The sequence below is a fragment of the Odontesthes bonariensis genome, chromosome 18 (genome assembly GCF_027942865.1).
Source record: "Odontesthes bonariensis isolate fOdoBon6 chromosome 18, fOdoBon6.hap1, whole genome shotgun sequence".
Lineage (NCBI taxonomy): Eukaryota > Metazoa > Chordata > Actinopteri > Atheriniformes > Atherinopsidae > Odontesthes > Odontesthes bonariensis.
The window spans coordinates 2,221,381-2,365,559 of record NC_134523.1 but is presented as its reverse complement, the minus strand read 5'-3'; the positions used below and the strand labels follow the sequence as shown (position 1 = coordinate 2,365,559).

The 144,179-nt window shown below is 45.2% G+C and overlaps 2 protein-coding genes across 3 annotated transcripts; both read left to right on the top strand.

Annotated features, from left to right (window-relative positions):
• The first annotated feature begins 26,847 nt into the window (after positions 1 to 26,847).
• hivep1 (HIVEP zinc finger 1) lies at positions 26,848 to 112,573 on the top strand. 2 transcript variants are annotated; one of them, XM_075450501.1, is made up of 9 exons: positions 26,848 to 26,956; positions 30,955 to 31,071; positions 95,286 to 95,339; positions 98,274 to 103,723; positions 104,564 to 104,697; positions 104,783 to 104,958; positions 105,845 to 105,946; positions 109,180 to 109,616; positions 110,637 to 112,573. In XM_075450501.1, exons 2-9 carry the CDS (start codon positions 31,032 to 31,034, stop codon positions 111,504 to 111,506), a joined length of 7,263 nt encoding a protein of 2,420 aa, XP_075306616.1. In that variant the 5' UTR covers positions 26,848 to 26,956; positions 30,955 to 31,031; the 3' UTR covers positions 111,507 to 112,573. The 2 variants fall into 2 exon arrangements, with proteins under 2 accessions (XP_075306616.1, XP_075306615.1); XM_075450500.1 differs by lacking the exons at positions 26,848 to 26,956; positions 30,955 to 31,071 and adding an exon at positions 82,452 to 82,804.
• Positions 112,574 to 116,495: 3,922 nt separating this feature from the next.
• Positions 116,496 to 118,151, top strand: edn1 (endothelin 1). Its single transcript, XM_075450335.1, has 5 exons — positions 116,496 to 116,643; positions 116,795 to 116,927; positions 117,074 to 117,208; positions 117,345 to 117,449; positions 118,022 to 118,151. Exons 1-5 carry the CDS (start codon positions 116,583 to 116,585, stop codon positions 118,149 to 118,151), a joined length of 564 nt encoding a protein of 187 aa, XP_075306450.1. The 5' UTR covers positions 116,496 to 116,582.
• Positions 118,152 to 144,179: the final 26,028 nt, after the last annotated feature.

The following is a 144,179-nucleotide window of genomic DNA, read 5'->3' as shown; positions in this document are numbered from 1 at the left end:
TGTTTACAGATGACTTTGGTTCTGTCGACTCCGCCGTCTGGAAGAACTTTAACATGAAAATGGCCGAGTAAAAGTTCCGTACCCTTCTCCATGTTTGGTGGATCCGCCGATTACTTTCTTTTCCTGTTCCACAGCAGACAGCAGCAGACTTTTACAAAATAAAAGCCTGTGAGCGACAGACTTTTACAAAATAAAAGCCTGTGAGCAACAGGACTTTTACAAAATAAAAGCCTGTGAGCGACAGACTTTTACAAAATAAAAGCCTGTGAGCAGCAGACTTTTACAAAATAAAATAAATAATAAAACCTGCGCTAATGCGCGATTAAATATTTACCGGCGTTAAATAAATAACGAGTTAACTCGCCCAGCCCTAATTAATACTTAATAAAAATACTTAATACTGTGCAGTATTCGCTGTATGTTATTTGAAAAAATGTATTGTTATTGTTACCATATTGTTATAAGCTATAAGAGTCTCTCTGATCTAAGATAAAATACTGATCCGGATGGGAGATAAACCCAGTCATGCACCCTGGATAATCTCTGTGTTAAACCTCTGCCGCCCCTCCAGCCTCTTATACACCCCACTGTGTTTTGATTGGTCCGTCCACGAACTCACAGCTAAGGTCCAAATGGTAATAAAGTCGAACGTCCCGGTACATCTGTACGGTTCGGTTGGTAAACTTGCTCAAAGCCCTCTGGTTTCGCCTTTCTTCTTCCCCCAGAAAAAGCTTCCAGCCACTCAGAGTTTGAATAAGACTTTGAGGCCAACCTTGTGTTGTTAAATGAACTGGTTTCATATTGTTCTCATTTTGTTGACCATTCGAAGCACTTTTACAGCATTAGCATTAGCCACATTCACCCATTCAAAAACACACTTCTTGGTCTATAAATTGTATTTCTCTCTTTTCATACACATGAAAACCTTCAGATAAAGTGGCCAACTGTTGGGCTTTAGGATATTTACCCATATATATGCCGTCTGATGCAGGTCTGTTTGGTGTGAGAATGGTTTTTGCCTCCATATTTACTAAAATCTACTAAAAAAGTAACATTAACTTAATCAGATTTACACTTTAAGCCAAACTACTTGACTTGAAGTTAACTGAACTTCTTTCCTTGGTTCTGGAGGATGCTTCACCTCATCTCAAAGGCTTCTTGAATTCCTTCTTCTTTCATGAGAGGAGCGACTTTCCTTAAAGGTGACTATTTTAACAATTTGACACCATTTTCTGAGGTCTTATTGAGTTGTATGAGACAGGCTTTGGTCTAAAGCCTGTTGGTTTAAGCACAGCGGCTCTCTGTCAGCCCTGTTTTAACACCTCTTTGTTAACAGTTTTCAGGGTGGAGACCGAGGGATCAGCTCCACCCTTTTGGTGAGGTCAGCAGCTACTGACTCAACCCAGTAAACACAGTCATGATGAAGCTGTTCCTCCAGTCAGAGCAACAACCCTCCAGCTCTATATACAGATACAGATAGTTCCTTTGTTGATCCCAGAGGGAAATAGGTTAGCATGTAGCTGTAAGCTAGCAGCAAACAATGCTCCTCATCAACAGTGATGGACCAAGCCGGAGATGTACGCAGCGTAACTCGTAGTAACGCATGTGTACCGTTAATTACTGCATTTAAACATTTTATACACATTTATGTCATTAAACAACTGTATTAGGAGACCAGAAACATGCCGATAATGTAGCGTTAGCACAGCAAGAGTGAGGAGAGGAGCGGTGTTGTGTTGGAAACACACCTTATTCACACAGCTGCAGGCTGATGAGTTACAGAACGGAACCGTTCAGCTAGAAAGCTTCGGCTAACAAAGTAATGTGGGAACAATAATGTTCATCTTTCAGAAAGGAACAGCAATAACTCCTTAGAAGCTGGTGTACGTCACCTTCATTAACTAAGCTGTTAGCGTTAGCTGCTGCTAAAGGAACAGCAATAACTCCTTAGAAGCTGGTGTACGTCACCTTCATTAACTAAGCTGTTAGCGTTAGCTGCTGCTAAAGGAACAGCAATAACTCCTTAAAAGCTGGTGTACGTCACCTTCATTAGCTAAACTGTTAGCGTTAGCTGCTGCTAAAGGAACAGCAATAACTCCTTAGAAGCTGGTGTACGTCACCTTCATTAGCTAAACTGTTAGCGTTAGCTGCTGCTAAAGGAACAGCAATAACTCCTTAAAAGCTGGTGTACGTCACCTTCATTAGCTAAGCTGTTAGCGTTAGCTGCAGCTAAAGGAACAGCAATAACTCCTTAGAAGCTGGTGTACGTCACCTTCATTAGCTAAGCTGTTAGCGTTAGCTGCAGCTAAAGGAACAGCAATAACTCCTTAGAAGCTGGTGTACGTCCTCTTCATTAGCTAAGCTGTTAGCGTTAGCTGCTGCTAAAGGAACAGCAATAACTCCTTAAAAGCTGGTGTACGTCACCTTCATTAGCTAAGCTGTTAGCGTTAGCTGCAGCTAAAGGAACAGCAATAACTCCTTAGAAGCTGGTGTACGTCACCTTCATTAGCTAAGCTGTTAGCGTTAGCTGCAGCTAAAGGAACAGCAATAACTCCTTAGAAGCTGGTGTACGTCACCTTCATTAGCTAAGCTGTTAGCGTTAGCTGCTGCTAAAAGAGCAGCAATAACTCCTCAGAAGCTGGTGTACGTCACCTTCATTAGCTAAGCTGTTAGCGTTAGCTGCAGCTAAAGGAACAGCAATAACTCCTTAGAAGCTGGTGTACGTCACCTTCATTAGCTAAGCTGTTAGCGTTAGCTGCAGCTAAAGGAACAGCAATAACTCCTTAGAAGCTGGTGTACGTCCTCTTCATTAGCTAAGCTGTTAGCGTTAGCTGCTGCTAAAGGAACAGCAATAACTCCTTAAAAGCTGGTGTACGTCACCTTCATTAGCTAAGCTGTTAGCGTTAGCTGCAGCTAAAGGAACAGCAATAACTCCTTAGAAGCTGGTGTACGTCACCTTCATTAGCTAAGCTGTTAGCGTTAGCTGCAGCTAAAGGAACAGCAATAACTCCTTAGAAGCTGGTGTACGTCACCTTCATTAGCTAAGCTGTTAGCGTTAGCTGCTGCTAAAAGAGCAGCAATAACTCCTCAGAAGCTGGTGTACGTCACCTTCATTAGCTAAGCTGTTAGCGTTAGCTGCTGCTAAAGGAACAGCAATAACTCCTTAGAAGCTGGTGTACGTCACCTTCATTAGCTAAGCTGTTAGCGTTAGCTGCTGCTAAAGGAACAGCAATAACTCCTTAGAAGCTGGTGTACGTCACCTTCATTAGCTAAACTGTTAGCGTTAGCTGCTGCTAAAGGAGAAAATGAATCAGTAAATAAACCATGAGGAGTTATTTCTCAGATGCTTCCATTTCCCCGCTCTGAAGTTCAGGCTCTGAGAGTTGCTCTGACACCTGCTGGTGACTTCAGAATCCCTGATATATGCTCCCAGGAACATGAAGAAGGAGTTTTACACCTCAGATGCCCTGATATATGCTCCCAGGAACAGGAAGAAGGAGTTTTACACCTCAGACGCCCTGATATATGCTCCCAGGAACATGAAGAAGGAGTTTTACACCTCAGACGCCCTGATATATGCTCCCAGGAACAGGAAGAAGGAGTTTTACACCTCAGATGCCCTGATATATGCTCCCAGGAACAGGAAGAAGGAGTTTTACACCTCAGACGCCCTGATATATGCTCCCAGGAACATGAAGAAGGAGTTTTACACCTCAGACGCCCTGATATATGCTCCCAGGAACAGGAAGAAGGAGTTTTACGCCTCAGACGCCCTGATATATGCTCCCAGGAACAGGAAGAAGGAGTTTTACACCTCAGACGCCCTGATATATGCTCCCAGGAACATGAAGAAGGAGTTTTACACCTCAGACGCCCTGATATATGCTCCCAGGAACAGGAAGAAGGAGTTTAACACCTCAGACGCCCTGATATATGCTCCCAGGAACAGGAAGGAGGAGTTTTACACCTCAGACGCCCTGATATATGCTCCCAGGAACAGGAAGAAGGAGTTTTACACCTCAGACGCCCTGATATATGCTCCCAGGAACAGGAAGAAGGAGTTTTACACCTCAGACGCCCTGATATATGCTCCCAGGAACAGGAAGAGGGAGTTTACACCTCAGACGCCCTGATATATGCTCCCAGGAACAGGAAGAAGGAGTTTTACACCTCAGATGCCCTGATATATGCTCCCAGGAACAGGAAGGAGGAGTTTTACACCTCAGATGCCCTGATATATGCTCCCAGGAACAGGAAGAAGGAGTTTACACCTCAGACGCCCTGATATATGCTCCCAGGAACAGGAAGAGGGAGTTTACACCTCAGACGCCCTGATATATGCTCCCAGGAACAGGAAGAAGGAGTTTTACACCTCAGACGCCCTGATATATGCTCCCAGGAACAGGAAGAGGGAGTTTACACCTCAGACGCCCTGATATATGCTCCCAGGAACAGGAAGAGGGAGTTTACACCTCAGACGCCCTGATATATGCTCCCAGGAACAGGAAGAAGGAGTTTTACACCTCAGACGCCCTGATATATGCTCCCAGGAACAGGAAGAAGGAGTTTAACACCTCAGACGCCCTGATATATGCTCCCAGGAACAGGAAGAAGGAGTTTACACCTCAGACGCCCTGATATATGCTCCCAGGAACAGGAAGGAGGAGTTTTACACCTCAGACGCCCCGATATATGCTCCCAGGAACAGGAAGAAGGAGTTTTACACCTCAGACGCCCTGATATATGCTCCCAGGAACAGGAAGGAGGAGTTTTACACCTCAGACGCCCTGATATATGCTCCCAGGAACAGGAAGAAGGAGTTTTACACCTCAGACGCCCTGATATATGCTCCCAGGAACAGGAAGAAGGAGTTTAACACCTCAGACGCCCTGATATATGCTCCCAGGAACAGGAAGAAGGAGTTTTACGCCTCAGACGCCCTGATATATGCTCCCAGGAACAGGAAGAAGGAGTTTTACACCTCAGACGCCCTGATATATGCTCCCAGGAACAGGAAGAAGGAGTTTTACGCCTCAGACACCCTGATATATGCTCCCAGGAACAGGAAGAAGGAGTTTTACACCTCAGACGCCCTGATATATGCTCCCAGGAACAGGAAGAAGGAGTTTTACACCTCAGACGCCCTGATATATGCTCCCAGGAACAGGAAGAAGGAGTTTACACCTCAGACGCCCTGATATATGCTCCCAGGAACAGGAAGAAGGAGTTTACACCTCAGACGCCCTGATATATGCTCCCAGGAACAGGAAGGAGGAGTTTTTTTTTTTTTTTATAATATGTTTATTGTGCAAACTTCAAAGCATATTACAGATAAAACACAAATCAGCTGTAAGTAGGAAGTCTGACATTTTTTTTGTTTCTTTTTCCCTGGAGGTAAAACCAGTTGTAAGAGAGCATCCAGACAAAATACCAAATGACCAACACCCCCAATTCACCCACCCACCCTGCCTAGTCTTGCACAATGTACAAAGTTCACTTTATATGGTAAATAAGAGGTCAAGAAAAAATAAATAAATAAATAAAAAAGAAAATAATAGAATAGCAACCATTGTAATAGTAACAGTAAATAAATAAATAGTAGTAGTAATAATAATAATAATAATGAAACACACAATAACAGAAAAAAAAAAAAAGAAAGAAATTATGGTCAAATTTAGGAGTCTATCAAAGTTAAAGAGTTGACATAGGAGAGAAAGGGGTCCCATATTCTGTGATATCTTTTCACAGATCCTCTGACTGTGTGTTTGATTTTCTCTAAATGAAGAAAAGACATTAAATCTTTTAACCAGGAGGTTGTGCCAGGGGGATTAGGACTCTTCCAATGTAACAAAATGCGTCGCTTGGCTATGAGGGCAGCAAACGCAACGAGGTCAGCCTGATATTTATTAAACTTGCCCTCATACGAGCACAAGTACAAGTGGAGCTGATCCTAAGCAGGGACTCCCTCCACCAGTCCTCGTCCAGCCCCAGCCCGAGCTCCCTCTCCCATGTGCCCCTTAGCCATGAAAGGGAAGATACTTGTGTAGAGAGTAAAAGGTTATAAATTGACCCAATGCTGTTTTGTGATTTTGATGATGAAGACATTATATTCTCTAAAAGAGTCTTCTCAGGCAGTTTAGGAAAAGACGTAAAATTAGTCCTTACAAAACTACGAAGTTGGAAATATCTAAATCGACCTTGAATTGACAGGCCAAATTTAGTGACAAGGTTTTCCAAACTACCAAATGTTTCATCTAGAAAAAGATCACAAAAAGAAACCAGGCCTTTCTTTTTCCATAGTTTAAAAGCTGGGTCTAGCAGAGAAGGTAGAAACAGGTGGTTGTTGCAAATAGGGGAAAGGACAGAGGAAGATTTTAATCCAAAATGTTGCCTGAACTGTTTCCAGATTTTTAGCGAGGAAAGTACAACAGGGTTATTAGTATACTGAGAGGGGCGCGTTGTGAGCGGAGCAAAAAGCAATGCGGGTAGAGAGGATGAAGTGCAAGAGCTAGCTTCTATAAGACACCAGTTAGTGTCAGGGGAATGATACCATGATTTAAGCTTTTGGAGGTTAGCGGCCCAGTAATACAACTGCATATTGGGAAGTGCAAGGCCCCCATCTTGTTTGGGCCTCTGGAGGATAGATATTTGAATCCTGGGGGGCTTGCCTGCCCAGATGTAAGAAAGTAGAATGGTGTTGAGGGATTTAAAAAAAGATTTGGAGAGGAAGAGAGGGAGAGTTTGAAAAAGAAATAGGAACCGGGGTAATACATTCATTTTAATTGTTTCGATACGACCCACTAGTGAAAGAGGTAACACACCCCATTTCTGTAGGTCTAATCTAATCTTCTCAGTCAATTCCACAAAATTATTCTTAAAAAGTGAGCTATAGGAATGTGAAATGTTTACACCTAAGTATTTAAAGCCACTAGGAGATAGATGGAAGGGCAGCACGTCAGGAGAAATCGATTTTGCTAACCGGTTAACAGGAAAACATACACTTTTTGTGATATTCAGCTTATAACCAGAAAATATTCCGAAGGTCTCTAACAAATTTACTATTCCACCAACACACTTTACTGGGTCTTGAACGTATAATAATAAATCATCAGCATATAGTGCTACTCTGTGTTCAACCCCTCCCCTGATTACACCTGAAAATAATGTGGAAGCTTTCAGGGCAATAGACAGAGGCTCTACAGCGAGAGCAAAAAGCAGCGGTGAAAGGGGGCATCCTTGGCGCGTGCCACGCGAAAGAGGGAAAGGAGGTGAAATTTCTGAATTTGTTTTAACTCTTGCCAACGGAGCAGAGTAGAGAAGGTGAATCCATGAGATAAACTTAGGGCCGAATCCAAATTTCTGGAGGATAGTAAACAGATACTGCCACTCCACCCGATCGAAGGCCTTCTCCGCATCGAGTGAAATAACCATCTCAGGGTTTGGAGAAGCAGAGGGAGTCAAGATCACATTTAGAAGTCTACGTACACTAGACGACAACTGACGGCCCAAAATAAAGCCTGTTTGATCCTCTGATATAATGTCAGGGAGGCATGTCTCAAGTCGGCATGCCAGTATCTTTGCCAGCAACTTCACATCATTGTTAAGCAAGCTAATTGGTCTGTAGCTACTACATGAATTTGGGTCTTTATCTTTTTTAAGTATAAGAGATATCAGCGCCTCATTTAGTGTTGGCGGCAAAACACCCCGTTCTAACGAATCATTGAAAACATCTAGTAATAAAGGGGCAAGCTGTACAGCAAACTTTTTAAAGAACTCAGCTGAGAAACCGTCTGGGCCAGGGCTTTTATTATTCTGCATCAGAGAAATGCAATAAGTGATTTCTTGTAGACTTAATGGTTTATCTAAATTTTCTGCTGATTCTCTATTTACAGTTGGTATATCTAAATTGTTAAGAAATGACTCCATGGCCGAAGTATCAGGGGGAGGTTCTGATTTGTAAAGGTTAGAATAAAACGAAGAGAATTCAATATTTATGTTTGCTGGATCTGTTATCAATTTCTGGGAAGCGTCATATATTTGTGAAATAAAGTGAGAGGCACGCTGATGCTTCAGCTGCGAGGCTAAAAGGCGACTGGCTCTGTCCCCATGCTCATAATAAGTTGCTCTCGTCCGTTGCAATAGGTGTTCCGCTTTACCTGTTGATAGGAGGTCAAATTCGGTCTGCAGCTGCAGACGTTTAGTAGCCAGAGCAGGATCTGGTGAAGAGGCATGCTGCCTATCAATGTCTAAGATAGAGTCCATAAGTTGTCGCTGCCTCAACCTTCTGGTCTTGGACAAGTGCGCACTGAAAGAGATGATACGCCCACGTAAAAAGGCTTTCAGTGTTTCCCACAGAAGCGATGGGGAAACGTGATCAGACCTATTAGTCTCTAAAAAGAAATCAATCTCCGAAGATACATAGTTACAGAACTCTGCATTGGCCAGTAAACCCGTGTTCAACTTCCAGCCTCCCTGGTGCCTATGTGAACCCGAGGGGAAACAAAGCTCGAGTATGTGAGGAGCATGGTCCGAAGTTACTATGGCAGTGTAATCTGTAGATCTGACGAGAGGTAAAAGGGCCTTATCAATAAAGAAAAAATCTATGCGGGAATAGACTTGATGGACAGTAGAGAAATAAGAAAAGTCTTTAGCATTAGGGTGAAAGAAACGCCAAGGGTCAACACACCCCACCCGATCCATCAGTGTTAATAAAGTCTTGGACATTGCTGTTGGTGCGGTTGATCTGGGCTGTGAACGATCAAGGCTTGGATCGACGACACAGTTGAAATCTCCTCCTAGTATAAGATGATGAGTATCTAAATTTGGCAGATGGGAAAATAACGTGGACATAAAATCTGGGCTATCCCAATTAGGTGCATACACGCTGACTAACACAACAGGAGTTTGATAAAGAATACCAGAAACTATAATGTAACGACCACCAGGATCAGAGTATATATGATCAGAGACAAACTTAATTCGTTTATGTACTAAAATGGCTGTGCCTCTGGATTTACTGTTAAAATTGGAGTGAAATATCTGCCCAACCCATGGTTTACGGAGCCTAGTGTGGTCAACTGTACGCAGGTGAGTCTCCTGCAAAAAAGCAATATCAGCGGAGAGATACTTTAAGTGTGAAAAGACTCTGGCACGCTTACACTGCCCCCCCAAACCCCGCACATTCCAAGTAATAATATTAATTTTATGTCCGGCAACTCCCCCCGGCACTACAGAAGCATTTGCCATTTATGATACACAAGGTAGATAAGACTGAGTGAAACCAGTAATTTGGGACCAAAGGTAGAGAAAGAGGAAAGGGAAAAAACAAACAAACAAGCCAGCAAAGAAAAACAAAAAAAAAACAAACAAGGCAAACAACAACGAACAAGGCGCACAGCCCCCACCCACCCCACCCCACTCCCCACATATAGCTTACATCTGTTGAGAGATACAGTAATATATGTCTGATGCCCGCTCGAATAAAACCGACGAGCTGCCAGAGCCAGTGTACATACAACCGGTTAATCATGTAGTGTTACCTGCTCTTTACATTGTATTTTTAATACCCTGGATATTACGGTCAACCCAGAGGGAGAGATAAAGCATCCTGAAAAACGCGTCGCAACCGCGAGCTTTAAAGAGGCTATACTCAGTAACATAACAGTGCACAGGTGCCTGCACAGTAGCTGTACTGCAGATAGGCTGTAAATTATAATGTGCCATTGCATAGACCCAAGCCTACAGCAACACTGCACATAGTACCAAAAATGGTTAGGACTACTGCTACTGTCATAACGAACAAGAATGAACGTAACTTTAACAGCAAGCCAACAAAAGTCCGATAACATATTGTAACTAATACCTTAGCCAAAGTAGCATCACCTGAATGTATTTTTACTCCATCGTTAAAGCCTCCTAGGCTGGAAAGTTTTGCCGGTAGAAAGTCTCCGCGGCCTCGGGAGAGTTGAAGATGTGTTCCCTGTTGTTGTGGGTGACTCGGAGGCGCGCTGGGTACAGCACACCGAACTTCACTCCCCGCCGGTAGAGAAGCCCCTTGACCGGGTTAAATGCTGCTCGCCTCCTCGCCACCGCTGCGCTGAAATCCTCGTAGATTTTAATTCCGTGGCCGCTGTAAGAAGAGTCCTTGTGTGACTTTGCCCACCTCAGAACAGCCTCTTTCTCCATGTAGCGGTGAAACCTGACGATAACAGGACGTGGAGGATCATCCGGTCGGGGTTTCGGCTGCAGGCTGCGGTGTGCGCGGTCCAGCTCAGGCGGTCCAGAGAGCAGGCCTCCCAGTAAATCAGCGAACAACTTGGCCATAAAGACCCTAGCATCTTTTCCCTCCACGTTCTCCGGGAGTCCCAGCACACGGACATTTTGGCGTTTTGAGCGGGACTCCAAGTCCTCCACCTTTGCCTTGAGCTCTGTATTCTCTTTCACCACCGATCCCAGGTCAGACTGGAGCCCGCTCACGTCCAGTTCTAGTTGCGTTATCCTGTCGCTGTGGTCGGATAAGCTAGTCTCCATCTCTTTCATAGTAGAAGTTTGTGCCGCCAAGCTCAGCTGGAAGGATTCGACCGACGACCGGATAGGTTCCAGTGAACTATTTAGTAAAGCTGTGAGTTCGACGGTCATATTCCTTCTCATTTTTTCAAGTTCTAGGACGAGCGTCTCCGTCGTTAATGGTGCCACAGGATCTTCCGCCATGCTGCTACAGGCTTTAGCACCCTGCTGCTTTTCAGTTTTACCGCCCGATTTACCCGCTTTACTCATTCTGCCTCAGAGTTTCGTTAAACGAAGTAGTCGTTTCAGGATTAGGAACTATGTGACGAGAAAAGGTATTTTGTGAATAAGCTAAACTGAAAAGATGCGGAGCTCGGACAATGTGCGTCTTACCACCACATGGCGTAACCCGGAAGTCTCCGGAAGGAGGAGTTTTACACATCAGACGCCCCGATATATGCTCCCAGGAACAGGAAGAAGGAGTTTTACACCTCAGACGCCCTGATATATGCTCCCAGGAACAGGAAGAAGGAGTTTTACACCTCAGACGCCCTGATATATGCTCCCAGGAACAGGAAGAAGGAGTTTTACACCTCAGACGCCCTGATATATGCTCCCAGGAACAGGAAGAAGGAGTTTTACACCTCAGACGCCCTGATATATGCTCCCAGGAACAGGAAGAAGGAGTTTACACCTCAGACGCCCTGATATATGCTCCCAGGAACAGGAAGAAGGAGTTTTACACCTCAGACGCCCTGATATATGCTCCCAGGAACAGGAAGAAGGAGTTTTACACCTCAGACGCCCCGATATATGCTCCCAGGAACAGGAAGAAGGAGTTTTACGCCTCAGACGCCCCGATATATGCTCCCAGGAACAGGAAGAAGGAGTTTTACACCTCAGATGCCCCGATATATGCTCCCAGGAACAGGAAGAAGGAGTTTTACGCCTCAGACGCCCCGATATATGCTCCCAGGAACAGGAAGAAGGAGTTTTACGCCTCAGACGCCCCGATATATGCTCCCAGGAACAGGAAGAAGGAGTTTTACGCCTCAGACGCCCCGATATATGCTCCCAGGAACAGGAAGAAGGAGTTTTACGCCTCAGACGCCCCGATATATGCTCCCAGGAACAGGAAGAAGGAGTTTACACCTCAGACGCCCTGATATATGCTCCCAGGAACAGGAAGAAGGAGTTTTACACTTCAGACGCCCTGATATATGCTCCCAGGAACAGGAAGAAGGAGTTTACACCTCAGACGCCCCGATATATGCTCCCAGGAACAGGAAGAAGGAGTTTTACACCTCAGACGCCCTGATATATGCTCCCAGGAACAGGAAGAAGGAGTTTTACGCCTCAGACGCCCTGATATATGCTCCCAGGAACAGGAAGAAGGAGTTTTACACCTCAGACGCCCTGATATATGCTCCCAGGAACAGGAAGAAGGAGTTTTACACCTCAGACGCCCTGATATATGCTCCCAGGAACAGGAAGAAGGAGTTTACACCTCAGACGCCCCGATATATGCTCCCAGGAACAGGAAGAAGGAGTTTACACCTCAGACGCCCTGATATATGCTCCCAGGAACAGGAAGAAGGAGTTTACACCTCAGACGCCCTGATATATGCTCCCAGGAACAGGAAGAAGGAGTTTTACACCTCAGAATCCCTGATATATACTCCCAGGAACAGGAAGAAGGAGTTTTACAGAATATGTCACCTTTAACATTTCTTTTTTTAACATTTGAATGGAATTATTTAATTTCTCCCTCCTTTCCTCTCAAAACACAGTGCATGTACCGTGACATCCACAGGCACTCAGGGAATTTTTCCTCATTAGAACAGCTCGGCCTTCCCATCAGGCGGGATTTTTCCCTTCGTGGTAACGTCACTGGAAATGTTGACACAACACCGGGCTTCTCCTGAAAGCACTCCTCTCCTGCAGGATCCAGGATTCCAGCCTGGCCTCATCCCAGATCCTCCTCACAGCTCGCAGTTTCAGGCTGGTTTTGCAGGTTCGTGTCTGCAGCTGAATGGAAACTCTGCTGGTCTGAAGTGATTCACTGGCAGCGACTCAACAGTGAGCCAAACAAACCCCAGAGAAGATGTTGGCCGGCTTAAAAAACACTTCTTTTTTTCCTCTGGATCATAAGTGGGTCACAAGGGAACGGTGAAAAAAGGGGAAATTTTCCAAAAGGCTCATTTAGCAGGGCACCGCGAGCTGGATGGAGCCACCGGGGTTGAACAGGGACAGATGCAGAGTTTCCCTCAGCTTTACATTTTCCAAGAAGAGTTGTTCTTTTTCCTCCTTTTTGTGGATTAGTGTTTGTCATTAAATCTTTAACTCTACCCAGTCAGCGACATCTTTCCACTTGTGCTCTGCTGATTAAACACTGAGTCCACACGCTGCACAATGCTTAGAATCAGCCTTAATGTGGCTTCAGCTTGTTTCCAGCTCAACCAGCACAGTTTACACAAACCTTAAAATAGGCCTGGGTGTCAGCTCTCTCCCCACATGCTGTGAGGCAGCTGATGTCTGTAGGTGAAACAAAGGCTGAGTTTCCACCATGTTTTCAGCAGACCTGCACAGCCGTGATGGATGGCTCTGAGTTCCCGGCAAATGTGTTCCCAAACACACAAACAGAATCTCTCTGTCCTTCACCGTCTTATCACGGCGACCTTTTCAAAGGTCACAAAAAAAGGGAAAATATTTAAAAAACTAGGGCTGGGCAACGATTAAAATGTTTAATCTAATTAATCACGTGATTTCCCTGATTAATCACGATTAATCTCATTTGTACGCAGAATCCAAAAATGAATCCAAAAGTAGCGTATAGCTTTTAGCATTTAGCTTTATTTTAAATGTGCTGCCATATGAATGAAAGTGCCATAACATTTGTTGTGCAAACACACTTTTAACATCAGCATCTTTCTGTAGTTTTTATGTAGAAGCCTCGCTCCACTGTCTGTTTCCTTGAATGACTTGCTGCTATCAGTTGTGTGTTTTGCCTTTAAGTGATATTTTAGACTGGAACTACTACGCTGAGAAGACAATTCAACTTGGCAGTGTTTACAGATGACTTTGGTTCTGTCGACTCCGCCGTCTGGAAGAACTTTAACATGAAAATGGCCGAGTAAAAGTTCCGTACCCTTCTCCATGTTTGGTGGATCCGCCGATTACTTTCTTTTCCTGTTCCACAGCAGACAGCAGCAGACTTTTACAAAATAAAAGCCTGTGAGCAACAGACTTTTACAATAATAAAATAAATAATAAAACGGGGTGGCCCATGTACAAGAGGCTATTGTCCTCGCTGCAGCTGGCCCCGGTTCGAGTCCCGCATCAGACAGCCCTGTGCTGCGTGTCGTTCCCCCTCTCTCTGCTTCCTGTCTCTCTGAACTTTCCATTAAAGGCACAAAAGCCCTCAAATTTTTATTTTATTTTTTATTTTCTAAAATAAAACCTGCGTTAATGCGCGATAAAATATTTATCGACATTAAATAATTAATGCGTTAACGCGATAATAACGAGTTAACTTGCCCAGCCATAAAAAAAAAAACACATTTCCACTGATGGTTGGAAGTGAATAAACTTGTCTGTTTAGTGTCACCTAGGTTTAGATGTTCGTGGTTGTAATTCAGTAGAAGAAGTAGTTCTAATAAGAACCAAACCTGGAGGAGGAAAACAACAACTGTGATGGACATCCGCGAGAGGAAAATGGAGATATTTCTTTATCAGGAATTACTGTAATCTCTGGGAATATCTGGGATATTACATCATGTCTGGGAAGACGCCGTCAGTCACTGAGTTTATTTGTGCATCAAGTCTTCGTTAAACCTTTAAACACCGAGTGTTTTTATCCAGGTTTCTCAAGGCTGAAATTTGAAATTTTCACAGATAAAAGAGAAACTGTGTGATCCAAAGTTTGTGACGGGAGTAAATTCATTCACCTAATTTGCATGTGATGACATCACTGTGTGGCGGCGCTTTGGATGAACTTCAACTTGTAGTGAACTTTGGATTCTGAACACATTTCCACGTTATTCTTTTCTTTTTTCCTTTTTTTAATCCTTTTTCTGAATTCATGAACACAACTATGAACAAAGCTATTCCAACTTATGATCTTTTTCATATTTTTTTTGTCATTTTATCCACATAAAAACAACGGGGCGCAGCGTCCGTTGCTTCTACTTTGTGGGAAATACAAAGATATACAGAGGCAGATACACTCCAGGAACTCAGCAGGTAAAATGTTGGTGAGCAGCAAATATTCTGTAGTAGGTGTGCAGCTTTCTGGTTATCAAATTCTTTGAGATCTGTTTATATTTGGCTTGAAAGTGCTTAGAATATAAAAAGATAAGAAATGGCATCTCGCACGAATATTTCGTAGAAGTTAGCTGAATCTCAATTGGCTAAATGTGAATATTCTTTCACACTTTGTGCTGGAATAGTTTTTTTATCTTTATATATAATAAGAAGTGAATATTCTGTAGTAGGTGTGTAACTTTCTGGTTATCAAATTCTTTGATATATGTTTATATTTGGCTTGAAAGTGCTTAGATTATAAAAAGATAAGAAATGGCATCTCGCACGAATATTTCGTAGAAGTTAGCTGAATCTCAATTGGCTAAATGTGAATATTCTTTCACACTTTGTGGTGGAATAGTTTTTTTTATCTTTATATATAATAAGAAGTGAATATTCTGTAGTAGGTGTGTAACTTTCTGGTTATCAAATTCTTTGATATCTGTTTATATTTGGCTTGAAAGTGCTTAGATTATAAAAAGATAAGAAATGGCGTCTTGCACGAATATTTCGTGGAAGCTAGCTGAATCACAATCGGCTAAATGTAAATATTTTTTCACACTTTGTCCTGGAATAGTTTTTTTTATCTTTATATATAATAAAAAGTGCGTAACAAATATGGCAAAAAGATAAACCAAAACACTAGATTTCGTGAAATATACTTGTTTTTTAACTGCGCCTGGTCATTATGGCGCATAAAATCGTTTGTTTCGTGCACGTTCTCGGAAAATAACGTTACGTAGGGGGTGTGCAAGCTAGCTGTTGATACTACGTAAACGTTGTATTTTCATTGGCTCTCGTGTGGGGAAGCCTGGCGGCTCAGGGCGTCTCAGGGCGTCGGGGAACGCCTCGCTGACCTTACTCGCACAAACTGCCTCAGACAGCATGTACGCCGCTCCGGCTCAGCTCCCATTTCTGCTGCTGCTTTATGTGGGAAGCCATAAATCAGAGGGTTGTTTGTGCCGGTAGAGAAATGTGTTGAACATTTAATTTGCTTATCAAACAGTGCCAGGATGAGCCATTACAGCGGGGATGTTTTCCCTCCTGTCGACTGTAAAAATGCCTCTCGGGAACAACGTTGTTAATAGTGTGCTTTAGGAGTGTTAAATCAACCAGTCGTGTGGCCGGAGAATGCCCCGATGCCTGAACAAAAGCGTGCGTTTGATGTGTTTTCGTGTGTCTACGTGGTGGGTGGGGGGCCCTTGGCGTTTCCACAGCAACAGCCTCAATTATGTAACATCATGGCAGCGTGTCCACCCCGCCTCCCATCATCAGCTGCTGTGGCGAGCATACGGAAACAGACATTTTATTCCCATCGACGCCGCTGTCTCTGCAGACACTAATGACACTGAGAGCATTTGACACCGTGGCCTCACATTTTACCTTTTACAGCCCAGCATGGCACCTCTAATTGAAAATCCTGAAATATCGATAGTTAGGGAGTGAAGTGTGTGTGTGTGTGTGTGGATTCTGTAATGGTGTTAAAATGGAAAGCTGCCCGGTGTGATACGTGCACAATCATCGCTTATCTCCACAGCACAGCTTGAGTGCCAAAAACCCTTTGGCTTGTGTTTATTTAGGGTGTTTTATAGCATATCTGCAGCAATAGGAAGTGCAGAGAAGGGAAAAAAAGGGGGGTTGAGAGGACAGTTACTCTATAAATACATCAGCAACATCAATCTTTATCCAAGTGCCTCTCTGTGTGCCAACAGAAATAGGACACTCAGGCATTTCCTCGTGAATCCGCGCTTTCTTTGGAAGGTCATTTCCAATAAATATCTATTTTTGATATAAAAGAAAAGCACAATAACCCCCATGGATGTCAGACAGAAGGTCTTATTGTTCAGGTTGAGGAGGAGAGTGCTGCCAGCAGCTGTGCTTTTCCTCTCCAGCCGCCTCAGCCCTGCAGATACGAAACACCGAGGAAGTCCCCGACTTTTAATGACCAAACTGTGATCATACTGTTGCTTTATTTCCTAAAAATACCTCAAGATACTCGAGGCAGCAGGGATTGGACGAAGAAGAGCATGTTTGAGCCTTTAATTTCTGCATCTCAGACCTGCAACACGTCCCATAAAAGTCTCCCACTCTGTAACGTTTCCTTCTCTGTGACGTTTCCTTCTCCCACTCTGTAACGTTTCCTTCTCTGTGATGTTTCCTTCTCCCACTCTGTAACGTTTCCTTCTCCCACTCTGTAACGTTTCCTTCTCCCACTCGTTTCCTCACATGGCACTGAAAGGATCGGATTATTGGCTAAATTACAATCAGACTGAGTTATAAAGTGCATGTAGACCTTAATCCAAAGGTGGGGACTTGGACTCGAGTCCCGATTTTGATGACTTGAGACTTGCTTGACCAAATCAAAAAAAGACTTGGACTCTACTTGGACTTGAGAGCAAAGACTTGAGACTCTAAACCTGCTTGTAGACGCTGAAGCTCGTGGTGAATCAGACTTTGCGTTCTGCGCATGCTCCAGATGTTTTCCCGGGGTCGTGACCCGGAAGTCAAAGGAGACGATATTCCTGTTGTTGTCGCCGTCAGAAAGAAAGAAACAACGCGATGGAGAATGCTCCGTTGGGCATCGCGTTTGTGCAACAAGCAGCTCATCACAGACCAAATGTAGAGGGACGTAGCTTCATCTGGCTCTGCGTTCTCCATCTTTCTCCAATGCCTGAGTTTGTTGTTGTTGTTGGTGGTGGTGCAGAGGTCAACAGGAAGTGGCTCTATTAGCAACAGCTGGAATGGGTACAGTGCCACCTATCATACCGGGGTATGACAAGCTTTGTGCCTCTGATCCCATTCATTCACCGCCATATATCCAAGGAGAATTACCCTTAATAACTCAGTCTGATTGTAATTTAGCCAATAATCTGATCCTTTCAGTACCATGTGACCCCACTGACCAATGACTCAGCTCCAGCCATAAACACTCTGATCTAGGCTGTGTTCGAAACCGCATACTACTCCCACTACTCCTACTAACTTTAACTTTTTTAAGTTCCCGGATGCATACTAGATTCTCCTAAATGTTGGGTATGCATCATGAGGTTACTACTCATACTCAAACTACCCAAGATGCAACGTAACGTGACGTCGCCGATCATCATTTCCTGTCAAAACGGCAGTTTCAAGCTAGCTACAACGAGGGTAGGTTCACTTCCTGTTTTCAAAACAAAAGCACCAATTGTATGGTAATGGCTTTCCCTATGATAAAAGGCAACGGGTATTTTATTTTGTGAAAATAACCGGAAGTGCGTTAGCTCACTGCGGCTAGCTTTAGTAGCGCCGAATTCGTGGGAACAAAATTGTAAACAGCCGGTATTTTGTCAGGTTTTCAACATGTTGGGGATCTAAACGACTACTTTCTCACCTGAAAATGTTTCAAATGTTGCTAAAGTTTACAGAGTTTAGAGCTTAAGAGAAATCAGCTTCAGGCCGGCTGATTTCGGCTCGGGCAGGAGCGAAATGCATTGTGGGTAAACGCTCTGCATACTGTCTGATCGATGAGTATGTAGTATGTAATATGTAGTACACTGGAAAAAATCAAAGTCTCACCGAGTATATTTGTAAGACACAACTGCCTAACAAGCACCATTTCAGCCAGATATAGGGACTTGTTTGAAGACAATACATCTGGAATATCTTGTTAAATGAAAAAGTCTTAAAAACGAATTGTTTTGAGTCGGATTTCATATGAAACAAGCTTTTTTTGACATTTGAAGAGGTTTTTAAGCTTATTTCAAGATCACTTTTATCTCAAAAGTCCCAAATATCACATCTTATTTCAAGAAATCTTGACAAGCCGATTTTCACTAGTTCCATTGGCAGATTTATTTGCTTATTTCTAGCAAAAACGTCTTTTATTTGATGTTTTTTTACTTATTTTTGGAGGGGCACTTTTTCCAGTGTATGTAGTATGTAGTATGTGGTTTCGAACACAGCCCTGGTCTCTCTTTGCACTGACTTTGGCTAACAGGAGGCCCAGTTCCTGTTCAGTCCTATCTTCTAAGCTTTGTTCGTCCTCCACTGAAAGCCAACAGCATCTCTGTTTCCCTGTGGGTGTGCAGACACCCGTCTCTCAGAAACAGCTGCTGTTTTAACTGCTGTTAATTGTAAAAAAAAATCGTATTTGAGAAGCGAATCGCTTCGCATCCATGAAGACGATGGCCGCCCACGTGCACTGGCAGCGCATGAATCCCTGCTCCAGCGTTCAGATCTCTGACTGCGAGGAGACGACTCCTTCCTGTTGTCGCAGAAGAAAAAAGTTTCTCTATTCAAATGTGCCATTTTAAGTTGGTGCAGTTGAAAGAGGTGAGTCATAAAGCTCCACCGAGCCAGTAGTTCCCACTCTGCTGTGTGCAGGAAGCCTGTGATATGGAGGTGGGCGGCTGTCACACGGTAACTTATTAATGGGGAGATCTGCCTCTCTGCAGCACAGTTTGTCAGCGAGATGCTGAGTTTCTCAGAGAAAGCAGCTCCGGCTGCACCGGAGTTGGAGAAATGTTGGAAACCTGTTCTCACAGTCGAGGTGAAACAAAACTTCTGCTGCTCGCTGCTACGTTTCTAAATGAAAGCCTTTGCATTGGTGCCAGAGCTATTTCTGACGGTGGGGTGAAAATAACACGACCTTTGTTGTTCTGGACTAACTTGCACCCCATAAATCCAGGAACGCTGACGCAGGATAAAAATAAGACGAGCGCGCCGCTGCAGCTCACACGAATTTAAACGAGTCGTTTTAGTTTGTTTCAGCTCCAGAACGACCGTGTTTTTACGCCTCTACCTCTGAGTGGGCTGTGAGATGGTTTCGTGGTTTCGTGGTCATGCCAATCAGTGGAAACTAAGCAAGAGGTGAAGTTCCCTCTTTGCTGGCGGGTTTCTAGTCATTAAGAGCGTAAACGGTTTGTTACGCTGCAGTGGAACATGTGAGTTAATGCAGTGAAACACAAAGGTCACTTTAAAGTTTAAAGCGACCTTTTTAGACTGGCGTTCAAACTCTGATTAGGGCCACTATGCATCCATTCTATCCGCTCTTTTTTAATTATCTTAATTTTATACAAATTTTATTCAATTCATTTTATTGCACTTGTGGAAGGCTTTTAATGCCCTGCAGCACTTTTAGCACTTTTATTATTTCTGAATCGTGTTTTATGTTTTGTTTTATGTATTGTTGTTTTTATCCTGTTGTAAAGCACTTTGAGTACCAGTTGGCTATTGTAAAGGGCTATTTAAATAAAGTTTGATGGATTGATTGAACCCGGTTAGGTCCGACTGTAGGTTTGCACAGTTTGTGGCTCTGATTTTGTTGCCTCCATCAGTCAGTAACAACAATCCTGCTTTTAGTTTTTGACTAGGGCTGGGCGAGTTAACGCGTTAAATATTTAACGCCAATAAATATTTTATCGCGCATTAACACAGGTTCTATTTTTTTATTCTATTTTATTTTTTTAAAAATAATTGGGGGAGGATTTTGTGCCTTTAATGGAAAGTTCAGAGAGACAGGAAGCAGGGGGCAGAGAGAGGGGGAACAACACGCAGTGCAGGGCCGTCCTGTGCGGGACTCAAACCGGGGCCAGCTGCAGCGAGGACTATAGCCTCCGTACATGGGGCGCCTGCTCAACCCACTACGCCACAGACCCCCCCTGTTTTATTATTTATTTTATTCTGTAAAAGGCTGTTGCTCACAGGCTTTTATTTTGTAAAAGTCTGTTGCTCACAGGCTTTTATTTTGTAAAAGTCTGTTGCTGTCTGCTGTGGAACAGAAAAAGAAAGTAATCGGCGGATCCACCAAACATGGAGAAGGGTACGGAACTTTTACTCGGAATTCATTTTTGGATTTTGCGTACAAATGCGATTAATTGCGATAAATCAGGGAAATCATGCAATTAATTCGATTAAAAACTTTAATCGTTGCCCAGCCCTAGTTTAGAGTGAAGCTATATCTAGGTTTTAGCTTCACGGAGCATAAAAACCAAACAGACAATAGAGCAGCAGAAAGAGCGGGAAAATGTAGCAGTCAATTTGACTGCTATGGTCATTCGAGGTAGTAATACTCAGATCTCTTTTGTTTTTTGAAATTTTAATGATAAAACAATGTTAGAATAAAATATACACATATTTAGGAAAAGTCAGGGTCCTATTGGTACATAGTTTTTTTTTTTTTAAACCAAGTTATTATGTTTCAAATTTTGAAAGCAGTCAAAATGACTGCCTTGGTAGTTCGAGCCTTGAAATGGTTAATTTCGTATTGTAGGATCTGTGAATACTGTTTTCTCAGATTTATTACGCGTGAAACTGACAGTTTGGGTCTGTATCTTGGAGACAGTGATTGGTGGAAAACCTCAGTCATGGCTGCTGGTTTCACTGGTGTAAAAACCAACGTCAGGGCTTCCAAGTTGTGGCTTCAGTTTGGCATCATGTCACTTTTGCCCTTGTTTGCTTGTGTCTTTCTCTCTGTGCTCACATATATTCCAAATTAATCCAGCTGAATTCCCAATAAAGCTGCTCTCATTCACAGATTTTCTCTCTATTGTCAGACGGCATCAAAAAACGTAAATGAAAATCGATCCACTTTGGGTCATTTCCAGACTGCTGCTCCGCTCTGGCTTCTTATCAAAAGAACTATATTCCAGATAAATTAGATACGAAATGTGGAAAATTTCAGTAAAACTAAGTAAAAGGAAACTTAAAGTGTCTGTAGATATTATCTCATGATGAAAACAGTTGTTGTGATGAACTTTTAGAGAGTTCTCATCAGAATTTGCAGCACTACAGAACTTTACAGTAAGTTTCAGCTAATTATTTAACTTTCCAGCTACGGTTGAGTCGCTCACTGCTTTTATTTGGAGTCTTATCTCAATGTGTATTTAGTCATTTTAGTCTCAGTCTCTTGGGTACTAGCGTTAGCTTCTTGTGCGACAGTTGGTACTAGCGTTAGCTTCTTGTGCGACAGTTGGTACTAGCGTTAGCTTCTTGTGCGACAGTTGGTACTAACGTTAGCTTCTTGTGCGGACAGTTGGTACTAACGTTAGCTTCTTGTGCGACAGTTGGTACTAACGTTAGCTTCTTGTGCGGACAGTTGGTACTAACGTTAGCTTCTTGTGCGACAGTTGGTACTAACGTTAGCTTCTTGTGCGACAGTTGGTACTAACGTTAGCTTCTTGTGCGACAGTTGGTACTAGCGTTAGCTTCTTGTGCGACAGTTGGTACTAGCGTTAGCTTCTTGTGCGACAGTTGGTACTAACGTTAGCTTCTTGTTGAGCTATCAGGAACAAGAGGCAAAGGAAAACATTGAGAACAAACTTTCTTTTCTAACTGATCGCGATGATCTGGAGAGCACCTTTCAGCATATAAAATAGGAGATTTTTACATTTTTACTGTTCTTGTGGGCTTTTTACACTCTGTTTTAGCGAACTAGCATAATTAGCTCAGAGCTGGCTAGCTTGCAAAAGTGAAGCAATCGAGTGATTTAATATACCTTTTAACTTCTAACTCCGACCATTTACAGGTGAAAGTGAAAAAGTAAGGCATCATGAACGAAGAGTTGAACAAAGAATCTGTTTTATGAGTCTTCTATTCCACCACAAATGTTTTAGTCCGTCTTTTCTGATCTGGACCGATGTACGAAGTGCATTTTTTTCTGCTTAAAACCCACAAACAATCATATTAAAACAGCAAACCAGCAACCAGACCAACTCATGTTAGAAGATCAGCAAGATAGAACATTTTCACCATTTTTATTTAAAAAAATAACTTCAACGATTGATCATAAATAGGGATGTAACGATGCATCGTGGCCTGATTAAAAATCGGTACAAATCGGTGACGATTCGCACCGAAATTAATCGTGAATGTGAGAGGAGTCCTTTTTTAAAAATTTTTTTAGAAATAGGTTATGTTATCTTAAAAAAAAAGTCACAGGTTGGTGATTCATTTGTTCAACGTCAGGTGGAAGAAATGGCGACGGTGGGCAACAACTTTGAAATAGAGGATGCTCCGAGCGGTTTAAAATCACCTGTGTTTTGGATTCCCCAATATACACAAATACAACCGGTGAGAAATGGACAGACAAAACCGAAAATATTGCAAGAGACTGCTCTCATATACCGGCAACACGAGCAACATATCAGCCGCCACCTCACTCAGTGGGGTCACATGGCCCTGAAAGGATCGGATTATTGGCTAAATTACAATAAGATTGAGTTATTAAAGGGTAATTCTCCTTGGATATGTGGCGGTGAATGAATGGGATCAGAGGCACAAAGCGTGTCATACCCCGGTATGATAGGTGGCGCTGTACCCATTCCAGCTGTTGCTAACAGAGCCACTTCCTGTTGACCTCTTCACCACCAACAACAACAACAAACTCAGGCGTTGGAGAAAGATGGAGAACGCAGAGCCAGATGAAGCTACGTCCCTCTACATTTGGTCTGTGATGAGCTGCTTGTTGCACAAACTCGATGCCCAACGGAGCATTCTCCATCGCGTTGTTTCTACTTTCTGACGGCGACAACAACAGGAATATCGTCTCCTTTGACTTCCGGGTCACGACCCCGGGAAAACATCTGGAGCATGCGCAGAACGCAAAGTCTGATTCACCACGAGCTTCAGCGTCTACAAGCAGGTTTAGAGTGACTTTCAGCCTAGTTATCTCGGGGTCTGAATCCGATCCGATCCAATTCTTAGTCAGATTAAGGTGTCTACATGCACTTAATAACTCAGTGTTATAGTAATTTAGCCAATAATCCGATCCTTTCAGTGCCATGTGACCCCACTGACTGATGGAGGCTGCTTTAGGATCAGATCAGGGTTAAAATAATCTGTTTAAAATACCGTAACTTAATTTATTGTAACGTGTTGCAACCTAAAATGTAAAATTTAACGAATATTAACAAATGAAATAAGTTAAAACAAGTCTAAATAAATGTCATAATCACTGTTTTTCTGTTTTCTCGTCACTTTAATTTTCCAACATTTTCTGATTCGGGTTAATAAATTTGCACAATGACTTTGAGCTTTCTCATAACCGAGCTGTGGGATAGTGAATGAGCCCCTTCAGGTAACACTGAACTGCATTTTAGTCTTAATCCGATTAATCTTAGTCAGATTAAGGTGTCTACATGCACTTAATAACTCAGTCTGATTGTAATTTAGCCAATAATCCGATCCTTTCAGGGCCATGTGACCCCACTGAGTGAGAAGCAAAGTGACGTTAAATACGAAAATCACCGAGGGGGTAAACCGCCCTGACGAGAGGCTTTGCATCTCCTCTCCCCCATAACAACACAAGAGCGCAATAACTTACCAGGGCAACTGGTTATTTTATTGGAAAAGATTTGAGGCCATTTTCCATCGTTGAAAATAAGGATTTTCAGCTGTTGATGAACACGTTGGAGCCAAGACGCCGAATCCCGTCACGACAGCACTTCAGCCAGGTGGTGGTCCCAAAACTACCAGGAGGTAAGAGCTGATGTGGGCGAGGTTCTCCGGGGGGCTGATTCTGTGTCTACCACAACCGACGGGTGGACATCTATAACAGCTACTATCAAAACCAGTTTACTCCTGAGACTGATTCTAAAGAAAGGAGATATTTTGTTGTTTAAGATGACCAAGTTTCACTTTTTACAAGAGGACACAAACTGTTTTACAGTATTTTACAGTTTCTGTAAAGAAAGAACCTCGAAGAATCTTTTCCTATGAATAAAATATAATTTTATAGTTTTCCTACGAATAAAAGATCATTTTATTCGGTCATAATTTGTCTGAAGCTCATTTTGATTAAGAAAAAAAGTTGTGAGAAAATCGTATCGTAAACAAAAAATCGTGAACCGTATCGAATCGTGAGTTGAGTGTATCGTTACATCCCTGATCATAAATCGTTGATAATAACTAATTGATCATAAATCGTTGATCATAGATAATTTATCATAAATAATTTATCATAAATAATTTATCATAAATAGTTGCCATGTCAGTTCTAGTCAGTCCAGGATGCTGTGATGTCTCAGTCCTCGTGATTAATACCCAAATCTGACCAAAACCTGCAGTTTAACACAAATTAAATGAAGATTATCTTATTTTTTTCCTCTTTTAAAGGTAAAGTTGCTGAGACTAAATGTTTTAAAGAGGATTTTACCGTTAAGTTCTGTGCAATTTAATATTTCATTTATTTTGTCATGACAACGAAAAGAACACAACACGTTTGTGTTGTTGATGTCTTCATTAGCGCTTAAATCTATTTCATTTCATGGAAACCCTCCCATCAGGTGTGCTTCTTTATCTACAAATAAACCACATTTTATCCCATTTTCAATCTTAAATTAAACTATTAAAAAATCCTTTTAAAGCTGCACCGTAATCAAACATTCGAGGCTGCAACAATCCCAAATAAAAGCTGAACTGGAGGTCAGTGAGGGCCTAGTAACAAATTAGATTTCCCTTTGGGATAAAGTTTTGTTTTCCATTTAATTAAATTGTAATTTAATTCCACAACAAACTCTTCCTCGGTCACAATTACCAATATTAATGATACCATTTGTATATTTATGGATCATTTTTAATTATATTTTCCTGGTAATTAGATTAGATTTGATTGTACTTTATTTATCCCACAACGGGGAAATTCACTTGTCACAGCAGCAACAACAGACATGAAACAAGAAATTAAAAAAGAGAAAACATTTTTTTAAAGAGAAAAGCAAGTACTAAAAAGTAAAGTGACCTAGTATAAATAATATTGCACATTGTGAAGTTGAAATGAATAAAATATAAATAATACGGGTAAAGAAAAATCCATCATTAAAAGTAAAATATAGAGTTTAAATGATCATTTTCACTTCATTTGAGTGTTTTTATGTACATTAATTATATTACTGTTTTAAGTGTTTCTTTTTCCTTTTGTACAAAGTTGCTTAAAATGACAACATTTACCTTTAAAAACCACCTGGTTCCACCTGGTTCTACACACCTTCTAACAGCCCTACTTTCAGTTAACCTCTTCACACACCTCTGTGTGTCGGAGGAGGTTATATTGAATGAGGAATCCCATAAATTAAAGCTCCTCTGGGAGCTGGAGTTCAGATGTTTTTGCAGTTTTTTGGGCACCGCCCCCCCCTCTCACTCCGCGAGCACCTCTGGGATCACTGACCCGCCGCTGGATCCCCCGCTGCGGGTTAGTGCAGGGGAAGCCCGGTCAGTGGTGGCGGAGGGGTACAACGTGACCTGACAACAAGGAACCTCCGGGAAAACCGTCAGTCCTGAACTATGTGCGGCGGAGTGGGGGTCCGGCAGGGGGGTTCCCGCCCAGCGACACGAAGAGGAGGAAGAGGAGGAGCGCCTTCCAACACAAACACGCGAAGAAGTATGGTATGGTATGTTTTTATTTGAACAGGGACAGTGTACTATAAACATTGACCTTGAGGAAAGATGCTTTGTACCAGCTTATAGCAGGAAATGCTCATTTCCACCTGTAGTCCCTGCTGGGCAGGTTGGTATAACAAATCTGATGCTCAAAGGTATATGAGCACATGACCATTTCACCATACATTTTCCACATATAAATAACTATTATTTAATTTAATACACAATACAAGTTGTTCCACTTTGTTTTTTTCCCAGAAATATTTAATTGAAGTTTTCCACAGTGAAAAATAAAAAGATACAACAAACTAAACAAGCTTTGTTTAATTCCCCATCCCTCTCTATTTGTCCGGGGACAAGAACAAGGTGAAGGTGACCCAACCAGCAGAAAAACTGAAAAGAAAGAAAAAAAAAAAATATATATATATATATATAAATAATAATAATAAAGAAATATATATATATAAAAATAAAAAATGATAAAAAATAAAAAATAAAAAGTTGTTCCACTTTTTGCATGAATATACTAAATGAAAAATAAAAAACATCTCTCACACACAACATTCACTCTCTTTGGTCCAAGTGACGGAGAGAAGCGGCCGTCGGGAACCCCCCTGCGGCCGGAGGGGACCCCCGCCGCGTCTGGGAGGCGGAGACGGGACCCCCGCTGACGTCAGAGGGCCTGTCTGTTTCCTGCAATAGAAAGTGAGCCAGAAGGTGAAGGCAGCCGCGGAGCCGAACCCTCCGCCACTGAAGGTGCGCTCCCGCCGTGGCACGAGCCGAAGCCGCACCTGTGAGTACCAGCCTCCCTGCACGCGGACACGCACCCGCACCCGCTTCCGTCGTCCGGGTCTCGGCCCGCCGTGAACTCCGGGGTGCAGCCCGGCACGCGGGCGGGGTTTGCGCCACTGTTGTTTTTTTTCTGAGGCTCGTGCAGCGCAGCAACCCTGGACCGTAGGTGCGCGTGCTCGTAAAGCGCGTGTGGGTGTCGGTCGTCCTGTTGGAGCTGCAGACAGAGAGGGGGTTTTCCCTGACTCCGCCCTCCTTCTCTGGGCGTTCACGTGTTGCAACAGGCACCGAAACACGCCATTCCCACGCGCGCGCGGGCGCGCTGGAAATCCGTGCACGCGTGGTGTAGGACTAACGGACGCGGTTGCATAATTCTCGCGGTGTTTCCTCAGGTGTGAGCGGAAACCATCCCTGCGGTCACTTTTTGCACCTTTTCCTCCGGTGTCAGCGTCGTGGGTGTTTCCTCAAACACGCGCGCACATGCACACGCACGCTCCTGAGAGGCGGGATGTGTCTGGATGCAGGCGGCAGGTGAGTCTGACTCCGCGCCGCAGAGATGCTCCGGGAGGTGATGTCATTGCAGCGGCCACATGTAGCACGCACGGAGCCGCGCGCGTCCAATCGGCTGTAGTAAGAGTTATGTAATAGTGAGGGGAGACAAAGACGTGCTGCAGCGAGTTTGTTCTGGGGGAGATGCTGCGGCTGAGGGGGGCTTCAGATATGTGTTCATGAGCGTGAGATTTCCTGCGTCCGCAGAGCTGAGGCGGCTGTTGGGCTCATCAGGTAGCTCTGAAACCCTGTTAGAGCTCATCGGGTAGCTCTGAAACCCTGTTAGAGCTCATCGGGTAGCTCTGAAACCCTCTGAGCTCATCAGGTAGCTCTGAGACCCTGTTAGAGCTCATCGGGTAGCTCTGAGACCCTGTTAGAGCTCATCAGGTAGCTCTGAGACCCTGTTAGAGCTCATCGGGTAGCTCTGAGACCCTGTTAGAGCTCATCGGGTAGCTCTGAAACCCTGTTAGAGCTCATCGGGTAGCTCTGAGACCCTGTTAGAGCTCATCGGGTAGCTCTGAAACCCTGTTAGAGCTCATCGGGTAGCTCTGAAACCCTGTTAGAGCTCATCGGGTAGCTCCGAAACCCTGTTAGAGCTCATCGGGTAGCTCCGAGACCCTGTTAGAGCTCATCGGGTAGCTCTGAAACCCTGTTAGAGCTCATCGGGTAGCTCCGAAACCCTGTTAGAGCTCATCGGGTAGCTCCGAGACCCTGTTAGAGCTCATCGGGTAGCTCCGAAACCCTGTTAGAGCTCATCGGGTAGCTCCGAGACCCTGTTAGAGCTCATCGGGTAGCTCTGAGACCCTGTTAGAGCTCATCGGGTAGCTCTGAGACCCTGTTAGAGCTCATCAGGTAGATCCGAAACCCTGTTAGAGCTCATCGGGTAGATCCGAAACCCTGTTAGAGCTCATCGGGTAGATCCGAAACCCTGTTAGAGCTCATCGGGTAGCTCTGAGACCCTGTTAGAGCTCATCAGGTAGCTCTGAGACCCTGTGAGCTCATCAGGTAGATCTGAAACCCTGTTAGAGCTCATCAGGTAGCTCTGAAACCCTGTTAGAGCTCATCAGGTAGCTCCGAAACCCTCTGAGCTCATCAGGGAGCTCTGAGACCCTGTTTGGGCTCATCAGGTAGCTCTGAGACCCTGTTAGTGCTCATCGGGGAGCTCTGAGACCCTGTTAGAGCTCATCAGGTAGCTTCGAAACCCTCTGAGCTCATCAGGTAGCTCTGAAACCCTGTTAGAGCTCATCAGGTAGCTCCGAAACCCTCTGAGCTCATCGGGTAGCTCTGAAACCCTGTTAGAGCTCATCGGGGAGCTCTGAAACCCTGTTAGAGCTCATCGGGTAGCTCTGAAACCCTCTGAGCTCATCAGGTAGCTCTGAGACCCTGTTAGAGCTCATCAGGTACCTCTGAAACCCTCTGAGCTCATCAGGTAGCTCTGAGACCCTGTTAGAGCTCATCGGGTAGCTCTGAGACCCTGTTAGAGCTCATCAGGTAGATCCGAAACCCTGTTAGAGCTCATCGGGTAGATCCGAAACCCTGTTAGAGCTCATCAGGTAGCTCCGAAACCCTGTGAGCTCATCAGGTAGATCTGAAACCCTGTTAGAGCTCATCAGGTAGCTCTGAAACCCTGTTAGAGCTCATCAGGTAGCTCCGAAACCCTCTGAGCTCATCAGGGAGCTCTGAGACCCTGTTTGGGCTCATCAGGTAGCTCTGAGACCCTGTTAGTGCTCATCGGGTAGCTCTGAAACCCTGTTAGAGCTCATCGGGTAGCTCTGAGACCCTGTTAGAGCTCATCAGGTAGCTCTGAAACCCTCTGAGCTCATCGGGTAGCTCTGAAACCCTGTTAGAGCTCATCGGGTAGCTCTGAGACCCTGTTAGAGCTCATCAGGTAGCTCTGAAACCCTGTTAGAGCTCATCGGGTAGATCTGAAACCCTGTTAGAGCTCATCGGGTAGCTCTGAAACCCTGTTAGAGCTCATCGGGGAGCTCTGAGACCCTGTTAGAGCTCATCAGGTAGCTCTGAAACCCTGTTAGAGCTCATCAGGGAGCTCTGAGACCCTGTTAGAGCTCATCAGGTAGCTCTGAGACCCTGTTAGAGCTCATCAGGTAGCTCTGAGACCCTGTTAGAGCTCATCAGGTAGCTCTGAAACCCTGTTAGAGCTCATCGGGTAGATCTGAAACCCTGTTAGAGCTCATCGGGTAGCTCTGAAACCCTGTTAGAGCTCATCGGGTAGCTCTGAGACCCTCTGAGCTCATCAGGGAGCTCTGAGACCCTGTTTGGGCTCACCAGGTAGCTCTGAGACCCTGTTAGTGCTCATCGGGTAGCTCTGAAACCCTGTTAGAGCTCATCGGGTAGCTCTGAGACCCTGTTAGAGCTCATCAGGTAGTTCTGAAACCCTCTGAGCTCATCGGGTAGCTCTGAAACCCTGTTAGAGCTCATCGGGTAGCTCTGAGACCCTGTTAGAGCTCATCAGGTAGCTCTGAAACCCTGTTAGAGCTCATCGGGTAGATCTGAAACCCTGTTAGAGCTCATCGGGTAGCTCTGAAACCCTGTTAGAGCTCATCGGGGAGCTCTGAGACCCTGTTAGAGCTCATCAGGTAGCTCTGAAACCCTGTTAGAGCTCATCAGGGAGCTCTGAGACCCTGTTAGAGCTCATCAGGTAGCTCTGAGACCCTGTTAGAGCTCATCAGGTAGCTCTGAGACCCTGTTAGAGCTCATCGGGTAGCTCTGAAACCCTGTTAGAGCTCATCGGGTAGATCTGAAACCCTGTTAGAGCTCATCAGGTACCTCTGAGACCCTGTTAGAGCTCATCAGGTACCTCTGAGACCCTGTTAGAGCTCATCGGGTAGATCTGAAACCCTGTTAGAGCTCATCGGGTAGCTCTGAGACCCTGTTAGAGCTCATCAGGTAGATCTGAAACCCTGTTAGAGCTCATCAGGTAGCTCTGAAACCCTGTTAGAGCTCATCAGGTAGCTCTGAGACCCTGTTAGAGCTCATCAGGTAGCTCTGAGACCCTGTTAGAGCTCATCGGGTAGCTCTGAGACCCTGTTAGAGCTCATCAAGTAGATCTGAAACCCTGTTAGAGCTCATCAGGTAGCTCTGAAACCCTGTTAGAGCTCATCAGGTAGCTCTGAGACCCTGTTAGAGCTCATCAGGTAGCTCTGAGACCCTGTTAGAGCTCATCAGGTAGCTCTGAAACCCTGTTAGAGCTCATCAGGTAGCTCTGAGACCCTGTTAGAGCTCATCAGGTAGCTCTGAAACCCTGTTAGAGCTCATCAGGGAGCTCTGAGACCCTGTTAGAGCTCATCAGGTAGCTCTGAGACCCTGTTAGAGCTCATCAGGTAGCTCTGAAACCCTGTTAGAGCTCATCGGGGAGCTCTGAGACCCTGTTAGAGCTCATCGGGTAGATCTGAGACCCTGTGTGAGCTCATCGATCCTCTTTGTCTCCTGCAGATGAACCCCGGCCGTGGCTCAGGAGTCGACGCGCTGCAAGGTTAAAATCCCCCAGGATGCACCTGTGAACTGGAAAGATGCCACGCACCAAACAGAACAACCCCAAAAACCTCAAAGGTGAGTCTGCTGCTGGGCTGGTGGGTTGATGTGGGCGCAGTTCTGGTTCCTGGCGTGCACGTCTGACCGGGCCGGGTCTGTACGAGGCGTCCTGGGCGGCCTCACCATCAGTTCTGCTGTGATGGAAACGCAGAGTTGTTGTTTTCCTGAGCTGAAGCTGGCGTTTGTTTCCTGTTGCCATGGCACTGTATCTGTAAACATGGCTTCAGTGTACACGTGCACGCGCCGTGTTGTGCTGCCTTAGTGCCATAAAGCCAAAAACAACAGCTCTGTTGTGATGTATGTGTGATGTTTGCTTGACACGGGATTTTCCATCTGTCACAACCACCGAGGGGTTGAAACAGAAACTGGAACTTTGTTGTTATTTATGTTGCATATTCCAACAGGATGAGTTGATTATCGTGTATAGAGAACATCATGTGACTTTTAAGTGTTTTAGTTTAAAGTAATTTCCCTCTCAAGCTGCTTTAGTGGTGAGTTAAATGTGAAACTAACTGGTTAAATCAAATCAAATCAAATTTATTTGTAGCACATTTCATGTACAGAACAATTCAAAGTGCTTTACATAAAATAAAAGCATTGCAACAGGGAGTGTAAGAAGCATTAAAAATACATAAAAGAATATAAAGAGAAACAAATTAAATCATTTAAATGAATTTAAAAACCAGCAACAGTCCAGATAAGTTCAAAGATATCGTGCAGATTTCATGCATAGACACATGAGAACAGAAATGTCTTTAACCTGGATTTAAAAATGTCTCCATTTGGTGAAAGTTTAATCTCCACTGGCAGTTTGTTCCACTTGTTTGCAGCATAACAGCTAAATGCTGCTTCTCCATGTTTAGTCTGGACTCTGGACTGGACCAGCTGACCTGAGTCCTTGGATCTAAGAGCTCTGCTGGCTTTATATTCTCTGAACAGATCACAGATTGTAAACCATCAGCAGGCTTTTAAAATCTATTCTGTGACTGACTGGAAGCCAGAGTAAAGATTTTAAAGCTGCTGTGATGTGTTCAGATCTCTTAGTCCGGGTTAAAACTCCAGCAGCAGCGTTCTGGATGAGCTGCAGATGTTTAATGCTCTTTGTGGGAAGTCCAGTTCAAAGAGCGTTACAGTGATGGAGTCTGCTGGAGATGAATGCATGGAGGAGTTTCTCCTGGTCTTTTTGGGAGAGGAAACCTTTAATTCTGTTGATGTTTCTGAGATGGTAAAAAGCTGCCTTGGTGACAGCTTTGATGTGGCTGCTGAAAGTCAGATCTGAGTCCATCAACACTCCGAGGTTACGAACTTGGTCAGTGATTGTAAGGGCCCGAGTCTCAAGATATTTACCAACGCTGACCCTCTTCTCTTTGCTCCCAAACAGAATGATCTCAGTTTGGTCTTCATTTAATTGTAGAAAATTCTCTCTCATCCAGGTGTTTACTTCCTCCAGACACTGACACAGTACGTCTGCTGGGCTGCAGTCGCCATGGTGACAGAGACACATAAAGTTGTGTATCGTCTGCATAACTGTGATAATTGATGTTAAAGTTCTGCAATATCTGACCCAAAGGGAGCATATACAAGTTAAACAGAAGAGGTCCAAGAATTGACCCCTGGGGGACTCCACAAGTCATGGCCACTCGCTCAGATTCATAGCTGCCAGTAGTAACAAAATAACTCCGGCCTTCTAAGTAGGACCTGAACCAGTTAAGGACTAGTTAAGATGACTAGTGAAGCCAATGCACCTGAACTTCTAACCTCAGGCCAAAACCCTGAAAGATTAAGACACTCTTACTCCATATTTATTAATGTTTAATTTGCTTATTTTTCATACCAAAACCAGAGCTGACGAGATTTAAACTGAACAGCGAAGATGCATTTTTTGTTTGTTTTGTTTTGTTTTTACCTCTTTTCCTGTCCAGCATTATGGTAGCAGAATTGTAATCTGAATACAGTTTATGCCAAACACATTTGCTATGCCAAGGGAAGCTTTATGAATGTAAAGCTTCCCTTGATGCCCATCAACACCTTATTTTTATTTATTTATTTTTGTTACAATACTTAACATGTGATAGTGCCGAACCGGAGGACAGGGAGAGCGAAGAAGGGAAAAAAAGGAACAGAAATGTGAAGAGACAAACATAAAAAACAATGAAAAATCAGGCAACCAGCTGCTACACCTTTAAAAACAAAACTGAAGACAATCCACGGCTTTTCACGGGAATCCAGCCTCAGAGGCACCAGGAGCACCTGTAGGCAGAGAACAAACACACAAACAAACAAAAAAAAGCACAAGCAGCAGCAATCTCATATAAAACAACTGTGGATACAGATAACCTTTAACCACAGGACAACACAAAAAGATACGTTTAAAGTTTGCTTTAAATCGGCTCGATAGTGTTATGAAAACACGGTTTCTGAGGCAGGATGTCGTGATAAATCAGTGTTCGTTCTCTCGTGTGTTCGTCACCTTCGTGGATTCACGGATCCTCGTGTTTGAACTGGAGTTTGAGGCTTCAGATCTCCGTCTGAGGCTCGTATCGAATCCAGCGTCTTGGTGGATGAGTGACGGAGGATCGGAGCGTCCCCGGTGGGAAAGCAGAGCCCTGATTGGCCGGGCGGATGTGGCGTTATGCTGACAGCCGACAGCTTTGCGTGTCAGCAGACGTTTGCAGTTCACAGACGGTGGAATCCGTGGCATTAACACGCCGAGTGTGAAAATGTGCAGCCCCCTCTGTTTGTCGAGCACATAAACGCTTCCTGTCTGCGGGTCTTTTCTTTCGAATCGCTCGGACAAACAACATAAATAATTCAGCTCAGAGGACTGGATGTCTTTGCCCAGCAGAGGAGGGAGGAGACGGCGGCCCAGTGATGCTCGATTTGCTTTCAGTGACTCAGAGTTCATTCACATAACGGGCACCGAAGGGACATCCAGTATAAGTGACAGTAGAATGCTTAAATATTAGGATTTAAAGCCTTTTTTCCTTGTTTTTGGTCTCTTTGGATCAACATCTCTGACAACTGTTAACCAATCGGTAGAGTCAATACTCGATTTGGTGCAAAGATTAAACAGGTCCAACTTCTCCAAGCGTGCTATCACATGCAAAACGTGCACAATGTGCTTAGAAAAGATCTAATACTTCGGTTTTATAACGGGGGAAAAGGTTTCTTATCGTTGTTTTTTAAAATTTTAAAATTTATTTTATTTTTTATTGTTTTTTATTTATTTATTTATTTAATTGTTAAATTTATTTATTTTTTATTTCTCGGCTTCTTAACAACATCGGGACAACAGAGACGAGGACGAGGAGACTTTCTGCCACTTTAACTCTCTCTGAGTTCTGATTGTACAGGAAACTGGAGCTGAAATCACAGCACAGATGTTTTCTTTAGCTTGAGGCGGGGGTCATCAGGTGATTCTCACAAAGCAGGATGCAAGTGTGCCTTGATGTCGACTTAAATATGCAAATTAAAACACTAGGCGAGGCATTAAAAGCACGAGGCGACTGTGGGAAGAAAAAACTCCTTTTTAACAGGAAGAAACCTCCATCAGAACCAGAACCAGAAACCATCTGCCTGGACCAGCTGGGGCTGAGAGGACAGGAAAGAGGGGACAACAAGCAGCGTAACACCAGGCCAGAGACACCTGCTGAGAGGGAGAAACACAAGTTAATGACAACAATGATGTCACATGTACATGGAGAGGTGCATCATGGGAGCTCCCCCAGCAGGCTGGGCCTATAGCAGCTTAACTATGGGATGTTTCAGGGTCAGCTGAGCCATCCCTAACTATAAGCTTTATCAGGAAGGAAAGTTTTAAGCCTGGTCTTACAGGTAGAGAGGGGCCTGATAACTGAAGGCTCTGCCTCCCAAACTGGCAGCTGGTTCCACAGAGAGGGGCCTGATAACTGAAGGCTCTGCCTCCCAAACTGGCAGCTGGTTCCACAGAGAGGGGCCTGATAACTGAAGGCTCTGCCTCCCAAACTGGCAGCTGGTTCCACAGAGAGGGGCCTGATAACTGAAGGCTCTGCCTCCCAAACTGGCAGCTGGTTCCTCAGAGAGGAGCCTGATAACTGAAGGCTCCGCCTCCCAAACTGGCAGCTGGTCCCACAGAGAGGGGCCTGATAACTGAAGGCTCCGCCTCCCAAACTGGCAGCTGGTTTCACAGAGAGGGGCCTGATAACTGAAGGCTCCGCCTCCCAAACTGGCAGCTGGTTCCACAGAGAGGGGCCTGATAACTGAAGGCTCTGCCTCCCAAACTGGCAGCTGGTTCCACAGAGAGGGGCCTGATAACTGAAGGCTCTGCCTCCCAAATTGGCAGCCGGTTCCACAGAGAGGGGCCTGATAACTGAAGGCTCTGCCTCCCAAACTGGCAGCCGGTTCCACAGAGAGGGGCCTGATAACTGAAGGCTCTGCCTCCCAAACTGGCAGCTGGTTCCACAGAGAGGGGCCTGATAACTGAAGGCTCTGCCTCCCAAACCGGCAGCTGGTTCCACAGAGAGGGGCCTGATAACTGAAGGCTCTGCCTCCCAAACTGGCAGCTGGTTCCACAGAGAGGGGCCTGATAACTGAAGGCTCTGCCTCCCAAACCGGCAGCTGGTTCCACAGAGAGGGGCCTGATAACTGAAGGCTCTGCCTCCCAAACCGGCAGCTGGTTCCACAGAGAGGGGCCTGATAACTGAAGGCTCTGCCTCCCAAACTGGCAGCTGGTTCCACAGAGAGGGGCCTGATAACTGAAGGCTCTGCCTCCCAAACTGGCAGCTGGTTCCACAGAGAGGGGCCTGATAACTGAAGGCTCTGCCTCCCAAACTGGCAGCTGGTTCCACAGAGAGGGGCCTTATAACTGAAGGCTCTGCCTCCCAAACTGGCAGCTGGTTCCACAGAGAGGGGCCTGATAACTGAAGGCTCTGCCTCCCAAACTGGCAGCTGGTTCCACAGAGAGGGGCCTGATAACTGAAGGCTCTGCCTCCCAAACTGGCAGCTGGTTCCACAGAGAGGGGCCTGATAACTGAAGGCTCTGCCTCCCAAACTGGCAGCTGGTTCCACAGAGAGGGGCCTGATAACTGAAGGCTCTGCCTCCCAAACTGGCAGCTGGTTCCACAGAGAGGGGCCTGATAACTGAAGGCTCTGCCTCCCAAACTGGCAGCCGGTTCCACTGAGAGGGGCCTGATAACTGAAGGCTCTGCCTCCCAAACTGGCAGCTGGTTCCACAGAGAGGGGCCTGATAACTGAAGGCTCTGCCTCCCAAACTGGCAGCTGGTTCCACAGAGAGGGGCCTGATAACTGAAGGCTCTGCCTCCCAAACTGGCAGCTGGTTCCACAGAGAGGGGCCTGATAACTGAAGGCTCCGCCTCCCAAACTGGCAGCTGGTTCCACAGAGAGGGGCCTGATAACCGAAGGCTTCCTCTAACCTTTCGTTGCCTCGAACTCGCTGTGACTCGCCGTCCTGAGTCTGTTGAAATCTGAGCGGCCGGCTCACTTCCTCTTTACTCCAGAACTTGTTGAGGCATCTGTTTGGCTTCTTTTTGGCCTCCTGACGGAGTTCATCACCTCTCCGCTTCCTCCAGCTCACAGGAAATGATAATGTCATGGCGTGCTGTCACATGCTCGCCGGCTGAGGGGAAGTCTTTCCCTGAAACCAGAGAAATCCCCTGCAGCCGTCAGGCTGATTTAAAACTCTCTGCATCTCTGTTCTGAACACCACTGGAATTTAAAAGATGCCGTCTCTGAAATCTGACAAACTTTGTCCCACCTGGGTCATTTACAGTTCAATTATTTTACACTTTTTACATAACAAACATAAACAGGGAGGCTCATCAACCCAAATAACTGATCAATAAGAGACGATAATGTTTATTTTAAGGAAAACACGACACAGATGAGAACGTTTGTCTGTAAAATGTCAGAAGATGAAGAAAAACCTTTTCTAGAAGAGCTTAAAACAAGATGTTTGACACGTTCTTTGAGTTCAGATAAATTCCATCTACAGCAGCGAATAAATGATTCATATCAAGCAGGATTTTGCCTTATTTTAACATAACAAATAAAGAGAAAATTCCTGATTAAGGCCCACATTTAGCCAGAACAGATTAATCTCAGATTAAACCTGCTGATCAACAAAATAGGTGTTTTCAGAACATGTTTGATTTTCTTCAGAGAGTTGTTTGGCAGCTCAGAGCCACCGTAGGTGAAGGTATTATAATCCAAAACAACTTATTTATAGGTCGTATCGCCAACTAAGGAGGCTGCGATTTGATTAAATATTTCTGTATAAATTTAATTTAAAACGCAGCCTCACACCTGCCTTCAGGCGACGGAACAGGTTTCTCACACCATCTGAGTATTCTAAAGATGATTTCCAGGGTTATTTTCTCTAGTTTTAGTCATGGAAACTGGGCCTCTGACATCCTGAAACATCTGGAAACCAAACGGGGGAACCTTCAGATGTTATGGATCAGTGTTTTAGGTTTTTTAGGCTGTGAAGAAGTGAAAACGATCGTCTTCACTGGCTCCATTGAGCCTCACATATATATATATATATATATATATATATATATATATATATATATATATATATATATATATATATATATTTTTTTTTAAACATATTTTTATGAAGATTTTTCATTGACATTTAAACATGAACATTATATCCCCATCTGGCAATAATTATAATAAAAATAAATAAATAAAATAGAATAGAATAAAAATAAATAAACAGATAAACATACAATAAAACAAACAAAATTATATTAATGTAGATAAATAATGATTAATAAACCAAAATTAAATTCCAATGGGGTCACAGCAGTGCACAAATCGCAGAACTTGTACAGGTAATCACAGTTCAAGGTTGTGAGTTTCCAGAAAGTCCATGTAAGTGAGCAAAATTATTTTTCTTTTTTACAACATATGTTATTCTCTTCTCTAATATATGTTAACAGGACATTGAGCCTCATATTTACTAAATGTGACTGAAACAGACACATCAGTGTCGGTGTTCCAGCTCTCTGTGCACATTTTAAACCACTTTGGTTTAAAAAGCATGGAGGGATATTTTACAGCAGCGCTCTCACTGCATTCTGGTTGGTAGACGACCACAGATTTCCGTCACCTGTATTCTAACCACGAAGCTCCCGTCTGCTGTGCTCAGCTTCATGAATGACTGCAGGATCATTCAGATATCCCTTTCCTCTCCTGAGTGAGAACAACTCTTCCTCAGCAGTCTTTGCTGCAGACTTGTTGCTTCTGAGGAAAAATCAGAGTGAACTGAGCTGTGAATGTCCAGCAGAAAGAATCTGCTGATGAGCTGTTGAGTTTTGAAGGAGCATTAAAAGTAAAAAAAAAATCATCTGGAGGATCATTTTTCTGGCAGAAAAGTGAGAAAAAATAATCTTAAAAACTCATTTTATGTGCCAGCGATGTGAAGTTTGACTGGATTTATGACCGTAATGGTTATTAAATGTGTGTAAACTCACACATGAACTTTTATCTGGATGATGCTCACAGCTTCAGATTCATGTAAGCAGAAACTTATTTTAATCCAGGAACTTGTCTTTGAGGTTTAACACCTGGAGTTGCAGGTAGGAGACCGTCTGTGTGAGCGAGTGCAGGAAGGAGCAGGAAATCTAAACGAACCGAGGAAGGAAGTGCAAGTTTGTTTTGTTTCTGCTGCTCTGGGAGCAGGCCTGCTGTATTTTTAACTCAGTCCTAACAAACCGTCCCAGCCTGTAAACAGAAAGAGAGGAATCGCCATTCTTTGTCCTTTCTGTTACCCTGTGAGACGTGAAGAAGGAAAGCCCTGCTCTGTGAATCATTACCCCCCCCCCATGGGACATCTCTAATGAAACGTAACATTTTGATAAAAAAGAAAAATTTTACTGGTTTTACAGACTGTAACCCTCCTGCAGCAGACTTTAACCGTCCTGCAGCAGGCTGTAACCGTCCTACAGCAGGCTGTAACCGGCCTGCAGCAGACTTTAACCGGCCTGCAGCAGGCTGTAACCGTCCTGCAGCAGACTTTAACCGGCCTGCAGCAGGCTGTAACCGGCCTGCAGCAGACTGTAACCGTCCTGCAGCAGGCTGTAACCGTCCTGCAGCAGGCTGTAACCGTCCTGCAGCAGACTGTAACCGTCCTGCAGCAGACTGTAACCGTCCTGCAGCAGGCTGTAACCGTCCTGCAGCAGGCTGTAACCGTCCTACAGCAGGCTGTAACCGTCCTGCAGCAGGCTGTAACCGTCCTACAGCAGGCTGTAACCGTCCTGCAGCAGACTGTAACCGTCCTACAGCAGACTTTAACCGTCCTGCAGCAGACTTTAACCGGCCTGCAGCAGACTTTAACCGGCCTGCAGCAGACTGTAACCGGCCTGCAGCAGACTGTAACCGTCCTGCAGCAGACTGTAACCGTCCTGCAGCAGGCTGTAACCGTCCTACAGCAGGCTGTAACCGTCCTGCAGCAGACTGTAACCGTCCTACAGCAGACTGTAACCGTCCTGCAGCAGGCTGTAACCGTCCTGCAGCAGACTGTAACCGTCCTGCAGCAGGCTGTAACCGTCCTGCAGCAGACTGTAACCGTCCTGCAGCAGACTGTAACCGTCCTGCAGCAGGCTGTAACCGTCCTGCAGCAGGCTGTAACCGTCCTACAGCAGGCTGTAACCGTCCTGCAGCAGGCTGTAACCGTCCTACAGCAGGCTGTAACCGTCCTGCAGCAGGCTGTAACCGTCCTGCAGCAGGCTGTGACCGTCCTACAGCAGGCTGTAACCGTCTTGCAGCAGGCTGTAACCGTCCTGCAGCAGGCTGTAACCGTCCTGCAGCAGGCTGTAACCGGCCTGCAGCAGTCTGTAACCGTCCTGCAGCAGGCTGTAACCGTCCTACAGCAGATTTTAACCGGCCTGCAGCAGGCTGTAACCGTCCTGCAGCAGGCTGTAACCGTCCTACAGCAGATTTTAACCGGCCTGCAGCAGGCTGTAACCGTCCTGCAGCAGACTGTAACCCTCCTGCAGCAGACTGTAACCGTCCTACAGCAGATTTTAACCGGCCTGCAGCAGTCTGTAAACGTCCTGCAGCAGGCTGTAACCGTCCTACAGCAGATTTTAACCGGCCTGCAGCAGTCTGTAACCGTCCTGCAGCAGGCTGTAACCGTCCTACAGCAGATTTTAACCGGCCTGCAGCAGGCTGTAACCGTCCTGCAGCAGGCTGTAACCCTCCTGCAGCAGGCTGTAACCGTCCTACAGCAGGCTGTAACCGTCCTGCAGCAGTCTGTAACCGTCCTGCAGCAGGCTGTAACCGTCCTACAGCAGATTTTAACCGGCCTGCAGCAGGCTGTAACCGTCCTGCAGCAGGCTGTAACCGTCCTACAGCAGGCTGTAACCGTCCTGCAGCAGGCTGTGACCGTCCTGCAGCAGGCTGTAACCGTCCTGCAGCAGGCTGTAACCGGCCTGCAGCAGACTGTAACCGTCCTGCAGCAGGCTGTAACCGTCCTACAGCAGGCTGTAACCGTCCTACAGCAGGCTGTAACCGTCCTGCAGCAGGCTGTAACCCTCCTGCAGCAGGCTGTAACCGTCCTACAGCAGACTGTAACCGTCCTGCAGCAGGCTGTGACCGTCCTACAGCAGGCTGTAACCGTCCTGCAGCAGGCTGTAACCGTCCTACAGCAGGCTGTAACCGTCCTGCAGCAGGCTGTGACCGTCCTACAGCAGGCTGTAACCGTCTTGCAGCAGGCTGTAACCGTCCTACAGCAGGCTGTAACCGTCCTGCAGCAGTCTGTAACCGTCCTGCAGCAGACTGTAACCGTCCTGCAGCAGGCTGTAACCGTCCTGCAGCAGGCTGTAACCGTCCTACAGCAGATTTTAACCGGCCTGCAGCAGGCTGTAACCGGCCTGCAGCAGGCTGTAACCGTCCTACAGCAGGCTGTAACCGTCCTACAGCAGGCTGTAACCGTCCTGCAGCAGGCTGTAACCCTCCTGCAGCAGGCTGTAACCGTCCTACAGCAGACTGTAACCGTCCTGCAGCAGACTGTAACCGTCCTGCAGCAGGCTGTAACCGTCCTGCAGCAGGCTGTAACCGGCCTGCAGCAGGCTGTAACCGGCCTGCAGCAGGCTGTAACCGGCCTGCAGCAGGCTGTAACCGGCCTGCAGACTTTAACCGTCCTACAGCAGGCTGTAACCGTCCTGCAGCAGGCTGTAACCGGCCTGCAGACTTTAACCGTCCTACAGCAGGCTGTAACCGGCCTGCAGACTTTAACCGTCCTGCAGCAGGCTGTAACCGGCCTGCAGACTTTAACCGTCCTGCAGCAGGCTGTAACCGTCCTGCAGCAGGCTGTAACCGTCCTGCAGCAGACTGTAACCGGCCTGCAGACTTTAACCGTCCTACAGCAGGCTGTAACCGGCCTGCAGACTTTAACCGTCCTACAGCAGGCTGTAACCGGCCTGCAGACTTTAACCGTCCTACAGCAGGCTGTAACCGGCCTGCAGACTTTAACCGTCCTGCAGCAGGCTGTAACCGGCCTGCAGACTTTAACCGTCCTACAGCAGGCTGTAACCGTCCTGCAGCAGACTGTAACCGTCCTGCAGCAGACTGTAACCCTCCTGCAGCAGGCTGTAACCGTCCTGCAGCAGACTGTAACCCTCCTGCAGCAGGCTGTAACCGTCCTGCAGCAGACTGTAACCCTCCTGCAGCAGACTGTAACCCTCCTGCAGCAGGCTGTAACCGTCCTGCAGCAGACTGTAACCCTCCTGCAGCAGGCTGTAACCGTCCTGCAGCAGACTGTAACCGGCCTGCAGCAGACTGTAACCGTCCTGCAGCAGACTGTAACCGTCCTGCAGCAGGCTGTAACCGGCCTGCAGACTGTAACCGTCCTGCAGCAGGCTGTAACCGGCCTGCAGACTGTAACCGTCCTGCAGTAGGCTGTAACCGTCCTGCAGCAGGCTGTAACCGTCCTGCAGCAGGCTGTAACCGGCCTGCAGACTTTAACCGTCCTACAGCAGGCTGTAACCGTCCTGCAGCAGGCTGTAACCGGCCTGCAGACTTTAACCGTCCTACAGCAGGCTGTAACCGGCCTGCAGACTTTAACCGTCCTGCAGCAGGCTGTAACCGGCCTGCAGACTTTAACCGTCCTGCAGCAGGCTGTAACCGTCCTGCAGCAGGCTGTAACCGGCCTGCAGACTTTAACCGTCCTACAGCAGGCTGTAACCGGCCTGCAGACTTTAACCGTCCTACAGCAGGCTGTAACCGGCCTGCAGACTGTAACCCTCCTGCAGCAGGCTGTAACCGTCCTGCAGCAGACTGTAACCGGCCTGCAGCAGACTGTAACCGTCCTGCAGCAGACTGTAACCGTCCTGCAGCAGGCTGTAACCGGCCTGCAGACTGTAACCGTCCTGCAGCAGGCTGTAACCGGCCTGCAGACTGTAACCGTCCTGCAGTAGGCTGTAACCGTCCTGCAGCAGGCTGTAACCGTCCTGCAGCAGGCTGTAACCGTCCTGCAGACTTTAACCGTCCTGCAGCAGGCTGTAACCGTCCTGCAGCAGGCTGTAACCGGCCTGCAGACTTTAACCGTCCTACAGCAGGCTGTAACCGGCCTGCAGACTTTAACCGTCCTGCAGCAGGCTGTAACCGGCCTGCAGACTTTAACCGTCCTACAGCAGGCTGTAACCGGCCTGCAGACTTTAACCGTCCTGCAGACTTTAACCGTCCTGCAGCAGGCTGTAACCGTCCTGCAGCAGGCTGTAACCGGCCTGCAGACTTTAACCGTCCTACAGCAGGCTGTAACCGGCCTGCAGACTTTAACCGTCCTACAGCAGGCTGTAACCGGCCTGCAGACTTTAACCGTCCTGCAGCAGGCTGTAACCGGCCTGCAGACTTTAACCGTCCTGCAGCAGACTGTAACCCTCCTGCAGCAGGCTGTAACCGTCCTGCAGCAGACTGTAACCCTCCTGCAGCAGACTGTAACCCTCCTGCAGCAGGCTGTAACCGTCCTGCAGCAGACTGTAACCCTCCTGCAGCAGGCTGTAACCGGCCTGCAGCAGACTGTAACCGTCCTGCAGCAGACTGTAACCGTCCTGCAGCAGGCTGTAACCGTCCTGCAGCAGGCTGTAACCGTCCTGCAGCAGGCTGTAACCGTCCTGCAGCAGGCTGTAACCGGCCTGCAGACTGTAACCGTCCTGCAGCAGGCTGTAACCGGCCTGCAGACTGTAACCGTCCTGCAGCAGGCTGTAACCGTCCTGCAGCAGGCTGTAACCGTCCTGCAGCAGGCTGTAACCGGCCTGCAGACTTTAACCGTCCTACAGCAGGCTGTAACCGTCCTGCAGCAGGCTGTAACCGGCCTGCAGACTTTAACCGTCCTACAGCAGGCTGTAACCGGCCTGCAGACTTTAACCGTCCTACAGCAGGCTGTAACCGGCCTGCAGACTTTAACCGTCCTACAGCAGGCTGTAACCGGCCTGCAGACTTTAACCGTCCTACAGCAGGCTGTAACCGGCCTGCAGACTTTAACCGTCCTGCAGCAGGCTGTAACCGGCCTGCAGACTTTAACCGTCCTACAGCAGGCTGTAACCGTCCTGCAGCAGACTGTAACCGTCCTGCAGCAGACTGTAACCCTCCTGCAGCAGGCTGTAACCGTCCTGCAGCAGACTGTAACCCTCCTGCAGCAGGCTGTAACCGTCCTGCAGCAGACTGTAACCCTCCTGCAGCAGACTGTAACCCTCCTGCAGCAGGCTGTAACCGTCCTGCAGCAGACTGTAACCCTCCTGCAGCAGGCTGTAACCGTCCTGCAGCAGACTGTAACCCTCCTGCAGCAGGCTGTAACCGTCCTGCAGCAGACTGTAACCGGCCTGCAGCAGACTGTAACCGTCCTGCAGCAGACTGTAACCGTCCTGCAGCAGGCTGTAACCGTCCTGCAGCAGGCTGTAACCGGCCTGCAGACTGTAACCGTCCTGCAGCAGGCTGTAACCGGCCTGCAGACTGTAACCGGCCTGCAGCAGACTGTAACCGTCCTGCAGCAGACTGTAACCGTCCTGCAGCAGGCTGTAACCGGCCTGCAGACTGTAACCGTCCTACAGCAGACTGTAACCGTCCTGCAGCAGGCTGTAACCGTACTGCAGCAGACTGTAACCGTCCTGCAGCAGGCTGTAACCGGCCTGCAGACTGTAACCGTCCTACAGCAGACTGTAACCGTCCTGCAGCAGACTGTAACCGTCCTGCAGCAGACTGTAACCGTCCTACAGCAGACTGTAACCGTCCTGCAGCAGACTGTAACCGTCCTGCAGCAGACTGTAACCGTCCTGCAGCAGACTTTAACCGTCCTGCAGCAGACTGTAAAGGCTGAGTTATACTTCTTTTAACTGCCCTTGCGCTTTCTTCTTGCGTTTATGTAAATGGCTCGAGACGTTTATGCTTCATTTTGCTTTGTCGGCGGTTGCGTGTGCTGCATGGCGATTCACTGCCAGGACAGTAGGTGGAGTAGCGGGTTTTTTCAATGACAAGCCTACTATGATGAAAGGAAATTCACCGCCAGGACCTCTTCGAGTGATTCATGCTTCTTCTTCTTGTAAACAGCCGGTATTTTGTCAGATTTTCAACACTTTGGGGGTCTAAACGACTACTTTCTTGCCTGAAAATGTTTCAAATGTTGCTAAAGTTATATATTTACAGAGTTTATAGCTTAAGAGAAATCAACTTTTCAGGCTGGCTGATTTCGGCTCGGACAGGAGTGAAGTGCACTGTGTGTAAACGCTCTGCATACTGTCAGATCGATGAGTATGCCGTTTTCAAGTTGTAGGCTTGCGTCTTTTCTTGCGTGAAGTTTAGAAAAATGAGCTGACACACGCAAGCTTGCAATGGGGGGCTTGCAACCGCGCAAGGGCTTGCGTTTCTCCTTGCGTCTTGCTTTGCGTCTTGCGTTACCGACTATAAACCAGGTTTAACCGTCCTGCAGCAGGCTGTAACCGTCCTGCAGCAGGCTGTAACCCTCCTGCAGCAGGCTGTAACCGTCCTGCAGCAGGCTGTAACCGTCCTGCAGCAGACTGTAACCGTCCTACAGCAGGCTGTAACCGTCCTGCAGCAGGCTGTAACCGTCCTGCAGCAGACTGTAACCGTCCTGCAGCAGGCTGTAACCGTCCTGCAGCAGACTGTAACCGTCCTGCAGCAGACTTTAACCGTCCTGCAGCAGGCTGTAACCGTCCTGCAGCAGACTTTAACCGTCCTACAGCAGACTTTAACCGTCCTACAGCAGGCTGTAACCGTCCTGCAGCAGACTGTAACCGTCCTACAGCAGACTTTAACCGTCCTGCAGCAGACTGTAACCGTCCTGCAGCAGGCTGTAACCGTCCTGCAGCAGACTTTAACCGTCCTGCAGCAGGCTGTAACCGTCCTGCAGCAGACTTTAACCGTCCTGCAGCAGACTGTAACCGTCCTGCAGCAGGCTGTAACCGTCCTGCAGCAGACTGTAACCGTCCTGCAGCAGACTTTAACCGTCCTGCAGCAGGCTGTAACCGTCCTGCAGCAGACTTTAACCGTCCTGCAGCAGGCTGTAACCGTCCTGCAGCAGGCTGTAACCGTCCTGCAGCAGACTGTAACCGTCCTGCAGCAGGCTGTAACCGTCCTGCAGCAGGCTGTAACCGTCCTGCAGCAGACTGTAACCGTCCTACAGCAGACTGTAACCGTCCTACAGCAGGCTGTAACCGTCCTGCAGCAGGCTGTAACCGTCCTGCAGCAGACTTTAACCGTCCTACAGCAGGCTGTAACCGTCCTGCAGCAGGCTGTAACCGTCCTGCAGCAGACTGTAACCGGCCTGCAGCAGACTGTAACCGGCCTGCAGCAGGCTGTAACCGTCCTGCAGCAGACTGTAACCAGATCATGTTTGTGTGCACCGTCAGGAAATGTGACGCAGTTTGTGGGCAGCGATGCAAGAAGAGAGGAACTCCTGAACCTCTGTTTACTTTGTCACACAGCTGGTCTGTGGTGCAGCGGTTTCCCCTGCAGAGACACATCAGCAGAAACACACCAAACAGTTTGTTTGGTTCTGTTTGGTTTTAAATGTTGTTTCCAAACTGCATTTTTGCTTTCTGTGTACAGTGAATATGTGAAGGATGAAGAATAAATGAGGAAAAAGTCAAATAATCTTAAAACTCACAAATTAGAGACCCATAAAGAGGTCTTTGTTAGACTTCTGTGTGTTTCAGCTGAGAAAGTTTAGACTTTAAAGTCAAACTCTTTCCTCTGACCAAGAAGGCTGTTGCTTAGTAACCATGACAGAAAGGTACAGGGAGATATTTTTTACTTCCTGCAGAGAACAAACCTTAAAAAGGAAAAACGACGCAGGACAATGACGGTTAAACTTTATTTATTCAGCAATTTTCTCAGAATATGTTACAAGAAGCTTCACATAGCAGAAGAAGTCAGTGTTTCAGTTCCTTTACTCCGAAAAATGTGACCAGAAAACAGTGGCTTGTTTATGTAAAACACATTTATTCATTTTGAACATGTAAAATAAATAAACAAAACAAGGGAAACCAATAATCATAACAAATAACACAAACATATGCTTATTTAATCCCTCTACTGGTTAGTAACTCCTCCTGTTTATGTCCTATTATATCATAAATCCTTCTTTACAATTTGCAACATATAGGCCAAGAGATAAGAGCCCGTCCTCCTTCTTATGCTCTGCTAAAAACAGTTTCAGTCCACATAACGAGATGAAAAATAATCACTTTTTAGTGTCGGACACAGGAAGCAGATTGTTTACTGTTTATTACATTATATTTCAGACTGTTGTCAGGATGTGTACACACTGTCTTAAACAGGCACCACAAACATTTCTGGGTATTTTGACCATTTCTCTGTTTTTTATTTACATTTAGAAGTTTAAAGTTTAAAAAAAGACAGTTTGCATATCGGAATGAACAGAAACGACTCGGTGAATCTGGTCTGAGCTGCAAAAATTAAGATGATGTGATTATTTTAATGTGCTATATAAATACACTTTGAATTGAATTTAATAATAAATTATTATCAAAATCCCCTGAAATTTAAAATATCTAAATACAGGTTTTAATGTAAATGGTGCGAGTCTGAAACATGTTAGATTAAGCAGAAATACAGCATCAGTGACCTGTCACAGCAGCCAGCTGTTGCATCATATACAACATTAATAATTACAGTTACAGACGTCACTGACAGCTCACCTGTGTCGGACGCCCCGGTGCTGCAAATAAAACCAGTTTCATAGATCGGGCTATACCCAAAACGCCTTTTTATTATTAGTTTTAAATCAATAAGTGAACAGTTTTTATCTGTGTCTGTCGCTCCTTTTTGTGTCATAAACTATCTGAATATCATTAATTAGCTTTCGGAGTGAGTTTTGACTCATGACACTGTCAGGATCTGACGGTATCCGACACACCTGCATGACAGCTGTTACACGCACACACCAGATTTATAGTGAAACAGTAACAACACAGTCACCTTATGGAAGGATCCTGAGGGCCATCATCTTTTATTTTTATCTTTTAAATCAGAAATAAGCCCACATCCACCTGATCCTCCTCTCTGACTGTAGATTTAACCCTTAAATCATCATTCGGGATCAATTTAATTTAATAATTTAATTTAATTACGCTTTTAAAGACTGTATCACATCTGTACACGTCTAAAAACATGTTAATTGCACGGACTCTGCATACCTGGAGTCTTATAAAAGGCCCAGCAGGTCTGCCCCCCCGCTGCAGTGAAAAGAGGATCTTTAACAAGGTGGAAAATGTTTACCTTGTAAAACTCCTACAGGGACACACAGACAGTTTCCCGTTCCTCTCTGTTTCTGCTCAGGAATCCAGTTTATATCTCTTTTTAAACTTAATTTGCAGGGTTTGTGGATGTATTCGGTTTCATGTGAGCAGGTGGAAACTCTTTCTAAGAGCAGGTCTGGATTAAATTAGTGTTGTTGTTCGCTGCCTGTGACATGGGTTTTCTGTTAATGATAAACTCTGAGCTCAGCTGTGACTGTGGTTAAATATTCAGAGCCAGAATAAACCACGAGTTCCACAGACTGGAGCAGCTGTTTGTGTTGTGGGTCGGTCCTCTTGGCTCGAGCTGCTTTTGTTTTCTGGGAAACGAAGCATCTCTGTCAGTTTGTTGATCTGTTTCATATCAAACAAACTTTATTCCACATTTTGTACAATTTCAGAGAATTGAGTTGGATAAACATAATAATAAATGAACACTTAAAGTCATATTGTCAACGCTGGTATTGAAAGGATAGGAGCTGTGTAACGTTTCATTCGTGTTTTATCAACTCACTTCTTTACTTTTTAAAAAAACTTAAGCTTTATTCTGTTGAAAATACTTGCCAACGTAATTTTTGTAATTTTTGTAATTTTTGAAGCGCCAAATGTCACCGCAGGTCACTTCAAACATAAAGTCCAATTCAAGCCAATTACAATCCAATTCATTGTATTACAATCCAATCAAATTCATTAGTCAAAATTAGTCCAATTCAGGCTCTGCCTCCCAAACTGGCAGCTGGTTCCACAGAGAGGGGCCTGATAACTGAAGGCTCTGCCTCCCAAACTGGCAGCTGGTCCCACAGAGAGGGGCCTGATAACTGAAGGCTCTGTCTCCCAAACTGGCAGCTGGTTCCACAGAGAGGGGCCTGATAACTGAAGGCTCTGCCTCCCAAACTGGCAGCTGGTCCCACAGAGAGGGGCCTGATAACTGAAGGCTCTGCCTCCCAAACTGGCAGCTGGTTCCACAGAGAGGGGCCTGATAACTGAAGGCTCTGCCTCCCAAACTGGCAGCTGGTCCCACAGAGAGGGGCCTGATAACTGAAGGCTCTGCCTCCCAAACTGGCAGCTGGTTCCACAGAGAGGGGCCGGATAAGTGAAGGCTCTGGTTCCACAGAGAGGGGCCTGATAACTGAAGGCTCTGCCTCCCAAACTGGCAGCTGGTTCCACAGAGAGGGGCCTGATAACTGAAGGCTCTGCCTCCCAAACTGGCAGCTGGTTCCTCAGAGAGGGGCCTGATAACTGAAGGCTCTGCCTCCCAAACTGGCAGCTGGTTCCACAGAGAGGGGCCTGATAACTGAAGGCTCTGCCCCCCAAACTGGCAGCTGGTTCCTCAGAGAGGGGCCTGATAACTGAAGGCTCTGGTTCCTCAGAGAGGGGCCTGATAACTGAAGGCTCTGGTTCCTCAGAGAGGGGCCTGATAACTGAAGGCTCTGGTTCCACAGAGAGGGGCCTGATAACTGAAGGCTCTGGTTCCACAGAGAGGGGCCTGATAACTGAAGGCTCTGCCTCCCAAACTGGCAGCTGGTTCCTCAGAGAGGGGCCTGATAACTGAAGGCTCTGGTTCCACAGAGAGGGGCCTGTTAACTGAAGGCTCTGGTTCCTCAGAGAGGGACCTGATAACTGAAGGCTCTGGTTCCACAGAGAGGGGCCTGATAACTGAAGGCTCTGGTTCCACAGAGAGGGGCCTGATAACTGAAGGCTCTGGTTCCTCAGAGAGGGGCCTGATAACTGAAGGCTCTGGTTACTCAGAGAGGGGCCTGATAACTGAAGGCTCTGGTTACTCAGAGAGGGGCCTGATAACTGAAGGCTCTGGTTCCACAGAGAGGGGCCTGATAACTGAAGGCTCTGGTTCCACAGAGAGGGGCCTGATAACTGAAGGCTCTGGTTCCACAGAGAGGGGCCTGATAACTGAAGGCTCTGGTTCCACAGAGAGGGGCCTGATAACTGAAGGCTCTGGTTCCACAGAGAGGGGCCTGATAACTGAAGGCTCTGGTTCCACAGAGAGGGGCCTGATAACTGAAGGTTCTGGTTCCTCAGAGAGGGGCCTGATAACTGAAGGCTCTGGTTCCTCAGAGAGGGGCCTGATAACTGAAGGCTCTGCCTCTGTAGGTGCACAGAAGGAGTTAACACCCGGCAGGATGCCGGCATGTCGTGTCACGCTCAGGCAGCCAAACCAGTGTTTCCGTACAGTTTCCCTCAAATTACAGAGTGTGACTGCAGAGAGACTCACACAAAGGGAACTTCTCTCCCAGAGGCAGAAACAAACCGGGCTTTTGCAACAGTAACTACAACAGACGGGCTGAAACTCGTCCGGGGATGTCGGCCTGACGCGGCGCTTACCTCAGAGAAGCTCTGCACAGCAGGGATGCATGGTGGGAATGAGTGCCAGCCTGAAACTGGGACTAAATTCCAAATGAGAACTCATGTTTGAGTTATTTCTCACTGGGCAGGCTTTAATCTCAGGCTTTAATCTCAGGCTTTAATCTCAGGCTTTAATCTCAGGCTTTAATCTCAGGCTTTAATCTCAGGCTTTAGACTCAGGCTTTAAACTCAGGCTTTAATCTCAGGCTTTAATCTCAGGCTTTAATCTCAGGCTTTAAACTCAGGCTTTAATCTCAGGCTTTAATCTCAGGTTTTAATCTCAGGCTTTAATCTCAGGCTTTAATCTCAGGCTTTAATCTCAGGCTTTAAACTCAGGCTTTAAACTCAGGCTTTAATCTCAGGCTTTAATCTCAGGCTTTAATCTCAGGCTTTAATCTCAGGCTTTAAACTCAGGCTATAATCTCAGGCTTTAAACTCAGGCTTTAATCTCAGGCTTTAATCTCAGGCTATAATCTCTGGCTTTAAACTCAGGCTATAATCTCAGGCTTCAAACTCAGGCTTTAAACTCTGGCTTTAAACTCAGGCTTTAATCTCAGGCTTTAATCTCAGGCTTTAATCTTAGGCTTTAATCTCTGGCTTTAAACTCAGGCTTTAATCTCAGGCTTTAATCTCAGGCTTTAATCTCAGGCTTTAAACTCAGGCTTTAATCTCAGGCTTTAATCTCAGGCTTTAGACTCAGGCTTTAATCTCAGGCTTTAATCTCAGGCTTTAGACTCAGGCTTTAATCTCTGGCTTTAAACTCAGGCTTTAATCTCAGGCTTTAATCTCAGGCTTTAGACTCAGGCTTTAATCTCAGGCTTTAATCTCAGGCTTTAATCTCTGGCTTTAATCTCAGGCTTTAAACTCTGGTTTTAATCTCAGGCTTTAATCTCAGGCTTTAATCTCAGGCTTTAATCTCAGGATCGGACGCTGTAAATCCATTACAGCGAGTAAAGTATTATTTAGTATATTTTTTATTCAAGAAAGCACAAAGTAAGATTAATTTAAATACAATATCCAAATCAAATCCAATTCATTTGTAGCACATTTCATGTACAAACAATTCAAAGTGCTTTACATAAAATAAAAGCATTGCAGTAGGGAGTGGAAGAAGCATTAAAATACATAAAAGAATATAAAGAGAAACAAATAAAATAATAAAAAAACACATATAAGCATAGATAGCAAAGTTAAATAAATGAACAATGCAATAAATGAAATAAATAAATAAAAAGTTATTTATGTAAAAGTCCATTTTTTTTATGACTTTTTCCCTTTGGCTGAACTCCAAATGTGCCAGTTTCTCACGGCTGGCTGCAGCTTAATCATATTTCTCAGAAGGGGCGGTTTCTTCCTGACGTGTCGGCCCTCGGGGCGACGACGCAGCCAGGGAAACCTCCCCAACACCTGAAAACATCTGGTTCCAGAAAAGCCAATTTGTCAGCTGGCTGATTTGTGAGGATGTCAGACGGCAGCTTGTTTGTGTAAATTATTACTCTTAAAGCATTTAAAAAAAGGTTGATGAACACACAAACTGCACAGTTAAGTTGCTGTAAACAACACACTTCTAAAGAGATTAAACTGTTTTAACATTAATTAACCAGAAAAATGGATAAATCATCTAAACAGGCAGCAACAACACAGTAAACACTTAATAAAGATAAAGATCTAAAAGTAAAGAGTTAATTCATTAGCATATTTAATAGCATTATTGTACAGTTAACTCTAAACTTATTTATGTCCTAAATGCTCCTTAAAGGGGAGTTTTTAACACTCTTATAAACACAGGAGCAGATAAATATACTCGCTTTATGCAAATGTGTTTTATATTTATTCTTGCAACAATCCAAAACAATTCGGCCCGATGAATTCGGTCCAGAACCTTTCATCTTTGAAGTGTCCTGAGATGACATTTGTTGTGATTTGGTGCTTTATGAATACAATTTAATTGAATTTAATTACACCTAAATTGTCTGTATCCAAAACACTATTTTGTCCTTTTTTCTCAGTGGAGCCATAATTATTCAACTTATTATTAACTTTCATTGACGATAAAACTCTGTTTTCACAGCTAACACTGACAGAACTCAACGTCACGCTAACATCATGCTAACATCAAGCTAACATCATGCTATCATCATGCTAACATCATACTATCATCATGTAACATCATGCTATCATTGTGCTAACATCATGCTAACATCCTGCTATTATCATGCTAACATCATACTATCATCATGTAACATCATGCTATCGTTGTGCTAACATCAAGCTATTATCATGCTAACATTATGCTATTATTATGCTATCATCAAACTAACGTCATACTATCATCATGTAACATCATGCTATCATCGTGCTAACATCATGCTATCATCATGCTATTATTATCCTGACATCATGCTATCATCATACTATCATCATGTAACATCATGCTATCATCGTGCTAACATCATGCTATCATCATGCTATTATTATGCTGACATCATGCTATCATCATACTATCATCATGTAACATGCTATCATTGTGCTAACATCATGCTATTATCATGCTATTATTATGCTAACATCATGCTATCATCATGCTTTCATCATACTATCATCATGTAACATACTATCATCGTGCTAACATCATGCTATCATCATGCTATTATTATGCTAACATCATGCTATCATCATGCTTTCATCATACTATCATCATGTAACATGCTATCATTGTGCTAACATCATGCTATTATCATGCTATTATTATGCTATCATCATGCTAACATCATGCAATCATTGTGCTAACATCATGCTATTATTATGCTAACATCATGCTATCATCATGCTAACATTTTTAACACGGATTTATTTGACAGAACAGTGAGCGCTTAGTTTATTGCTAACTAGCGACTCTTTGCTGTTGATTAGCTGAAGTTAGCTAATTGCTTCTAATTAACAGGGCTGATGACTGACTTTCTTCTTTAAACATCTCCGTATATCCGTCTCTCGGCTGCGTTGTGTACCAGGCGTCCCTCGCTGAACGCGGTGATGGTTATAGTGACATCAGTAAATACATTTTAGGGAATCTACAGCCCCCTAAAATAGGCCTGTGGAGCTTTGTCACAGGTAGTTAAACCCTGCCAATCCTACTTTTATCATCACTATCATCACATGCTTTTTTTCATGCAGAAAAGATATTCCCTGTTCTCATCGTAGCTTTTACTGCCTGCTGTTTCATTGTGTTGTTACAGCTCTGTGGTTGTGAGTCCAGATGTTTATTTTTAATTTAATTTATTTTTTTAATTTTTAAGACGCACAATCTTTCTTTTCATTGCTATGCTGATGATGTCCAGATCTACCTGCCTGTGAAATCTGGATCCCTTGACTCTGTACAGACACTACTTGATTGCCTAAACGATGTAAAATCCTGGATGTCTGCAAACTTTTTGATTCTCAATGAAAAAAAGACTGAAATCATTATGTTTGGATGCGGTCCAGCAGACTTTCCTGCTGCTTTCTGGGCCCCCTAACAGTAAATATTCAGCCTACAGTAAAAAATCTTTGGGTAATATTTGACGACAAGCTGAAATTTGATCGCCAGGTTAGCTCGGTTGTGAAAAACAGTTTTTATCATTTGAGGGTTTTATCTAAAGTTAAAGGATATCTGCCACATAGAGATTTGGAAACTGTAATCCATGCTTTTATTAATACCAGATTGGATTACTGTAACTGTAATTTTGGCCTCGATCAGTCACTGTTGCGCCGCCTGCAGCTCGTACAAAACGCAGCGGCCCGCCTCCTCACTGGTAAACGCGAGCGTGACCACATGTCCCCGGTCTTAGCTTCGCTGCATTGGCTCCCAGTTGCTTTTAGAATAGATTTTAAAATTTTATTGTTTGTTTTTAAAGCTGTTAATGGCTTAGCCCCTCAATATTTGGCCGAGCTCCTTCATATCCACTCTCCCGCCAGATCACTGAGATCCTCCAATCAGCTCCTACTGGTCCCCCCCCAAAACAAAACTCAAAACCAAAGGTGACCGAGCCTTTGTGGCAGCGGCTCGGCTCTGGAATAACCTTCCCTGGCACATTCGAGCTGCAGGATCTTTTGAGGCTTTTAAATCCTCCTTAAAAACACACTTTTTCTCCTCGGCTTTTAATCATATTTAAGTAGACTCCTTGGCTGATAACCTTGATTTGTTTTATATCTTTATTTTATTGATTTTAAAGTATTTTATTTGAACTTATCTTATTCTATTTTATTGCACTGTGTTTTAGTATCTATTGATTTTAACTGCTTGGAACGGTTGCATTATTCACTTTTACCTTTAATGCAGCTTTTATCCTGTACAGCAATTTGGTCGACCTCGGTTGTTTTTTAGATGTGCTCTATAAATAAAGTTTGAGTTGAGTTGAGTTATTTTAATCGTCAGACCCACACGGGCGTTTGTTCCTCCCACCTCGGCGTTAACCACTGGCTGTGTGCAGACTCTCGGTCTGACTGTCAATCAAACTCTGCTGCTGGTGACTAATACCGACGCCACCGCCCGCCTGTGCAGAAAAGGTCGAGTGTGTGTTTGTTTTCTTCTTCTGCTCCGTCGGAGGATGAAGGCTTCGCTTAGTGATAATATAATTACGGTTCATAACGAGTGCGGCCGCTCCCGTCAGTCACATTATCGGGATAAAACTTTTTAAAGCGAAGCGTCTCGGGCAGGCCGAGTTAAACCGGCGCAAACCCCCCCACCTCCAAAAGAAAGACTTACCCCGCCACCAACACAACAACATATTGTATTATTTTATTATATATAATCTTAAATACAAAAAGGTACAAAAATATTCCACATGTAGCTTACAAAATGCCATGTTGATGTATATTAGAAGTTATTTAAGTTGTTTAATTTAGCATATAGCTCATAACAATAAAAATAATCCACAGTCAGGACTTCTTGTTGTGTTGCAAACACAAACTACACCAGGTTGCCTTTGGGTGAAATTAGCTGCATGACATGATGCCTCAATTCTAATTCTAGTTCAGCAAAACTAAGAATCAAACACAGTAATAGCAACATGTTAGCAAGAGGCTAACAGATAGCCTTTAGCCTACAGCAACATGTTAGCAAGAGGCTAACAGATAGCCTATAGCCTACAGCAACATGTTAGCAAGAGGCTAACTGATAGCCTTTAGCCTACAGCAACATGTTAGCAAGAGGCTAACAGATAGCCTATAGCCTACAGCAACATGTTAGCAAGAGGCTAACAGATAGCCTATAGCCTACAGCAACATGTTAGCAAGAGGCTAACAGATAGCCTATAGCCTACAGCAACATGTTAGCAAGAGGCTAACAGATAGCCTTTAGCCTACAACAACATGTTAGCAAGAGGCTAACAGATAGCCTATAGCCTACAGCAACATGTTAGCAAGAGGCTAACAGATAGCCTATAGCGTACGTCACTGATAGAAATCTGCATCCCTTTATCTTCTGCCCGTTTCTCCTCTTCTTCTCTTTCTAAACTGGGCACCTGATGGCTTCTTTGGTCTTTCACCATGATGATGATCCATGATGACTCCACATTATTACCTTTGCTTTTCCCACTAACGCCGTCCGTTCACCCGTCAATCAACCAATCAACCGGAGTCACGTGACGTAAACACATTCAGTAGATGGCTGCACAGATTTTAATTTTATACATTTTTAACATTTCACCCAGTTAATTACATGAAGGTTTATGGGTTTATGTTAATTTTAGGAGTGAAATACAGTTTATATGGATTGGAAGCAGTTTGTGTTGTGGCCTGGGATCAGTCTACCCCCCCCCCCCCCCCCCTCCTGTAGTGATAATAGCCGCTTTGGGACTGTAGGAACCTTTGGCAGTTCTAATAACCTTTTAATCCGCGGGGCCGTTTTCTCCCGTGTTCGGACATACAGGAACTCGGGGCTTTCTCCCTTAGTTCCTATAACTATTTAGCTCCTTCTCCGAGGTCGGGTCTTTTCATAGTTCTATAGAACGATCTGATGGAGGTGTGTGGTGGTCGGTAGCTACGCCCCATGTCATGCTATCACGGCTGAAATGTTTCCTCATAGACACAGACACAACCGGCGGGTGTTTAATAAGTTAAACTTACACTGGTCTCCTTTGTCTGCAGCGCTCTGCTCTCCTTCCTTCCTTCCTTCATGAAATGAAAAAGTATCTCCTGACTCTCTGTGTGAGCTCTTCCAGCCTCGATATTAGACGCCTGATGTGATCGTCCATGATTAATATCACCATCATGTAGACCATGAACACGGTGGCCTCCCCGCTCTCCATATTAGCTTCTTGGTGGTGTTTTTTCTACTCTCCTTACTTTTACCGGGTTTTGTTTTGTGTTTGAATGTAGCGCTAAACGGCTAACGGCTAACACGTCACTGAAGCAGACGGCTGCGCGCGGCGCATCAGTCCCTATCAGGTCCCGACTCATGTGCGAATGCAGACTGAAACAGTTCCGCTGGGGAAGGATAGTTATCAGAACGAAATTCGAGGAGGACAGTTCTGATAACTGCGTTCTTAGAACGGCTCTGTCCGAAAGCGGCTAATGAGGGCGACTCCACTAACTTGACATGGAAATGAGCGGAAGTCTAGAAAACTGGCGATGTTTTTTTGTTTTTTTTTTTTATTTAAAATTTAAAATTAAAAAAAATAATATATATATATTTTTTTTTAATTAATTAAATTTTGTTTTGTAGGAAAAAAAAAATTTTTTTGAGGGCACATGAGCGCCCTGGGCGGTCGCCCACATTGCCCATAGCAAAAACCGGCCCTGTGCGTGAGCGCCACTTCCTGGAAACTGCGTCGATGTTGGCGTCCGAGCGGGAATGATGAGGGGAAGAATCCGGGCTGGCAGTCTGAGCCCAGAGCAGTGGAAGAAATGCTGCCGATGTGTTAATGACACACTGAGGAGGCTGAAAAACACCGAGGGAGCATGTCATCTGCAGAGAAGGGCCCCAACAAACCGGGCTCTGTCTGACAGGGCTTCAGCTGGGGCGGGGGGGGGGGCAGTTTTTATGATGGTGGGGAAAATGTGACGACGTGAAGCTGCTGGAACCAAATAAATTTTAAACAGCTTTGGGGAAAAAGAAGGGGAAGCTTAAACTGGGAGGAGAGGCTGAGATGTGGCCGCCGGAAGCCCTTAGAAGGCCCTTAGAAGGCGGCTGTGTGGGGGCGCGGAGCTGGCATCGCTGAATGGTTCGCACAGGCAGAGCCCGATGGAAGCGTTGCCAGGGAAACAGAGCGCCACGAGGCTCGGTCTGCAGGTGCTGTTCTCGTGTCCGACCGCTGGATCCTCCCACGAGTGTTGGGGGGCAGAGAGCCGACCGGGGGGGCAAACCGACAGCCCGGGGCATCGTTACACTCTGATCGTGATGCCGGTCGTTCTCTGGAAGTCAGAGAGCCGTCAGAGGATCGGCTCACCGGGAAAACGCGTCTAAATATTCCACACGTGACACGGCTTTAACCTTTCGAACATCTCCTCTGTGAGCAGAACTCTGCCTGCATCCTCCTCTCATCAGGACCGAACTGATCCGGATAAACTCTGAGCATCTCTGAGAGGAAACGGGGATAAAACGGAGTTCCACTTCCTGTTTAAATGATTCCAACCTGCAGGAAACACAGTTTCTGGTTGATGTTGGAGCGTTAACAGCCATCAGACCGCTTGCTTTCAGATATTCTGCAGATGATCTGCTCCTGGTTAGCTTTTCTTTGGGTTCTGTTTCCACAGAACTGTTAAATCTGCATTTGTTTTACGGGTTATTAGGGACCGAGCAGTTTCACACCTATTATATCTGTAAGGTTTCTTCTTTCTTTCTTATTCTTTGCAAAAGCTACTCGAAAACTCTTGAAATTTTGCGAGCGCCACCTGCCAGTCGACGACATGAAAGAATCTAAACTTTATATTTTTGGGAGTCGCTCATTGACTCTGTAGCGCCCCCTACGGTGCTTAAAAATGGTCCCCTTATAGGATTAGTTTCGCGTAGGACAATGAAATTCGGTACACTCATTCATCATGCCCAGACGCACAAAAAAGTCTCATGCCGCCATGGTCCCACGTCCACAGGAAGGCGCCATTTTGGATGGAAAGTGCGTTTTCGTGCCATTTTTGCCCGATTCCACGCCTTGCATAAGATCGAACTCGTCCTACAGATTTAATGCCACAGACTTCAAACTTGGCCAGGTTACTCTTAAGACATGGGGGGGGGGGAGATCAATGGGCAACTTTTTTCAAAACTTAAAGGGCGTTGCCGTGGCGACATCTCAAAGTTTGATGACTCGCCATCACTAGCCACGAAAAATTAAGTCGCTTATAACTCCCACATACATTATCCAATCTGTCCCAAACTTCATACGGTGAATGCTGGACCCAGACTGAACGCGTACATATTATCATAACGACATCCACCTATAGCGCCACCTGCTGGTGGTTGGAAACGTCTTTTTTTCCACACCTCGCATTTGATCGAACTCCTCCTACATATTTAATGCTACAGACTTCAAACTTGGCCAGGTTACTCTTAAGACATGGGGGGAAAGAATCATGGAGAAACTTTTCCAAACTCTGAACGGTGTGGGCGTGGCCAGGCGGTGAAAATCATGTGATGGCGTTTGTGGTTTGAAAGCCTTATCATCATCGCAAGGTCATGAAACTTGGCACACATGTCCACTAAAGTGAGGCATTAAAGTGTGATTGAGATGTCCTCAGACATGAAGGTGTTTTCTTGGTGATGACTTCAGCTCGTCGGGACCTTAAAGTGTCTGTTCTGCAGAGCGTGCCGCTGACTGGAGGTGAGGGGGAGGCACAGGTTGGCTGTGCGGTTTCCTTAAGGTCAGGCCGTGGGCTGTAAACATCCACACTGACACTTTCTGAGCTGCGTGGGATGTTCATCACCGCTGCACAGCAGCCAATCAGAGCGCTGCTGCAGGCCTCATGCTCAGCAGTCACATGCTGGAGGTGAAGGGGTGACTTACTATCAGGCTTTATCAGAGCCCCCCCCACAACAAGTCATTTGAAGAGATTTGAGAAGATTGTAGCAGTTTTGGAGGCTCCTCTGAATCTGCCTGCGTTTATTTTTAGGGCTGGGCAACGATTAACATGTTTTATCTAATTAATCACATGATTTCCCTGATTAATCACGATTAATCTCATTTGTATGCAGAATCCAAAAATGAATCCAAAAGTAGCGTATAGCTTTTAGCATTTAGCTTTATTTTAAATGTGCTGCCATATGAATGAAAGTGCCATAACATTTGTTGTGCAAACACACTTTTAACATCAGCATCTTTCTGTAGTTTTTATGTAGAAGCCTCGCTCCACTGTCTGTTTCCTTGAATGACTTGCTGCTATCAGTTGTGTGTTTTGCCTTTAAGTGATATTTTAGACTGGAACTACTACGCTGAGAAGACAATTCAACTTGGCAGTGTTTACAGATGACTTTGGTTCTGTCGACTCCGCCGTCTGGAAGAACTTTAACATGAAAATGGCCGAGTAAAAGTTCCGTACCCTTCTCCATGTTTGGTGGATCCGCCGATTACTTTCTTTTCCTGTTCCACAGCAGACAGCAGCAGACTTTTACAGAATAAAAGCCTGTGAGCAACAGACTTTTACAAAATAAAAGCCTGTGAGCTATAGACTTTTACAAAATAAAAGCCTGTGAGCAGCAGACTTTTACAAAATAAAAGCCTGTGAGCAACAGACTTTTACAAAATAAAAGCCTGTGAGTAACAGACTTTTACAAAATAAAAGCCTGTGAGCAACAGACTTTTACAAAATAAAAGCCTGTGAGCAACAGACTTTTACAGAATAAAAGCCTGTGAGCAGCAGACTTTTACAAAATAAAAGCCTGTGAGCAACAGACTTTTACAAAATAAAAGCCTGTGAGCTACAGACTTTTACAAAATAAAAGCCTGTGAGCAGCAGACTTTTACAAAATAAAAGCCTGTGAGCAGCAGACTTTTACAAAATAAAAGCCTGTGAGTAACAGACTTTTAAAAAATAAAAGCCTGTGAGCAACAGACTTTTACAATAATAAAATAAATAATAAAACAGGGGTGCTGCGTGTTGTTCCCCCTCTCTCTGTCCCCTGCTTCCTGTCTCTCTGAGCTTTCCATTAAAGACACAAAAGCCCCCAAAAAAGTTTTTATAAAACAAGCCGATTAGACGATTTTCCATCGTCAGTATTATCGTCCGAGGTCTTAAACGAACACAGAACTGGAGTTTTTTCCAGTTAGCAGCACCACCTCCCCGGGGAAAAGCCTGTAACTACGGCAACATGATGGGATGTCATTACTCTGTATCCTGCAGTTTCTGCATCCCTCCCTCTGAGATGATTAAACTAGTTCTTCTGTTCTGACTGGACGTCAGCAGGACTGAGAGCAAGCTGCCAGCTTCTCACACATGTTATCATCAATCTCTTTTTGTGCCCAAGTGGTTGCCGTAGTTTTCAGAGCCTCGATGTGAGACGTTACAGTCGGTTAATGTGGTTCTGTAGATGTTGTGCATGTTATGAGGCACTTTTCATTCTTTTATATCATAAGAATGATGACGAATGCCACTTTTGTACCTTTTAATGATGGATGAAGTGGTTGAGATCTGCAGTCTGTAACAAAGCTGCTGTTGTTTTCCTGTCTTTTTTCTCTAGAATTTAACATCTTTGTAGCTTTGGACCGTTTATAGCTCCTCAGAGATAAAGCCTGCTCTAAAAACTTTTCTTTTTTTATCACGGGAATAAAGTCGAAAAAAGTCGAAATAAAGTTAAAAAAAAGTCGAAATACGTCGAAAATAAAGTCAAAATAAATCGGGAATAAAGTCAAAATAAATCGGGAATAAAGTCAAAATAAATCGGGAATAAAGTCAAAATAAATCGGGAATAAAGTCAAAATAAATCGGGAATGAAGTCGAAAATACGTGTGGAATAAATCGGGTCAGATTAATCGTGCAGCACTAATATTCGGCGTTTTTTCCTCCGTTTTCGGTCATCTGAAGATGAAATGGGTTCAACATTTCATCCACCTTCAGTTTATCTGGAGCAGCCAAATTAAATCCAACTTTCTGTTGACTTCTTTGTTTTGTTCTGATGGGAAGCCGCTGCTTTCTGCAGCCATGGGTGACAATGAAAACCTCCAATAAGAACACGTCAAAGAGCATGAAAAGTGGTCAAAGCAGCAGCTGAGAGTCTGGATGTCTGGTTCAGAGAGCAGCAAACCTACAGAGCTTTGATCAGGTGGCTGTGGAAATATGTGCAGGAGGAGGAGGAAGGGGTGCTGCCTGCTGGCAGAGCTTCATCCTCTTGCGTAACCGGGGCTGCTGTTGCCATGGGGAGAGATGTTGGTGCAAGAGGGGGAATTCTGACCTTATGAAGCCTCCCAGGAGGGAATTCTGAGGATCTCACAATCCGTGGCTTCCTTCCTGGTTCCAGAGAAGAAGAAGAAGCCTGGTTGAGGTGAGCCTCCAAACCAAACCAAACAGCATAAAAACAACCTCTAATTCTGGGAAAAGGTGTTGTGAAAAGCCTCGGGACGTCTCTGTGAGTCAGGCTCTGCTTTAGCTGGGACTCTGGATGAAATCCAGTTGCTCGGTGTTGCCCTCGTGGTGCTTTACGACGCTGTGGACTGTGAGAGAAAACCCTCCAGACATCCTGCTGCCTCCAACCTCCTCTGTGGGGGGTCGTGGTGCACAAAATGTATTATTGTTACCATATTGTTATAAGCTACTATGCGAGTGCGAGCCGCGCAATGAGTATCTCTGGTTTAGTGTCACCACCGGGGGGCGCTGTGGGCTGCGCTGCCTCTGGTTGTCAGTCTAACACGTGGGCTAGTTAGAAGGAAAAGAACAGAAAATAAAGGCAAACTCTTGAGTTGTCTTTCTCTGAGATGAATGAACGCTCATCAGAGGCTTCTGTGGATTCGTTTCTCACATGACAGAGTAATCAGAACCTCTGCAGACCTCCCTGGTTCTGTTTGGGGTTCAGCTTCCTGTCAGCTGTTTATTCCAGCCAAACGCAGCCTTCTCTATGGCTGTATTCGAAACCGCATACTTCTTCTACTACTCATACTAACTTTCTGAGTTAGTATGCGAGTTTGAGTAAGCAGAAGTTCCCGGATGCATACTAGATCCTCCTAAATGTTGGGTATGCATCATGAGGTTACTACTCATACTCAAACTACCCAAGATGCAACGTAACGTGACGTCGCCGATCGTCATTTCCTGTCAAAACGGCAGTTTCAAGCTAGCTACAACGAGGGTAGGTTCACTTCCTGTTTTCAAAACAAAAGCACCAATTGTATCGTAATGGCTTTCCCTATGATAAAAGGCAACGGGTATTTTATTTTGTGAAAATAACCGGAAGTGCGTTAGCTCACTGCGGCTAGCTTTAGTAGCGCCGAATTCGTGGGAACAAAATTGTAAACAGCCGGTATTTTGTCAGGTTTTCAACACGTTGGGGATCTAAACGACTACTTTCTCTCCTGAAAATGTTTCAAATGTTGCTAAAGTTTACAGAGTTTAGAGCTTAAGGCGAGACACGGCAGGCAAAAACAGTGATTTTTCATGCTCAATTTGGAGATTTTGTGCCAGTCTACTCCTTCAACATGTGTTCTTTCAACCTGCTATAAAGAAAACGTTGAAAACATAAATTAAAACGTTTATTTTATTACATTTTGTTTACTTTTTGCAGCACGTTTCGCCCAAATTTACCCAAAACTTAGCATTCCAACGCGCCATGCCGAGCTTCGTCTGTTTACTGAAGGCATGACCAGTGTCGTTGGAAAGCTCCGAGTCTCCTGCACAATGATATGTCACCCAAATAACGGCGCTTCCTTTCTATCAGTAACCAGTCGGGAATGTGTAAAGGTGGATTTATAGCTAATGACGAAATCTCATTGGCTGCTGCTCGTTTCTGCTAACGTGATTCGCTCAGACGCATCACGTGGTGGACTCTGACGCTCCGAAAATGCCCCAAAACACCACAACTTTCAAAGAAAAAGATCTTTTATTGTATTTTATTGAGCTTGTATTCTTTATTAATAAGATTATTTTTATTCAACATTAGTATTACTAAGGGCCTGAGCATTTATTCTGTTTTTGAGCAATTGTTTCCAATACAAATGTATTGAATTCCCCTATTTGAATCTTTAAATGCCGTTTTCTCAAAATCAGTTTTTTGTATTTCTCCAGTATCAATATCTCAGCCTATGGAGCACCTACTAACACCAAACTTTCCAGTTATACACTTAGCAGTATTCTGAAGATATTTACAGAAAGATTTGTTGATAAATCATTCCTGGCCTGATTTATGTGACATTATAATAAAAAAATATGGCGTAAAAATCTATGTTTTTTAGGCTATGGGCAGTATATTTTGATTTCCTAGGAAATGAAAGCAGATATCCTGAAATCCTTCTGTAATTTTCTTAGATTTATTTTAGCGTATGTTTAAAGTGCTCGTCTGGTCAGTGAAACGCCGGCATTTCGCCGCACAGCCGCGGCTCTGCGTGACGTCGCTCGCCGGTTTCCCTCCTGTAAAGATCTTTGTGATGAGGCGGAGCACCGTTAACGCCGTTCATCACACCTCCAGATCACCCGTTTGTCTTCGGTCCTGCACTGGTTGGATCAATGCTCAGAGCAGATTGATGAGTATTTATAGACCGTGGGGGTGTGTGAGCTACAAGTAGGTTAGCGGCTAATCTGATGTTGAGCAGCACAGAGGCATTAAAGAGACCTGCGCTGTTTTTAGAGCTTCATCCCGCTTTGTTTGGCTTTTTATAGCAGGAGAGAGCTCTGCTGCTGAGCTCAGGGAAGTCTGCGATCAGGCAGGGAGTCCCTGAGTTAGGGAAGGGATTAAAGAAGAGAGGAGGAGGGAGGAGGGAGGAGACAGAAGGAGGAGAAAGCTGCAGAAGTGAGAAGTGAAAGCTCAGAGACGCAGCTGTGTGAGGACGCTCCGCTTTCTTCATATTCTGCTCGCCGGGAGGCGCACGGACGGACGCACGGACGCTGGGGAATGTTGGCGGGTTTTGTTTGGGAATGTGCGTCTGGCTCGGGAACGCCGGGTGTTCCCCTGTGAGCGGCCGGTAGCGTCGCCCTGAGGAAGGTTTCTCCTCCTGCTCGTTCATCAGGTACGGTGCAGATCTGTCGGCTCGGCTCCTCGCCGCAGACTTTGTGTCAGTGTGGGCTGATTCTTCTTCGCCCTCATCTTCCTCCTCGCTGTGCTTCGGCTTATCCAACCTCTGTGGGAAAAACACATGTTTTCAGTTCCTCTCAGGGCTGCTGTGGGCATCCTTGAACCCTTCCTCTTATTGTCTTGATGTGAAGTGTGAAAACAGTAGAAAAACATTGGTGCTCCTTCATGTCTGATCAGTAAAGCTTTAAGACAAATGGTGAAATAAGACAAATGGTGTGAAGTTTGAGAAAAAGTTTGACTTTTATCCGTAAAGATCCAGATTTCATTTCCTGATATGATCCGTCTCTGGCTCTCTTTTGTCTTTTCTGTTCGTACTTTAGTTTAAATCATCATCTCGTTGGCTCGCCTGCGGCCTCGATTCTTCCTGCAGGTTTGAATCTTGTTTTAAAAAACACAAGGTCAAAGGTCATCAGATGAAATAACCACGTGATTAACTAAATAAAACATCGTTCACCTTCGTTCAGACGGAAACTACGCTTTTCAGGACAAAGTTTTCTGCTCGTAGATCCATGAATAATTCATTCACTGACGGATAATTCAAACTGTTTTACACAATTATGAATTCAAATCAAGAAAATTGACAAAACTAGACTTTTTATCTCTTCTCAGATGTGAGAATTTCCATCTTTTTGCTTCTCCTCCGGAGCTCGGTGGTGGAAATCAGTTCGCTTTTCAAGCTTAATCATTTAATGACTAGATACTCCACAGAAGCTCCTATTCTCAGGGACATAATTTAAAGTTAAGGAGGGTCGAGAGGATCGGCTGATGAAGAAGAGTTAGCAGAAAAGTAATTTTTCTAATTTGAGAGGAGTGAATGGAAGTGGGAGGACAGAGGGAAATATGAGGATTGAGGGAAGATGAGGAGGAGGAAGATAAGAAGGCAGCGAGGGAACACCGTGTCTCTTGTGCTCGCTGTGGTTACGTAACGTTACCTCCCGCCTGCTGCTGGTGGCGCAGGTGGAGGTGGGCAGCAGCACGAACCTCGGGAGGAAGAAGCGTCGTTCATCAGATAAACGTCAAAGCTCAACAGCTGCTTTTTCAACTGAAACTCAAGATTTCACAACAACCTCAAAGTCGCATCAAAACGGCTCAACTGACAGACAAGATGAGTTTTATTCTGACAGCTGGTTCATCTTGATGCCAGATTTTAAGATTTGATCGTTGTTTCATAAAGGTAAATACATTTTATTTTTGTTCTGGGCTTTAAAGAGACATCATTTTCATGTTAAATTACCTGATTTTAATTTAATTTCAAACAGCGATCAGTCTGCTGTGGTTTGTTGTTTTAAAAAGCTGAAGGTTAATCAGAGGCACTGACTCAGAAACTTCTCTGGTAGACGGTGAACAGGGTTGTCTGTTGTGACACGGCCCTCTGTGTTTACGTGCTGCATCAGCCATGCATATGAAAGAACATGAATGCGCTGCATGAGCTATAAAAGCAGATGGTTGTCTGCTGGCATCTGTAGGGAGAGAAACCAGAGAGCCTCAAAGCAGCTGCAGGAAAGCCCAGAGGGAGTCTGCAGAGCTGGCCAACGTTGTCTGTAGGCGAGGCCGCTGCAAGCTAGAACACGGCTAACAACAAACTGTAACAACGGGTCGTAACAAGTTAACATCGAACTGTAACAGCATGCCGTAACACAATAAACAACAGGCTGTAACACAGTTAACAACTGGCTGTAACACAGTTAACAACAGGCTGTAACACAGTTGACAACATGCTGTAACAACAGGCTGTAACACAGTTAACAACAGGCTGTAACAGTTAACAACATGCTGTAACAACAGGCTGTAACACAGTTAACAACAGGCTGTAACACAGTTAACAACATGCTGTAACACAGTTAACAACAGGCTGTAACACAGTTAACAACATGCTGTAACAACAGGCTGTAACAGTTAACAACATGCTGTAACAACAGGCTGTAACACAGTTAACAACATGCTGTAACAACAGGCTGTAACAGTTAACAACATGCTGTAACAACAGGCTGTAACACAGTTAGCAACATGCTGTAACACAGTTAGCAACAGGCTGTAACACAGTTAACAACATGCTGTAACACAGTTAGCAACATGCTGTAACACAGTTAGCAACAGGCTGTAACACAGTTAACAACATGCTGTAACAACAGGCTGTAACACAGTTAACAACATGCTGTAACAACAGGCTGTAACACAGTTAACAACATGCTGTAACAACAGGCTGTAACACAGTTAACAACATGCTGTAACAACAGGCTGTAACACAGTTAACAACATGCTGTAACACAGTTAACAACAAGCTGTAACACAGTAAACAACAAGCTGTAACACAGTAAACAACAGGCTGAGCAGAATGCTGTAACACAAATAAAACAGGTTGTAACAACAGACTGTAACACAGTTAACAACATGCTGTAACAACAGGCTGTAACAACATGCTGTAACAACAGGCTGGAACACAGTTAACAACATGCTGTAACACAGTTAACAACATGCTGTAACACAGTTAACAGCATGCTGTAACAACATGCTGTAACACAGTTAACAACATGCTGTAACACAGTTAACAGCATGCTGTAACAACATGCTGTAACACAGTTAACAGCATGCTGTAACAACATGCTGTAACACAGTTAACAGCATGCTGTAACAACAGGCTGTAACACAGTTAACAGCATGCTGTAACAACATGCTGTAACAACATGCTGTAACACAGTTAACAGCATGCTGTAACACAGTTAACAACATGCTGTAACACAGTTAACAGCATGCTGTAACAACATGCTGTAACACAGTTAACAACATGCTGTAACAACATGCTGTAACACAGTTAACAACATGCTGTAACAACATGCTGTAACACAGTTAACAACATGCTGTAACACAGTTAACAACATGCTGTAACACAGTTAACAGCATGCTGTAACAACATGCTGTAACACAGTTAACAACATGCTGTAACACAGTTAACAACATGCTGTAACAACATGCTGTAACACAGTTAACAACATGCTGTAACAACATGCTGTAACACAGTTAACAGCATGCTGTAACACAGTTAACAACATGCTGTAACAACATGCTGTAACACAGTTAACAACATGCTGTAACAACATGCTGTAACAACATGCTGTAACACAGTTAACAACATGCTGTAACACAGTTAACAGCATGCTGTAACAACATGCTGTAACACAGTTAACAGCATGCTGTAACACAGTTAACAACATGCTGTAACAACATGCTGTAACACAGTTAACAACATGCTGTAACACAGTTAACAGCATGCTGTAACAACATGCTGTAACACAGTTAACAGCATGCTGTAACACAGTTAACAACATGCTGTAACACAGTTAACAGCATGCTGTAACAACATGCTGTAACACAGTTAACAACATGCTGTAACAACATGCTGTAACACAGTTAACAACATGCTGTAACACAGTTAACAGCATGCTGTAACAACATGCTGTAACACAGTTAACAGCATGCTGTAACACAGTTAACAACATGCTGTAACACAGTTAACAGCATGCTGTAACAACATGCTGTAACACAGTTAACAACATGCTGTAACACAGTTAACAACATGCTGTAACAACATGCTGTAACAACATGCTGCTGTAACAACATGCTGTAACACAGTTAACAGCATGCTGTAACAACAGGCTGTAACACAGTTAACAACAGGCTGTAACAACATGCTGTAACACAGTAAACAACAGGCTGAGCAGAATGCTGTAACACAACAAACAGGTTGTAACAACAGACTGTAACACAGTTAACAACATGCTGTAACAACATGCTGTAACACAGTAAACAACAAAATGTAACACAGTAAACAACAGGCTGAGCAGAATGCTGTAACACAACAAACAGGCCGTAACAACAGACTGTAACACAGTTAACAACATGCTGTAACACAGTTAACAACATGCTGTAACAACAGGCTGTAACACAGTTAACAACATGCTGTAACACAGTAAACAACAGGCTGTAACAACATGCTGTAACACAGTTAACAACATGCTGTAACAACATGCTGTAACAACATGCTGTAACAACATGCTGTAACACAGTTAACAACATGCTGTAACACAGTAAACAACAAAATGTAACACAGTAAACAACAGGCTGAGCAGAATGCTGTAACACAACAAACAGGCCGTAACAACAGACTGTAACACAGTTAACAACATGCTGTAACACAGTTAACAACATGCTGTAACAACAGGCTGTAACACAGTTAACAACATGCTGTAACACAGTAAACAACAGGCTGAGCAGAATGCTGTAACACAACAAACAGGCCGTAACAACAGACTGTAACACAGTTAACAACATGCTGTAACAACATGCTGTAACAACATGCTGTAACAACATGCTGTAACACAGTTAACAACATGCTGTAACACAGTTAACAACATGCTGTAACACAGTTAACAACATGCTGTAACAACAGGCTGTAACACAGTTAACAACAGGCTGCAACAACAGACTGTAACACAGTTAACAACATGCTGTAACACAGTTAACAACATGCTGTAACACAGTAAACAACATGCTGTAACACAGTAAACAACAAGCTGTAACACAGTAAACAACAAGCTGTAACACAGTTAACAACATGCTGTAACAACAGACTGTAACACAGTTAACAACATGCTGCAACAACAGACTGTAACACAGTTAACAACAGGCTGTAACACAGTTAACAACATGCTGTAACACAGTTAACAACATGCTGTAACACAGTAAACAACATGCTGTAACACAGTAAACAACATGCTGTAACAACATGCTGTAACAACAGGCTGTAACACAGTAAACAACAAGCTGTAACACAGTTAACAACATGCTGTAACAACAGACTGTAACACAGTTAACAACAGGCTGCAACAACAGACTGTAACACAGTTAACAACATGCTGTAACAACAGGCTGTAACGCAGTAAACAACAAGCTGTAACACAGTTAACAACATGCTGTAACAACAGACTGTAACACAGTTAACAACAGGCTGTAACACAGTTAACAACATGCTGTAACACAGTTAACAACATGCTGTAACACAGTTAACAACATGCTGTAACACAGTTAACAACATGCTGTAACACAGTAAACAACAAGCTGTAACACAGTAAACAACAGGCTGTAACACAGTTAACAACATGCTGTAACAACATGCTGTAACACAGTTAACAACATGCTGTAACACAGTTAACAACATGCTGTAACACAGTTAACAACATGCTGTAACAACAGGCTGTAACAACAGGCTGTAACACAGTTAACAACATGCTGTAACACAGTTAAAAACATGCTGTAACACAGTTAGCAACAGGCTGTAACACAGTTAACAACATGCTGTAACAACATGCTGTAACACAGTTAACAACATGCTGTAACAACAGGCTGTAACACAGTTAACAACATGCTGTAACAACAGACTGTAACACAGTTAACAACATGCTGCAACAACAGACTGTAACACAGTTAACAACAGGCTGTAACACAGTTAACAACATGCTGTAACACAGTTAACAACATGCTGTAACACAGTAAACAACATGCTGTAACACAGTAAACAACATGCTGTAACAACATGCTGTAACACAGTTAACAACATGCTGTAACAACATGCTGTAACACAGTTAACAACATGCTGTAACAACAGACTGTAACACAGTTAACAACATGCTGCAACAACAGACTGTAACACAGTTAACAACAGGCTGTAACACAGTTAACAACATGCTGTAACACAGTTAACAACATGCTGTAACACAGTAAACAACATGCTGTAACACAGTAAACAACATGCTGTAACAACATGCTGTAACAACAGGCTGTAACACAGTAAACAACAAGCTGTAACACAGTTAACAACATGCTGTAACAACAGACTGTAACACAGTTAACAACAGGCTGCAACAACAGACTGTAACACAGTTAACAACATGCTGTAACAACAGGCTGTAACGCAGTAAACAACAAGCTGTAACACAGTTAACAACATGCTGTAACAACAGACTGTAACACAGTTAACAACAGGCTGTAACACAGTTAACAACATGCTGTAACAGTTAACAACATGCTGTAACACAGTTAACAACATGCTGTAACACAGTTAACAACATGCTGTAACACAGTAAACAACAAGCTGTAACACAGTAAACAACAGGCTGTAACACAGTTAACAACATGCTGTAACAACATGCTGTAACACAGTTAACAACATGCTGTAACACAGTTAACAACATGCTGTAACACAGTTAACAACATGCTGTAACAACAGGCTGTAACAACAGGCTGTAACACAGTTAACAACATGCTGTAACACAGTTAAAAACATGCTGTAACACAGTTAGCAACAGGCTGTAACACAGTTAACAACATGCTGTAACAACATGCTGTAACACAGTTAACAACATGCTGTAACAACAGGCTGTAACACAGTTAACAACATGCTGTAACACAGTTAACAACATGCTGTAACACAGTTAACAACAGGCTGTAACAACAGGCTGTAACACAGTTAACAACATGCTGTAACACAGTTAAAAACATGCTGTAACACAGTTAGCAACAGGCTGTAACACAGTTAACAACAGGCTGTAACAACAGGCTGTAACACAGTTAACAACATGCTGTAACACAGTTAAAAACATGCTGTAACACAGTTAGCAACAGGCTGTAACACAGTTAACAACATGCTGTAACACAGTTAACAACATGCTGTAACACAGTTAACAACATGCTGTAACACAGTTAACAACATGCTGTAACACAGTAAACAACAAGCTGTAACACAGTAAACAACAGGCTGTAACACAGTTAACAACATGCTGTAACAACATGCTGTAACACAGTTAACAACATGCTGTAACACAGTTAACAACATGCTGTAACACAGTTAACAACGTGCTGTAACAACAGGCTGTAACAACAGGCTGTAACACAGTTAACAACATGCTGTAACACAGTTAGCAACAGGCTGTAACACAGTTAACAACATGCTGTAACAACATGCTGTAACACAGTTAACAACATGCTGTAACAACATGCTGTAACACAGTTAACAACATGCTGTAACAACAGGCTGTAACAACAGGCTGTAACACAGTTAACAACATGCTGTAACACAGTTAAAAACATGCTGTAACACAGTTAGCAACAGGCTGTAACACAGTTAACAACATGCTGTAACAACATGCTGTAACACAGTTAACAACATGCTGTAACAACAGGCTGTAACACAGTTAACAACATGCTGTAACACAGTTAACAACATGCTGTAACAACATGCTGTAACAACAGGCTGTAACACAGTTAACAACATGCTGTAACACAGTTAACAACATGCTGTAACAACATGCTGTAACACAGTTAACAACATGCTGTAACACAGTTAACAACATGCTGTAACAACATGCTGTAACACAGTTAACAACATGCTGTAACACAGTTAACAACATGCTGTAACAACATGCTGTAACACAGTTAACAACATGCTGTAACAACAGGCTGTAACACAGTTAACAACATGCTTTAACAACATGCTGTAACACAGTTAACAACAGGCTGTAACACAGTTAACAACAGGCTGTAACAACATGCTGTAACACAGTTAACAACAGGCTGTAACACAGTTAACAACAGGCTGTAACACAGTTAACAACAGGCTGTAACACAGTTAACAACATGCTGTAACACAGTTAACAACATGCTGTAACACAGTTAACAACAGGCTGTAACACAGTTAACAACATGCTGTAACAACAAGCTGTAACACAGTTAACAACATGCTGTAACACAGTTAACAACAGGCTGTAACACAGTTAACAACATGCTGTAACAACAAGCTGTAACACAGTTAACAACATGCTGTAACAACAGGCTGTAACACAGTTAACAACATGCTGTAACAACAGGCTGTAACACAGTTAACAACATGCTGTAACAACAGGCTGTAACACAGTTAACAACATGCTGTAACAACAGGCTGTAACACAGTTAACAACATGCTGTAACAACATGCTGTAACAACAGGCTGTAACACAGTTAACAACATGCTGTAACAACATGCTGTAACACAGTTAACAACATGCTGTAACAACATGCTGTAACACAATTAACAACATGCTGTAACAACAGGCTGTAACACAGTTAACAACAGGCTGTAACACAGTTAGCAACAGGCTGTAACACAGTTAGCAACAGGCTGTAACACAGTTAACAACATGCTGTAACAACATGCTGTAACACAGTTAACAACATGCTGTAACAACATGCTGTAACACAATTAACAACATGCTGTAACACAGTTAACAACAGGCTGTAACACAGTTAGCAACAGGCTGTAACACAGTTAACAACATGCTGTAACACAGTTAGCAACAGGCTGTAACACAGTTAACAACATGCTGTAACAACATGCTGTAACACAGTTAACAACATGCTGTAACAACATGCTGTAACACAATTAACAACATGCTGTAACAACATGCTGTAACACAATTAACAACATGCTGTAACAGTTAACAACATGCTGTAACACAGTTAACAACAGGCTGTAACACAGTTAACAACATGCTGTAACAACATGCTGTAACAACATGCTGTAACACAGTTAACAACATGCTGTAACACAGTTAACAACATGCTGTAACAACATGCTGTAACACAGTTAACAACATGCTGTAACAACATGCTGTAACACAGTTAACAACATGCTGTAACAACATGCTGTAACAACATGCTGTAACAACATGCTGTAACACAGTTAACAACATGCTGTAACAACATGCTGTAACAACATGCTGTAACAACATGCTGTAACACAGTTAACAACATGCTGTAACAACATGCTGTAACACAATTAACAACATGCTGTAACAGTTAACAACATGCTGTAACACAGTTAACAACAGGCTGTAACACAGTTAACAACATGCTGTAACAACAGGCTGTAACACAGTTAACAACATGCTGTAACAACATGCTGTAACAACATGCTGTAACACAGTTAACAACATGCTGTAACACAGTTAACAACATGCTGTAACAACAGGCTGTAACACAGTTAACAACATGCTGTAACACAGTTAACAACATGCTGTAACACAGTTAACAACATGCTGTAACAACAGGCTGTAACAACATGCTGTAACACAGTTAGCAACAGGCTGTAACACAGTTAACAACATGCTGTAACAACATGCTGTAACACAGTTAACAACATGCTGTAACAACATGCTGTAACACAGTTAACAACATGCTGTAACAACATGCTGTAACACAGTTAACAACATGCTGTAACAACATGCTGTAACAACATGCTGTAACACAGTTAACAACATGCTGTAACAACATGCTGTAACACAGTTAACAACATGCTGTAACAACATGCTGTAACAACATGCTGTAACAACATGCTGTAACAACATGCTGTAACAACATGCTGTAACAACAGGCTGTAACAACATGCTGTAACACAGTTAGCAACAGGCTGTAACACAGTTAACAACATGCTGTAACAACATGCTGTAACACAGTTAACAACATGCTGTAACAACATGCTGTAACACAGTTAACAACATGCTGTAACAACATGCTGTAACACAGTTAACAACATGCTGTAACAACATGCTGTAACACAATTAACAACATGCTGTAACAGTTAACAACATGCTGTAACACAGTTAACAACAGGCTGTAACACAGTTAGCAACAGGCTGTAACACAGTTAACAACATGCTGTAACACAGTTAGCAACAGGCTGTAACACAGTTAACAACATGCTGTAACAACATGCTGTAACACAGTTAACAACATGCTGTAACAACATGCTGTAACACAATTAACAACATGCTGTAACAACATGCTGTAACACAATTAACAACATGCTGTAACAGTTAACAACATGCTGTAACACAGTTAACAACAGGCTGTAACACAGTTAACAACATGCTGTAACAACATGCTGTAACAACATGCTGTAACACAGTTAACAACATGCTGTAACACAGTTAACAACATGCTGTAACAACATGCTGTAACACAGTTAACAACATGCTGTAACAACATGCTGTAACACAGTTAACAACATGCTGTAACAACATGCTGTAACAACATGCTGTAACAACATGCTGTAACAACATGCTGTAACAACATGCTGTAACAACATGCTGTAACACAGTTAACAACATGCTGTAACAACATGCTGTAACAACATGCTGTAACACAGTTAACAACATGCTGTAACAACATGCTGTAACACAATTAACAACATGCTGTAACAGTTAACAACATGCTGTAACACAGTTAACAACAGGCTGTAACACAGTTAACAACATGCTGTAACAACAGGCTGTAACACAGTTAACAACATGCTGTAACAACATGCTGTAACAACATGCTGTAACACAGTTAACAACATGCTGTAACACAGTTAACAACATGCTGTAACAACAGGCTGTAACACAGTTAACAACATGCTGTAACACAGTTAACAACATGCTGTAACACAGTTAACAACATGCTGTAACAACAGGCTGTAACAACATGCTGTAACACAGTTAGCAACAGGCTGTAACACAGTTAACAACATGCTGTAACAACATGCTGTAACACAGTTAACAACATGCTGTAACAACATGCTGTAACACAGTTAACAACATGCTGTAACAACATGCTGTAACACAGTTAACAACATGCTGTAACAACATGCTGTAACAACATGCTGTAACACAGTTAACAACATGCTGTAACAACATGCTGTAACACAGTTAACAACATGCTGTAACAACATGCTGTAACAACATGCTGTAACAACATGCTGTAACAACATGCTGTAACAACAGGCTGTAACAACATGCTGTAACACAGTTAGCAACAGGCTGTAACACAGTTAACAACATGCTGTAACAACATGCTGTAACACAGTTAACAACATGCTGTAACAACATGCTGTAACACAGTTAACAACATGCTGTAACAACATGCTGTAACACAGTTAACAACATGCTGTAACAACATGCTGTAACAACATGCTGTAACACAGTTAACAACATGCTGTAACAACATGCTGTAACAACATGCTGTAACACAGTTAACAACATGCTGTAACAACATGCTGTAACAACATGCTGTAACAACATGCTGTAACAACATGCTGTAACAACATGCTGTAACACAGTTAACAACATGCTGTAACAACATGCTGTAACAACATGCTGTAACACAGTTAACAACATGCTGTAACAACATGCTGTAACACAGTTAACAACATGCTGTAACAACATGCTGTAACACAGTTAACAACATGCTGTAACACAGTTAACAACATGCTGTAACAACATGCTGTAACACAGTTAACAACATGCTGTAACAACATGCTGTAACACAGTTAACAACATGCTGTAACAACATGCTGTAACACAGTTAACAACATGCTGTAACACAGTTAACAACAGGCTGTAACACAGTTAACAACATGCTGTAACAACATGCTGTAACAACAGGCTGTAACAACAGGCTGTAACAACAGGCTGTAACACAGTTAACAACATGCTGTAACAACATGCTGTAACACAAAAAAATTCTTCATTCTTCTGTCTTTTTCATAACAAAAACAATTTTTTCCTGTCAAAGACTTATTTTCATGGATATGAAATTCAAATGAACTCAAATTATTGTGAAAATTAGCAACTTTTGGATAAGTGCTCCAAGTGTGAATTATCACTTATTAGAAAATAATTTTTGTATCTCCAAGATTCATAAAGCTTTGACCCAACCGTTCATATGATAGACTGCTCAGCCTCTGTCAAGGTAAACTTTAAAATACTCTAACTCTGTACAGAAATCTAAGCACTTATATGCAAAAAAGCTTTCCTAAGGCATTATTTGAACTCATAGAATACTGAAACTTTATGTCAGGAAATCCCAACAATTGTTTGTTTGTTCCTGAGAGCTTTACTGAGCAAAAAATACAATAAAAATCAGAATAATGAATTCTTTCAATCTGCTCATCATACGAACAAAAAAACGGTTTCATCACCTAAATTTAGCTGTTTTTCATGCCCTTGATGATAAAAAAAAATTAAATAATGCTTCTTTGAACAAATAAGTAATTTAATCTTTAAAAAAAAGGAATCTAAACAGCAGAATTTATGCTCTAAAACTGTTAAAACTGAAAGTGATTTATTTTTAATGCTGCAGACAATGAGCTGGTGTTCAGGTTGTGTTGACAGAAAACTAATTAGTCGAAAAGGTAAATATGTGGTCACTTCTAATGGATCATACTACTCCGAAACACAAATTTTTTGTGCAGTAAACTGAATTGAGGAAAGTTTAATGGGTTTTCGGCTCTCAGCGGCATCTCGGCTCCTCCCTGAAATGTTTGAGGCAGCAGATGGAGAGACGACGGGCGGAGGAGGAGAAGCTGAAGCTGAGCCCGAGCAGCATCTCGCTGCTGTTTTATAAGATGATCAATGACCTCACGTCCCTCCGGGTCCTTATTTCCTGACAGGCTCGCTGCCTTTTGTTCCCCTCGCTGCCTCTCGCTGTCCTGGCCTCAGAAGCACCAGATCTAATTAAGACTTTTCCTGGAAGATAGTTTCTGATTCTGCACAGAGGACGGCACCGTGATTAGAATCTGAGAAACTGGACCAGCAGCTGCCAGGTGGACGAGTTAGAGTCCTCTGATTGTGTTTCAGAGTTATAAAAATCTCACCGAGTTATCACCAGAGATGAGCCTCAGCAGATAACTGGGCGGATTGGAAGAGTTACTCAGATACTTAAAGGGACAGTTCGCCTCTTCTGACATGAAGCTGTGTGACATCCCATATCAGCAACATCATTTCTGAACATCTTCTTACCCCCTGCTGCGTCCTGTGAGCAGAGTTCCAGCCTCGTTTTGGTGTTGATGAAGGTAGTCCGGCTAGTTGGCTGGGGTTTAAAAAATAAAGCGTTTTGCTTCTCAGAACAATATGCGTTCAACAGAGTAATACATTTGCATCCCAAAACGGTTCTCCAGGAAAAAGTCAGACCTCACAATCGCTTGGCCCTATTTTCTCTCCCTTCGTATCACTGCCTGCTGCCGCCTGCCGACAGCCGCGCCTGTTACGCTGTTTGCTGCTCGGAAGCAGGGGACTGCTCGCTCTGTGCTTCAGTCTGCACAGCAGGGAAAGGAAAGGAAACAAGGAAAGAAAAGAGAAGGAAAGGAAAAAAGGAAAGGAAACAAAAGGAAAGGAAAGGAAAGGAAAGGAAAGGAAACTAAACGAAAGCAAAGGAAAGGAAAGGAAAGGAAAGGAAACTAAACAAAAGGAAAGGAAAGGAAACAAGGAAAGGAAAGACGAGGAAAGGAAACTAAACGAAAGCAAAGAGAAGGAAAGGAAACAAAAGGAAAGGACAGGAAAGACAAGGAAAGAAAAGAGAAGGAAAGGAAAGACAAGGAAAGGAAACTAAATGAAAGGAAAGGAAAGGAAACAAGGACAGGAAACAAAAGGAAAGGAAAGACGAGGAAAGGAAAGAGAAGGAAAGGAAACTAAACAAAAGGAAAGGAAAGGAAACTAAACGAAATTAAAGAGAAGGAAAGGAAACGAAACGAAAGGACAGGAAAGAAAAGGAAAGGAAACTAAAGAAAAGAAAAGGAAAGGAAAGGAAAGGAAAGGAAACTAAATGAAAGCAAAGGAAAGGTCTGACTTTTTCCTGGAGAACCATTTTGTGATGCAAATGTATTACTCTGTTGAACGCATATTGTTCTGAGAAGCAAAACGCTTTATTTTTTAAACCCCAGCCAACTAGCCGGACTACCTTCATCAACACCAAAACGAGGCTGGAACTCTGCTCACAGGACGCAGCAGGGGGTAAGAAGATGTTCAGAAATGATGCTGCTGATATGGGATGTTACACAGCTTCATGTCAGAAGAGGCGAACTGTCCCTTTAAGTACCAGGATGTTATGTTAACATAGTTGCTACAGCTAAAAGTACTCAAGTTTCTGCAAAGGAGAAGGTTTGCTGGTCCTGCTGGTCAGATGACAGAAATAAATACGTTAAAACGGGAAGAAATTCTAAATATTCCAGCTTAAACAGCTAACAATTGGATGTTTTTCTGTATTTACTGTATTTATTCAGCCGTTTCTGTATTTATGTGTTCATCTGGGATGGTTCTGGACCGGGTTCAGTGGAATGAGTGTAACCCTGATTAAGGAGGTCAGAGGTCAGCGGCACCATCAGCGGCTCAGCTATCATTAGCTCAGATGTTCCCACAGAGATGAGGCTGAGCTGACTCACTGCTTATTCTGGCCTTCAGCTGCCAACACAAACTCCAGCGAGCGTGTTGATCCGGCCGCCAGCTTTTCACCAGCGGTGACGCAGCACAAACTGTGCGGCCTCGGTAAATATCGGTGATTTTCTCAGCCTCCTCTGTAAAAACCCAAAGAGTTCCCCACAATGACTAATCCAAAAGTAAAGCAGAGGGAGCTTCCTCTTTGCTCTGCTCGGAGGTCGAAGGCACTCGGCCACATGCTGATGCAACACCTGGCTGGTTGTTTACGGGACGCAGCCGGCATGGTGACCGGTGACCAGCCGGCTTCCATGGCACACTTTGACCCCAGAAACCTGCAGAAACTCGGCTCATTCTTTGGAATATATACATATATACAGCCAGCATAGTCACACAATATGGCAACACCAGCCCTGAGCTGTCAGAGAGCCTGAGGCGTTCCCCTGAGCTCTAAGCGCTCCAGATACCGATGTGATAGGATCATAGCATCTGTGGGAAGCGAGCCCGACACCCACAGGGCCCAAAGGGTCCTTTGCTAAGGTACCAGGAGAGCGCACTCTATGTTAGAAAGGTGGTGTTAATGTTATGGCTGATTGGTGTATATGTGTGTACACACATATATATATATATATTAGGGCTGGGCAACGATTAAATTTTTAATCTAATTAATCACATGATTTCCCTGATTAATCACGATTAATCGCATTTGTACGCAGAATCCAAAAATGAATCCAAAAGTAGCGTATAGCTTTTAGCATTTAGCTTTATTTTAAATGTGCTGCCATATGAATGAAAGTGCCATAACATTTGTTGTGCAAACACACTTTTAACATCAGCATCTTTCTGTAGTTTTTATGTAGAAGCCTCGCTCCACTGTCTGTTTCCTTGAATGACTTGCTGCTATCGGTTGTGTGCCAGTTAGCTTAGCACGATAGCACAACGTCAACGCTACAGCATCTCAGCAGAAAGCAGCCGGTTCACATATCGAGTCCACTGAGCGGAACAAACACAAGGGAACATTTCACGTTAGCATTTTAATGGAAATCAGTCGGCTTGTTAGCTGAGAAGGATGCTAGCAGAGAACAGAGGGAAGCTAGCAGATAACAGAAGGAAGCTAGCAGAGAACAGAGGGAAGCTAGCAGAGAACAGAAGGAAGCTAGCAGAGAACAGAAGGAAGCTAGCAGAGAACAGAAGGAAGCTAGCAGAGAACAGAAGGAAGCTAGCAGAGAACAGAGGGAAGCTAGCAGAGAACAGAAGGAAGCTAGCAGAGAATAGAAGGAAGCTAGCAGAGAACGGAAGGAAGCTAGCAGATAACAGAAGGAAGCTAGCAGAGAACAGAAGGAAGCTAGCAGAGAACAGAAGGAAGCTAGCAGATAACAGAAGGAAGCTAGCAGAGAACAGAAGGAAGCTAGCAGAGAACAGAAGGAAGCTAGCAGAGAACAGAAGGAAGCTAGCAGAGAACAGAAGGAAGCTTGCAGAGAACAGAAGGATGCTAGCAGAGAACAGAAGGATGCTAGCAGAGAACGGAGGGAAGCTAGCAGAGAACGGAAGGAAGCTAGCAGAGAACGGAAGGAAGCTAGCAGAGAACGGAAGGAAGCTAGCAGAGAACAGAAGGAAGCTAGCAGAGAACAGAAGGAAGCTAGCAGAGAACGGAAGGAAGCTAGCAGAGAGCAGAAGGAAGCTAGCAGAGAACGGAAGGAAGCTAGCAGAGAACAGAAGGAAGCTAGCAGAGAACGGAAGGAAGCTAGCAGAGAACAGAAGGAAGCTAGCAGAGAACAGAAGGAAGCTAGCAGAGAACAGAAGGAAGCTAGCAGAGAACAGAAGGAAGCTAGCAGAGAACAGAAGGAAGCTAGCAGAGAACAGGAGGATGCTAACAGAGAACAGACAAGAACAACAACAATTAAGAGCACTAAGGATAGATAAATAAATAAATAAATGAATAATAAAAAAGAGGTAGACAAATAAATACTATAATAATAATAACAATACATAACAATAATAATACATAGAATTAAAACTGCGAGCAGTAATATCGGCCCTCGCAGCCAAGTGCCGCTCCGGCCTTACGACCGCCTGAGTGCCGGCACCGCCGCCCCGACGTGGTCATCAACGCCGTCACGCGTCTCCCGCACCCGTCCACCGGGCGGAGCGTGTGAGAAATCTCCCAAATCGCCTTCAGTGCACGACACAAGTGGCACGTGCTCAAAGTTGGACCAATATCCGACCTTCCAGACAGGAGTTATTGTCGCTTCCTGTTTTGTGGGGGCGGGGTTTAGTGATGTCAGAAATGTACCACGCCAATGTGTCAAGCGCTGCTACATAATAATGCACAAAAAATATGGTGCAGATCGGATGATGTCTCAGGGAGATATAGCTGTTTACATGATATAGGGAGTTAGTTCAAATACGAGGTGTGTAAATCTGAAAAATGGCCAAAATTTGCCCTTTGATCCAAAATGGCCGCCTCCTTGTACATTTCAGAGCATACCTCCAAGAGACTTTTGTTCTTGCTATGAGGCGTTAGGTGGCGCTGTAGAGCAGTTTGGCCACGCCCACTTTCGAGTACATATTAAAATCATGCGATTTCACGCGGGGGACAATTTTGGGTGAAGTTTGTTGAGTTTTCGAATACGTTTAGGCCTCCCCATTTGCGTTTCCGCGTGGAGAAGAATAAAGAATCGTAATAATAACAGTGAAATCCTTCATATACAATAGGCAGGCCTAAATAATACTAATAATAATTACATAAACATGTTAAACAACGTTTGAATGTGTGAGTTATGTAGACTCATTGATTCATCTTAAAACACACGTCTGAATCAATGACTCTACATAACTCACAAATTCAACACCGAACTCATTAAGAACTGTTTTTGCACTCATCTCTGCACAAATCTGAACATTCAATTTGCACTAATGTTATACTTACACTACTCAAAATCCACTGCATACTATAATTTTAGTCATAGAATACATCAAGGACCTTTACATTTACTTTGCACATACATATACTTATTTTACTTACTTCTACATATGCCACTTTACTTCTGATGTCGATGTCAGAGACTTTGTATATATATATATATATATATATATATATATATATATATATATATATATATATATATATATATGTATCTCCACATTGTGCTGTCACTCTGATTACTGGTTACCATAGTTTATTTCTTCCTTGTATTAAAGTGTTAAGTTAAGTTGAATGCTACCGCTGCGCTGCACTATTGAGTTTGAGAGAAACGTCATTTCAGGCCTGTGTATGTCCTGTACGTATACAGATCTGACAATAAAGTTGACTTTGACTTTGACTTGAACATTTAAATCTGTTCCTGAATCATATTTTAGTTCGAATCTGGGAGAATGTGATCATTTAGTGACTGAAAACAAAAGAAAAGATGCAACTTCACCCTGAAAAAGGAAGCGAAAGAACAGCTGTGGGATCAGAAGTCGCTCCCTCTGTTGAGTGAGCGCTGAGGCATCGGACGCCTCCCCCTGCAGCAGGGAGGGAGGCCGGGGGGAGGGAGGGAGGCCGGGGGGAGGGAGGGAGGCCGGGGGGAGGGAGGGAGGCCGGCCGGGGGGAGGGAGGCAGGCCGGGGGGAGGGAGGGAGGCCGCCCGGGGGGAGGATCCCCTGGAGGTGCCGGAGCTGGTTTCAGTTACGTCAGCCGGGCCTCTCCTCCCCCCTCGCCCTTACAGGAATTCCCCTCCTCGTCACATTATTCTGAGGAAACCGCAGGCGGCGCCCCGCCCCGCCGCTCAGCCACAGCTGATAGGGCGGAAACACACACTTGTGACTGCTTGTGTTGACAAGGAGAGAGAGAGAGTGTGTGTGCACGTCTCTGTCGAGTTCCCCAAACAAAAGGAGTCGCCGAGTGTTTGTCCACAGAGTCCCGACAGGGAGAAGCGAACATTTTGTCCTGCAGAGCGAAAACTGTCCCAAAGTCCTGCTCGTCTCGGGCTGCCGGAGTCCAACCGAACAAAGACCGGAAGCAGTCGGCGGCTGTCACTCACTCAGGGCGCCGCGGTAACCAGCAGGGAGTCGCCGGTGGGACGGCTGAGCCTGCGGGATCCGCTCTGTTGTTGTTGTCGTGGATGTTTGGCTTTGACGAGCCTGCAGGACTTCTTCAGGCTGCTCTGAGTAAGTCCTGAGTTACGTCTGGAGTTTACAATAAATCTCACTTCCACTCGGGGCTTTAGTGTTGTGCATCAAAGCAGATGAACCAGGACTGAGTACTAATGCAGTAACATCAGGGCTGTAACTTCCACATATATCACTGTTATTATTGTGGAGTCTTCCTGCTACACTGGAAAAAATGCCCCTCCAAAAATAAGTAAAAAAATAACAAATAAAAGACGTTTTTGCTTGAAATAAGCAAAAAAATCTGCCAATGGAACTAGTGAAAATCGGCTTGTCAAGATTTCTTGAAATAAAATGTGATATTTAGGACTTTTGAGATAAAAGTGATCTTGAAATTAGCTTAAAAACCTCTTCAAATGAAAAAAAAAAGCTTGTTTCATGTGAAATGTGACTCAAAACAATTTGTTTTCAAGACTTTTTCATTCAACAAGATATTCCAGATGTATTGTCTTCAAACAAGTCCCTATATCTGGCTGAAATGGTGCTTGTTAGGCAGTTGTGTCTTATATTAAGTGTAATGAGATACTCAATGAGACAGATATACTTGGTAAGATTTAGATTTTTTCCAGTGTACTCGGTTTGATTCGTGTCAGTTAAAACCACCTGTGAGGACTTCTCTGAGGCTAAAGAAGCGTGTTTTTTCATGTTTAATATTTACCTGGAACGACTGAAAACACCTTGGTAGGATGGGTCTTTATCAGGCTAGGAAAGCCTCCCTCCATGCATTCAGTGGGCGTTGGTCACCGAAGCGCATCCTTGTAATTTCACCAAAGGGTTAAATCCTTCCATTTTATTTAATTTTTAATTTTATTTTATCCACAGCCAGTAACTTCCTGTGGTCTCTGCTGGTGGTCTGGTCTTCCCAGCTGGAATATTATCTACCAAGCAAATAAAATCCTACTTTAGTCAGCATGAGAAGAAGTTAGCTTGGAGCTAGGCTAGTTGTTTTCCTCAGTTTCCTGTCTTTATGCTAGGCTAAGCTAAGCCTACTGGTTGCAGACGTCCTGCACAGACTCAACCTGAACGCATGAAACTGCTCAGTTGTTGTGAACTTATAACCTTTAATCACCATTAGAGGTATTTAGCTTGGAGCTAGAGTAGTTAAATATTTAACAGAAAGTAGTCGTTTAGATCCCCGACGTGTTGAAAACCTGACAAAATACCGGCTGTTTACAATTTTGTTCCCACAAATTCGGGGCTACTAAAGCTAGCTGCAGTGAGCTAACGCACTTCCTGTTATTTTCACAAAATAAAATACCCGTTGCCTTTTATCACAGGGAAAGCCATTACCATACAATTGGTGCTTTTGTTTTGAAAACAGGAAGTGAACCTACCCTCGTTGTAGCTAGCTTGAAACTGCCGTTTTGACAGGAAATGACGATCGGCGACGTCACGTTACGTTGCATCTTGGGTAGTTTGAGTATGAGTAGTAACCTCATGATGCATACCCAACATTTCAGAGAATCTAGTATGCATCCGGGAACTTCTCGCTTACTCAAACTCGCATACTAACTCAGAAAGTTAGTATGAGTAGTAGGAGAAGTATGCGGTTTGGAACACAGCCAAAGTGACTTACCAGTTGGGAACAACAGCTTATTGTTAGCTTTAATGCTACATCCTCATAGCTTTGGATAAAAGTGTCTGCTAAATGCATAAACATAACAACATGCTGTAGTTTAAGTTAATTCAGAAGCAGAATTAAATCTGTTTAAAAGACGAGTAGAACCGGTCCAGAAGTCCAGAGTCGGGCTGAGTTGGGTGTGTTAGGAGAGGATAGCAGCTGGGAGCTGGTTCCACCATCATGGAACCACCAGTCAGAACAGGCTGGACTGAGACGGCCATGTTTGTAGGGATGGCAGAATAAATGAATGTGTTAAAAGTTAAAAGAAGACGCCTGACTGCAAGTCAACAGACATCTTCCCTACTTCCTGTCTCCACGATACAATCTGACAGACGGAGAAAAGAGAAGTGATCACTTCATTAATATTCTCATCATCATTTATTTATTCTGTACTTTCGGTGCTCCGTACAGAAGTTAACAAACACATTTTCCATGTTGTTTCAAACTGAAACTGAAAGTGTGTTTTCATGTTGCTCGATGGTTAGAAGCTCCGGCGCTTCTGTCGCTTTAACGAACCGTTTAAAGGGCCGATGCGGAGTTTACTCGCTTCGAGGTGAAAACACGAGGACGCTGTCGACACTTCAGAAAAGCAGAAGCTGATTCTGACTCGAGGCGCTGATGGACGCAGTTTGACGTGCAGCTCGTTTCTACTTCCAGTTTTTTTTTGGTGAAGTTGGTGTTTGTTCTCAGTGACTAAAGCAGGATTTGTTCTGAACTCATCGTCTTTTTTTATGAAATATGAAGGACGAGTTAATAGAAAAAAGGATGAAAATAAAGGAAGAGACGATACATTTCAACTCTAAGTTGGAGGTTTGATCCATCAAATGTGTTTTTCAGAAAACTGAGGTCTTAATAGTTTCATGCTGAGACGTTTTAAAGGTTTCTGGAAAAATGTTTCACTAAAACTTTAAACTTCTCAGCTTCTCAGAGGTTAAACTAACAGCTTTCATGGTGGAGTATTGATCAGTATTGATCAGGCTTGATCAGTATTGTTCAGTATTGTTCAGGCTTGTTGTCATATTTGTTGCATCATTTTGAACGGGTTCCTCCTGGAACGTCCTGTCCAGCGTTATGACTAACGTGGGTGTAGCCTCTGATGTTCTCTGTTTCTGTTGTCACATATCTGATGATCCTGTTTAACCAGAGGTTTTGGGCTTGGTGAGAAGAAGTTAGTAACTGAGGCTGAGGATGAGTCCTTCGACCTGATACTTTACATTTTGACTCTTGTAAGAACTTTAATTTAAAGCAGGAATGACAGGAGCAGTGAAAACATTGATGACCTTGTTAGAGTAGCACCTGGCACCTAGCTGCTATATAATCTCTATAATCAGGCCTGCATCAACACAGCTGTCTTAACGTGAACCATTCATTGGTTTATTTTCTGAAAATGCAACAAATTTAAGTGTTGAACTGGATGTAAAAAGAACAAAACCAAGTTTTAGTGTCATATTCAGATATATTTTAAAGGGCGGGGTAGTTCTGGTGACATTTCAACAAAAAATTAGCCACTATTTGTCCAATGCAATAAACACAAGTTGCCTCAGCTTCCTTCTGTTCTCCGCTAGCTTCCTTCTGTTCTCCGCTAGCTTCCTTCTGTTCTCCGCTAGCTTCCTTCTGTTCTCCGCTAGCTTCTTGCCGTTCTCTGTTAGCTTCCTTCTGTTCTCTGTTAGCTTCTTTCCGTTCTCTGTTAGCTTCCTTCTGTTCTCTGTTAGCTTCCTTCTGTTCTCTGTTAGCTTCTTTCTGTTCTCTGTTAGCTTCCTTCTGTTCTCTGCTAGCTTCCTTCTGTTCTCTGTTAGCTTCTTTCCGTTCTCTGTTAGCTTCCTTCTGTTCTCTGCTAGCTTCTTTCCGTTCTCTGTTAGCTTCCTTCCGTTCTCTGCTAGCTTCCTTCTGTTCTCTGTTAGCTTCCTTCTGTTCTCTGCTAGCTTCCTTCTGTTCTGTTAGCTTCTTTCCGTTCTCTGTTAGCTTCCTTCTGTTCTCTGTTAGCTTCCTTCTGTTCTCTGCTACCTTCTTTCCGTTCTCTGTTAGCTTCCTTCTGTTCTCTGTTAGTTTCCTTCTGTTCTCTGCTAGCTTCCTTCTGTTCTCTGTTAGCTTCCTTCTGTTCTCTGCTAGCTTCTTTCCGTTCTCTGTTAGCTTCCTTCTGTTCTCTGTTAGTTTCTTTCCGTTCTCTGTTAGCTTCTTTCTGTTCTCTGCTAGCTTCCTTCTGTTCTCTGTTAGTTTCTTTCCGTTCTCTGTTAGCTTCCTTCCGTTCTCTGCTAGCTTCCTTCCGTTCTCTGCTAGCTTCCTTCTGTTCTCTTCTAGCTTCCTTCTGTTCTCTGCTAGCTTCCTTCTGTTCTCTGCTAGCTTCCTTCTGTTCTCTGCTAGCTTTCTTCTGTTCTCTGCTAGCTTCCTTCTGTTCTCTGCTAGCTTCCTCCTGTTTTCTGCTAGCTTCTTTCCGTTCTCTGCTAGCTTCCTTCTGTTCTCTGCTAGCTTCCTTCTGTTCTCTCCTAGCTTCCTTATGTTCTCTGCTAGCTTCCTTATGTTCTCTGCTAGCTTCCTTCCGTTCTCTGCTAGCTTCCTTCTGTTCTCTGCTAGCTTCCTTCTGTTCTCTCCTAGCTTCCTTATGTTCTCTGCTAGCTTCCTTATGTTCTCTGCTAGCTTCCTTCCGTTCTCTGCTAGCTTCCTTCTGTTCTCTGCTAGCTTCCTTCTGTTCTCTCCTAGCTTCCTTATGTTCTCTGCTAGCTTCCTTATGTTCTCTGCTAGCTTCCTTCTGTTCTCTGCTAGCTTCCTTCTGTTCTCTGCTAGCTTCCTTCTGTTCTCTCCTAGCTTCCTTATGTTCTCTGCTAGCTTCCTTATGTTCTCTGCTAGCTTCCTTCCGTTCTCTGCTAGCTTCCTTCTGTTCTCTGCTAGCTTCCTTCTGTTCTCTGCTAGCTTTCTTCTGTTCTCTGCTAGCTTCCTTCTGTTCTCTGCTAGCTTCCTCCTGTTTTCTGCTAGCTTCTTTCCGTTCTCTGCTAGCTTCCTTCTGTTCTCTGCTAGCTTCCTTCTGTTCTCTCCTAGCTTCCTTATGTTCTCTGCTAGCTTCCTTATGTTCTCTGCTAGCTTCCTTCCGTTCTCTGCTAGCTTCCTTCTGTTCTCTGCTAGCTTCCTTCTGTTCTCTCCTAGCTTCCTTATGTTCTCTGCTAGCTTCCTTATGTTCTCTGCTAGCTTCCTTCCGTTCTCTGCTAGCTTCCTTCTGTTCTCTGCTAGCTTCCTTCTGTTCTGTGCTAGCTTCCTTCTGTTCTCTGCTAGCTTCCTTCTGTTCTCTCCTAGCTTCCTTATGTTCTCTCCTAGCTTCCTTATGTTCTCTGCTAGCTTCCTTCTGTTCTCTGCTAGCTTCCTTATGTTCTCTCCTAGCTTCCTTATGTTCTCTGCTAGCTTCCTTATGTTCTCTGCTAGCGTCCTTCTGTTCTCTGTTTACAAAATAAAAGCCTGTGAGCAACAGACTTTTACAATAATAAAATAAATTAAACCTGCGTTAATGTGCGATAAAATATTTATCGGCGTTAAAAATAATTAACACGTTAACGCGATAATAACGAGTTAACTCGCCCAGTCCTGCTTAAAATGCTTTCTCAGTGTTATAATTATCGCTCAGTATGTTTTCAAATGTAAAAAACTGGGCTTAAGTTCACATGAACTCTCTTATCTAATTGAATTCCAATTTGCCTGAATTGGACTTTATTATTTAAGTGCCTTGAGATGACATTTGTTGTATTTGGCGCTATATAAATAAAAATTAATTGAATTGAAGTTGCAGAATTTCACATGAAAATATAAAACATTTAAGACTAAAGGACCCAAACAGAAAAAAAGAGGAGCTTCTTTCTGCATTTGGACGGCGTCTGAAGGCAGAAGCTGAACGCCTAAAGGAGCCGATGTTCGCTCCATCCTGCACCATCAGAGCCCACACGCCCCCCCGCAGGCTTCTGGTTACATCAGGTTTGCACAGGGGTGCCCACGCAGCCCCGATAATCAGCGGCCTCCACCTCCAGCTTCCTGTGGGGGCAGCAGCTCGGCTCAGATCAATACTTCGTCCCCTCTTCGTCTCGCTGTCCCCGGGACGATAAAGTCCGTCCGTCTTTGTTTCAGAGTGTCGCTTAGCTTTCATTCTGCAGGATTATCAGAGTTTCTGACTTCTGTCAGACTCCAGTCGAGCCCTAAAAGTGTGAACGATCCGATGTGGAAGCTCTCCGTCCTCCGGCCTGTGATCAGAGCCTGATCCCTCAATGCTGAAGCAGCTGTGAGGCGGATGAACAGGCCCCATCTTTGTTCAAGTCTTTCACATTTCGGAGGAGTTGTGATGCTGATGGTAACCCTGGCAACCGTTCGCCGCAGCGGCCTTCGTCCGCAGAAGAAGAGGCAGATGTTTGATGATGACATCACCGTTCAGATCAGCAGAACGGTTGCTTCACATGAAAGTTGAACTCACAGCTAGAGGAGCTCAAACTGTTCACCAGAGCTGCCGATTGGTCTCCATTATGAATTATTGAATTTTTTTAATGATTTTTATAATTATTATTTATTATAATAATTTAATATAATAATAATATAATAATTTATTAGAATTATTATGTATTATTATTTTTTATATAATTATAATTTTTTAATTATTGAATTTCCTTCAAGTTCCACATTTCAGATGTTCAAACAGCAGATTTCTGTCTTTAGTTCCTCATAACGCCTTAAAACCTTTCACTTTCACATCTTGTTATCATCCTCTGCGAGTCTGATCAGCCGTTGATGTTTCAGTTGGACAGAAATACTCTTTATTATCATCCGATCAACGACCCAAAAAGCGGCTGCTTTCGTTTTAATAGATTTTTTTTTCATCATTCGGCTCTTTATTTGGTTTCCAAACTGTGAGAAAACATCAACGTAGCTTCTGTTTTTCCACTGGAAAACGCTCAGTTTTCACAAAGAACATCTGAAACCGTAAAGCAGCGACGCAGGATCAATATCGATCAATGTTCCGTATCGATCAGCTGATCCGTTGAGCGGCTAATGGATGAATTTACGAGTCGCTTTGTGCCGTCTGCTCCTATCGAGCTGGAAAAAGTCACCCAGCCGGGTGGGTGCAGCGCGCTGATGGAGAAGCTGCCGTTACATAATCCTGGTGGAGAAGAGGGCAGCTGCCGACTCCCGTCTCGTCATCTTCAGCTCGGGCGTCTCTCCTCCTCCTCCACCTTCCAAACTTTCCCCTCTGACCTCAGTCCCGTCCAACCTGGGTTTGCTGGGTTGAACCGGACCTGTTCTGGCGCCCGTCTGGTGGTTCTTTCTGTTCTCTGCTAGCTTCCTTCTGTTCTCTGCTAGCTTTCTTCTGTTCTCTGCTAGCTTCCTTCTGTTCTCTGCTAGCTTCCTTCTGTTCTCTGCTAGCTTCCTTCTGTTCTCTGCTAGCTTCCTTCTGTTCTCTGCTAGCTTTCTTCTGTTCTCTGCTAGCTTCCTTCTGTTCTCTGCTAGCTTTCTTTCGTTCTCTGCTAGCTTCCTTCTGCTCTCTGCTAGCTTCCTTCTGTTCTCTGCTAGCTTCCTTCTGTTCTCTGCTAGCTTCCATCTGTTCTCTGCTAGCTTTCTTCTGTTCCCTGCTAGCTTTCTTTCGTTCTCTGCTAGCTTCCTTCTGCTCTCTGCTAGCTTCCTTCGAGCTGCTAGCTTCCTTCTGTTCTCTGCTAGCTTCTTTCTGTTCTCTGCTAGCTTCCTTCTGTTCTCTGCTAGCTTCCTTCTGTTCTCTGCTAGCTTTCTTTCGTTCTCTGCTAGCTTCCTTCTGCTCTCTGCTAGCATCCTTCTGCTCTCTGCTAGCTTCCTTCTGCTCTCTGCTAGCTTTCTTTCGTTCTCTGCTAGCTTCCTTCTGCTCTCTGCTAGCTTCCTTCTGTTCTCTGCTAGCTTCCTTCTGTTCTCTGCTAGCTTCCTTCTGTTCTCTGCTAGCTTCCTTCTGCTCTCTGCTAGCTTCCTTCTGCTCTCTGCTAGCTTTCTTTCGTTCTCTGCTAGCTTCCTTCTGGTCTCTGCTAGCTTCCTTTCGTTCTCTGCTAGCTTCCTTTCGTTCTCTGCTAGCTTCCTTTCGTTCTCTGCTAGCTTCCTTTCGTTCTCTGCTAGCTTCCTTTCGTTCTCTGCTAGCTTCCTTCTGTTCTCTGCTAGCTTCCTTCTGGTCTCTGCTAGCTTCCTTTCGTTCTCTGCAAGCTTCCTTTCGTTCTCTGCTAGCTTCCTTTCGTTCTCTGCTAGCTTCCTTCTGTTCTCTGCTAGCTTCCTTCTGTTCTCTGCTAGCTTCCTTCTGGTCTCTGCTAGCTTCCTTTCGTTCTCTGCAAGCTTCCTTTCGTTCTCTGCTAGCTTCCTTTCGTTCTCTGCTAGCTTCCTTCTGTTCTCTGCTAGCTTCCTTCTGTTCTCTGCTAGCTTCCTTCTGTTCTCTGCTAGCTTCCTTCTGGTCTCTGCTAGCTTCCTTTCGTTCTCTGCAAGCTTCCTTTCGTTCTCTGCTAGCTTCCTTTCGTTCTCTGCTAGCTTTCTTTCGTTCTCTGCTAGCTTCCTTTCGTTCTCTGCTAGCGTCCTTTTGTTCTCTGTCACTGTAACGGCAGTTTCTCCATCAGCAGTCACTGATGGCGTCTGTTTGGCATTTGGAGGCACAGCGGGTTTTCAGGCCGGCGGCTCCAGCCGGATCAAAGATGGCTGCAGCTTTATCTGCGAGTCGCTCGTTGTGACGCCACATCAGGAGACGTCGGGAGGTCTCTGATCAGAGCGAGAAGGCTTAAAAACATCAGAGGCTGATGCAGCTCGGCGCCGTGAGAAGAAATAAATCAGCGGTTTAAAGAAAGAATGTTTAAGATTAATTTAACTAAAGTCCAACTAAAACCCGACTGATGCTTAAAGGACGCCTGAGCTGCTGCTGTTCAGAGTGTTTCACACGTTCCTGTGGGCGAACTCAGAAGCAACAAACGATGAATTTCCACAGGATCAGACAGACTTTATGGTTCAGGGAAGGAAAAAAGGACCAAAAAGGAGCTTTTCTGAGTTAAAGGACAGAAGGAACAGAAGGAATAAATCCACAGAAACAAATTTTTTGGGGGTTTTCTCAAAGCTGAGGGACGAGTTGTCCTTCAGGTGCTTTTCCACCGGCCTCTTTAAGGTTTTTACGAGGCTCCTCAGGTCGACTTGGACGTTTAAAGATCCCGACTTTGTGCCTCAGTGAGGCGTCTCTGTCAGGTTTGGGTGGTGCGAGGTGTAAAAGGACTTCAAAAAGCAAACTTGATTTATTATTTAAAAAAAAAACAACAACAAAAAAAACAAGGTTATTGCCAGATGACAATAACTAAACTGTGAGAAAACAAAACATCACTATGGCTGAGAAAAAACAGAACTTTTCGAAACCGCCTACTGCATACTACATGCTACATGCTACATACTGCATGCTGCATGCTACGTGCTACATACTGCATACTACATACTACATGCTACGTGCTACATACTGCATGCTGCATACTACATGCTACATGCTGCATACTGCATACTACATGCTACATGCTACATACTGCATGCTACATGCTACATGCTGCATACTGCATGCTACATGCTGCATACTACATACTGCATGCTACATGCTACATACTGCATACTACATGCTACATACTGCATACTACATACTGCATACTGCATGCTACATGCTACATGCTGCATGCTACATGCTGCATGCTACATGCTGCATACTGCATGCTACATGCTGCATACTACATGCTACATACTACATACTGCATGCTACATGCTGCATACTACATGCTACATACTGCATGCTGCATGCTACGTGCTACATACTGCATACTACATACTACATGCTACGTGCTACATACTGCATGCTGCATACTACATGCTACATGCTGCATACTGCATACTACATGCTACATGCTACATACTGCATGCTACATGCTACATGCTGCATACTGCATGCTACATGCTGCATACTACATACTGCATGCTACATGCTACATACTGCATACTACATGCTACATACTGCATACTACATACTGCATACTGCATGCTACATGCTACATGCTGCATGCTACATGCTGCATGCTACATGCTGCATACTGCATGCTACATGCTGCATACTACATGCTACATACTACATACTGCATGCTACATGCTGCATACTACATGCTACATACTGCATGCTGCATACTACATGCTACATACTGCATGCTGCATGCTACATGCTACATGCTGCATACTACATACTGCATGCTACATGCTACATACTGCATGCTACATGCTGCATACTACATGCTACATACTGCATGCTGCATCCTACATGCTACATACTGCATGCTGCATGCTACATGCTACATGCTGCATACTACATACTGCATACTGCATGCTACATGCTACATGCTGCATGCTACATGCTGCATGCTACATGCTACATGCTACATGCTGCATACTGCATGCTACATGCTGCATACTACATGCTACATACTACATACTGCATGCTACATGCTGCATACTACATGCTACATACTTACATACTACATACTGCATACTCATCGAGCAGACAGTATGCAGAGCGTTTACCCACAATGCATTTCGCTCCTGCCCGAGCCGAAATCAGCCGGCCTGAAGCTGATTTCTCTTAAGCTCTAAACTCTGTAAACTTTAGCAACATTTGAAACATTTTCAGGAGAGAAAGTAGTCGTTTAGATCACCAACGAAAGCCATTACCATACAATTGGTGCTTTTGTTTTGAAAACAGGAAGTGAACCTACCCTCGTTGTAGCTAGCTTGAAACTGCCGTTTTGACAGGAAATGACGATCGGCGACGTCACGTTGCGTTGCATCTTGGGTAGTTTGAGTATGAGTAGTAACCTCATGATGCATACCCAACATTTCAGAGAATCTAGTATGCATCCGGGAAAAAAGTCAGTATGAGTAGTAGGAGAAGTATGCGGTTTGGAACACAGCCCTTGACTTGACATGATACACTTAACTTGGCATGAAGGGTATTAACGGATAGGATCTGGCAACCACAATGAGGAAACCTGGAAACTCAACAGGGAACTGGGTGATTGTGAGTGAAACTAATGAGCAAACTGAAACTGTGGGGAAGGCAAAACTAAATACAAGACCTGGCTAAAAACTCAAAAACAAAACATAAACAAGCTTAAACGTGATAAAACATCAAACTAAAAACATGTCCTCAGGTGTAACCAGCAGGTAAAAAGGTTAAACAGGAAGTGATGACGTTGCATCGGCTCTTTGCCCTCCTGTCGAAGCCCTTTAAACAGGTGTTTCCAGATGTTTTCTGCCACATCTGTTCGGTTTAAACCGACTCATGTTTGGAGTTGAGTTCTGATGATTTCCAGCTGTTTCTGAACCGTTTTCAGATGGATGAGAAACACGCCCCCCCCACAGAGATCAGAGTTCAGCCTGAGTTTCCAGATGTTCAGGGTGTCTTTCAGCATCTGGATGAAAGACACAGTCCAGCTCCCAGCGCCCCGACCGGCACGATGAGCTCTGATGACCTCAGCCGGCTCTCAGGAGGATCCTCTCAGTTCGGAGGAATCCCGTCGGGCCGCTTCTGTTGCCAGGGCAACACAGAGGCTCCTTTGTTGATGCCGGGGGCCGAGAACGCCGCGGCGTGAACGAAAACGCCTCCTGGAGCGTTCGGTAACCGGGTGGGGTCGTGTTACGTCATCGCTGGCGTGCACCGGGACCCGGAGTGAGACGGAAAAGGGCGTTTCCGTAGTAACGCACACACTGGTGATGACATAATCCACCGACCTCCTCTGAGTTCTGCTGCTGTTCGCCCAGTTTCCCAGCATGCCTCTGGTGCAGGACCGTGATGGCATCAGCTGCAGCATCGAACACGTGACGCTGGGTAGAAGTGCACAAAGTCAAAGAGGTTTTAGATTATTGTTCCCGGTGTGACTGTGAAGAAGTTCTTCCTTCAGTTAAGAACGACCCAGAATAATAAATAATGCACTCAGACGTGTTCATGTGACCTTTATTTGTCTGTTTTATTTCTAACATTTGAACCTTTTATTCCTCTGAATGTTGGACTGTTGGGCAGTTTTCTACAATCAGTTTCCTCTGTCAGAGGACTTTAAACGGATTTTAAAGGTCAACAATTTAAATGTTTAATCTAATTAATCACATGATTTCCCTGATTAATCACGATTAATCGCATTTGTACGCAGAATCCAAAAATGAATCCAAAAGTAGCGTATAGCTTTTAGCATTTAGCTTTATTTTAAATGTGCTGCCATATGAATGAAAGTGCCATAACATTTGTTGTGCAAACACACTTTTAACATCAGCATCTTTCTGTAGTTTTTATGTAGAAGCCTCGCTCCACTGTCTGTTTCCTTGAATGACTTGCTGCTATCAGTTGTGTGTTTTGCCTTTAAGTGATATTTTAGACTGGAACTACTACGCTGAGAAGACAATTCAACTTGGCAGTGTTTACAGATGACTTTGGTTCTGTCGACTCCGCCGTCTGGAAGAACTTTAACATGAAAATGGCCGAGTAAAAGTTCCGTACCCTTCTCCATGTTTGGTGGATCCGCCGATTACTTTCTTTTCCTGTTCCACAGCAGACAGCAGCAGACTTTTACAAAATAAAAGCCTGTGAGCAACAGACTTTCACAATAATAAAATAAATAATAAAACAGGGGTGCTGCGTGTTGTTCCCCCTCTCTCTGCCCCCTGCTTCCTGTCTCTCTGAACTTTCCATTAAAGGCACAAAACCCCCAAAAAATAATAAAATGTTTTTTTTTTGTTTTTTTTTAAACTATGTTACATGAATTAACTTGCCCAGCCCGAATAAATAAATAAAGTTATTATTATCTTTCCTTAAACTTTTCTCCTCTTGTGTTTCAGATAAAATTGAAGAAGCGCAGAAAGAGCTGAAAGAGCCCAAAGCCTCACAGAAAGGTAAGAGCAGAGCTCCACACTCAGAGTAACTGCTCAGTTTCACCAGGTGGAGCTCCTGATGGAGGCATATCCAGCCTCTGGGTGGAGCTTTTACAGGATTTTAGATGAGCTGTTGCACCAAGTTCTGTCTGAAGATGATAAAGAATCCTTTATGGAACATTTTGATGTGAAAACTTTCAGACATTTTAAATCACAGCTGGTGTGAGGTGTTTGTGCTGATGTGCTGTGTTTGGTTTCCTCCAAACGTGCTGCTGTGCATGATGAGCAAACATCTCCACTTTGGTCTGGTCTGTCCAAAGGACATTGTTCCAGAAGTCTTGTGGTTTGTTCAGATGCAGCTTTGCAAACCTAAGCTGTGCTGCCATGTTCTTTTTAGAGAGAAGAGGCTTTCTCCTGCAGCCCTTCCACACAAGCCATACCTGTTCAGTCTGTTTCTAACTGTGCTGCCATGACCTTTAACCTTTAACATGCTGACTCAGGCCTGCAGAGTCTGAGATGTAGCTCTTTGGGTTTCTGAGCTTGGGGTGACCTTTAACCTTTAACATGCTAACTGAGGCCTGCAGAGTCTGAGATGTAGCTCTTTGGGTTTCTGACCTTGGGGTGACCTTTAAGTTCTCTCCGGGTACTCCGGCTTCCTCCCACTGTCCAAAAAATCATGCATGTTAGGTTGATTGGCATCTCTAAATTGTCCTTAGGAGTGAGTGTGAGTGTGCATGGTTGTTTGTCTCGTATGTCTCTATGTGGCCCTGCGATGGACTGGCGGCCTGTCCAGGGTGTACCCCGCCTCTCGCCCATTGACTGCTGGGATAGGCTCCAGCCCACCCGCGACCCGATCGACGGATTCAGCGGTATAGATAATGGATGGATGGATGGATGGGTGACCTTTAACCTTTAACATGCTAACTGAGGCCTGCAGAGTCTGAGATGTAGCTCTTGGGTTTCTGACCTTGGGGTGACCTTTAACCTTTAACATGCTAACTGAGGCCTGCAGAGTCTGAGATGTAGCTCTGTGGGTTTCTGACCTTGGGGTGACCTTTAACCTTTAACATGCTAACTGAGGCCTGCAGAGTCTGAGATGTAGCTCTTCGGGTTTCTGACCTTGGGGTGACCTTTAACCTTGATTTGTTTTAAGAGCTGATGAGGAACAGATGTTCTGACTCGTAAAACATTAGAAAATAAAACATTTTTTTCTCCTCATGATGCTGGAAAACATTTTAATGTTCATATAATCGGCGGCTGATAGAGTTTACTCGTGTTTTCGTGCAGCGATCGAGTCGAAGGTTCAGTTTTAAAGCTGAAAGTTTGTCCCGTTTTCCCTCTTTTGGGACGGTTGTTTTCAGAGGGCGTGTGTGTTTTTGTGGAGAACATCTAATTATGCCAGAAGGAAGCCTGACTTCATCGTTTGGGAAACACCACCACAGGCCAGGAAAGTGTGACACCGCAGATGTTACGCAACAGGAACGGGGCCTGGATCCTTTAAAAAGTCCGTTTTCTGCTCGTCCACATTTCAGAAAAACGAGGAGGAAGGACTCGACTGAGTCCTTACGTAACGAAGCGTGGGCCTCAGGGTGTTAGTCACACACATCAGGATCAGTGAGGCCGATGAGCTGAAAAACCTCGGTTCAGTCATTACGTAACTCTGCCAAACACCCACAAATTTTGGGTTTTAAGAGAGTTTTAACAACAGAAACGTTTCAAAGTGACCTGCAGCTTCTTTTAAAAGCCTCAAACTGTCAGAGGTTTGGTGATCTCAGAACTAGGGCTGGGCAACGATTAAAATGTTTAATCTAATTAATCTCATGATTTCCCTGATTAATCACATTTAATCTCATTTGTAGCAGAATCCAAAAATGAATCCAAAAGTAGTGTATAGCTTTTAGCATGTAGCTTTATTTTAAATGTGCTGCCATATGAATGAAAGTGCCATAACATTTGTTGTGCAAACACACTTTTAACATCAGCATCTTGGGTAGTTTGAGTATGAGTAGTAACCTCATGATGCATACCCAACATTTCGGAGAATCTAGTATGCATCCGGGAACTTCTCGCTTACTCAAACTCGCATACTAACTCAAAAAGTTAGTATGAGTAGTAGGAGTAGTATCCAATTTACCACGAGCTTCAGCGTCTACAAGCAGGTTTAGAGTGACTTTCAACCCAGTTATCTCGGGGTCTTAATCCGATCCGATCCAATTCTTAGTCAGATTAAGGTGTCTACATGCACTTAATAACTCAGTCTGATTGTGATTTAGCCAATAATCCGATCCTTTCAGTGCCATGTGACCCCACTGAGTGAAGCTTATCTCTGATCCAATCCCCCGTGCTGAGCGTGCACGAGACGACTGTGGGAAGAAAAAACTCCCTTTTAACAGGAAGTGGCAGAACAAGCTAAATGTGGAGGCCTGCACTGGAAAAAAATCAAAGTCTTACCAAGTATATTTGTCTAATTTCTAGTCAAAATATCTCATTACACTTAATATCAGACACAACTGCCTAACAAGTACCATTTCAGCCAGATATAGGGACTTGTTTTAATACAATACATCTGGAATATCTTGTTAAATGAAAAAGTCTTGAAAACAAATTGTTTTGAGTCAGATTTCATATGAAACAAGCTTTTTTTTTACATTTGAAGAGGTTTTTAAGCTAATTTCAAGATCACTTTTAACTCAAAAGTCCTAAATATCACATTTTATTTCAAGAAATCTTGACAAGCCGATTTTCACTAGTTCCATTGGCAGATTTTTGTGGCTTATTTCAAGCAAAAACGTCTTTTATTTGTTTTTGTTTTACTTATTTTTGGAGGGGCATTTTTTCCAGTGTGGGTGGTGTTTTTAAACCTGTTACAGTAAACAGAGGGATCAGCTGTGTGAAACCCAGGTGAATAAACTGTTACATCAGTATGAGACTGACTCTGTGTTTCTGTGTCCACAGTTCTGTCGGACCGGAGGGCCGCCGACAACATAAAAGGCCTGAAGAGGAAAAAGATCGTTGCAGAGAACCAGCTGAAGAAAATCCCCAAATCTCCAGTGAAAAAGCCCCTGCAGTCGAAGTCACGGGAATCATCCTCTTCCAAGGAAACGACGCCCTCCCCCTCCTCCAACAGTCCCTCCCACAAGCCTCCGCCGCCCGGCGGGAAAGAAGAGCCGCAACATGTTCAGCCGGCTGCAGCGTCCCCCGACGAGGGGTCCAACTCCTCCGATGCTGAGGGGGTGAAGCAGGAAGCGACGTCCCCGAGGCCGCCGTCACGTGAGCCCTCGGAAGGCGAGGAGCGCCCTGCCGCCAAAGAGTCTGAGCACAAAGACCGGCGGAGCCCGGAGTCGTACCGCGGCAGCGCTCCTCTGGATGTGCTGCTGAAGGCCATGGAGCCGGACTTCAGCACGCTGGCTGAGAGGAAGAACCCGGCCGCCGGCAAACCCGCCGCCGCTCTGCACGCTCAGCCCAGCGCGGCGCTGCCGGCGGTCAGCGTCGGCCTCCAGACCCCAGCGCCCCACATGCAGACCTATTACATCAAACAAGGCAACGTCATTGGTATCGCAGCAGCGCTGCAGGGAAGCGTGCAGGCAACCTCACAGGGTAGCTCCCATTTCATGCCTTCCAACCCAGAGAAGCCCAGCTTGCACATGAACTTTAACCCCGGCCCGCCTCCTATGACCCACGCTCCGGCTCCCTCGGGCTGCGGTGCCTTGCCGCAGAGCCAGCCGCCCGTCGTGCACACGTGCCAGTCCCTCTCCGCCACGGTTCCCAGCACCATCCAGGTGCCGGTCACGCCTGGAAGCAACCACGTGCAGATGACCACCGTCATGAGCTTCGGTGCCGAGCAGGTCTCCAAGGACCAGAAGCTCAAGAAGCCTGGAAAGTACGTGTGCGAGTACTGCAACCGGGCGTGCGCCAAACCCAGCGTGCTGCTCAAACACATCCGCTCGCACACGGGCGAGCGGCCGTACCCCTGCGTCACCTGCGGCTTCTCCTTCAAAACCAAGAGCAACTTGTACAAGCACAAGAAATCCCACGCGCACGCCATCAAGCTCGGGCTCATCGCGCGCTCGGAGTCCGGAGGCGGCTCGCTGTCCCAGGAGTCCGACAAAGCAGCTGGAACGCACTCTGAGGCCGAGGACAGCGGGGACAGCGACGAGGAGGGGAGCGCCGCCGACCTGGATGCGGATTCCTCGCCGAGCTGCACGGCGGCTTCGTCTGAAAGCAGCTCGCAGAGTGCGGCCGCGGCCTTCGGCGAGGCAGACTCGGGCAAAGCGGCGCGAGTCCGCAGGGCCCACGAGCCCAAAGTCACGGCAGCGCTCCCGAAGGTGGTCGTGTACCCGGTGAACGTGTCGCCTCTGAGGGCGGACAGTCCCCGAGTTACGGGGGCCGCGCCTGAGCAGGCGGCCGCCCAGCGGCAGCGGGAGTTCCAGACCGCCAACCTGAGGTCCAGCGTCACGGTGCTGTCGTCTCTGAAGGAGGTGGACGGGGCGACCGCCTCGCTGGACGCCGTGAGCGAGGACGAGGACCAGCAGTGCAGGTCGCCCCTGCTGGGGGGCCACGCCCAGCTGCAGCGGCAGCAGGCCACGGACTTCTGCCAGCAGCCGCAGCCCAAGTGTCTGCTGAGCCCCCGCAGCCTGGGCAGCACCGACTCCGGATACTTCTCCCGCTCCGAGAGCGCCGATCAAGCCATGAGCCCCCCCAGTCCGTTCGTAAAGATAACGCCACCGCTAGACCTCGACAACGCCAAGAACGCGCTCCCCGGCGTGCCTCCCGTGGTTTCCACGGTGATGCACGTGGCGGCTGAGGCGAGGACGAGGCCAATGCGGCCGCCGCTGGAGGCCAGCGCTCGCTCCCTGGAGGAACGCATCTCCAAGCTGATCTCCGACAACGAGGCGGTGGTGGACAACAAGCAGCTGGACAGCGTGAAGCCGCGGCGGACCTCCCTCTCCAGGAGGGGCAGCATCGACTCCCCCAAGTCCTATATATTCAAAGACTCGTTTCAGTTCGACCTGAAGCCGATGGGCCGGAGGTCCAGTTCCAGCTCCGACATCCCCAAGTCTCCCTTCACCCCCACGGACAAGTCCAAGCCCGTGTTCCTGCTCTCGGTTCCGGCTCAGTACCCCCCCATGGACTGCCTGCCCATCACCAGGAGCAACTCTATGCCCACCACCGCCGGACACTCCACCCTGCCCCTCAACGTCGCCCCCCTCCCCCACCCTCTGAGGGTCTGTCAATCATTCGATGACAAAATCAGCACCTTGAACAACGACGTGTTCTCGTCGGCACCGCCAACCCCGAACCCCGCCTTACATTCCCGAACTCTGGTGAGGCAGGAAGCCGTGGAGGACTTCTCCACGAGCGAGGGCCACGGCCTGCCCACCGTTCGCTCCATGGACGAGGGCTACCACGGGGCGGGCGCCAACGCCGCCGCCGAGCTGATGCAGCGGAGCAGGTCGTTCGAACACGGCCAGGACAGGAACAGGAAGCCTCAACAGAACAAAGGCACCATGTACGAGTGCGAAACGTGTCGGAACCGGTACAGAAAGCTGGAGAACTTTGAAACCCACAAGAAGTTTTACTGCTCCGAGCTCCACGGCCCTAAAAACAAGCCCGTGGCGGTCAAAGACGCCGACCAGGACGTGTTCTACGTCAGCGCGGCGAGGCCGACGGGCGGCTCGGGGACACTGGACCAGCAGACGTCCATCAGGAAGAGACGGAAAATGAAAAGCGTCGGCGACGAGGACGACCAGTCTCCGACGGACACCATCCCGCCGTGTTCGGTCGGGTTCGAGCCTCCGGCGGCTCCGACCGGCAGGACGTTTCCCCAACACGCTCCGACAGCAGACAACCAGCCGAAGCTACCTCAGGTCCAGCTCGCAGCGCGAGGGATGAACACGCCGGATTCCAGACTGTCTCCGATACGGGAGACTCAGATCAGCTCGAGTAAGGGCGAGCTGCAGCGGCAGAGCAGCGGTACCTCGGTCATCCGGCACACCAACTCCCTCAGCAGACCCAACTCGTTTGAGACGGAGTCGGCCGACAGGCTCCCCCCCGCCGACGGCATGGAGAAGGACGCGCTGAGCAAGCCCAACACGGACGGAGCGCCGGCCGCCCCAGCCGACGCCTACCAGGAGAAAACACCCAAACCCACCGGAGCCGAGTACGGGAAACAGCGGAAGGATCAGAGCGGCGAGGGCAGTGCGAGCTCCACCCCCGTCCATCAGTCCCGTCTGGTCCGTCAAAGCAACATCCAGGTTCCCGAGATCCTGGTCACCGAGGACTCCGACAGGGAGCACGAGGCGCCGACCACGGAGCCGGCGGACAAGCCGGCGGAACAATTCAGCTGGCCTCAGAGAAGCGAGAGTCTGTCCAAGGTGCCCGCGGAGAAGCTTCCCCCGAAGAAGAAGCGGATCCGCCTGGCTCAGATGGAGCAGTCCTCGGGGGAGTCCAGCTTCGAGTCCAGCCTGTCGCGCAGCCTCAGCCGGGACAGCAGCCTCTCCCGCTGCTCCAGCGTCTCAGCCTCCTTCGACAGAGACGAGCTGTCCCGATCTGAGAGTCCATCCAGGGGGGAGGGTCCCGGGAAGGTCCCCGAGCCTCAGGGGCCGCCGGCGGCCTTCAACACGCTCGGCGTCCCCGGAGTGATGAGGCGAGCCGCGTCCGAGCAGATCACATGCACTCAGCCCTCCGTGGAGATTTCGTGTGACTACCGCAGCAAGTCCTTCGACTGCGTCCACGTGTCTCCCAGCAGACCTCCGTCCCCCGTCTGTCAGCCGAAGACCGGCCAGCGGCCTCAACTCCCCCAGGTGCCCCTCATCGAGAGGAGGCGGGGGCCGCTGGTGCGCCAGATGTCTCTAAAGATCGGCCCAGAGAGTCAGCAGCCCGTTCGGAAACCTTTCGACAAACCTCTCAGCAGCTCCTTCGCTCAGAGCAGATCACAGCAGATTCACGTCGCCAGCCGGCGCCCGGCGGCGGCGGCACCTTTCGTCCTGCACGCGGCAGAACCGCCGCTCCAGCACGACGAGCAGATGGTGCAGAGCATCAACCTGGGCAGCCCCACGCAGCAGCCTCAGGTGCACGGCCTCCCCCACCCGTGGCATCAGAAGTCAAGGGTTCAAATCTGCCAAAAGCCACCACAGCCAGTCAGCCAGATCTCAGTCTGTCGAGAGAGCGTCCAAAACAAACTCCCCGACTCCGACGAAAAGAAATGTTTTGTGCCCAAATACCAGCTCCAGTGTCCGGCTCTGAGAGCCAGCCAGACCTTCTCCTTCTCCTGCCCTCAGGCCGCCCACAACGCCCTGCCGATATTAACCATCCCCATCGCCAATCCCACTCTGAGCGTCTCCAAGTCCTCGGAGCTCATCCAGAACGTCTTCGTCGCCGGTCCGCAGGCCTCGGACGTCAAAGCGCAGGATCCAAAGAGCCAACCGCTGCCACAGATCCTGATCACCCACGAACAGATGCTCCCCGCCTCGTCCCTGCCCGGCAAAAACAGCCTGCCGGCCGCTCCCGGCGTGGAGGCCGACGCCAAGAAGGAGCGGAGTCAGGCGGCGGACCCGGCTCCTTCTCCGGGGTCTCTGCACTGCACGCAGAAACTGGCCTCGGTGACTCTCTGCCCCCAGCAGGAACCCGCCGCCTCCAGCAAGCGCATGCTGTCCCCCGCCAACAGCCTGGACATCTACATGGAGAAGCACCAGAAACGGGCCAAGGACGAGCACGGCGTGGCCTGCCTCACCGACGGCAGGTCGGTCAGTTACCTCAGCTCCAAGATGTCCGAGGTCACGCGGCAGCGCAAGCTGATGCTCGTTCGGCAGGTTTGCACGACCGAGCCGGCGGACAGTCCCATCGAGACCGAAGCCCCGCCTCTGCCGGACGCCAAAGGGGGGAAGGACTCCGAGGCCACCAATGACGTTAAGCCCATGTCGCCAGATGGGGCCGGGCTGGAAAAGGAAAGGGGGGCTGCGGCTCCGGAGCCGGCCGGGTCGGTTCTGAGGACGACCACCGGCCCGAAGGCCGAGGAGCAGAGGTGGACGCCGGCCAAGTCCCTGATCCGACCCTCCAGCTTCCACACGGCTCAGGTCAAGCTGAGCGCGTCCGTGGGGAACGCCAAGGACTCCCAGCGCCTGTCCTTCCCCAGCCTGAAGACGGCCACCACCTTCACCTGGTGCTTCCTGATGAAGAGGAAGCCGCTCCACGTCCCGCAGACCGACCTCAAGACGTCGGCCTACGCCGCCTGGACGCTCAGCCCCAACAACCCCAACCCCCTGGGGCTGCCCACCAAGGTGGTCATGTCTCTGTTCGACTCCAAGCAGAGCTCCAAGAAGATCCTCTACACCTCGGCCATAAGAACCGGCGGGAAGTCCGACCTGCTGTCCTACTCGGGGAAGCTGAAAGACGTCATGCCCAGGGTGAGTCTCCTCAGAAGTCTGTTGCATTGCTGCCCCACCTCTTTAAAGGGATAGTTCGCCTCTTTTGACTAGAAGCTGTATGACATCCCATATCAGCAATATCATACACTGGAAAAAATCTAAATCTTACCAAGTATATTAGTCTCATTGAGTATCTCAGTACACTTAATATGAGACACAACTGTCTAACAAGTACCATTTCAGCCAGATATAGGGACTTGTTTTTAATACAATACATCTTGAATGTCTTGTTAAGTGAAAAAGTCTTGAAAACATCTTGTTTTGAGTCATATTTCACATGAAACAAGCTACATTAAGCTAATTTCAAGATCACTTTTAACTCAAAAGTCCCAAATATCACATTTTATTTCAAGAAATCTTCACAAGCCGATTTTCACTAGTTCCATTGGCAGATTTATTTGCTTATTTCAAGCAAAAACGTCTTTTATTTGTTGTTTTCTTACTTATTTTTGGAGGGGCATTTTTTTTCCAGTGTAAGAAAATGTTCATAAATGATGTTGCTAATATGGGATGTCATACAGCTTCATGTCAAAAGAGGCGAACTATCCCTTTAACTTTGATGTGAATTAGTGTTTTCTTTTTTTTTCTATATGTCAGATTTCTGCATGTTATATCCATTGGTCATGGTGTATTGTCTGTATGTTTTTTTTATGATATCTGCCTTCGGACAACGGCTGAAATTTAGCAACTGTGCTAATTCTGGCATATTTACATTGATGCTCTGCTGATATGTTCATTAATGTGCATTGTCCTAATCAAATAAATAATAAATAAATAAAAAATCAGATCAATAAATCCATCGACTCTTCCCCCCCGCAGGTCCCGATAACCCAAAAGTCTGTGTCAGCAGAACCAAGAAGCAAACTGCAACCAGAACCTCAGAGCAGCAACGATTCGGAAAAGGACGCGGCGCCGTCCTCAGAGCCGCGGCGGGTCAAAATATTCGATGGCGGGTAAGTTTAAAAAACGTCTCCCGGCTTCATCCTCGCACCACTTCAGGCGTTTTTCGTTTGATGGTGAGACTCTGCAAACCCGCAGGTTCAAGTCCAACGAGGAGTACGTGTACGTGCGCGGCCGTGGACGAGGGAAGTACATCTGCGAGGAGTGTGGCATCCGCTGCAAGAAGCCCAGCATGCTGCGCAAACACATCCGAACGCACTCCGACGTGCGGCCGTTCCACTGCGTCCACTGCAGCTTCTCCTTCAAGACCAAAGGTCAGAACCCAGCCGGCGAGCTGAAGCTGCGAGTCCTCACCAACACGTTTATCATCTGATCTGACATCCAAACGCTGCGTGATGGTGAACGGTTTGAGCTCAAAGAGTTTCTGAAGCAGCTCTGAGCTTTAAAGGGACAATCAAACTGAAAACCCGAACATCAGCTTTATTTCATCCAAATAAAGTATTAATCCGGTGCGTCCCGTAAATGCAGAAACAGTAGCTGCAGTTCTGTCGTCCTTCTAAAACCGGCCTGGAGCTCAGCAACACTTTAAAGGGACAGTTCGCCTCTTTTGACATGAAGCTGTATGACATCCCATATCAGCAACATCATTTCTGAACATCTTCTTACCCCCTGCTGCGTCCTGTGAGCAGAGTTCCAATTTATTTTTAAATTTATTTATTTAGTCATTTATTATTATTAGTTAGTTGTAGTCTTTTTATTATTAGAATTGGTATTATTATTGTAGTTGTTCATCTACAATCATTGTAAATATTAATAATTTTTTGAGCTACTTGACTAATTTGAATTTCCCCCATCGGGGGATGTATAAAGTATCTTTCTGTTCTAAGAGAGCAAAAACCTCTTAGTGAGCGCCTCTGTGTCCGTGCTTTAGGCCTCCATCAGGGTCACAGTAATGACCTCCGTGGACACGTGCACAGATGTAGCGTGCACGGCCACAGCTGAGCAGCATCTTCTTCTGGGTTAGCAGGCGGTGGAACTAAAGATGCAGCTCCACCGGCTCTAAGACGGCGTGATTCACCGCTCTTTATCGAACTTTTACCTTCCCACACGCCAGCGCAGAGCAGAGCCCACGTTCGTCCCAGCATCGGTTACTCACCCTCTGCAGCTTACGTAAAGGCCTCTCTGCCTCTCTGTTCGCAGGAAACCTGACCAAGCACATGAAGTCCAAGGCCCACAGGAAGAAGTGCATGGAGATGGGGGTGCCGGAGGCGGCCATCGAGGACCAGGACGCCGAGGACTCGGGTAGGGGGCGGAGCCTCAGGCTGGGTTTTTTTTATTTTTACATGGCTCCCTGTTCTCTGTTGCTATGTGGATGAACGGTTCGGTCTAATTAGGAATTCCAAAAGCAGAAAGCAGCTTCTTCCTCGGTGAACTCGGAGCGTGTGGGCGGCGGGCGCCGCGCTCAGGAGGAGGAAACTGCTGCGTCTAATTTTAGAAAAGAGAAGCTGCCCGTCACGGCTTCTCTCTGTTCTGTTCCCCCCGATGGTGGAACGAACATACTGCATACTGCATACTTCCATACAACATACTATATACTGCATACTGCATACTTCCATACTACATACTGCATACTGCATACTGCATACTTCCATACAACATACTATATACTGCATACTACATACAACATACTATATACTGCATACTACATACTTCCATACTACATACTACATACTGCATACTGCATACTTCCATACAACATACTATATACTGCATACTGCATACTGCATACTTCCATACAACATACTATATACTGCATACTGCATACTTCCATACAACATACTATATACTGCATACTACATACTTCCATACAACATACTATATACTGCATACTACATACAACATACTATATACTGCATACTGCATACTACATACTTCCATACAACATACTATATACTGCATACTGCATACTTCCATACTACATACTACATACTGCATACTGCATACTGCATACTTCCATACAACATACTATATACTGCATACTGCATACTGCATACTTCCATACAACATACTGCATACTACATACTTCCATACAACATACTGCATACTACATACTATATACTGCATACTGCATACTTCCATACAACATACTATATACTGCATACTACATACTTCCATACAACATACTATATACTGCATACTACATACAACATACTATATACTGCATACTGCATACTACATACTTCCATACAACATACTATATACTGCATACTGCATACTTCCATACAACATACTATATACTGCATACTGCATACTTCCATACAACATACTGTATACTGCATACTGCATACTACATACTTCCATACAACATACTATATACTGCATACTGCATACTTCCATACTACATACTACATACTGCATACTTCCATACAACATACTATATACTGCATACTGCATACTATATACTGCATACTGCATACTTCCATACAACATACTATATACTGCATACTACATACTTCCATACAACATACTGCATACTACATACTATATACTGCATACTACATACTTCCATACAACATACTACATACTACATACTGCATACTTCCATACAACATACTATATACTGCATACTACATACTTCCATACAACATACTACATACTACATACTGCATACTTCCATACAACATACTATATACTGCATACTTCCATACTACATACTACATACTTCCATACTACATACTACATACTGCATACTACATACTTCCATACTACATACTGCATACTGCATACTTCCATACAACATACTATATACTGCATACTGCATACTTCCATACAACATACTATATACAGCATACTGCATACTTCCATACAACATACTATATACTGCATACTGCATACTTCCATACAACGTACTACATACTGCATACTGCATACTTCCATAAAACATACTATATACTGCATACTTCCATACAACATACTATATACTGCATACTACATACTTCCATACTACATACTACATACTGGATACTTCCATACTACATACTATATACTGCATACTGCATACTTCCATACGACATACTGCATACTGCATACTACATACTTCCATACGACATACTACATACTGCATACTACATACTTCCATACTACATACTACATACTGCATACTGCATACTACATATTACATACTGCATACTTCCATACTACATACTACATACTGCATACTACATACTGCATACTCTATACTACAAACCACATACTACATACTTCCATACTACATACTACAAACCACATACTTCCATACTACATATCACATACTACATACTTCCATCTACATACTAAATACCACATACTACATACTTCATACTACATACTGCATACTACATACTGCATACTCATCGATCAGACAGTATGCAGAGCGTTTACCCACAATGCATTTGGCTCCTGCCCGAGCCGAAATCAGCCGGCCTGAAGCTGATTTCCCTTAAGCTCTAAACTCTGTAAACTTTAGCAACATTTGAAACATTTTCAGGTGAGAAAGTAGTCGTTTAGATCCCCAACGTGTTGAAAACCTGACAAAATACCGGCTGTTTACAATTTTGTTCCCATGAATTCGGCGCTACTAAAGCTAGCCGCAGTGAGCTAACGCACTTCCTGTTATTTTCACAAAATAAAATACCCGTTGCCTTTTATCATAGGGAAAGCCATTACCTTACAATTGGTGCTTTTGTTTTGAAAACAGGAAGTGAACCTACCCTCGTTGTAGCTAGCTTGAAACTGCCGTTTTGACAGGAAATGACGATCGGCGACGTCACGTTACGTTGCATCTTGGGTAGTTTGAGTATGAGTAGTAACCTCATGATGCATACCCAACATTTAGGAGAATCTAGTATGCATCCGGGAACTTAAAAAAAGTTAAAGTTAGTAGGAGAAGTTGGCGGTTTCGAACACAGCCCATCTCTGCAGGAAACCCTGATCCGCCCTCTGAGGACGTCACCTGTTTCCTCCCAGCTCCTTACGTACTTATTTGTTTCCTAAATTGTCTTCCCATGTGTCTCGGTACCTAACTTATTGCACTTACTCCAGCACTAGTTATGCTCTTAGCTGTTTGGTTTTGGAAGAAAATGCACTTATGATTTCTGGTGACCTGAAGTTCTTTTGCCTACCGATGTGGAACGAAGTCGCTTTGGATAAAAGCGTCTGCAAAATGACCCTAATGTAATGTAATTAGATTAGATTAAACTTTATCGTCAAAGAGCAAGTACAGGTACAGGCCAATGAAATGCAGTTAGCATCCAACCAGAAGTGCAAAGGTGTGCATTTTATATATATACAGAATAATATGTACATAATATACACAGAATAAATACAGACTAAATATATACTCTATATATACTATGTAAATAAGTAACTGAAGATTAATAAATTAGACAATTAAATATAAATAGTGCCTGAATGTGATGTAATGCCTGAAAGCGTTCTGTGGTCAAAGTTAGTTTTTCCCAGAATTTAAACGTGTTCTTGTCTTCTCTCCCGCGCAGGAGACCGCAGTCAGCTGAGCGGCGCCGACCACCAGGACTCGGACGCCGACGACTCGGACGGGCCCGACGACGAGGAGAACGACGAGGAGGAGGAGGAGGACAGCCAGGCGGAGTCGGGCCTGTCCACCAGCCCGTCGGTGTCGGCCTCCCCGCAGCACGCCGCCTACAGGGAGGCGGAGCTCCCGCCCAGCGCGCTGCTCGCCCAGATGTGCATCAGCTCCATCAGCTCCGCCTCCCTCCCGCCGTCCCAGCGCCTAAGCCCCGCCCCCCTCCCAGCCTCTCCTCCACCCGTCACCACCACCTCAGACTCCTACGCCTCAGACCCAGAGTCGGTGCACATGATGAGCCCGGTGTCGCCCTGCCGGCAGATGTCCATTGACTACCCCGACTTTGACGTTCCCTTTAGCCCCCCCGGGCCCGGCGCCAAGCTAGGCCAGGTGAGCCCCCCGTCTCGTCTCTGCCCGTCTTGTCTCCGCCCCTTCCTGCCCTGTCCTTATGTTGTGTCCTGCATGTGCGGCGCCTCCTCAGAGCTCCTCTAAGGTCCCACAGAGTGAGTACCGTCAATTCCGGATTATAAGCCGCGGGTGGCCACATAGTAATATGAGATATTTACACAGAAAGATGCAATACATACTGTAAATGCTTTTTTTCCCCGAACAGTGCCTGTAACACGGCTAGTAACAAATAAAAAAAAAAAAAAAAAAAAAGACAGTAGCCTACCAGGAAAAGTCGTTGATCGACTTCAATTTAAAAGCTCCATCATACGCATTTCTTTGTCTGTTTTCCATGTTGACAGTGAGTACAAATGACCGATTTACAATAATTTAGTCGTGTAAGTGTGTTTGATTTACCGTACAATTTCATTGGACCACTGTGAAGCATTCCTTAATTGTATTGGTCTAATGTTACGGTGCAAAATGTTTTTGGCGGCATGAAAACAAAAGAAAAAAAAGCACATATTAGCGGCTTATAGTCCGGAATTTACGGTACCGGCGGGGCCCGTTGGACCGAACCATTCACACCTTTCAGCCACTGAGCACAGAAATAAGACGTTTCCTCTTCTTTTCAATCAATCAATCAATCAATCAAACTTTATTTATATAGCCCTTTACAATAGCCAACTGGTACTCAAAGTGCTTTACAACAGGATAAAAACAACAAAACATAAAACACGATTCAGAAATAATAAAAGTGCTGCAGGGCATTAAAAGCCTTCCACAAGTGCAATAAAATTAATTGAATAAAATTTGTATAAAATTAAGATAATTAAAAAAGAGCGGATACAATGGATGCATAGTGGCCCTAATCAGAGTTCCAACGACAGTCTATTATAAGCCGAAAAAAGTAGCGGCTTATAGTCCGGAATTTACGGTACCTGCGGGGCCCGTTGGACTGAACCATTCGCACCTTTCAGCCACTGACCACAGAAATAAGATGTTTCCTCTTCTTCTCCGCAGGCCTCCGGCGCTCCTCCCGCCGCGGCGTCCGGCGGGTCCGTCACGCCGGTGGACCGCGGCACGCAGACGGCCCAGTTCCCCCCGCAGGGAGCAGAGACGCACCTGTTCAGCCACCTGCCGCTGCACTCCCAGCAGCCGGCCCGCTCGCCCTACAGCATGGTCCCGGTGGGGGGCATCCAGCTGGTGCCGGCCGGCCTCGCCACCTTCCTGCCCATCCAGGCCGGTCCGGTCCAGCTCGCCATTCCGGCCATGAGCGTCATCCACCGGAACACGAGCCCGCTGCAGCCGCCCAACGCCGCCCTGCAGCCGGACCGCCTGCAGAACCAGGAGCCCATCGGCAGCATGGTGCCGTGCTTCCCTCTGGGTCAGGTGGCGGGCCTGGAGACGCTCATGGGTCTGTCCCAGCAAGGCCTGACGCTGAGCGCCACCCTGGGCCTGCAGGTTCTGGCCGCCAGCCCCACGTCCCAGAGCGGCGCTGGCCCGCAGACGCACGTCCAGGGCCTGCAGATCGTGAACATCGCGCTGCCGGCCCTGATCCCGTCTCTGAGCCCGCTGTCCGCTCTCAGCCCAGAGGCCCAAACCGAACCCGCCGCCGGTTCTGGACGGAGCTGCACGCCGGCTTCACCGCCAAACCCGACTTGCAGAGGCGGCGCCGCAGAACCCCCTCAGACTGTGGAACACAGAGAGAAGCCCCCCCCACCGCCGCCACGTGCAGCTCCACAGAGCCCGGCGGGTCGCCAACACCCGCCGGCGCCTGATGCCGACCCGGCAGCACCACGAGCACCACCAGCGAGCAGCTGGCAGACGGTGATCGACGACTATAACGAGGCGTCCAGCGATGACGAGGACAGGCTGGTGATCGCCACCTGAGCGGCAGGCGCCATTTGAGCAGCAGCTGAGCAGCCGCTGAGCAGCAGGCGCCTCCTGAGTATCAGGCGCCTCCTGAGCGGCAGGCGCCTCCTGAGCATCAGGCGCCACCTGAGCGGCAGGCGCCTCCTGAGTATCAGGCGCCTCCTGAGCAGCAGGCGCCTCCTGAGCATCAGGCGCCACCTGAGCGGCAGGCGCCTCCTGAGCAGCAGGCGCCTCCTGAGCAGCAGGCGCCTCCTGAGCATCAGGCTCCACCTGAGCAGCAGGCGCCATTTGAGCAGCCGCTGAGCAGCAGGCGCCTCCTGAGCAGCAGGCTCCACCTGAGCAGCAGGCGCCATTTGAGCAGCCGCTGAGCAGCAGGCGCCTCCTGAGCAGCAGGCGCCTCCTGAGCATCAGGCGCCACCTGAGCGGCAGGCGCCTCCTGAGCATCAGGCGCCTCCTGAGCAGCAGGCGCCTCCTGAGCATCAGGCGCCTCCTGAGCATCAGGCGCCTCCTGAGCAGCAGGCGCCACCTGAGCGGCAGGCGCCTCCTGAGCTGCTGCTCCTTTTTGTAACTTTTGTCACTTTGTACGACTGAGAACACTTTCGGGGCTTCGTCCCTCCAAAGCACAGATGCTGAACCTAAAACGTGCAATCACACACTTCTAACGGCGACCAATCCTTTGATTTCTACTCCCCTGTCGGCTCCAGACACTCGGGTTTCCTTTTTGTACATGTTGTATAGACGATTGTGCCTTTTTGGAGTTCCTTGTACATAATTCCTGATGAATTCAGTGATTGTTTGTGTTGATTTGCAGAAGTAAAGAGACGGAAAGCGGCAGATATCAGTTCTACTTTGGACTCTTCATTCGTAAATTTATGGAATTATAACTGTTGTTCTGGTAAATGTACATTTCTATGGATTATAGGGCAATGTTTCTGTGTACAGATGTTGTGTTCAAACTATTTATTATAATCCATCTCGTGCCCGTTATGACACATAAGTCCATAGCTTTGTGCATTATGGTAGCTTTACATTGCTGTATCAATATTCTGAACTGTATCAGTAAACATTTGTTTATGAAGCTTTCAGACGTCTCGCTGATAAATACTTATAAATATAAATACACTCACACGCAGTATGAGATTAAAATGCTCTTTAAAACTTTAGGAAACCAGATTAAGATTTTTTTTAAATCGAGTCTGTTCTGAGTTCTGATTCCGGATGTTTTTACTCTTTAACCTCACAGAGAACTTCATGTTATTTTACGTAAAAACGTTAAAACTGCAACAAATTCCAGAAAAGTTGAGACGGGTGCAGATTAGGGCCAAAAATGAGGCAAAAAAGATCTATCTGCCCCGGATGGATGGAGGAGGGATCGAGGGGTGGATCCTCCTCTCCATCTCTCCCTAACATTAAATGTTAGAATCTCTGACACACTCCAAACTTTTTGTGATTTTTGTAAACTGAGACTCAGAGTTGGAGGAAAAAGAGAAACTCCTTCAGATCAGATTAATCTCAGTTCAAATCTAAGAACTCTTTATCAAAGACAGCCGGACGTTAAAGGTGCCATGCAGTGTTAATTTCGTCAGCTTTTTTTAATTTAGTCTTAGTCCTAGTCACAATGTCGAAAATCATTTTTAGTCTTAGTCAAATTTTAGTCATTTTAGTCAACACTGTACATAATAGAACTTCTCCGCACACGGCGGCATGATCAATCATTATCATGCAGGTTGTTTTGTTGTCCTTCGCGTTGTAAACAAAATGGCTCCATACATCCAGGCGTTGTTTTCGCCCAGCTCCAACAAACCATATACCGGTATCCGAGCCCGACGCCATGACGACTGCAAAGTTGAACTAGCTACGGTTAAGTTATAGCTAGCTACCGGCTATGTTACTTGCCATGGGAAGGACCTAAACTCAACTGAACTGGACAGGCGCCGTGCAGAGACAAACAGGGCAACAGCGCGTAATCTTCTATGAAGTTCAAGAAACACTTATATTAACAATTACAAATTAATAATAAACAATTACATTTTTTAATGTCCATTTGTCCATGGCTTGTAAATTTCGTCATGTCTTAGTTTCGTTAACGAAAATCATTTTTTATTCTCGTCATATTTTTATTTTCTGGAAGCAATTTTGCGCGTCATCGTCTCGTCATCGTCACGGGAAAAAGGGGCGTTAACGAAATATTTTCGTCATCGTTCTGGTTGACGAAATTAACACTGGTGCCATGGCTCCTTTAAGGAGACTCACTGGATGCTTTGAGATGAATCCTCAGCCTGCGATTTAAAGCTCTCATCACATCTCCACATGTAGCTCAGGTTCAGGTGTGACCGCTGCTGTCAGCTGATGCTGAAATAAATCACAATAAATCATCAAACTTTAAATAAATCACAAGAAATCATCAAACTTTAACACATAAAACGTGTCAGGTGACTGAAAAGACGTCTAAACATGGAGAAATGACTCGTTGGGTTTAACTTTAAGTTTCACACCACAAAGGTTTTTACTTATAAAATGATTATTTTACATGTTTCTGAACCAGGTCCAGAAAACAGCCGGTAAGGAGCTGTCAGAGAACCTGGATCCGCCCTGCTCAGGGTGACTCATCATCCCCAGCAGGGAGTCGTCCTCCTCCTCCTCCTCCTCCTCCTCCTCCTCCTCCTCCTCCTCCTCCTCCTCCTCCTCCTCCTCCTCCTCCTCCTCCTCCTCCTCCTCCTCCTCCTCCTCCTCCTCCTCCTCCTCCTCCTCCTCCTCCTCCTCCTCCTCCTCCTCCTCCTCCTCCTCCTCCTCCTCCTCCTGAAGCAGAGCCAACAGAGACCCCTACAGGCCGCTGTCTGCCACTGCAGACGCAGCCTCACAAACCCCATCAGAACCAGAACCGCTCCACCAGCTGCAGTCTGATGAGATTAAATCTCTGAAACTGAGGAAAATAACTTGTGTTTTAAAATAATTGTCTAAAGAAACTGAAAAAATGTTAAAAACAAGATTTTTAAAACCATAAAAACCTGTTTTTTAGTGACTGAAACTGAAGCCGGTTTCTTATACATTACATATATATAACCGAGGCAGAGCCTTCAGTTATCAGGCCCCTCTCTGTGGAACCAGCTGCCAGTTTGGGAGGCAGAGCCTTCAGTTATCAGGCCCCTCTCTGTGGAATAAGCTGCCAGTTTGGGAGGCAGAGCCTTCAGTTATCAGGCCCCTCTCTGTGGAACCAGCTGCCAGTTTGGGAGGCAGAGCCTTCAGTTATCAGGCCCCTCTCTGTGGAACCAGCTGCCAGTTTGGGAGGCAGAGCCTTCAGTTATCAGGCCCCTCTCTGTGGAACCAGCTGCCAGTTTGGGAGGCAGAGCCTTCAGTTATCAGGCCCCTCTCTGTGGAACCAGCTGCCAGTTTGGGAGGCAGAGCCTTCAGTTATCAGGCCCCTCTCTGTGGAACCAGCTGCCAGTTTGGGAGGCAGAGCCTTCAGTTATCAGGCCCCTCTCTGTGGAACCAGCTGCCAGTTTGGGAGGCAGAGCCTTCAGTTATCAGGCCCCTCTCTGTGGAACCAGCTGCCAGTTTGGGAGGCAGAGCCTTCAGTTATCAGGCCGTCATCATTGTTGTCATTAACTTGTGTTTCTCTCTCTCAGCAGGTATCTGGCCTGGTGTTACGCTGCTTGTTGTCCCCTCTTTCCTGTCCTCTCAGCCCCAGCTGGTCCAGCCAGATGGTTCCTGGTTCTGGTTCTGATGGAGGTTCCTTCCTGTTCAAAGGGAGTTTTTTCTCTTCACAGTCGCCTTGTGCAGCTCAGGACGGCGGATTGGACCAGAGAGAAGTTTCAGTGAATCTGTTGGTTTCCTGAGCTGAAACTTTATTTAACTGGTTCTGTGTGAACTGGACTCATTTAGAATTTAATTACAATATGACTGTATTAGAGTTAATTGGACCGAATCTTTGAAGTGATAAAATATATTAAAAAAATTCAAATTTATATGTAAAATTTAACTGAATTGATACCTGAAGGCTTCATAAAAGGTAACAAGAGGACAAAAGTTGGTATTTTGTTAGTTTCTGAGCTCTTCTCCCACATGAAAACATTTCAGGTGTAATGTTTCCTTTACCACAAACATTTCCAAATCTGCAGGACGTGAAACAATTCATGGTTCAGGGCGCCATCTGCTGACAGTCTGCAGAACTTTACTTCCAGGCAACTCGTCAGCATCAACAAGAAAGAAACCAGCCTCAGAAGAAGAAGAAACTTTATAAAGCTTCCTCCTCTCATCTCTGTCCCACGGTCAGTGGAAGAAGAAAAAAAAGCCAAAAAAGCAGCTGTTTGATGATTTTTCTACTTTATCAGACTGTATAAAGTCTGAAATCATTCATTTCATTGTTCATCTCTCCCAACTTTGCTCTGCAGTAAAAAGAAAAAGTGAATTAAAATGTTTTAAATCATCTTTTTCAGTTTTTTTTAAACACAAAAATATTAAATTCAATTCAATTCATTTTTATTTATATAGCGCCAAATACAACAAATGTCATCTCAAGGCACTTAGATAATAAAGTCCAATTCAAGCCAATTGGAATTCAATTAATTGATTAATTATTCATAAAAAATCCAATTCGTTCATATAGAGTCAATTCAAAAACAATTTCTTAGCTAAGGAAACAAACAGATTGCACTGAAAAATCTGTTTAAAAAACTACAAAAAGTAATTTAATGTCAATAAAAATCACATCTAAAATGAAATCTGACGTTTGTCATCCTAAATCTTTTTATTTTAAACCTCATATTCCTTAAAAAAAAGATCAATTATTAATGAAAGAACCCTTTTCTAATCACAGGTTGTCTCAGGTTATTAGCAGCCACCAAACCACTGAATCTTTATCTGAAAGATAAAGCAAGGCTTCAGCTCAGGTCAGGTGGAGCTGCAGCGCCCCCTGCTGCCCGGCAGGTGGAGCAGCTTCTCCCGGAGGAGGTGGAGGAGGAGGAGGAGGAGGAGGCGCTGATATAAAGTCAAAGGGCTGCACATGTGGGGCCACAGTGACAACGGAGCCTGACGGATAAACCATCACCTTTTACCGCTGAAGGATTATTTCTTTTGCGTTCTGAACGCTGGAAAATGGACCCGAACCTTTGGATTCCCGTGCTGTCAGTGATGTACTCCTGGATGTTCTGCACAGGTAACTTCTTCCTCTAACAGATTCAAACCTTTAGTCCGAAGTTAGGTGTGAGCGCGTGGGGTGACTCCAGGTGAAATCCCGCCTCAGAGAAGGAGAAAGGAGACTTTTACGCACCGCTGTTAAACTTAATTTGATGGTGTTTACTTTGCAGCCCTGGCGGCTCCCGCTGCGCGCACCAGCCCCGCCGTGCATGTGCGCAACAAGCGCTGCTCCTGCGCGACTTTCCTGGACAAGGAGTGCGTGTACTTCTGCCACCTGGACATCATCTGGGTCAACACACCTGAGTGAGTGGCGCAGAGAGTTCCCGCTGTTCTGCTAACTTTGAAATGAAAACAACCTGAAACTGTTTGGAAATGTGAGTTTTAAGCTCGTCTGCTGCACATTTTCCGGATTCTAAGCCTTCATTTTCCCCTCTAATGTGTGCGTAAAGGCGCGTGGTCTCCTACGGAATGGGCAACGCACCCCGGGCCAGGCGCGCTCTCGCGGACTCCATGGTAACCGGCCACGGACCCCGCTGCCAGTGTCTCCGGGAAACCGACCGCGGCTGCAGGGACTTCTGCCTCAGGTGGGTCATTCAGCGCGTAAACATCACGCACACGCGCGTCTGATTCGGGAACAGTCTGTCACTTTCCCCGCGTGTACGAGCACGTTCTGTTCTGTTTCATGAAGCGGCTCTGACCGACTTGTGATCCCGCTCACAGGCACGACAGGGCGGCAGAGACGCCGCTGCGCTCCCCGGAGGACGCCGGCTGCGCGGGGGCGCGCTGCGGACACGCGCCGGGAGCCGACACGGGCGGCACCGAAAGGTAAGACAAGAGGAGGCGGAGGAAAACTTCTGTCTGTCTGTCTGTGTTTGGAACATAATGGACTATCACAGCCGGAGGCAATGAGAACTAAATATGTCCGCGCGCATCAGTCCCGCGCGCGTAAAAGCCCGAGCGTAAAAGTGTTCAAACTAAGATTCAATTCAAGATTCAAAGGTTTATTATCATATGTGCAGTTAGAACAATGAAATTCTTTAGTTTTTTGCCCGCACTGGATGTCCAAATATAATAAAAGATAAGTTAAAATAAGCATGCAACAACAATAAATAGTAGAAATAAAAATGTAGAAATCCAGCTTGTGTAAATAAATACTAAATAAGTAAATAGTAAATAATAACTGGTTGCAGCTTAAGGCTCCGTGTTGGTGGTTAAATGAAGCAAACAGAGCTCAGAATCTGAATCCTGAGATCAGATGAAGCCTGCAGCTCATTCCTCTGAGATGTTCGGAGCTGCTCGTGTTGCGTCATGTTTTAAAGCTCTCATCACACCTCCACATGTTCCGACCTCAGCTTCTGGTGCGCGTGTGTGTGACCGCTGTCTGTGTTTGTCTGCAGGATGAAGAGCCGCGGCAGTGCGCGGGTGCCTCTCGCGGCGCTCCGCGCTGCGCTCCGGGCGGCGCGCAGAACCCGCCGGCTGCCGGAGAGCTGGCGGCCGGGCCGGCGCCACCGGCCGGCGGCGCCCTGAGCGGGACACCTCGGCCCATCGGCAGGGGGAGCGTTTACACTTGGAGGCAGGACTGTGGCCCCGACCCGAGGAGGGTCAGAACCAAGAAGAAACATTTCAAACCCGAGGAGGAGCTCGGGCTCCACTCTCGGACACCATTTACTGCCTTTCCATAACAGGTGGTCTCCTGTTGGACAGCTGCTGGGACTCATGTTATCGTTCAGCTTTTTATCCTAATTTATGTTTCCACTGAATGTGTCTGTTTCTATTTATTTATTCTCTCTGGTGGCCATATTGGTCCTCATGTTTGGTTTGTCATTTCCATGAAATGGTTTGTCACTAAGGTGCCGAATTCTGGCCAAACTTTAATAAATTGTTCTGCACTTATTTAACACGAACAGTTCCAACTCCTCCTTATTGTGCTCCTTTAAACTGGTGAATTAAACACACAAAAAGCCAAAGTGAGAGCAGCTGAAAGATGTCCCGACATGAGACTCAGCTCTTAGAGATATGGGTCATGACCCCAGATCGTCCATCCATCCATCCATTTTCTATACCGCTGAATCCGTCGGTCGGGTCGCGGGGGGGCTGGAGCCCATCCCAGCGGTCAATGGGCGAGAGACGGGTACACCCTGGACAGCCCGCCAGTCCATCACAGGGCCACACAGACACAAACAACCATGCACGCTCTGGATGTAAGGCAACACATTTCAATTCAGTTTTAAATGAGTTTGAGGAAAATATTTTTTCATTTTATGTCACAGAGAGAGTTCAAGGTTTCATTCTAATCTCTTAAAGTTAAAGTAAACCGAGTTTAAACTCAAAGGTTTTATGCAGCTGGAACAATGTCCTTTGGACCAAAGTGGAGATGTTGGCTCATAATGCACAGCAGCACGTTTGGAGGACACCAAACACAGCATATCAGCACAAACACCTCACACCAGCTGTCAAGCACGGTGGTGGAGGGCTGATGATCTGGGCTGGTTCTGCAGCCACAGGACCTGGGCACCTCGCAGCCACTGAGTCCACCATCAACTCCTCTGGATCCCAAAGAAGAGTGGGCCGAGATTCCTCCTGAGAACGTCCCACAGGGAACCAGCTGCTGGATCAGGGGTTCACTTAGTTTCTCACTGCTGCTACCAGCTGCTGGATCAGGGGTTCACTTAGTTTCTCACTCACTGCTGCTACCAGCTGCTGGATCAGGGGTTCACTTAGTTTCTCACTGCTGCTACCAGCTGCTGGATCAGGGGTTCACTTAGTTTCTCACTCACTGCTGCTACCAGCTGCCGGATCAGGGGTTCACTTAGTTTCTCACTGCTGCTACCAGCTGCTGGATCAGGGGTTCACTTAGTTTCTCACTCACTGCTGCTACCAGCTGCTGGATCAGGGGTTCACTTAGTTTCTCACTCACTGCTGCTATCAGCTGCTGGATCAGGGGTTCACTTAGTTTCTCACACACTGCTGCTACCAGCTGCTGGATCAGGGGTTCACTTAGTTTCTCACTCACTGCTGCTACCAGCTGCTGGATCAGGGGTTCACTTAGTTTCTCACTCACTGCTGCTATCAGCTGCTGGATCAGGGGTTCACTTAGTTTCTCACTCACTGCTGCTACCAGCTGCCGGATCAGGGGTTCACTTAGTTTCTCACACACTGCTGCTACCAGCTGCTGGATCAGGGGTTCACTTAGTTTCTCACTGCTGCTACCAGCTGCTGGATCAGGGGTTCACTTAGTTTCTCACTCACTGCTGGTACCAGCTGCTGGATCAGGGGTTCACTTAGTTTCTCACTCACTGCTGCTACCAGCTGCTGGATCAGGGGTTCACTTAGTTTCTCACTCACTGCTGCTACCAGCTGCTGGATCAGGGGTTCACTTAGTTTCTCACTGCTGCTACCAGCTGCTGGATCAGGGGTTCACTTAGTTTCTCACTGCTGCTACCAGCTGCTGGATCAGGGGTTCACTTAGTTTCTCACTCACTGCTGCTACCAGCTGCTGGATCAGGGGTTCACTTAGTTTCTCACTGCTGCTACCAGCTGCTGGATCAGGGGTTCACTTAGTTTCTCACTCACTGCTGCTACCAGCTGCCGGATCAGGGGTTCACTTAGTTTCTCACTGCTGCTACCAGCTGCTGGATCAGGGGTTCACTTAGTTTCTCACTCACTGCTGCTACCAGCTGCTGGATCAGGGGTTCACTTAGTTTCTCACTCACTGCTGCTATCAGCTGCTGGATCAGGGGTTCACTTAGTTTCTCACTGCTGCTACCAGCTGCCGGATCAGGGGTTCACTTAGTTTCTCACACACTGCTGCTACCAGCTGCTGGATCAGGGGTTCACTTAGTTTCTCACTGCTGCTACCAGCTGCTGGATCAGGGGTTCACTTAGTTTCTCACTCACTGCTGCTACCAGCTGCTGGATCAGGGGTTCACTTAGTTTCTCACTCACTGCTGCTACCAGCTGCTGGATCAGGGGTTCACTTAGTTTCTCACTGCTGCTACCAGCTGCTGGATCAGGGGTTCACTTAGTTTATCTCTCACTGCTGCTACCAGCTGCTGGATCAGGGGTTCACTTAGTTTCTCACACACTGCTGCTACCAGCTGCTGGATCAGGGGTTCACTTAGTTTCTCTCTCACTGCTGCTACCAGCTGCTGGATCAGGGGTTCACTTAGTTTCTCACTCACTGCTGCTACCAGCTGCTGGATCAGGGGTTCACTTAGTTTCTCACTGCTGCTGCTACCAGCTGCTGGATCAGGGGTTCACTTAGTTTCTCACTGCTGCTACCAGCTGCTGGATCAGGGGTTCACTTAGTTTCTCACTGCTGCTACCAGCTGCTGGATCAGGGGTTCACTTAGTTTCTCACTGCTGCTACCAGCTGCTGGATCAGGGGTTCACTTAGTTTCTCACTCACTGCTGCTACCAGCTGCCGGATCAGGGGTTCACTTAGTTTCTCACTGCTGCTACCAGCTGCTGGATCAGGGGTTCACTTAGTTTCTCACTCACTGCTGCTACCAGCTGCTGGATCAGGGGTTCACTTAGTTTCTCACTCACTGCTGCTACCAGCTGCTGGATCAGGGGTTCACTTAGTTTCTCACTGCTGCTACCAGCTACTGGATCAGGGGTTCACTTAGTTTCTCACTGCTGCTACCAGCTGCTGGATCAGGGGTTCACTTAGTTTCTCACTCACTGCTGCTACCAGCTGCTGGATCAGGGGTTCACTTAGTTTCTCACTCACTGCTGCTACCAGCTGCTGGATCAGGGGTTCACTTAGTTTCTAACTCACTGCTGCTACCAGCTGCTGGATCAGGGGTTCACTTAGTTTCTCACTCACTGCTGCTACCAGCTGCTGGATCAGGGGTTCACTTAGTTTCTCTCTCACTGCTGCTACCAGCTGCTGGATCAGGGGTTCACTTAGTTTCTCACTCACTGCTGCTACCAGCTGCTGGATCAGGGGTTCACTTAGTTTCTCACTCACTGCTGCTACCAGCTGCTGGATCAGGGGTTCACTTAGTTTCTCTCTCACTGCTGCTACCAGCTGCTGGATCAGGGGTTCACTTAGTTTCTCTCTCACTGCTGCTACCAGCTGCTGGATCAGGGGTTCACTTAGTTTCTAACTCACTGCTGCTACCAGCTGCTGGATCAGGGGTTCACTTAGTTTCTCACTCACTGCTGCTACCAGCTGCTGGATCAGGGGTTCACTTAGTTTCTCACTCACTGCTGCTACCAGCTGCTGGATCAGGGGTTCACTTAGTTTCTCACTCACTGCTGCTACCAGCTGCAGGATCAGGGGTTCACTTAGTTTCTCACTGCTGCTACCAGCTGCTGGATCAGGGGTTCACTTAGTTTCTCACTCACTGCTGCTACCAGCTGCTGGATCAGGGGTTCACTTAGTTTCTCACTTACTGCTGCTACCAGCTGCTGGATCAGGGGTTCACTTAGTTTCTCACTCACTGCTGCTACCAGCTGCTGGATCAGGGGTTCACTTAGTTTCTCACTCACTGCTGCTACCAGCTGCTGGATCAGGGGTTCACTTAGTTTCTCACTCACTGCTGCTACCAGCTGCTGGATCAGGGGTTCACTTAGTTTCTCACTCACTGCTGCTACCAGCTGCTGGATCAGGGGTTCACTTAGTTTCTCACTGCTGCTACCAGCTGCTGGATCAGGGGTTCACTTAGTTTCTCACTCACTGCTGCTACCAGCTGCTGGATCAGAGGTTCACTTAGTTTCTCTCTCACTGCTGCTACCAGCTGCTGGATCAGGGGTTCACTTAGTTTCTCACTGCTGCTACCAGCTGCTGGATCAGGGGTTCACTTAGTTTCTCACTGCTGCTACCAGCTGCTGGATCAGGGGTTCACTTAGTTTCTCACTGCTGCTACCAGCTGCTGGATCAGGGCTGTTACCTCGGCTCCCCTGAGGCCGGAGCTCATTAGTCTGTTCAATAGAGTGAGCGCTAACATAATGGCCCATTACGCTCGCCAGGAATTCTGCAGCTCGGGAGCCGAACAATAGACTCTGTGCGAGGACTCCGGGCGGGGCCGCCGGCCTCTGACGTGAGACCCACGCCGGAATCTACCCCTGCACGCCCTGTTGTCCAACCAGAAGTCCCAGGTGAGCCGAGGCATCTCACGAAACCTGCAGCCCTGCCAGAGGATTAATTACCCCTCAGACTCCAACTGCAGCCCTGCCAGAGGATTAATTACCCCTCAGACTCCAGCTGCAGCCCTGCCAGAGGATTAATTACCCCTCAGACTCCAGCTGCAGCCCTGCCAGAGGATTAATTACCCCTCAGACTCCAGCTGCAGCCCTGCCAGAGGATTAATTACCCCTCAGACTCCAGCTGCAGCCCTGCCAGAGGATTAATTACCCCTCAGACTCCAGCTGCAGCCCTGCCAGAGGATTAATTACCCCTCAGACTCCAGCTGGAGCCCCGCCAGAGGATTAATTACCCCTCAGACTCCAGCTGCAGCCCCACCAGAGGATTAATTACCTCTCAGACTCCAGCTGCAGCCCTGCCAGAGGATTAATTACCCCTCAGACTCCAGCTGCAGCCCCGCCAGAGGATTAATTACCCCTCAGACTCCAACTGCAGCCCTGCCAGAGGATTAATTACCCCTCAGACTCCAGCTGCAGCCCTGCCAGAGGATTAATTACCCCTCAGACTCCAGCTGGAGCCCTGCCAGAGGATTAATTACCCCTCAGACTCCAGCTGCAGCCCTGCCAGAGGATTAATTACCCCTCAGACTCCAGCTGCAGCCCTGCCAGAGGATTAATTACCCCTCAGACTCCAGCTGCAGCCCTGCCAGAGGATTAATTACCCCTCAGACTCCAGCTGCAGCCCTGCCAGAGGATTAATTACCCCTCAGACTCCAGCTGGAGCCCCACCAGAGGATTAATTACCCCTCAGACTCCAGCTGCAGCCCCACCAGAGGATTAATTACCTCTCAGACTCCAGCTGCAGCCCCACCAGAGGGGATTAATTACCCCTCAGACTCCAGCTGCAGCCCCACCAGAGGGGATTAATTACCCCTCAGACTCCAGCTGCAGCCCCACCAGAGGATTAATTACCCCTCAGACTCCAGCTGCAGCCCCACCAGAGGGGATTAATTACCCCTCAGACTCCAGCTGCAGCCCCACCAGAGGATTAATTACCCCTCAGACTCCAGCTGCAGCCCCACCAGAGGGGATTAATTACCCCTCAGACTCCAGCTGCAGCCCCACCAGAGGGGCTTAATTACCCCTCAGACTCCAGCTGCAGCCCTGCCAGAGGATTAATTACCCCTCAGACTCCAGCTGCAGCCCCACCATAGGGGATTAATTACCCCTCAGACTCCAGCTGCAGCCCCGCCAGAGGGGCTTAATTACCCCTCAGACTCCAGCTGCAGCCCTGCCAGAGGATTAATTACCCCTCAGACTCCAGCTGCAGCCCCACCAGAGGGGATTAATTACCCCTCAGACTCCAGCTGCAGCCCCACCAGAGGGGATTAATTACCCCTCAGAGTCCAGCTGCAGCCCCACCAGAGGATTAATTACCCCTCAGACTCCAGCTGCAGCCCCACCAGAGGGGATTAATTACCCCTCAGACTCCAGCTGCAGCCCCACCAGAGGGGATTAATTACCCTTCAGAGTCCAGCTGCAGCCCCACCAGAGGGGATTAATTACCCCTCAGAGTCCAGCTGCAGCCCCACCAGAGGGGATTAATTACCCCTCAGACTCCAGCTGCAGCCCCACCAGAGGGGATTAATTACCCCTCAGACTCCAGCTGGAGCCCCACCAGAGGATTAATTACCCCTCAGACTCCAGCTGCAGCCCCACTAGAGGGGATTAATTACCCCTCAGACTCCAGCTGTAGCCCTGCCAGAGGATTAATTACCCCTCAGACTCCAGCTGCAGCCCCACCAGAGGATTAATTACCCCTTAGACTCCAGCTGTAGCCCCACCAGAGGATTAATTACCCCTCAGACTCCAGCTGCAGCCCCACCAGAGGATTAATTACCCCTTAGACTCCAGCTGTAGCCCCACCAGAGGATTAATTACCCCTCAGACTCCAGCTGCAGCCCCACCAGAGGATTAATTACCCCTCAGACTCCAGCTGTAGCCCCACCAGAGGATTAATTACCCCTCAGACTCCAGCTGCAGCCCCACCAGAGGGGATTAATTACCCCTCAGACTCCAGCTGCAGCCCCACCAGAGGGGATTAATTACCCCTTAGACTCCAGCTGTAGCCCCACCAGAGGATTAATTACCCCTCAGACTCCAGCTGCAGCCCCACCAGAGGGGATTAATTACCCCTCAGACTCCAGCTGCAGCCCCACCAGAGGGGATTAATTACCCCTCAGACTCCAGCTGCAGCCCCACCAGAGGGGCTTAATTACCCCTCAGACTCCAGCTGCAGCCCCACCAGAGGATTAATTACCTCTCAGACTCCAGCTGCAGGGTTGACGGGTTAGCTTTAGCATTAGCAGTCGTAGCAAACAAAGAAAGAAACAGATGAAAAATGTCAGAACCAACGGTGGGAAATGAAGACGCAGACGAGGCCTCATACTGAAAGCATGTTTACCTTACAAAGAGTGAGAAACAGCAGCTACATTATGTGTCTTCTGTGTCAACCAAAACAAACGCACATTTCAGCAGAAACTCAACATCTAACTTGAGGAAACATGTAGCGCTAAGTTTCCTAAACTCGTTTTTTCCCCCATGGATAGGTGAATGTTTGTTTTTTAGGTTACATATGGGTTTGTTTGTTTGTTTCTTTATTTGTTTCAAATCTGTATACAGAATAGAGTTTCACAATTAGCTACAACACTACGATTTGAAAAGGGGATGGAGGAAGCTTTGCTTTTAATATTCCAACCGCTCACAACAATACATACATAAAAACACAATTCACTACAATAACTCTCAACACAAACACAGGACAAAGACAAACTCCAACCCTACACCCCTCTCCCCACAGAATATACATGTGCATATACATACATACATACATATGTATACACATACACACATAACATACACAAAATCCGTATATTCAGGAAAAAAAATAAAATAAAATAAAATAAAACTACCAATAGTTAATACAATAGGTTTTTGGTCATCAGTTACATATGTTTTAAACATTTCCTAAGTCTCTCTTATTTTTTATTAAAGTACTCGAATTTACCTGGATTATTTTAATTTAAGCTATTTTGTAATTAATTAATTCATTTTAATTTATTTTATCAATTGGATGAACTCTAATTTGCCTAAAGATGATTATTTAGTATTTTTGTCTGTCTGATTGAATGCTTGTGTTAACAAATAAATCAGACGTTACTCAACAGTTACTCAGTACTCGAGTAGTTTTTTCACCTCTTACTCAAGTAATTATTTGGATGACTACTTTTTACTTTTACTCGAGTCATATTATTCTGAAGTAACAGTACTTTTACTTGAGTACAGTTTTTGGCTGCTCTGCCCACCTCTGGTCTGCAGGCAGGATGGGGCCATAAATCTGTTTCACCTGCTCAGAAAACCACATCTACCTTCATTCATTTCGTAAAAAAAAACAAAACAGATGTCCTAAACCAGAGCCTTGGGGAGCGCCTCCGTGTTGTTACTCAACAGTTACTTAGTACTTGAGGAGTTTTTTCACCTTTTTTACTCTTGCTCAAGTAATTGGGAGCGTGTCTATGTTCCCACGACCCATTGGTCCCACAGCTTAGGCCCTATGTCCCACAACTCCATGTTCTCACATTTCTGAGTAAACTAATAGCGAAAAAGGTGTAAAGACATTTGGCCTGCACATGCTTACCTTTTTTTTATTATTATTATTTTTTTATTGTTTCCTCAGCTGTTTTTTTAGCTTCATTTCCAAAAGTAGAAAAACACCTACAACTGCACTGGTACTACTAATACTACTGCTACTACTACTACTAATAATAATAATAATATGTATTTCATGGCTAAATTGGCTTTACACAATAAAAAGTGGCCTACAAAATATCATCACAGTCCGGGGTGGCGCACTTGACCAGTGTCATTCATGACCCAGTGGTAAGCTGCCATAAAATAAAATTTATTTATTGTATATATGTGTTCCTCATGTAGTTGAGGAACATTCCCATGCAGACCCCACATAAAAATTCTGTATGGGCCTCCCTCACTGTGCTAAGTGACAATAAAGATTAGTGAAAACTTTCATTAAAATTCAAAATTTTAGACCAATGGGCCAAAAAACTGTTAAAAGTCTTTATGATGTGGGACCAATGGGCCGTGGGAACATAGAGCTGACCCCAAGTAATTATTTGGATGACTACTTTTTACTTTTACTTGAGTACTTTTGGCTGCTCTGCCCACCTCTGTCAGACAGGCGATGAGGCGCTGGCTCGACCAGAGAAAAACACTCGGCGGCAGCTCTGCAAACAGAAACCAATCTGTGTGATTTAGCAGGAAAACACACACCCTCGCTGCAACGTGTTGCCGTTTGTTTTGCTCTCCTTTGTCAAGGTGTTTGTTTCCATTGCTAGGCAGGAGATGAGGCTCTCGCTCCGTCACTTTCTTTCTTCCCCGTCTCTCTCAACACGTGATGAAAATCCCTTTTAAAGGATGTTTAAACGGTGTTCACAGAGCGGTAAAGACTTCTAACCGCTGCTTAACGCCACCGTCTCTGTTTTCATTTGTAATAATATCAAAGCTCTGTTGCAACAGTCTCAGTGTTTTTATCTGAAGCAACCAGACGAAAGCCTCCATCACACAGTCTGAGCTCACATTTAAAAACACTGTCAGCATGTAGCAACACTCAGTGAAAGTTGTTCTGGAGCCACAGAAAGACAGAAAGTTTTACAGAATCTACAGGAACAGCGTTCTGGAAGCTTCTCCAACCAGCAGGTTACCTGCTGACAGGTGAGGGTGTCAGGATTGGGTATAACAGCAACTTCCACCAAAGGTTCAGCCTCTCCAACAAGGATGGGTCACCGTTTTGGTGACCCATCCTTGTTGGATACTACATACATACTGCATGTATGTAGTATGAGGTATGCAGTATGTAGTATGCGGTATGCGGTATGCAGTATGTAGTACGCGGTATGTAGTATGCGGTATGCAGTATGCAGTATGTAGTATGTAGTACGCAGTATGCGATATGTGGTATGCGGTATATAGTATGTAGTACGCAGTATGCAGTATGCGATATGCAGTATGCAGCAGTGTTTCCCACACATAGACTAATTCGTGGCGGTGCGCCACAGATTAAACACCGGCCGCCACATATTGCGTTTCGTTATTATTATTTTTTTTTAACGCTATTTAAAAAAATACCCGTATTCGTTCAGCTGCATTTCCTTTCCCTGCTCTCCCTCCGTCTCTCTGTCCCTCCGTCTCTCTGTCCCTCGCGTCTCTCTGTCCCTCGCGTCTCTCTGTCCCTCGCGTCTCTCTGTCCCTCGCGTCTCTCTCGCATAGCCTACTCACACACACAGCCCCTCCCCTCCGTGCTTCCCTGGAAGCTTGCTAGCTTCAGCGTCGCGTTAGATTAGCTCTATAGCTCTGGCTCAACCGAAAGAAGACGGCTGGCGAAATTCACGAAAGGTTGGTATCACGTGCACCTTTATAAAATCACACATTAAAAAGTCCTATAAAATATTTTATATTTTGAATACAATGTTGTCCCGTCCCGTCCCATAGCAAACACGCGATTACGCCTTCTTTATAAAGTTAACTAGTCAAAAGTTTGTCGTAAAAAAAAAAAAAAAAATGTAGTTGGGTTGTCGAGGTCTAAACACTAGCAGCTGTGAACCAAATAAAGTAGTTTTTTTAAACTCTTACACTGAATGTTTACTGCTTCAATCCAGATGAGTATTGAAAAATATTTGCCGCGATTGAAAAAGAAACGTGCGTGTTGAGGATGAGGAGCAGCCTGAACCGGAGGTATCAGTCTGAAACAGCTGAACAGTCCCACCAGTGTAATTAGCTATGTTATTCATTTGTTTACAATGAAGATGTGAAAATCTGCAGATAAGCCGCACCTGTGTCACCCACCGTGAAGGAATTATTTTGAAGAATTTTTATTTTTTACCCCCCCCCCGTGGCCCACCACCACACATTGCCTTCACATCTGTGGGAAACACTGATGCAGTATGTAGTATGTAGTATGTAGTATGCAGTATGCAGTATGTAGTATGTAGTATGTAGTATGCAGTATGCGGTATGCGGTATGCAGTATGCAGTATGCGGTATGTAGTATGCAGTATGCAGTATGTAGTATGTAGTATGCAGTATGTAGTATGTAGTATGCAGTATGCAGTATGCGGTATGTAGTATGCAGTATGCAGTATGTAGTATGCAGTATGCGGTATGCAGTATGGTAGTATGGTAGTATGCAGTATGTAGTATGTAGTATGCAGTATGTAGTATGCGGTATGTAGTATGCAGTATGCAGTATGTAGTATGCAGTATGCGGTATGCAGTATGGTAGTATGGTAGTATGCAGTATGCGATATGCAGTATGCAGTATGTAGTATGTAGTATGCAGTATGCAGTATGTAGTATGCAGTATGTAGTATGTAGTATGCAGTATGCAGTATGCGGTATGTAGTATGCAGTATGCAGTATGTAGTATGTAGTATGCAGTATGTAGTATGCAGTATGCGGTATGCAGTATGGTAGTATGGTAGTATGGTAGTATGCAGTATGCGATATGCAGTATGCAGTCTGTAGTATGCAGTATGCAGTATGTAGTATGTAGTATGCAGTATGCAGTATGCAGTATGCGGTATGCAGTATGGTAGTATGGTAGTATGGTAGTATGCAGTATGCGATATGCAGTATGCAGTATGTAGTATGCAGTATGCAGTATGTAGTATGTAGTATGCAGTATGCAGTATGCGGTATGCAGTATGTAGTATGCAGTATGCGGTATGTAGTATGCAGTATGCAGTATGTAGTATGTAGTATGCAGTATGCAGTATGCGGTATGCAGTATGGTAGTATGGTAGTATGCAGTATGCGATATGCAGTATGCAGTATGTAGTATGCAGTATGCAGTATGTAGTATGTAGTATGCAGTATGCAGTATGCGGTATGCAGGGAACACGACTCGGGAACACGACTCGGGAGGCTCATCTTCGGTGGTCAACACGTGTGAAGGACCTGAGCCTCACCAACACCAACCTGAGCTGAACAACAGCACCGAGGGGCTGGGCCGATGTTTTGATGGGCCGGCCGCCAGCTGATAAACTCCTGTGTTCTCCTCATTGTGTCGGGGCTTTTTATACACTCCATCATCCTCCTCGGCTCAGCCCAGCAGCGTAAACAACCGTGCCAAGATGACTGTTCGTGTTGAAACTTTCTACATTCCCCTTCTATTGTCAACAAGGAATCTCAGCCAAAACAATAACACATGCGCTACTAATCATGCTCCAGCTCTGCAGCTCCTGATATCTCTGAGGAGTTTCAGAATCCCCGAGTCCTTTCTGTCCAACCCCACAGGGATCCAGTTTCCCACAGATTTAACCCCATCCTCAGGTGGGAAATAAGGGAGCAGCAACAATATGGGACGAGCTAAAGAATGCGCCATGTAAATATGGGAATGGGGATGATTCCTGACGTGTGTGCACTGGCATACCGTGGATGCAGCCCTGGATGTAAACAAATATCTGCAGCGAGGAGGCCGACAGGTCTGCACACGGTGGCTCACAGGAGGGAATCAGAGCCCCGAGAAGTCTTTAATCTGACACATGAGGTGGAGTTTTTACAGAGTTACAGGGTTGGAAGTGTCAGATTTCACAAACATTAAACGTAACTTATCCCACAGAAAGAAACGTCCGCCTGCCTGAGCTCCAGGTTATACACTGGAAAAAAATGCCCCTCCAAAAATAAGTAAAAAAACAACAAATAAAAGCAGCCGCGGCCGCTGTATTTGGGCAGGATGGGCAGAGCCCCGCCTTCCAAACCCCAACCTTTCTTTTATAGATAAAATATAGATAATTATAAATTATAGATAAAATATTTATTTCAACTTCAATCACAGTGGGAATCGTATTACACCATATTGTGGCTTGTGACGGACTTTGCGAGTGGAATCTGTTTTTATTTTCGCTGAAATATAGCCTACCTCCAGTGTGGGTGCTTAACGTTAGATCTATGGCCCTTGGCCAGGGCAGATGCCTGGCTGCCCTCAGCTAAGCCCGGCCCCGCCGAACTCTCGAGCACATTCTACCAATCAGAATCACTGTAGGCCCCTACGTAGCATAATATCATGTAACATTTAGCGCGCCTGTATAGATGCTATTGGGGCAGGTGTATGATCTGCCTTGGACATGGAAAGGACTCAAAGGGTTTAAGAAATATATTACTCCGCCCATCTAGCCAGTGGGAACTTCAGTGCCGCCAAATTCCCCTACAAACTTGTTGGATAAAACGGATAACTATGTCGGATTTGATGAAGGACATTGGCTGTTTAATCCGGATTCACGTTTGTGGTAGGTAAAGATTTTACTTTATAGTTGCTATCTTACAAAGTTTAAGTGATTGTGAACGAAGTCTTTGCAAAATGGGAAACTGGGAGTGATTTAATGAAATATCTTAGCTTGATGAGCAAAGCGATGTTGAGACAGTAAACAACGTGTTGACAGCTTCGTACATGTACAGTAGGTTACTTGTCTGCTAGCTTAGGTTGGAGCACTGTCGGTGTGTGTGACATGAAGCATTTTTCGGAAAAGCCAAAAAAACACGAGCCCAGCAAGGCGCATCTGAATTGTGCCATGAAATTAGCCATGCTAGGTAATGCTTTGCGACAAGTTTCCCTCTAATTGAAACGTAGGCAGTATTAATTCCTTTCACAAACTTTCTCTTCGCTCATTTTCATGGTTCTTTTGTGTTTGTTGTATGGCAGACTTTTATGCGAAGAACTTTAACATGAAAATGGCCGAGTAAAAGTTCCGTACCCTTCTCCATGTTTGGTGGATCCGCCGATTACTTTCTTTTCCTGTTCCACAGCAGAAAGCAGCAGACTTTTACAAAATAAAAGCCTGTGAGCAACAGACTTTTACAAAATAAAAGCCTGTGAGCAACAGACTTTTACAATAATAAAACAGGGGTGCTGCATGTTGTTCCCCCTCTCTCTGCCCCCTGCTTCCTGTCTCTCTCAACTTTCCATTAAAAAAAAGGCACAAAAGTCCAAAAAATAATTAAAAATGAAAAAAAAAAAACTGCATTAATGCACGATAAAATATTTATCAACGTTAAATAATCGACGAGTTAACTCACCCAGCCCTGATAAATACTAATCAGCTTTATTGTCCCCATGTTCATTGTTTAAATCAGGCAGGTTTGCGGGCCAGGCAGATGGCCGCCCATCCTGGTTCTGGTTCTGATGGAGGTTTCTTCCTGTTCAAAGGGAGTTTTTTCCTCCCACAGTCGCCTATTGCAGCTCAAGACGGGGATTGGATCGAAGAGACGTTTCAGTGAATCTGTTGGTTTCCTTAACTCGGCTTCTTTCTTTTTTTTTTTTTTAAATGGTTCTGAATTCGACTAATTTGAAATTTAATGATTTATACTGTATGCAACAGCATACAGTATAAAAGATATGTAAACGATTAAAGTAAAAACAAGCAAATAGAATAGAATAAAAATAGAGAATAAACATCAGCTACAAACAAATCTACAGAATAGAATAAACATCAGATAAATAAACATTAGCTATATACAAATTTACAAACTGGATTGAATTAAATCAACTTCTAAATGCGTTCAGTAAAGGCTCAAACCAACAATCTTATCACAGATTTCAGTTGTCGTCGCCCCTGGAAACGACATGTTGGCCTTCCAACCAGCATCACAGCACATTAAAGGTGCACGTTGGGTGCACGTTGGGCCTCAGACAGAAACTAATCATAAAGCCATCAGGAAACACATCCCCATCTGAATGTTAATGAGGGGCTGACATCACCGCTAAACTGAAAGATTTCCTCAACAATTAATCTCCCTCTGGTTTGTGGTTATGAAAGCATCTCTTTTGTCTCCCGGTCGTACATTCCAGGAATATTTCCTGCAAAGCTTTGCCCCATTTCCCAGAGCGTCTGTCAGTGTGTGCCGGGGCCCCACATGTCCCCGGCAGCACCGGGGCAAACGCTGCGGCTGCCCCAGAGATCTGCGGCCCCACGGGGCAACAAAGACATAACTGTGGGCAGTGGAGCAATTACGGGACACACAGGGACTCAAGAACAGAGATGGGACCAAGTCACACATGTGCAAGTCTCAAGTAATATTTTCTTGGGCAAGTCACCTTATTATTGCAATTTTACCAGAAGAATCTGTTCTTAATAAAGTGAAAACACAAAGATATAAGTAACTGTCAGTAAACATCATTGGCCAATGTGTCCAACCTGTCCACCCCGTATCATATCAAGCTAACGTTAGCTAACGACCGACTAGGCTAACAGGATAATATTAGCTAATTTGACGAGCACTCACTGGTCAGAATGGATCTTCAAATGACGAACAAAGTTGGAACTTATGCTAGATGCTTAACACTCAAGTCATTCAAGTCATTCTGTCTCAAGTCAGGTCAAGTCTCGAGTCTTTAACTTCCAAGTCGAGTCTCAAGTCTTTTATTTTATGTCAAGTCAAGTCACAAGTCATCAAAACAGCAACTCGAATCGACTCGAGTCCAAGTCACAGTGCTTCGAGTCCCCATCTCGGCTTCTGAACGCCTACCTGAGCTGGAAACCCTTCCCACTGAGGGGAAACAGTTCGATATAAATCCCCTACGGAGACATTTTTACTGCCGTTACTCACTGAAACAAATGAAAACAGCCTCTCTGCGCGTCTATATTTAGAGATTATCTCACTAACTCAGCAGATGTCACTTCAGCATCACTGCCGTGTTTAATCTCTGAGATAAAACTGGTTGTCTTGGCTTGTTTAGCCTGGTTTGGGACCGCATTTTAAAAACATAATTACATATTTTAAAAAGCCGAGCGCAGTGGCACATTTACAGCAGATAAACATCCGTCTCACACAAACACACAGTGGCTCCAACCTCAGAGCAGCCGGAGGAAAGTAGCACCCTGTAACAGCATGCAGCCGCTGTGTTTACCCCCTAAAAAACATCACTAAACATGTTGGGAGCTGAAGAAGAGGAGCCAAATCTCACTGATAATGAGCTTTTATTAGACTTGGCTCAGACACTGTAAATAAATGCCCCCATTTCTACTTCATCCTTCAGCAAAATGAATCAGATTCGTCCTCTTCCCACCATCCTTCTGCAGTTTAAGTAAGTAACAGGGACGAGTTAGAGACAACAAGCTGTCAGATACGAAGCTACAACCTCTGAGCAAATGTTTGAATGTGTTTTACTGTGACTTTACCAATGAAAAGCTGATCATGTGTGCGTCTCTGCTAATGTGATGGCAGCAGTGCAGACTTTAACACTTTTCAGTGATAAGCAGGTGTTGGATCGGCTTGTTTAGATCGTTTTTTTCCCTGGAAAGCAGCAGTGCTCATTCAGTCATGAAGCAGACACTTTCTGCTTTATTTAGATCCCTGGAGATCAGAACGAGTCGAAAAAAGGAGCCAAAGAAAGTCACGCTTATCTAAAATTAAACACAGCGGGGCACAGGAAGCTGCTCTGGAGTTCAAACAACCTGCGTTATACTGTCCCACAACTTTGTTTGAACTCCAGTAACAGCATCTGAAACACGAAGCTGAGCCAAAACCAAAAGTTTAGGGTTCATTTGGTGCTGCTGTGCAAAGGCCTGCACCTTTAAACGCTCTGCGGTCTCATGTAAACACCCATTACAGTCGGGCCATGTTTCCCCAAATGGAGCCTGGATGACACAGTCCATCAGAAAGGATGAATCGCATTGTTTTTGCATGTTTATGTGTGTGTTTCAGAGCAAAAAGGTGCCAACGAAGAAGCTGTGACCCGTCATTACACAGCCGCCGGCTTCCAGACGCACTCTGTTGACACTCTGCGGCTGTATCGCTCCATCACCCCTGACACTCGGCTATAATAAAGCTGCCGCTGTCTGCAGCACATGCAGCTCCCATGGTGTCGCTCTGCCCTGCCGCTCAGAGTTACAGCCTCTTCCTCGCCGCTGCGCCGCTATCTGCCCGAAACCAAACAAGCCGTTCCCAAACAAAACTCCTGAGCAGGAAACCAACACATCCTCAGACACTGCTAACCCAAACAGCTAGCAAGATTAGCCCAACTCACAGTGAACTTAGGCCCACATTGTAGTTTCACTGGCAAACACAGCAGGAGCGGCTATGACATAACATGCCAACACTGACAATGAGTTTTTTTTAGGACTGGGCAACGATTCAAATGTTTAATCTAATTAATCACATGATTTCCCTGATTAATCACGATTAATCGCATTTGTACGCAGAATCCAAAAATGAATCCAAAAGTAGTGTATAGCTTTTAGCATTTAGCTTTATTTTAAATGTGCTGCCATATGAATGAAAGTGCCATAACATTTGTTGTGCAAACACACTTTTAACATCAGCATCTTTCTGTAGTTTTTATGTAGAAGCCTCGCTCCACTGTCTGTTTCCTTGAATGACTTGCTGCTATCAGTTGTGTGTTTTGCCTTTAAGTGATATTTTAGACTGGAACTACTACGCTGAGAAGACAATTCAACTTGGCAGAGTTTACAGATGACTTTGGTTCTGTCGACTCCGCCGTCTGGAAGAACTTTAAAATGAAAATGGCCGAGTAAAAGTTCCGTACCCTTCTCCATGTTTGGTGGATCCGCCGATTACTTTCTTTTCCTGTTCCACAGCAGACAGCAGCAGACTTTTACAAAATAAAAGCCTGTGAGCAATAGACTTTTACAAAATAAAAGCCTGTGAGCAGCAGACTTTTACAAAATAAAAGCCTGCGAGCAGCAGACTTTTACAAAATAAAAGCCTGTGAGCAGCAGACTTTACAAAATAAAAGCCTGTGAGCGACAGACTTTTACAAAATAAAAGCCTGTGAGCAACAGACTATTACAAAATAAAAGCCTGTGTGCGGCAGACTTTTACAAAATAAAAGTCTGTGAGCGACAGACTTTTACAAAATAAAAGCCTGTGAGCGACAGACTTTTACAAAATAAAAGCCTGTGAGCGACAGACTTTTACAAAATAAAAGTCTGTGAGCAACAGACTTTTACAAAATAAAAGCCTGTGAGCAACAGACTTTTACAAAATAAAAGCCTGTGAGCGACAGACTTTTACAAAATAAAAGCCTGTGAGCGACAGACTTTTACAAAATAAAAGCCTGTGAGCGACAGACTTTTACAAAATAAAAGTCTGTTAGCGACAGACTTTTACAAAATAAAAGCCTGTGAGCGACAGACTTTTACAAAATAAAAGCCTGTGAGCGACAGACTTTTACAAAATAAAAGCCTGTGAGCAGCAGACTTTTACAAAATAAAAGCCTGTGAGCGACAAACTTTTACAATAATAAAATAAATAATTAAAACAGGGGTGCTGCGTGTCGTTCCCCCTCTCTCTGAACTTTCCATTAAAGGCACAAAAGCCCCCCAAAACATAAAAAAAACCTGCGTTAATGCGCGATAAAATATTTAACGGCGTTAAATAATTAACAAGTTAACTTTTTTTTTACAAATAAGATCTAAAGTGTTATTTAACCACATTAGGTGTTTACGGACTGATTAGTGTTCTTTGAGCTAAACTAATAGCTGTTTCCTGTGTTTATGCTAAACTAAGCTAACTGCTAGCTGCTAGCTGCAGCGTTCGTAGTTTTCCAACATTGTGGGTTAATGTGATTAAATCCTGTGGTTAGCCTATGTGGGCATATGTTGAACATGACTACGATTCATTCTTAAAGAAGTTTAGTTCCTAAACTGAACCAGGAATTTAATTGAGATAAACAGTGAGTGAAACTAATTTTCTCCCATTTCTTTTCTTTTTTTTTGGGACATTTTCTGCTTCTTCCCTCATCTTCAGTCCAGTCCTTGTACCTGAGCATCTTCAGAGGAATGTGTTTTTTCTTTGTTCAGCCACTTAACTCTGAGCTCTGAACCATTCAGGCAGGAAAAAGGCTCCTAACTCAAGGGATGAACCAGTGTTGTGTCCACATTTTAAACTGGATCTTTAGGCACTTTGTTCCCAGCAGCCTGTCACAGAGACACATCATTTGTTCCCATTTCTTTAGCTGCATCTGTGAAAAACAGCTTCATAGTTTCAGCTTTTTTGTACATTTACGTTAAAACTGCTTTCAGTTACCAAAAGAGTCAAATTAATATATGAAATTCAGTTTAAAAAAAAAAATCCTAATCCCAAAAATATGAACATTATCACGTCTAAAAGTAGAAAAGTAGAAAAAAAACAGACAATAATAAGAATTATATGTTATTCAACATCAAGAAAAAGTAAATAAGATTCAATTTAAAGCTTAAAAAAGGAATATAAGATATAATCTAATGACTAATTACGGAAAAATTAATATAAATTACATGATTAAACTGCTTTATGCCACCAGAAATGAATAATCTAGAAGCTCTTTGTGGGTTTTAGACTGGAATTAAGATTTGTTCCCATTTCTTTAGCTGCATGTGTGAAAAACAGCAAAGATAACACAGTGTGACAGACAGAAAACAGGATTTCTGCAGCAACAAGGTGATTCCCAAAGAGCTGTTGGCTGAAAACTTGGCATATATATTTATATTTCCAGTTAATCCCGGAGGATCCAAAGGTGTTCTCAGGCCAGATGGGACATGAGGTTTCACGAACATAGGTGACTGACAAGTGAACTGAAAGCTTTCCCATCCAACAAACGGTTAACCATAATCACACAGGGCATCACAGAGCTGGAAAACTGTATTTTAATCTTTAAAACGATCAGATAACAGAAGAAGAAGAGAACAGGTTGGGTCATTATTTATGATTGAAGACAGTCCATGAGCAGGTACGGATTTAATCGGTCTGGCTTCTTCTTTCGGAGCTGCTCCCGAGGTAAATCATTGCAGTAAGCGTTAATAATTAATCCGCATGGCACCAGTGTCCTGCTGTAAGAGGAATGAGGGCACGGTGAGGAGTGAGATAAGGACATTTTACGGCTCGTCTTTATGATGCTGACATGTGCCCCGTTAACCCACTTACCCCATAAAGACCACGTGTTACAGATTCAGAGTGACATGACAGTATTTCATGTTATGTCACTGCTTCAAAAACCAAGATGGTGAGATCTCCCATCTATCACAACTTCCTCCAATACTGTCCGTTTTTAAATCCCATCTTCATCTCTTCTCCTTGGCTTTCGATGTGAGATGTTGAATGTATAATTATTATTTTTTTTTTTTTAAATTTTAGTATTATTATCATTTTAAATTATATAGCTGTTGTATGTCTTTTAATTTATTCTTGTATTTTATTCTCTTAATTTAAAAATATAAATTATATTTTTTAATTATTATCATTTTATTTATTTTTTTTATTATTATTTTATTGTTTTAAATTATATAGCTGTTTAATTTATTCTTGTGTTTTATTCTTTTAATTTAAAAAAAATATATATATTTTTAAAATTATTTTAAAATTATTATTTATTTATTTTTTATTATTATTTTATTATTGTTTTAAATTATATAGCTGTTGTATGTCTTTTAATTTATTCTTGTATTTTATTATTTTTTTATTTATTTAATATTTTTATTTTATTTTAAGCCCTTTGGTAAACTGAGGTTGTTGTAAAGTGCTTTATAAATAAAATTGGATTGGATTGAAGAACGTTGAAATGCTTCCAACAAACCCCCCAAAAGGTAGAGATCAACGAGACCTCCTTATCAGGACATCGATGCAGCTAAACTGGTGGCAGGTTGGCTGAACTTCCCACCAGAAACCCCACAGAGCGGCTCGGATTCGGGATCTTTTTCCTTCAGGCGTCACCAGAAACTCAGCGTTCTGATTCAGGGGAAGAACGTAGAGACAGTTAAACCGAGGGCCTCATGGCTTAGATAAACGACAAGCCGAACAGAGAGAAGGGAAAAACTCTCCTCTGCGTAGGAGGTCTCCATGGTTTAAAGGTGCTGATCCACCCTGCAGCAGCAGACGGTGGCACCGGCGTCCTCACCTAAAACACTCAGACTTCAGGACGTTGTTTTCAGCCTTTAGGTTTCAGAACGCCTCTGTACGGTTTAAGTGAGTCAGTCGGGTTTCTACAGTCACACAAAGGCCGAAGCATCCATGCAAAGCCCCACCTTTACTCCCACAGATTCACACCACTCCTGCTCTCATGTTGGACACGTGGCCGGTGTGCTGTGGGACCCAGGCTGCAGCTGGCGCTCATTTACCCCCACTCACACTGTCCAGCTGTTTCTACAAGGGCGGGGCGAGTTAAATGACAGTTCACCTCTTTAAAGGGACAGCTCGCCTCTTTAAAGGGACAGCTCGCCTCTTTATTTTTTTATATCTTTAAAGAGGTGAACTGTCCCTTTAAAGAGGTGAACTGTCCCTTTAAAGAGGCGAACTGTCCCTTTAAAGAGGCGAACTGTCCCTTTAAAGAGGCGAACTGTCCCTTTAAAGAGGCGAACTGTCCCTTTAAAGAGGTGACCTGTCCGGTCCGACCCCTCCGGCATGCCCACCTGACGTTACACCTGCGGAGCACGAAGCTTCTGCAGGTGTTTAAACGAACGTAAATAACTGCTGCAGGTGTCTGACGGGGCAACTAAAGTTCAGCTTCAGCACCTGCAGCGTTCCAACACTGTTACTGTATCACCTGGTACAGTAGCAGCCGGCAGCTGTGACCCCGCGGGCCAGAACATCCACAGCTCTGGCATGGCTACAGATAAGCAGCCAGAGCTGGTTATCACACCGGAGGCTCGTGTTTGGGCCTGGAAGCAGAGCAAACGTACACAACTCGTGTTTGGGTGCTGTAACTAAGCACATGCTTCGTGGAAATCACCTGACGTCACTTACTGTACCAAAATATTTCTGTTTGTAAGATAAGACTAAATATATAAAACGTATTTCTTGTCAGCCGTAGACACTGAGCAGCTTGTTCCATAATAAAGAAGTGTTTCCATGAGCGTAGTATACACAGAGTCTACGTCAGGAAAGCAAGAAGAAGACAGTTTGCATCAGAAAAGTGAGGCTTCCAGAAACATTTTAATACACATTTTCCAGATTACACAGTATACAGATTATTTAAAATTTAAATTAAAAGGAAAAAATGCAGTGATCAAAATATCTAAACAATTTGTCAACCTCCTTTTTTATTATTTATTTGTTTTAATTATCCTTAGCGCTCTTAATTGTTGTTGTTTTTGTCTTTATGTTATTATTATTAGTATTATTTCTATGTATTATTATTGTTATTATTATTACGTATTGTTATTATTAGTATTATTATAGTATTTATTTGTCTACCTCCTTTTTTATTATTTTATTATTTATTTATTTTAATTACCCTTAGCGCTCTTAATTGTTGTTGTTTTTGTCTTTATTTAGCTATTTACTTCTCTGTGAAATCCTACAACATGTAAAAGACCTAAGGGAGGGGAGGGTGGGTTGTACACAACTTCTTAAGTTGTTTGGGTAAAGAAAAAGAAAATTACTTGTATTCCTGTATACACTTCATATTTTTGTCTTGCATTTGAAAAATAAAATAAAAAATAAAAAAATTATCTAAGCAATATTTCATTTTAATTTATTATTAACCATCCATTTTTCATATTTCAGACCAGAAACAAGTTCCAAAAAAAGCTGGAAAAAGGGCACTTAATGGCTGAAATGACAATTAAAACAATCAAGAAATGTCACAGAGCGGGAGAAGGAAACGTTACAGAGTGGGAGAAGGAAACGTTACAGAGCGGGAGAAGGAAACGTCACAGAGTGGGAGAAGGAAACGTTACAGAGTGGGAGAAGGAAACGTTACAGAGCGGGAGAAGGAAACGTCACAGAGTGGGAGAAGGAAACGTTACAGAGCGGGAGAAGGAACCGTTACAGAGCGGGAGAAGGAAACGTCACAGAGTGGGAGAAGGAAACGTCACAGTGGGAGAAGGAAACGTCACAGAGTGGGAGAAGGAAACGTCACAGAGTGGGAGAAGGAAACGTTACAGAGTGGGAGAAGGAAACGTCACAGAGTGGGAGGAGGAAACGTCACAGAGTGGGAGAAGGAAACGTCACAGAGTGGGAGAAGGAAACGTTAAAGAGCGGGAGAAGGAAACGTCACAGAGTGGGAGAAGGAAACGTTACAGAGCGGGAGAAGGAAACGTTACAGAGTGGGAGAAGGAAACATTACAGAGTGGGAGAAGGAAACGTCACAGAGTGGGAGAAGGAAACGTCACAGAGTGGGAGAAGGAAACGTAACAGAGTGGGAGAAGGAAACGTCACAGAGTGGGAGAAGGAAACGTTAAAGAGCGGGAGAAGGAAACGTCACAGAGTGGGAGAAGGAAACGTTACAGAGCGGGAGAAGGAAACGTTAAAGAGCGGGAGAAGGAAACGTCACAGAGTGGGAGAAGGAAACGTTACAGAGCGAGAGAAGGAAACGTCACAGAGTGGGAGAAGGAAACGTCACAGAGTGGGAGAAGGAAACGTCACAGAGCGGGAGAAGGAAACGTTACAGAGTGGGAGAAGGAAACGTCACAGAGTGGGAGAAGGAAACGTTACAGAGCGAGAGAAGGAAACATTACAGAGTGGGAGAAGGAAACGTAACAGAGTGAGAGAAGGAAACGTTACAGAGCGAGAGAAGGAAACATTACAGAGTGGGAGAAGGAAACGTCACAGAGCGGGAGAAGGAAACGTTACAGAGTGGGAGAAGGAAACGTCACAGAGTGGGAGAAGGAAACGTCACAGAGCGGGAGAAGGAAACGTTACAGAGCGGGAGAAGGAAACGTTACAGAGAGGGAGAAGGAAACGTCACAGAGCGGGAGAAGGAAACGTAACAGAGAGGGAGAAGGAAACGTCACAGAGCGGGAGAAGGAAACGTTACAGAGTGGGAGAAGGAAACGTTACAGAGCGGGAGAAGGAAACGTCACAGAGTGGGAGAAGGAAACGTAACAGAGGGGGAGAAGGAAACGTAACAGAGTGGGAGAAGGAAACGTTACAGAGTGGGAGAAGGAAACGTGACAGAGCGGGAGAAGGAAACGTCACAGAGCGGGAGAAGGAAACGTCACAGAGTGGGAGAAGGAAACGTCACAGAGTGGGAGAAGGAAACGTAACAGAGGGGGAGAAGGAAACGTAACAGAGAGGGAGAAGGAAACGTTACAGAGTGGGAGAAGGAAACGTGACAGAGTGGGAGAAGGAAACGTTACAGAGAGGGAGAAGGAAACGTCACAGAGCGGGAGAAGGAAACGTCACAGAGTGGGAGAAGGAAACGTTACAGAGAGGGAGAAGGAAACGTCACAGAGCGGGAGAAGGAAACGTCACAGAGTGGGAGAAGGAAACGTTACAGAGAGGGAGAAGGAAACGTCACAGAGCGGGAGAAGGAAACGTCACAGAGTGGGAGAAGGAAACGTCACAGAGTGGGAGAAGGAAACGTAACAGAGGGGGAGAAGGAAACGTAACAGAGTGGGAGAAGGAAACGTTACAGAGTGGGAGAAGGAAACGTCACAGAGCGGGAGAAGGAAACGTCACAGAGTGGGAGAAGGAAACATCACAGAGTGGGAGAAGGAAACGTAACAGAGTGGGAGAAGGAAACGTCACAGAGTGGGAGAAGGAAACGTCACAGAGTGGGAGAAGGAAACGTCACAGAGTGGGAGAAGGAAACGTTACAGAGCGGGAGAAGGAAACGTTAAAGAGCGGGAGAAGGAAACGTCACAGAGTGGGAGAAGGAAACGTCACAGAGTGGGAGAAGGAAACGTCACAGAGTGGGAGAAGGAAACGTCACAGAGTGGGAGAAGGAAACGTTACAGAGCGGGAGAAGGAAACGTTAAAGAGCGGGAGAAGGAAACGTCACAGAGTGGGAGAAGGAAACGTTACAGAGCGGGAGAAGGAAACGTTACAGAGCGGGAGAAGGAAACGTTAAAGAGCGGGAGAAGGAAACGTCACAGAGTGGGAGAAGGAAACGTCACAGAGTGGGAGAAGGAAACATTACAGAGTGGGAGAAGGAAACGTTACAGAGTGGGAGAAGGAAACGTCACAGAGCGGGAGAAGGAAACGTCACAGAGCGGGAGAAGGAAACGTCACAGAGTGGGAGAAGGATACGTTACAGAGCGGGAGAAGGAAACGTCACAGAGTGGGAGAAGGAAACGTTACAGAGTGGGAGAAGGAAACGTTACAGAGTGGGAGAAGGAAACGTTACAGAGTGGGAGAAGGAAACGTCACAGAGTGGGAGAAGGAAACGTTACAGAGTGGGAGAAGGAAACGTCACAGAGCGGGAGAAGGAAACGTTACAGAGCGGGAGAAGGAAACGTCACAGAGCGGGAGAAGGAAACGTTACAGAGCGGGAGAAGGAAACGTCACAGAGTGGGAGAAGGAAACGTCACAGAGTGGGAGAAGGAAACGTCACAGAGCGGGAGAAGGAAATGTTACAGAGTGGGAGAAGGAAACGTTACAGAGTGAGAGAAGGAAACGTCACAGAGTGGGAGAAGGAAACGTTACAGAGCGGGAGAAGGAAACGTAACAGAGTGGGAGAAGGAAACGTAACAGAGCGGGAGAAGGAAACGTCACAGAGTGGGAGAAGGAAACGTCACAGAGCGGGAGAAGGTTCTCTGTCCTGACTTTCATGGGATGTATAAATGATGTTTGTTCACAGATGAAACGAAGCTGAGACTAAACACGAGATATGTCGAGTTGGTATAGTCTGAAATCAAATAAAAGTCAAAGTAAAAGTAAGCATCTCTGTTCTTTTTTTCCTCATCTGTGGTTGTACAAATTGTTCAGCGCTGAAGGTCAAACTACAGTTAGAGTTATAACAAACAGACACAATCCTCTGCTGGAATAACATCCTTATCTGGCTTCCATCTTTCTCCTCTTCCCTAAAAGGCAGAAAAGCTCGTATTTTAACAAATGTTATGGCACTTTCATTTATATGGCAGCACATTTAAAATAAAGCTAAATGCTAAAAGCTATACGCTACTTTTGGATTCATTTTTGGATTCTGCGTACAAATGCGATTATTCGTGATTAACCAGGGAAATCATGCGATTAATTAGATTAAACATTTTAATCGTTGCCCAGCCCTGGTTATAATTCATAGAACTAAACATTTATCATTTCAGGAAGCTGAAAAGGTTTATATGAATGGCTCATAGTGAGACATTCAAGATGAGCATGGTTTTTGTGCTGTTTTTTGCCCCTTTTTAATGAATATATAATATAACCTATATAATAATGCTAGGCCCAGAAGACGAGTCCACGCAGCACTAAGTGACGTCCTGCTGGCTTCTTCCATCGTTTATATGCAGCCTCATTAATGAGAATCAGAGTTATCCAACAGGAACACTAAAGTGTGAAACGTTCTGTGCGTGGAACCAAACGGCTGCAGAACGTAAAAGTCCGTAATGTGTTTCTTTAACCCACCTGATTTAAAACAACTCCTTTTAAAACGACCTAAAAACATCATATTAATATTTTTTTCCACTTTTTTTTAATAAATATTTTATTCCACTTCAGTTCTGATCATAACCACCA

Excerpts from the sequence above, each read along its gene's own strand:
- hivep1 (XM_075450500.1), top strand. The coding sequence starts at position 82,759 with ATGTTTGGCTTTGACGAGCCTGCAGGACTTCTTCAGGCTGCTCTGA. Across the intron at positions 104,959-105,844 it reads CTTCTCCTTCAAGACCAAAG|GAAACCTGACCAAGCACATG; the intron begins GTCAGAACCCAG and ends CTCTGTTCGCAG. Across the intron at positions 105,947-109,179 it reads CCAGGACGCCGAGGACTCGG|GAGACCGCAGTCAGCTGAGC; the intron begins GTAGGGGGCGGA and ends TCTCCCGCGCAG.
- edn1 (XM_075450335.1), top strand. The coding sequence starts at position 116,583 with ATGGACCCGAACCTTTGGATTCCCGTGCTGTCAGTGATGTACTCCTGG. Across the intron at positions 116,928-117,073 it reads ATCTGGGTCAACACACCTGA|GCGCGTGGTCTCCTACGGAA; the intron begins GTGAGTGGCGCA and ends GTGTGCGTAAAG. Across the intron at positions 117,450-118,021 it reads GACACGGGCGGCACCGAAAG|GATGAAGAGCCGCGGCAGTG; the intron begins GTAAGACAAGAG and ends GTTTGTCTGCAG.